The sequence below is a fragment of the Salarias fasciatus genome, chromosome 14, assembly GCF_902148845.1.
Source record: "Salarias fasciatus chromosome 14, fSalaFa1.1, whole genome shotgun sequence".
Taxonomy (NCBI): Eukaryota; Metazoa; Chordata; class Actinopteri; order Blenniiformes; family Blenniidae; genus Salarias; species Salarias fasciatus.
In genome coordinates this window covers 18,451,538-18,593,988 of record NC_043758.1, presented here as the reverse complement: position 1 = coordinate 18,593,988, position 142,451 = coordinate 18,451,538, and the positions used below count along the sequence as shown (strand labels likewise).

Here is a 142,451-nt window from a genome sequence, read left to right as displayed (position 1 = left end):
GTAATGAAAAACAGCATGACTCATTATTTAGGGTTAAACCTGATCAAATGAGACCCCATTAGAGTCTGAGATCTTAAAACAAACAAAAAACAGCTTTCATATAAGTACAATATTAATGCCAGTCATATCAGCAACATGATTAATCTTTACCTCTGAAAACAGCTCATTTAAAGCAGCTGTTGACATGAGACATGTTAATGTGAGACATGTGGGGATAAAAAAACCCCAAACCCAAATCAAAGGTAATGACTTGCCTCTCGGCAGAGGTCTGGCTGTGCGGCATAATTACTTCAAAGGGGGGAAGCTTTGGACTGTGTGTAATTAATCCAGGCAAGCAGAACCAGGGTGTCTTCATTAAGTGCCCTGTTCTTGCTTGAACAACTATCAAACAAATGTAAGTTGACCTTCTTGGGCTCGATCCTCCGGAGAATCAAATTATCCAAGCAGCTAATTCACTTTGTTCCAACAATGAGCCCATACTACTCGGAACGCTGCAGGGTTTTGCTCTTCGGTCCCAGGAGATGCAGTAAAATCCTAGAATGTGCGTGAAGAGGCCCGGTTTTCCAAACTTTTTCTTTGGAAGGGAAGAGTTAACATTTGCAGCTTTAAAATTTTCATCTGCTCACAGTAATACTGACATATCGCTGCTCTGGATGCCCTTTGGCTTGCTGTGCTGCTGTTGACAATAGACACCAAAGCACTGTGTCAGCGAAGTGCAGCTCGGCACAGAGGTTTTGTTTTTCAGACCAACAAAGGACCAGCACAACTTGTCACAGAAAACAAAGAGATGCTTGTTTCTCTTAACGCCACTGAAGTCATTGAAGAATTCACTGCATTACTGTGCAAATGTGAAAAAGTTTTGACACCAAGTTTGATTAGAATGGCAAGAATTTACACACATTAGCAGACATTTAATGTCACATATAGTTAAAGGTATTGTCTTCAATCTGCACTCAGGGGTCAAACTGCTGCCATGGACAGAGCACGATCAAAACTTCAGACTTCACATTATTCTCTACACCCTAAAAAATGAATGGTAGAAAACAACCCAAATTGGTTTATTTTTGAACCCAACAGTTAATCAATATTGGACCAGCCCAACAGTAGTTATTTTTACCCAACAAAATGGGTTGGTCTTTTTAACCCAACAGATGGGTTCACAAATTTAATCCATTAATTGGGTCAAATCAATTTTAGTCCGGGTTGATTCTACCATATGATTGAGTTGAATATTGTGCTCGTTTTTAACCCAAATGTTGCATCAAATTAATTTCAGCCCTGGGTCATTGTTATCATATATACTGGCTGAATGTGCCCAAATTCTGGGTCAAATTACCTACAATTTTGTGTTAGTTCAACTAAACCCATTGGTTTAGTCTTCCCAAAAAAATTTGATTCATAAACAGCTTATTTTCAAACCCTTTTAAAATTCAATCTTCTTTTTCAGCAGTCTATTGATTTTTCGATGAGGATGAGCTCTGTCAATCTCAGGAGAGATCATGGACAAGCCAGGGCAAAGTTTCTGTGGAGGAACCGAGATGCCAAGCTGACAGACCCTCCTTCTCAGCCTCACTGGTAGTCTTTGTGTCCAATGCAAGGACCAACCGCCTTCGGGGCTCCACTCCAGATTTTTATTTCCCTTAGCCTTTGTCACTTACGTGATGACCACAAGGCAGTGGTGCTATTTTACCCATAGCTGGCGGGTTGCAACATGCAGACAGGGGGGAGACAGGAGTCGGACCAACAACCTCCCCATTGTAAGACGACTGCACTCCCCACTAAGCCGCCTCGACAGCTGGCAATGCAAATGTTATACATAGTGTAGCTAGCGAGCTACACGCGTTAGCTAGCTATTTGCTTAAGGCTAACTACATGGAGGGCGCTCGCTCAAGCAAATTTTTCTGTGGATGACATTACATGATGACATGCTTATTTACATTTACGGACATATCTAATTCAGATGACATGACGCTGCACAGTCACGTGAACTAGATATGAAATGTAAATAAGCACGACCCTGTACTGCATGAGAGAGCCAGAGGAACACTTCTGTTCTTCTGTGTTGCAGAGAGAGAAGACGGAAGTGACAACTTTCGTTGACGACCCAACAGTGGTCAAAACAACCCATGTGCTGAGTTTAAAAATCTTTGTTGGGTCTGGTGGACTCGAACCCAACACTAGAGTTTCAACAAATAACTCCAAACGGATTATAATAGCCCAAATTGGGTTACCAATTTCATAACCCAACGAATGGGTTAACAAAATAACACAACATTTTTTAGTGTGTAACTTCAAACCTGATGAAGCAAAAAAGGAGCATTTTTTCCCCAACAACTTAAAAAAGACATATTCAGCTCCTTTTCTTCTTATTGTATCTTTTTTACTGTTTAACTAACAGCAGTCGACAGTTTACAGCATAGGTCTGCAGCTGAAGTGAAGAAAATATTTCCTTTTTTCCCCCCAAATCCTTCAAAAAATTAGAGTCCTGTCTGTATGCCTGTTATTCATGAAATAGTTTAATATTGCAACAGTACAGTCCTCTCCAATTGTTTTAAAATTCTAATAACCACCTGGTACATTTGGCAGTAGACATCATCAATGAGTCCCACTCAATCCTTAAAATCACATTGTTATATTAGTATTTTTGTTATGACTGTAGGTGTATATTTGTAATTGTAAGTGAGTTTATCTTTATATTTCCATCACTTGCTTTGACTGTGGAACTTCTTGGGTTACAATTCAAAAAGAAAAGCTTGAAATGAAATAAGCTGCATGCACAACATGATCGTGAATCAGTATAGTGAGGCATGTCTGCTGGCGAATGTGTAATTTAAGCATATTTTAAGCAACTGTCATTTTCCTATTTGCGTTTCTCATTAAGAAATGTATTCATAGTGATATATTCACACACTAATAGAAAAACGTGGTCTTTCAGGATTTGCAAAAGCTATTAGATGAGGGATAAAAAAAAGGCTTTATAGAGTCTTTTTATGGTTTCTGGCACATACGTAATGCTGTTGGGTATTTATAACATAGATGGGGCTAATCGCATGTAACGTGTAACTGTAAAAGAACTGCTTTAATGAAAAAGATCAGCTTTTGCTCAGTTTTAATCAGGTTTGAACAAATAGATTACCGCCAGATACGCACCTTTGATGCACATTTTGAAAGGTAACCTGTCACTGACAAAATGCAACAGGTATTAGGGACGCGGTTTTGCTTGTAACAAACGGAGGACCAGTGCAAAAGAAATAGCATGTACTCCAATTCATTAAAAAGAAAAATGTTCACACCAAGAAATGTTCTCAGGGCAACAAGTCAAGTACACTGACACCAATGCCAGGTTTTGGACTTTGTTCAGAAACCAGAGAGCCTCACATCAGAAAAACAAACACGCAAAGGAAAACATGCAAACTTGAACAAACAGACTTCCAAGCCAGACAATCAAACCATGATCAGTCTTTCTGGAACTCTATATCACCAGTCCATTGTTTTGAACTTTAGAAGATCGATCTGATTCATGACTTCCTAAATTTTAGTTCACTTTCGTGATTCTGCCCTCGATCTGACTCATCAATGCTTGATAGACTTGATAAGCAAATCAAGATTGTATTCACATTCTTAGTGCTCAAGGCAAGAAAGTATTTCCTCGGTGAGGGACTGCCTTACAAACAACACAACCTCTAATCTGTTGCGGAGAAGAGTGGAAGAACAGGCAGGCATGATAAGACGACCAGAAGGCGGCAGTAAACAAACACAGCCATGTTGAATCAAGTTGTTAAGAAGAGAAGACTCTGGGTAAACATATCAGCACAGAAAAGTCACTGAGAAAACAATAGCAGCCACGTTGCTCAGGACGATTAAAACACTGAAATAATTCTCAACCAACAATAAAATGAGAATTTAATAAGAGTTTAAAAAATAGAAGCAGTTTTTCTTTTTTCCCTTTTTTCTGTTGACAGTTTGCGTTAAGTTCGAAGTATTCTTGCATCACCTTTCTCACTCCGGTGGTCTGCAGAGGGAGTTTCCCAGAGGAAAAAGGATATATGTTGAAACTGCTGCCCTCTTTGTCATTCTCCCCTGCATCTGGTTTCTATCAGGAGCTGGACTGTGAGGGTTTTCCCAGGAGGATACCTCCATTTTCCTTTTCCCTTTTTTTTTTTTTTTGCTGACCTCTTTGATCCCTCCTCACTTTTCAAGTTTTTATTAAATTATCAAAGCCAAAGCATTATAAAGCATATAGTATGGCATGTTAAATATATATATATGGATGATGAAGGGAAACCTTAAAAATCTGAGTGAACCTTGTAACATTAGTGTAACGACTGAAACCTTTGACTCATTGGTCCGGTTCTGCATTACTGAGGTCATCATCACCTCTCAACCAGATGCGTCTTTCCAGGCTCCTCAGTGTCACAATTCTTGTGTTAAGTGTATCACAGCTTTGCTGAAGTGTTCCAGTCGATCACACAACAGCCTCAATGGTTCCAGATTATTCTTAGAATAAAGGAAATTTGAAGTTTAAAGTTTCTTTCATCATTACACCAGAATACATAAAGGTCATAAATATAGCAGAGCTGTATTTAAGTGAGGTCATAAAACAGATACATTAATCAGCAACAACATTGAAACAATATTTATGCTAAAACGAATACTTGGATCTTGAAAAGAAGCAGGTGAAGCTGCTGGGAGTTACTGACCTCTTCTGCAACACAAGACAGGAATGTATTTGGATTTCCGACGTCCCAAGCAGCATAACCAGCATCGGGTCATTAAAATTCATTAGGGTTTATGATCTTCTCATTTGGCTCTGGTTTAAATCCTTCTGCAGTTTGGACAAGTTGAAAGACCTGGTTATGGTAATGACTTCTGACTGGGGCAGGGAGCGAGGAGCGAGAGAGAAAGAGAGGTACCCATCCAGTGAATGGAGCGAAATGAAAAGCTGAGGACTTACATGACCTCTGAATCCACACGGGCTCAAAGTATCTCACCGTTGATTCTCGGCCGCATCCCCTGACAAAAAGTCAGCTAAAAGTTGTGCATTTTGCGCCAGCCATTAGGAGTTAGGACAACATCTACAGACAAGAGACTGTCAGATTCACTTTCCCCAAGGAGGGAAAAAGCCTCCAAGTGTGCAAACGAAAGGGAGTGCTTCTTTGCTCCTCACTTTGCGGAATTGGGTCTGTTTGTGTTTTTCTAGGCCACAAACATTCACCCCTGAACATGGGCTTAAGCAACGAAATAAGGTTGTAGAAGAAATGGTGGATTTGGGACCGTTTTAAACTGGAGGGCTGGAGTCGGTGGAGCCAGTGGCTGCTGAGCCTCCCCCTGTCTGTGTTGTTTGCCCAAGACTGAAACTCCTTTTGTTTAAATGTTTTCTTTCTTCCTTCTGCAAAAGGTCCTTTGCAACATCCACTTTTTTTTGTCGCACAAAATGGTGAAACTGACGTATCACTTCCGATACACTGAGGAGCAACTGTGATAATTAGATTTTTATTCCATCTGATATTACTTTAATGTGAACCGTATGTGTTTCTGTAAGCTTCAGACTGTCAGAGTCAACACCAGCGACAAACACGTGGGATTTGAGAGCCAGTGACGCGGCCAGACAACACGCAATACCTCGAAAATGAGCAAATGAGGTGACTGCCTGGCTGCACTGTAATTACATCCACATGATTGGGCCTGCATGTGGATTATGCTGCCTGGTTCAGGCTACAGTTTCCTTAAACGCCTGCTGGACCTTCTGGACACAATTCCTTGATTTTCCACAACACGTCTCGCACAGTCAGAGACTTTCTGTTGGCTTATAACATGCTGCTGGGGGATAAACGCTCAGTGCTTATTGATGTGATCGGTACATGTACTCTGTGTTAATACGTCCAGAGTCCAATCCAGGATTACATTAAGACATTCTGTGCTGTGAAGGCCAACACTTAGGGGAATTTCAATATTGGAACTGGTTTGCAAATACTTAACCAGCTCCAAAATCATTATCAGGGCTCTGAAAAGGCCTTTACTCAAATTGTTGACAGGAGCGCCCTCTAGTGGACATGTGTGGTAGCTGCATGCCACAATGAAGACGGTTGCAAATTCTGCTGCCATTCTATTCCAGCACAGCTTCGCCCTCTTCTTCTTAACCTAGTTTTTGATCTACACAAATGATAAAGGATTGCACTGGATTTCATCTATTCATTCATCTATCTTTGATTTGTCCAAGTAAGGGCTGATGAGCTGATTGTGAGGGCAGACACTCCAGCACTCTGTGCAGACAGGCAGTCACACACACTAACACATTCACACCTACAAGCAATTTACAGTCACTATTTATCCTTGAATGCATCTTTATAAACTGTGGGAAGAAACTAGATTACCCAGAAAGCAATCACAGCAACATTTCAGCACAGAAGCCCCCGAAGCCAGGGATGTTCCCTCCTGTGAGACCAGCGCTAACTGCTGCAAAACTCGTGCAATAATATAGGTATACCTGAACATCCCTGCTCTGCACACAGATCTTTAATATCCTGCATGTTTCATAAGAGTTGCAGTCAATAACCCATCTGTATCATGTATAATTCATAAAAGGGCTTCAGGAAACATTGCAAATGGCTGACTGTCTTTTAATCATACATTTCAGCAAGCAGAATATATATTTTTTTTATTTTATTTTAACTGTACTGGTGTATTTGGGGGTTTAAAACACAACAAAAACAAATTATTCACCAGTTTGTGTCATAGTAGCAGCATGAAAAATAAAGATTCCATCAGACCACAGAAAATGTCCTTATTTTTCTTCAAAATTTATTTAATATATAATGTCCAAATGTTTTCTATTCAAACACAGACACACATTTAATCAAAAACAAAGAAAATCCCAGTGCTTGAACAATATCTCATCAAACAATGATCTGGCTCAAAAGGCTCCAACATTTCTATTTGCCTGGAGAGAATCACAATGAAAGAACCTGAAATTCTATTTGTTTGTGATCCAAAACTTTTTTAATGTCTTTAAGTTCAAATTAACACTAACCTGGCTGCTACACAAAGTGTTACTCTGCATCCTGATGCTTGTTTTTCCCGTGCAATGGAATCTGTCACATTTAGAGAAATACAATAAAAAAAAGAAAGAAAGAAAATAGAATCCATTTAATTGCTATAAATATATAAGTGGACCAGGTTGTCACACTGCAGTCAAGAAGCCTGACATCTTAATTTTCTCGATATGTTTAGTAATAGTTTCTATACAATACACCAGCGTAAAATAAATAGAAATAAACTTGTGCACAGTTTGCCGCGCTGCGTCCTATGTCATATAGCCAGCTATAATTTGACATTTCTCCAAGTAACAGGGGAGGCTCACAGTCCAGCTCATCAGCAGTTGAGAATAGAGTTGGTCCTCAGGATACGCATGACTTTCCTTGAGTTGTAACTGTACTCGTACTGTATGTGTTCGTGGAAAAAGTACAAGTATCCTGAAAGAGAGCAGAGTAGAAGGTTTCTGTAAAAAACAACATTACTATGACCTTTTAGTGAGAGCGTTTAGATTTTATGTTACCATAATGATAAGTGGCAGCGTCAACTTCATCGTCCATTCCAGGAAAGTCATCCTCAATGGATCGTGGGTAACCACTGTCCATGGTGCCTGTGGCTTCATCATAGCTGTAGGTGACGGATATACAGAAAGTCATGAAGCAAGTGTGACTTTTATCCTACAGAGAAGGACAGGAACCTGAGAATGTGCTATTGAAAGGTACAATGTTCTTTACTCAAAAACGACTATAAAGGACTTTTTATTGTCAATAGCAGACACTGAAGTCACGTTACCTGATATCTTCAGATATGCAACACAGTATAAAATAATCACATGCTGATAAACAAATGCAGATATGAAATATAAAGCATATGGCACAATAAACCTATTGACTTCCAAAATGCAGATTAAAATATTGCAGCGGTGGCCGCAATATTGCCGGTGGGGCAAGATGTTTGAATATTAATTAAAATTGTAGATAGTAATGTCAATATTTGTAATGTCTTAATTCATCTCCTGTTTGGTCAAAACAGTATCACTACTTTAATGTGTCACTACAGACAGGGCATCTGGAATCCATCCTCACATACCTCCAATAGTCTTCCTCAGTAAAGAGCAAAGTCTTTCCTGTGTCTGAAATGTGCACGGCGGCGTCGATTTTCCGAACGCTCTTGGGCAGACCAAGTTTGTGGATGTACTTTGGGTAACCATCCACGACGTTGTAGCCATTCAAAGCCCACATTCGAATACCTTTCGAAACACAAAGCGGGTTTATCACTCATGTTTACAGCAACAGGCATTAAAGCAATAACAAGCATTTAACTCACCACTAAATATGGTGACCACGTCCTTCTCCGGGTTCTCGTACGCTGCGTCCACCTTGTTTGGGAGAGACGGCCATGTGGACTTGATCATGGTCTGCTCAGGCTCTGGCATCTGGGGATGAAGGCGCCAATAGAACCTGCAGCGAGTTCAGACATGTGAGCAGAATTTAGCACAATAAAGTTTGCTGTCACTTCACAGTGATAGATGCAGAATCTATTGAGGCTTTTTGCAATTTCATCAGAAAAACTGTCACTTGATCACATACTTTGTCTAATATATAATAGCGTACCTGTCTTTGAAGATGATGGTTTCTCCTCTGAGCTCTGTAGCAGCATCGAAAGTCAACATGGGGTCACATTTGTTCGGTGCGTCGGGTTTTGGCTTCACTTTCCTTGCGTTGGGGTTGGGACCTGCAATTTAAGTCGGGGAATGAAAGCACAATTAATTTCATATCACAAGTCCTTCTAAAGAAACAACCATATATTTATTGTCATCCCACCATAGAGAGCTTGAATGCCTTCGATGTCGTCCTCAGCCAGCGGGTATCCTGTAGCGTACGCGTAGACGGGGTACATCAGAGCACCTGGGTCAGTGGAATGGCCCATACCGAGGGCGTGGCCCAACTCATGGGCTGCCACGATAAAGAGGTTGTAAGCTGCAGAAAAAAGAAAAAGAAACATGATTCAATTATTTGTAGCAATGGCTATAATGCGGCTGAACTCCCTTGTGAGGATTCTCACCCGATGAATCTTTGGTCCAGTGTTCATCCTCATCAAAGTGTGTGTCTCCACCAATGCCTTGACCAGGAGGGTATGCATGAGCCAGCAGTCCATTAGGGCCATCGAAAGGGTTGTGGTCGCCATGCTCTTCAGAATAGAAGTAAAATAGCTGTTATATACAGTATGTGTTGAGCAGAGCACAAATGTATTGTTTTATTGTATATATAGTCGTCCTTTTGTACCTTTTGATCCAAAGCTGATCATTATATCAGCATTCCCGTAGTACAGCTTCTTAAACGTCAGAGGAGTGACATCCGCCCAGACGTTCAGCGCCGTGCGGATAGCCCTGTCTACATCTGACTTCTTCAGATCGGGTGTATAATTCAATATCCTGAAACATGGTGCGACACAGGACAAGGAACAGGACTGGATAAATCACACTGATGAACACCTTTGACAGAACTGTGTCTAAGAATTGTTTTTCTGCGCATACCTGAATGTGACATTATTGTTTTGCCACTTGAGGTGTCGAGGGAAGTGATTGTACTCCCCAATATCCGGGACTCCACATCGGGCCTGCTGCATTACATCCAAAGTGTTATCATCCAGATTCCCTGTCACCTTTATAAACAACAGGGTGGAGAGAAAACATGTTATATAGATGCATGTCGGTGATCTGCCTCCCGTTAGGGTTTTCATTGTCAGGGGATCCATCTATCAATCTACAGAAGGTGAAATACATCAATGAGAGAACTAGTGCCCCTTATCCTCACTGGTCAAAGCCATTGCTTAGAAATATGTTTTTTCAAAACAGTTTACAACTCATGATACAGCATCTACTTACACATTCAATTTAAAAAAAAAATCTGCACAAATACATATTTAATCAGAGCTAAAACTTTGAAAACCAACGGAACCTAAATTGCCGATCAAAGTGAACGACTGCTCAGTGGGACTCAAATATTTTTCCGCAATTTATTCACCTTGAGGTTGAAGAATTTCTGCATTTCCTTGATCTTTGTTTGAAAGAGACTGGAGGATCTCTGTCTCCCTTGAAGGCCGGCAGGCAGACCATAGAAGCGACGGAGGTATTTCTGTATGAAAGGGGAGCAAAAACATTTTTGATCAATCCACACATGTATTATTAATATTGACAGGAACAACATATCCAACAGTAGAGGCTTCAGGGCTTACCTCTGCTAAATGCCAGCTGTCTTTCTGCCTGGACGACAGAGGGAGGGTTGACGAGGGAGCGACCAGCGCCAGCAGCAGGAGCCAAGCGATCATTGTTGTCACCTCTGGGTTCAGAGCGGTCATTTGGGTTACAGAAGCTCGGAGGGGCATTTATAGTGTCGAAGCCCACTTTTTTTTTTCAGAGTCCCTATGATTCATGTAAAAGCACCTAACCACTTCCCCCTCTGTGTGTGGAGAACATGCTTGTATTGTGAAACTCCAGTGGCTGTGGTTTCAGCTTCATGCTTTGAAGTCAGAACAGGCTTTGATAAAAAACATTTTCCCCATTTTCCCAGTTTATCATGACTCCAGGAGCTGGCCAATAAGAAATTAGCTTAAAATGTCTATGAGGCATAAATTATGTTATTTTGCTGATCTTTCTCCCACAGTGACAACATTTTAAAGAAAAACATTCATTGGCAGAAAATATTTAGGGGGTTTCTTGAAGGGGAATGAGCTTTGATTCCTTTATCTGAATATCTTCTTCAGCCGGAAAACAAAATCTAGGCCTCTTTTTTAAAAAAAAAAAAAAAAATCGGGAACTCTAGGGAATTATTTCATGCTCCTGCCAGTCTCATGATAGTCTGCATCTTATTTTAGAAGGAAACATTTGGGATACATGACTAACAAACACACATCCAAGACAAAGACATAATGGAAATGTAACAATAATTCAGCACATTGAGAGTATACGCTCATGCTTATAAAAATCAAGTTGGTGGCGTAAAGAAACCTGTGTTGGTTTTGTTGAGTGCTAATTAAATCCAGCTCTTCTGGATGCACGTGTTTCCAGTGTTTGCATTTCCAATTCAATATGAATCACATTTCCACAGAATTACACATTGAGTAAATAAGACAATCAGCAGCCAAATTTCCCTTGAATACTCAATTTCTCAATCGAGTGAATTCTGAAGAAGGATTTGTTCTCACGGAGGAAACACTGATTATCTTCAACACCACTGTTGTGGACTCGGTAAAAGCTTCTAAGAGGTTAAAAAAGCCAAAGTAAATTGAGTTAGCTCAAATCACTCCAGAAACTGTTTGCTTGTGCTGGTTCTGGTCCTGTTGGCCTTTATGTTCCAGATGTTCCAGATGTGCCTCTGCTCCAGCACCTGACTGACATGAATGAGCTGCACAGTTCTGCGGACTCATTCATTTGCATCAGATGTGTTTTTGGAGAGATTAATAATGTTCTCCTCAGGATGCTTCAGGACTGTGACGTTACTATCAAGCCAATTTCAGGCGTAACGAGACCATTCAAAAGAAATATGAAAGAGAAGGCTTTAGTTGAAGCCAGATGTTTTTTTTTTAATGGGGCTATGCCAAGAAGAATTTTAAAGTTGTAAATGTTTTATCATTACTGCTAAAAATCGATTGATCCCTAGTTTTTTAAGACTAGGACGATGCACTCTGAAGTTTTATGTCACAGTAACTTATTTTTTGAACAGTAAGTGCAATTTTTTTGAAGTTACCAAGAGCTGCCTGTTGCTCTCTGCACGCTGTTAGTTCATCTCCACTGTTTAATAATTTAATGACTTTATTTATTCAAATAACAAAAATGTGGACGCTGCCATCTGACTTACAACTGAGTACATATAATTAAAAGATCATAACATAGATTTTACTCTTCTCTCTGTTACATAAGTGAGCAGTTGCTGTAATCAAATACTCTTTTCAACACGCCTGTGCACCCCCTGTGCATGGGTGGATTTTTTTTCTGGGTAGCTACTCTGGTTTCCTGTCTCTGTGTTTGCTCAGTGACGGACTCAGTGGTTTCCAAACAGTGGCAATCATAATTGGAAGGATAGATGGTTGAATGCATGATAAAAGGAATACGTAGTAGCCATATTGGCCATCTAATCTGAAGAGGACTCTTGAACTCATGAGCTGAGGCCAACGACCTGACCAGAACATTTATTCCCATGGTGTTTTTTTGACAGCTGTACCTCTCACAAAGACTGAATGAAATGTTGTGGGTGCAGTTCAACTAGATCATATGAGTTTGAATCCCTCCACCATTCTGCACCCAGTCATAACCTTTAAACACCACACCTTCAGAGTTCTGCCTCTGACAACAGACAATCACAAATGCAAACAGAGGAGGTACTTGTGGCCCCTCGGGGAGGTAACGACTCATTGTCTTTTATGACACGTCTGAAAAAGACAACGTAATTTGCCTCTTGCCCAACAAAGGAATTCTTTTGAGAAACAATTCAGTGGTGAAGTCTTAATAGTTCAAATCTGGTATGTCAAATCAAACGACCCAAGAAAACACTAGAAGAAAACAGTATTTTTGAACAAGTATTAAAAAATGTGTTCATTTGGAATTGCTGTTGAACATCTGACTGAGAATATCAACACACATCTGGACTCTATACGTCAAGAGAGATGTTTTGCAGAGTTGAGTGTGCGCATTCAGAGCGGCAGATGGGAGATCAAAACACTGCTCATCTGTAATTGATTTGGAAAAACATGTCCAGCAAGCAGTGTGACCATGCACTCCAACATCCTGCGGAGACAAATATTTTTAGAGTAACATCAGTGTTTAGGTGGCGGCTGACAGAGTGCGTCTGACTCATGCCTGGGGAAGTTGGCTGCCGGGGGATTTTTTTCTGTTATTTTAAAGTGGTCGCCAGCAAACATAAAATTAGATGAAAATACAGACTTCGCTGTTTTAGGTCGTGACCCATTTTCTGTATTTCAAGAATTCAGAGACTACATGTTGACCTGTAGAATGAAACCTTGATGTTGTTTCAGAAGCAGGAGAATAATTTTCAACTGATGAAGAAGTGAGCTGAGCTCTGGCTTTTGGGTACGGTGTTACTTCCTCACTTACTCAGACAGACTCATGATATTATGGCAAACATTAAACCTGCAGAGAGCTGGATGATAAATGGAAAATATTCATGTTAATGAGGGCAATGATCGTGGTTCTGAAAGAAATCTTGTATTTGATGTTCAAAGCATTGACACATATGCGATTTTGTGGATAGTTTAGATTAGTCCAAGTGGACATGGAGCGCCTGGTGTAAGTTAATGATGTGCAGATTATTTCCATTGCTATGGCAACGCCTGATAATTCCTGATGCAAACCTGACTTTGTTGCATAATACAATCTCAAACCGGATGGTTATGTAAAGTTCAGTAAAGAGTGAGGGAAATATCGTGCACATGTTTTGTCAGACAGAGCAATAAAAGGTAAACATGTGGGCATGGTCAACTTTTTCCTGACCAGTACAGTGAGACGGACCCTTCTAATTCAAACACTGGACACATAAAAAGCACATTCTTGAGTTTGCTCCTTGCTTATTTCCATAGAGAGAGCAATCTTTTGTTTATGCTGTTTTGTTTCTCTTCAGTGATCGCACTCATCTGCATGATTATAACATTACAAATGTTGAGGTCACTTGTCATTGTCAGATCCTGTTGTGTAATAATTGCATTGTATATATTAGTCACATGTCACTGACAATAGTCCTGACATTTCTGTGACTCACTTTACAATGTTTGTTTTCCAAAACTGTTGATGATGATGTTTAGACATGACATACCAAGACAGGTTTCAGATAATCTCCCTTCATGTGTGAATTAATTACTCTGTAAAGTTCATAACAGTTGAGTTTTTCTGAGAAGTCTGTAAATGTATTTTACAGGACAGTGTTTTCATTCTCCACTGCTGGAACGTGAAAACAACAGTGTAGTGAGACAGTGGAAATGACATGTTCGGTGTCGGCAGTGGAACAACATGGTGCACAAACTGCCGCGTGAGGGGCTTTTAGTAATAGTTAAAGAGTCTGGAAAGAAAAATCAGGGCGCACAGAGGTCAGGAGCTTTTGTCAGGAGCTATACAAAAAGACAAAGGAAGACTTCATGTCTCCGGACTCCACTGGCTTTACCCTTTGAACCAAAAGACATTAGTCGGTCTTGGGAGGTCTGAGAAGGAGGAGCTGAGACTTTCTGCACAGTTTACCCACTGTTCCACTTCCAGAAAGAGCAACGTCAGCTCTGAACGTTGACAAAGCTCTTCACTGAATCACAGATGAAAAGAGTTGCATCCATGATCTCATCAGAAACAGAGGTCCTCTTCTGCTGACGAGCAATTACAGTGTAAGAAAGTCTAAAGAACCTTTTCAGAGTCAGAAAAGAATTGTTTTAAGAGTCATTAGGAAACACTGAGCACCAACGAGGCTGCTGTATATTTACAGTTGTTATGTATGATTCAGTATGAAGAAATGAAGAAATACTTATGAGTCAAGATGACGTTGGACAGCTTGAGAACAGAATCCTAAACCCTACAGGACGGAGTGGGTGACCCCTGAAGTAAATCAACTGGAGTTGTAACTTTGCTAAAAACTGAAATGCATGTCAAGAGTATTATGATTTATTATGGAATCATAATAAGAATTTCCTGCATTTCATCTGTGTAGTACGTCACACGTGTCTCTCTTCCAGACTGGGCTCTATCTCTCTCTCCTGTATCCCCCCCACCCTTCTGTAAAAGGAAGGTTTCCTCCTTTAAAACGGGAGTTTTTCCCTTCCACAGTTTGTTATGCTTGCTCATGTGGAACTGTTGAGAAGACAAAAGAACAGCTTTTTTTTTGGTTTTTTAACTTGTATTAACAAAGCTTCTTGAAATTACTACTTGTTTTCCTGCTTACTCCATATTTTCACAAGTTTTTGCACACGGGACTCAGACAAGTCAAATAACAACACATCACTTTTAACTGACAAATGAAAACCATCAAACACTTTGTATGATGTTGATGCTTCTTAATACGTCCAATACCATAGCATTCCTTTTAAAAGGATCATCAGAGACACAGAACTTCAATTTTCCAGACAGGAGCGTCTGCCTGGTGCGATTTGTTATGTAATTCAATGGAATGATGACTGAGGACATTTTGAACAGAGACACAGTGAATCAGCAGCAGCCTACAGTAAAAAGGACGCCTTAAATTACACGGATGCCAGCAAATAAAAAAAGAGCTCTATTTTAATATGCACACGCTGCAATTCCACAAGAACAATGCAGAAGAAAAGAGCTCAACTAACTCGCTGTGCAACTTCAAATGCCAAGGAAATGTCACAGTGTGAACTGCATTGAATTCGTGGTGACAGTTCAGGTTTGCTGATTTTCATGATTGGCAGATTTTTTTGGACTGACAAGAAGGGCAACATACTGACAAGTAATTAGGTTCCTGGGAAATCAGCGGGCGTTTTTCTGACTCTGCGTACTTCAGTGACACACATCTTTGATTTTGTCTGACTGTGTACATCCAGAACACACCGATATAAGTGTATAAAATTTGGTTTTGCTCTTTGAGTCAGTGCTCTTTGTGTCAGTCTGTTCACCTTTTGTGATGACAGGCGAGATCTTGAGTGCATGTCCCTGTAAGACATGGACATTAAGACCAAGGTTTGAGGCTTTTTTAGGCCAAGGTTTGATAGAAGAACAGATTATACATTTTGAAAAAACACCTCAAGAGGGCACCAAACATTTGAAATTATACCCAATCTTAATACTCTCAAACAACAATCTGGCCTCTATCAGGTGAGTGAGAAGCTCCTCTTACTCTGAAATCACAACAATGTTTTATCAAATCATAACTAAATCTTTTTTGCAAGTGTGTTCTTTTAATTCATGTTGTTGAAAACTGGACCGACCTTTTATCACAAGCATGAAATAACACATTTGAATAAATGAGAAGGGTTTTCTGGTTCACTTCGTGAAGCCACTAACGAGAAAGAAATAGTTCTTTCAGTGTAGTTCTGATTTTATTATTGTGAAGTCAAAACTGAGTTAAAACTCAATATCACCCCTCTAGCTTCTCAAATCCAGAGTTAAACCGATAACAGAACATTTTTAGTGCTGAACCACACTGATGTAGGAAAATCTGGTCTTCTTGGTATTACTTTCTAAGTGTGAGAAATGCACGTTGCACTACTTTCATGGTACCACTAGAGGGACACAAAGGCAGCCAATTTCAGATTGTACATTCATGTGTCTATATAGACAAGGCACACACTGAAACCAGAAACGCCCCACACAGTGACAACACACAAGAAAGAACCCAATCCTAACTAGAACCACTGATATTTTTACAGTGAGACCATCAATCACGTTGCAACAAAGCAATTCAGAATGATACGGTTCTGATGTGTAACTTGAAAATATTGTCATTTCAGTACTGTGTCCATTTTCTAGATAGATTTCCTTGTTAAATGTCAAAATGTTTTATTAATGCGACTATTTTTAGATACATTTTGTGATTTTGTCATTGAAGATGATGTTTCAGTCCACTTATTAAAGATGATACTGCAGATGAATGCCTATAAACACCTTCTGGAGCTTGAGATCTTCATGTCAGAGACTGCGATGCGTTCAGACGATGGCTTTCCCTTGGTTTGATCAAGCACTTCGTCTATATTACACTGGTAACCCTGTGTTTCTGTGTTACGTCTCTCATCTATTCCATCCGTCTCATTTCTGATACATTTATTGCTTTTATGAATCCTTGAGTTCTTCATGATGCTACAGGAGCCCTTGTTCAAAGACTAAGCCTTGGTGGCCACTGGTCAAAGGTGAAGCCCAACAAGACTATTCTTATCACTGTGGCAATGCAAAACATTTTCACACAAACATCCTCAAATCTGGTGCTATATTCCCTCAAAGTGACTCATGATGTTGCAGTGATGTGAAGGTCAGACATGAAAGAGGAAATGGATATAAGAATTTGGCAACGCAAACCCCTATCACAGTTATAATTTCTTACATCAATATACTCCATTGCATTACTTTAAACAAGGAAATATATTGGGCTATGAGAGACATTTCATTTATAAAATTTAAAGACATATATCATGCATGATTAAATGTAATCTTAGCATAAATACCAATATTTCTTTTGCACTGGTACCCAAATAGTTAACTTTTTATTATATGTTTAACATCTAGTGCAATCCATAAACCAAGCCAGAAAATGCTGTATTATTCAAGAAAAAAACAAGTGGTTTTCTTTACACGCCTCAACCAAACAACTACTGATCACAGATATGATATTAAAGAAGGCCATGCAAATTTCTGTAAAATTATGAAAGCCACTCAAGATTTTGGAAAACACTGTGGCAATGTTTCCCCCTTTTTTAAATATACTGTATATAATGCAATACAAGCAGTTTTAATTCACAGATGTGTTACTTTCATTTGAATAAATTTGTAATTAATGTTTTATATAAAAATTGGTGAGTTTTGAACCTGATGTTTTTTGTTCTTTTGTAAAGACTTTCCTAATATTTGTCGATTGACTGAACTCACAAAGTTAAGTAAAATAGAAACGGAGCAGACGTCATTCAACTGAGCGACTGCAATCTAAAATCACTGACTTGTGTAAAGACTAATTTCTTTTGTATTTGATGCTTTGCCACATCATTTTTTAACTTTAAGCCCATTCAGAATTTTATAAAAGAGACAAGGTTTTTTCAGTGGTTGATTTGTCTTTTCAGATGAAAAAAAACTGTCTTATGGTTTTCTTTCTGATATGGAAAAGTTATGGGTCTCACACCGGTGTCTCCCAGCTTGTAACCTTGTAATCTCTAAACTGCACTTGACTTCATTTTCTTGTCTCTGCACAGTCCGTAAAAATTAAAGCAGCACTGATCATTCAAGATTTCTAGCAAAAAGAGTGTGGCATTCTGTGAAAATGTCAGCCCGAGTTGCCCTGCAGGGGAATGTTGCTGGTCCCATAATGCCCCACAATAGCCAATCAACTGTAATTGTAGCCTGGATTTACCGCGGCACCACCCTTGTCAGCCCAGGCGTCCTGGCGGACGGCCATTTTATTTTGCGAAGGCCTTAAATCCACCCCTGCAATTTCAAGTCTCCTTTCTGCAAACTCTCTCATCGACCTCTCTCACATGCATGTGCTAAAACTGGATGAGAAAGGGCTTTGATGTTGTTATTTCGGGAGTCCTCTCAGAATGCGTGGGACTCGGCCGCGCTACCCAGCTGGTGTTGCATCAGTCTTGAGTGGGTTCAGTCGAGAATTCTCCACAAAAACACCGATGGGGAAATTATTTGCTCAATATCGGATCTGCTTGGTTTGTAACGGCAGAAAACAAACAAGTTTACAAACCACATTTGTTGTAACAGTAATGACTCTAAGATAAGGCTGAGGCCTTATCGGCGTTACTTCATGCTGTCGTCCCAGCTCCTTATTCAGGATTATTTATGAATCAATATGTTGCATCCTAAAAACTCCTTTAGTAATCATGCTTTATCTCACCTGTACTTGCAGTTAAGTAAGGTTTCTAAATCAGAACCACATAACTCAGTAGTATTTTTAGAAATGTAAAAAATTATATGAGAGTAAACAAAATGCATTCTCAATATCTCAACATGTCACAGAGCTATCTCTTTTGCTCCAAGATAACAGAAAGTTAAATCCAAATGAAATCAGATACAGTAATGTCGCTGGTGAAAATGACACATTGCAAAAACTTCAAATTTCATTTCTTTTCTTTTCTTTTTTTGGCTGTCCTTGGCTCCCTGTAAACCCCTCCCTAATTCCATACTACTGTCAGAGGTTTCCCTGGGATTTGCAAGAGGAATGAGTCACAATAACCATTTAAAAGGCTTTCTCATTAACCAGACCTACCATCTCCATGTGCTGCGACTGGGCGACTAGGTGAACGACTGTTCACACATGTGGCGTCTGAGATGCATGTCATGTTGCTCTCTTGCTGTGTCCTGGTCCTGCTCCTGCCTTGTCCATGTTCCCCGGCACCCACATCCACGCCGCAGGACGAGAGCACCTCTGCAGCAGAACCACAGGTTGACTTGAAGCTGGCCACAGTAAGTGCATAATTGCATGAAGTGTGCTACAAAAGCTTGACTGTGTGTGTGACTTCATTTTTTTGGGACAATGCAAAAACCAAGGCAGTCTGAATGTGCTTCTGCTGCCTTGCTAGGATCCATGATTGCCTGCATGCACATTGAGGTAATGTTTTGTTGTCTCTGATGTTGTCAAGTTTGCTGATTCTTCAAGTATCTTTACATTCAATGTTCTCATTGCAGCTGCTTTTTTTCCCCCTAAATAAGCCAGTGTTTTTCCTTTGAAGTAAGTTGCCTGCTAAGTCCTCATTAAATGTGCTTTTGTGAATCGGATTCTGTTGCAATAAGGACTGTGCAAAAGATAGATGATGCTGTAAATTTGGCCATTAAAAGCAATGCAAATGAGGTCATTTGTGTAGAATTTATAGCTGTGCATAAATTATATTATGAAATCAAACTGCAAAGTTTTTATTGTAACACATAACTTATAATGCATGCTGCCTTGGAGAAAGGAACAACTGTATTTATTATAGATATAGGGCAATATTTCCTAGGTTTTGTCCTCAGGTACCCTTGCCCTGCTTGTTTATTCCAGTGGAGGAGGGAATGGGTGCTATGAAGCCTCTGCAGAGCCTGAGGATGACAACTGGAACATGCAGGGCAGAGGACCCCTTGAGGAAGGGCTTGAAAAAAACTCAGTGGCAACAGTATTTTTCGGTGTAAGATCTTTATCTGACACGGCTATTATTCCTGCTCCCAGGACTATCTTCAGCGGTATTACCATCTGGAAAGAGATCCTCTGGGGCGCATGAAGCGGAGCGGAGCCTCCTTCACCTCCAAAGTGAAAGACATGCAGATTTTCTTTGGTCTCAATGCAACGGGCATATTGGATTCAGACACGCTGGGAGTGATGGGGAGTCCGCGGTGCGGCGTTCCCGATGTGGAGGAGTACAGTCACATTCAGGGGACACGATGGAAAAGGAACGTCATCACATACAGGTATCAACTCTGGCCTTATATCATGCCTGATGATTCCGTTGCTGTCACTCGATACTGTCTTGGACCTGGTGTTAAAACAAAACAAAAAAAAACTAAACTAAAACAGCCCAGCTAATATGCAAACCCAACCAATTCTGAGCCTGGGCATGCTGAGCCGGCAAGCAATGAAAACAGGGAATAGCAAGTGCCAAAAATCGTTATGTCTAACAGACCTCTGGCTTTTGGGACTCCTGCCTGTGGCAGCTATTATGGGACCGCTACAAAGCCAAGCTGACCATACACGCTTGAACTTATGTAACACTGTCTGAAATATTCTGGTCCTGTGCAGACTCTCTGAAAAGACTGTCTTTGAGGCATTCCTGCACAATAAATGTATAATTAGGAACAAAGGAAGGCATTGTTTTAAAATGTAACAGTGGATTTTCAAATGGCCGTATAATCCTGCGGTTCCTGTTTTCTCAGCTTGCTACTCTGAGGTTGCTGCTATTTTGACATGAAATTGTGGTGTCAGTGCTTTTTATTGGCGTTAAATTTATTCCAGAGCAATCTTGTGTATTGACCTCTTGCATTTGTTGCAGCGTTGGCAGGTACACCAGGGATTTGACTCGCAGCACAGTCGACTCCCTGATTGACTCAGCCTTCAGTGTGTGGGCCAGAGCCAGCGGTCTGACGTTCGTCAGATTACACGGCCGCAACGCTGACATCATGGTGGAGTTTGTGACCTTTGGTGGGTTCAACCTATGTTTTCCTTCTGTAAAGCGACGGAAGGGAACTGACGAAAAATGACATTGTCAGCAGATAAATCAGCATATTGTGCAAATGTGAGAGATTTGGTCACAGCGTTGCTTGTGAACAAAATGTCAAACGAAGCAGTGATGAGGAATAATTTGTCATTTAATCTCACCTTTCACATGAATCGTGCTGTGTAGTGCATGGCGACTTGTATCCCTTCGATGGACCAAGAGGCACGCTGGCTCACGCTTTTGGGCCTGGGCTGGGCGTCGGAGGAGATACGCATTTTGACGACGATGAGCGCTGGACAGCAGGAGATGCAGGTGCTTCACCCAACAACACCGTACAGACTGTATAGAAATCCCACAAAGGCAACAACCCGATTTCTTTCTTCTTTGTGTTGCTGCAGGTTTTAATCTGCGTGTGGTCGCAGCTCATGAGTTCGGACATGCGTTGGGCCTCAAGCATTCTAAAAACCCAGAGTCACTGATGTTTCCAAACTACAGAACGAATCGACCAGCCAACCTGCTGTCCAGGGAAGATATAGCCAACATTAGAGCCCTTTACAGTAAATGTCTTTGGTCATCCAATATAATACTCCAGATGTGAGTAATCCTCTCATCTTCAATGAGATGACTCTATGATTGGTTTGCAGACCCGGTCCGAGTTCAGCTCACACCCTGGCTGCCCGGGTCGTTGTTCCCTCGGCTCATGCAGGACAGATGTGCTCCAGACATGACGTTTGATGCTGTGACTACTGTTGGGGATGCAACCTTCTTTTTCAGAGAACGGTATTTTGACAGATGTTTACATGCTCAATACAACTTTGAAGCAATTCAATAACATACACACTGATATTGTTTCTCTTTCTTTCCTCCACAAGATACCTCTGGATCAAACATAAAGAGCAGTACGACATCAAAGAGGGACCCATCTCCAACTTCATGCCCAAGATTGAAACAAGTATCCACGCTGCCTTCTGGATCCCTCGCAGATCCACTGCTTACCTCATTCACGGTAAATGCACAGTGCTGAAATCGCTCCTTAGCCAACGTGCATGTTGGTGATAATATTGCATATTTATTAAAAAAAAAAAAAAAAACCTGATGCCAGATGTTTTTGCAGGATCAATCTAATAATCATCCAGCAATCATGAGCATAACTTGAATCGTGTAACAACATGTGACACTATAAATCTCATGCACTTTTTGGTGATACTTAATCAGTAATTTTTTTTAAACAGTTTTTATTTGTTCTTTTACTCTTTTCGTAGAGTCAATGTTCTGGACAGTGAAAGGCTCTCTGGTGAAGGGAAAGCCCAGAGCTCTCACCCACTTTGGATTTCCTGCCTGGGTTCAAGATGTTGACGCAGCGGTGCACATAGTGAAAACAGCACGCACCCTCTTCTTTATGCATGACATTTACTGGAGGTGAGACAATCAGTAAGCAGTTCAGAGATAAAGCGGGTTTAAACCACAATTGCTCTGACTTGTATGCATGTTCACACATCAGAACATTTTGCTTCACTGCTGTTGATGATTTAAAGATTTTGGAGGGAAGTGTTTTTTCCCCATTTCTGCACCACAACATTGCAACAGTTGTGGTTTTTGTAAATGCATGCAACATTTGTGAGCAATGTAGAATGAATCAGATCAAATTATACTCTTTCTCTGCTCATTTGTGTTCTCAATGAAGTGCTGGTTAAAAAAAAAAAAGTTTAATATTAAATGTAGAAATAAATGTACAACACAGCTAGATCACAAAAGTTGACTCAGGTCTGACTAAAGGACTCACTCTGTCATTTGGATCTCACCTGGAGAGCAAACAGCTCAACTGGACTCCTGAGGTCTGATGACGAGAAAATAAAGTCTGACCCGAGCTTTCAAAGATGAGCGGACGATTGTGACTCACGATCTCTGACAAGCACTGTTTGCATCTTTTCCAGCTACAACGAAAACCGAAAGGTTATGGATTTTGGTTATCCAAAGTACATCAGTGAAGACTTTCCTGGAATCAACACTACAGTCAATGCAGCCTTTCACAAGGAGGGTGAGCACAGCGCATATTACCAGCCGTTCAAAATAGCTGAACCAATTACAGTTAATGTGCATCAATAAGTACAGTGTTTTACCTTAACGACAGAAAGAAAAATCTAATTCTGTCTTTTGCTTGAGGGGCGAATGGAAGAAACATTGTGATTAATAGAAGGGGAATGTTAACCTACATCCAGGATCAGCTGTTTCACTGCAGAACATGTGGTTTGCCTCTGCCACTCAAACTGTATAATTTGCCTCTTAAATTCCTTCAGATGATATGCTGTAATTTCAGCTGTGTGCCAAAGTGGATATTTGAGTTCAGAATTATACTCCTCATTGCAATCATCATGAAATTGTAGGCAACACAACATCCCAAAAGTGAAATATGTGAATGATTTTGCTTGCCAGTTGAAAAGCTAAAACTGTTTCTTTTTAACCCCAGGTTTCATCTACTTCTTTGTGGGACCACAAGTCTACAAATTCGACTACACCCAAAAGCATGTTGTTGGGGTTGAGACAGCAAATTCCTGGCTCGGCTGTTCAAATACTGTATGAAACCCATAGAATGAGGAAATCGCTTGGAAATCTTGACAAGATGATTTAAAAGAAAGTGGGAAATCACTGTGCACTTCAGTTTTTGAGTATAGTTTTATTTATCAGATGTCACCTTTTATCATAATAAAGAATTTGAATGTGAACTCTTTCCGTTTTTGTACTTTGTTGCGTGTTACCACTTGTTTTGTACAAAGTGTGGGATGCATGCAGTGCAACATGGTGCAGAGAGCAAATAAGGTTTACTTCATATGTTCTGCTTGTTTTGACTTGCTTAGCAGACAAAAAAAGCACCTCTGGTTTGTATACGATGAAACGCTTTGCACGCAGACGTCTTTCCCCATTACAGACAGAAAGCCCAGACATTTGCAGATGCCTGATTGAGAGGTTTTAACCGCAAAACCTCCTCAAAAGGGGGGCCCAGAGACCCAGCTGTAACTACCAGGATTGAACACTTTCGGGCCATGTGATTTCCTAACAAGTTCAAGAATACTCCCATATAAAAAATGTGAAGTCGGCTGCAATTGTGCATTTAAAACATGGAGTTGTTGCGGATGACGGTTTTGGGCTCTGTAATGTTGCTCTCGTGGAGTCTACCCGTCGCTGAGGAGCGGCGGCCGAGGCCCGAGGATGTGGAGCTGGCTGAGGTTTGTGGGCAGGTTGGACTTTATATGGAAACCGTGTTCTCTGGAATCAAATATTTAATTCATGTTGGCGTTAATACAGATTATATATCGTGTTAGTGCTTTTATCATGTGGTTTTGGATGTTCATTGTAAACTTTTTGAAACTGTGTCTTTAATCAAACGGCAATAACGTGTATTTGAACTCTTTGAGAAGGAAGCTTCGGTGTAAAAGTTCTTTGACAAACTTTCATTTATACGTAATAACATTGGCAATCTGTACTGTAATGTCAACATGAGCAGTTAAATATTTATAATATTTACTTTTTTTATGTTTGACTGCGAATGAGAATCTCATAATTATCTACTAAAAGCATCAAGTAGAATTATTCTATAGAAATGAACTCTGGAACAAACTGAAGGCTGTGGTGGATGAAAAATATCAGAAATAAGAGAAAGAAGGGATTAATATTTCAAAATGCTAACTATTTTGCAGTTGATTTACATAACCTTTGACATAGAGGTTTAGTTATTTATGTTTTGTCCTTTCACAAACAATGAATGAATGAAGAAACTATTGAATATTATTGCAAGACAAGTTTGCAGGTGCTTGAGAGGGAAATGATTTTCAGAAACTAAAATCAAGCCACTCTTGCTTATTTTATATCACAAATGCATTATAAAAAAAGAAAATACCAGGTTCAATCATGCATTCAATATATACCACATGGCATCCCACTAGCGATTTTACTGTATTGGAAACAGATTTTTCTTTGGAACATCTTTCCCGGACCTGAACTCCTCGTCTCCACAGGACTACCTGAGGAGGTTTTACAGTCTGAAGCTCAGAGGCAGAAATCAGCGAGAGATCAGGTCTGCTCCAGCCACGGAGGACAAGATCAGAGAAATGCAAAACTTCTTTGGCCTTAAAGAAACAGGACTCTTGGATTCTGACACTCTGAAAGTGATGAAGAAACCACGCTGTGGTGTTCCAGATGTGGACAACTTCAGCTTTTATCCCACCAGGCCGAAATGGAAGAAGAACACCATCACGTACATGTGAGCTCCAGTTTTACAATACTCATGTTATTGATTCATTTGATTTTTCTATTGATTTATTTCTATTTATTCAATTTTCTTTTGGCCTATGTGTGTAACAGGTGATGTAAAACTTGTTGGCATTGCATGCAGGATTTCCAGATTTACTCCTGACATGAAGAAAGAGGATGTGGAGAAGTCGTTTCGTTTAGCCCTGAAAATGTGGAGTGACGCAACTCCACTGAAGTTCATCAAAGTCAATCAAGGCCCAGCTGACATCGTCTTCACCTTTGCCCGCGGAAGTAAATCTGAAAACAAGTTTTCTTTCTAACTTGGACTGATAAGAAAGCAGAGCTTGTGCAGCAGCCTTTGATTTGACGTTTTTCTGCTGCAGTGCATGGGGATTTCTTTCCTTTCGATGGACCCGGGGGGGTGCTGGCTCACGCCTTTCAGCCAGGAGAGGGGATCGGTGGAGACGTGCACTTTGATGATGATGAAACTTGGACAGCAGCAAAGCAAGGTTTGTCATTTAATCATGCTCGCCATATTAAAATGTGCGATCTAGAAAAAAATGTTTGCCCATAACCAAGGTTTTTGAATCTAATGGTGAAAAGTTTTATCTTTAATTGAAATGAACATTTCTTAGAAAATTTTCCCTACTTGTTAATCACATTTGGAAGAAAACTAAATTTTGGATTTACTTTTGACAAATTGAGACTCTCTTGTATTGCATTTGCGACTACTGTATGAATTATGCCATCCATATTGTATAGTATCATAGGAATTGTATTATAAGTATGATATCATATTACATCATTCTTATTGTACGTGCAGAGTTGACCCATTTCACCAGCCAAGAAAAATCAATCAAAAAGAAAACTTAGATAACACACTCCATATGCGTTCAGGCATAATCAAAGTGTGTGCAAAATCTTCAAAGAAAAAGGGACAAGCTACCTCATCTGTTCCCTGCATGGCTCTGGAGATTCAGCAGCCTGATGGCTGAAGGAATGAAGGACGAGCCAAAATATGTTTGTCTTAATTGGTGCTGCCAAGAAGAAACGGCAGCCTGAGGGCAAAATAAGCACAGAGGAAAGGATGTGGTCCAGCGGGGAAATTATTCCCCAACAACCAGCCTCTCCCAAAGGGAATGTCAGTCTCTTTGCTGGACTGTTGCAGAGCTTCACAGCTGATCTTGCCTTTGACACACACAGACCATTAAAGAGACAAATATATTTAACTGTTAAAATGCTTTCAAGGATGCGGTTTTCAGGGTCATTCCTTCAATTCAATAAAAGTAGTGACAGCCGGTTGCTGTATTTCAGGTTACAACCTGTTCGCTGTTGCGGCTCATGAGCTCGGCCACTCACTCGGCCTGACTCACTCACAAGACCCCTCGTCCATCATGTACCCCACGTACAGACACCACAGCAGCACGCAGTACTCTCTCTCAGCAGATGACGAGCAGGGGATCCAGACACTGTACGGTGAGTACAGCGTGCAACAACTCACACAGAAAGACAACACAGTTCATAAACAATGTGTGAAATAAGTTCTCAAACTTCTTCTCAGGCAAGCTCAACAAACAACAGGAAATCAAGCCCTCCTCAGAAAAATGCAGCCCCAACTTTTCCTTTGATGCAGCGGCAATAATTGAAAAGGAGATCGTTTTCTTTCGGAACAAGTATGTATGCGATGCAGTGCATCTCCAAAGTTCTGGAAGTGCGACTGACTCTTGTTTCAACGCAGACGCATGTGGAGGAGAACAACAAAGTCGACGTATTGGAACCGGCTGCGGGACGGGATGATCAGCACATACTTCCCGAGCATCGGCGCTCACGTGGACGCAGCGTACGACATCCCCGCCAAAGGCGTGGCGTACATATTCGTCGGTAGGGTAATGGGCAGTGTCTCGCAAAGCACCTATTAGGCCCTGTCAGCATGACAAGGCCGATTCCCCGGTGCGAGAACACAACACTGCTGCCAAATTACAGCCTTGTGTAACTTTAAGTGTTGCAGTCCTTGCAAGAGGCTCATTCAGGTTGGCAGCGCTTGCGGTATGCTGCTGTTTTTTTTTTGTTTTTTTTTTCCACAGTGTCCCGAAATGTAGTGACACGGCTGTGTTTTTCCAGGTCGTAAGTACTGGGTGGTTCAGCAGCTTAAGGCGAAAAGTCGCGGCGGCTCCATCCACGAGTACGGCCTCCCCTCCAGCGTGCGACAGGTCGACGCTGCCGTGCACGTCAGTGAATATGGGAAAACTATGTTCTTCGTAGGAGAGTTTTATTACAGGTAATTCTTTGATTCTGGTTGTCAGTCATGTATGTTTGACATGACTGAAGGAAGTTCAACAAATTTAACTGAAAACACACATGTATGAAAGAACTTTTTGAATTTGTGTAATTTAATAACTTAGTTGTGTCCTGTTAGTTTTCCAAATCTCCATCTATTGTCTTTAAATTTCATTTTAAAGATCCTCATGTTCAAACACTATGGCGTTCAAATAAGCACAACACTTTTTACATAGGACATAATTTGTGAATTCATGACGAGCAAAGTGAATTCTGTTTTATAGTTTGATAGAAAATAACAAATAGTTCAATAACTGATAAACAACTTAATCCTGCATGGCCAGATATATTCATAATCCCAATAAAATTCAGAAAAAAGAACAATTAATCTATAATATATTTAAAGGCATTGCAAATTCTCCTAACAAATGGCTCTACGAGAGGAAACATTATGTACAGCGTTGTACAGCACTGTCTATATGATTTCTTATCTCTCTGATCTTATGTACTTTGCAATGTTTATACAATCTCTTATCTTATGTGCTATGCATCATGCTCTGTTTATATGATCTTTTATCCTTATATTTTGATCTTTATATGATTCTCTGCCACTGCGAAGTATCTGTGAAAAGCGTTATACAAATAAATTTTACTTACTTAAGAGAAAATAATTAAAATGTTTTGTTTTTACATGCCCTTTGAAAACATTTTCACACTCACAAAGTAAAAAAAAAAAGGTACAAACATGCATTTCTTGGGTCCGACCTCAGGTACGACGAACAGAAGAAAGAGATGGACCCCGGCTTCCCCAGGGTCATTGAAAGAGACTGGCTCGGAATCCCCAGGACGGTCGACGCCGCGTTCAAGTTGCACGGTAAAAACAAGAGAAGCCCAGTTTATGGTCGTCTATGAACTTTAAGTCAGGCACAGCAGCATGCATATAAAGCGCAACTGAAATAGAAGTTGTAATTTCTTGCTTTTACCATGTTTTGGTGGTAAACGGGTGGAATTTACCAGTCTCAGCACACCAAAATCACCATCTGACCCACTTTTAGGACAATGTTTCTCGTGGAGGCTGAAATAGGTCGACAACACAGAAATACTTGATCCTCCAACTAACTCACAACAGATATTTGGAACAGTTGATGATGTTTGAGCTTTGATGGCCTGTTGTTGTATGATTTGTTCTGACAGGGAGCATCTTCCTGCTCAGTGGGGCCCATTCCTACCAGTACGACTTCAGACAGAAGCGGGTGGTGAAAGTGATCTCAGGAAATAACTGGCTGGGATGCTGATTCCAGACTCACCTCTGGACTTTATATGATTGAAAAAGAAAATATTTTACATTAATTTGGTGCTAAATTAAGACAAATTGTACCTGTATGCATGTATTTTGTATTTTTGTGAAAGTACACAGGGCTGAGGAGTTGAAATGTGAGACTCCGTCGTGATGTATATCTTGTTTTGAATATTTTAGACGTCTTGTGTACTGAAATTGAATCTCACAAATCACATATGTTACTATGGAAAATTACTTCTACGTGATGTTTACACATTATTCTGAATATGTATAAATGGTTTGTATTTTATTAAAATGGACTCAATAAAATGAATAATGTTTGCGCATAAGCATGATTGATTCTGCTGTTTTTAATGTAGCTATTCAACGCATACGAGGAAACAAATATTTAAAAACAAAGCAGGTACAATCTAAATTACAAATGATGCTCTAGATAATATGTAATGTAAAATAATGTAATGTAAAATAATGCTGTAGATGAAAACTGAATGCAGTGATTTGAAATTTTCACAAAGCATCTTGTATTTGAGGACATAAACAACATGTTACATCTTGTCATTCCATGGAAAATCTCAGCCTTTTTAAATTTTTGATGCCAACAATGTAGCATCCATTCACCCTCTGACTGTGTTTTAATTTTTGTTAAACGTTTCTCTTACGGAAAAGGGGGGGACCAGTTGCTGAAGTTTTGGAAAAGAAGTATTGATCGATTCATGCCTGATGCAGGATTGTAGCAGCTCAGCAGTTCTGGGCCTTGTTCTATAAGGACAATACATATAAGGTTAAGAGATTTGCAAAGAATAATATTCAGTTTTCAGTTACAGCATTCTGACTATTATATAATTGAATTTGTATGTGAGTATTACATATACATACAAACTACATTTGTCACAGTTTCTCACCTTTGTCCAACTTTGATGATAAAATGTTTCTTCTACTACATTTTAATTGCATGATTCTTTTTCTTCACTTCTTTGTCTTTATTAAATGACTTGTCTGGGACAATATGTGTCTAAAAATGTGATTTAGCAGAGTTCCCTCAGAAGTGGCCCGCATCATGTTGCCAGTAACGTACACATTATGTAAACATGTACCAAAGGTGCAGACAGGTTGTTGTTTTCTTGTCACTCTGTTCTTGAACTCTTTTCAAATCAGCTTCAGTTGCACCGGCGCCCTCTAAAGACACGAAGGGGGTACTTCCAGCCCCTGTCGGTGGCCCTCGCAGTTTGAAGTCATCACAGTTCACTTTTTGTGTCATGTTTACTCACCATAATGGACTGTGGACACTGACTGAAGAAGGACATCATAAACTTGGCAATATTATGTAATTTTCTATGTGAGGAGTGTGTGTGGATTCATGCTTTCATAAGCTTGAGTAAATCACAGTTTTTCACGTCAAATGTTTTTTTCTTTTTTTTTTTTAATGAAGTAAATCAGGATTGGGATGCCTTTATTATGTGACGATCTTTGAAAAATATAACTAAAACTGTGAAAAATGTACAGAATGGTATAAATTCTCCAGGGCATCTCAAAAAAGAGAAAAAAACCCTGAGTCTTTAGAACAGGTTCAACAGTAAAGTTCAATAGATGATAGCACATCTCCTCCCACTGTGTTATCAGAGGAGCTCCTCTTTACTCCCCCCCGGGTGCTGGGGCTTCACTGAACATTTTAACAGAATCCTCCAGAGTACACTGTGTGCTCTTATACGGCTTTTATCGGGACTGCACACTACCTCAGGCTGTCGAGGCTGCCTCTTGAAAAAGAGAGTGCACGGACAGAAGAAAACACTTTAACAAGATGTCTCCTGCTGAGTTCTGGATAGTGCTGCTGGGATGTTTATCCATGTGTCATGCAGCACCTACTGTTGCTCCAACATTCTCGCCTCAGGAAGAAAACTTGGCCACGGTAATGAAACATCAATATAAATGTGAGAAGCTCCTGTCGGCCCCTATGGGGACACATAAGAAACACTGTGGATTGAACTGTCATAGACATATAAAAGAATGGAATTGTCTTTTTCTCCACACCAGGACTACCTCTCTCAGTTCTACGGAGATGTCGGCATGACAAACTCCACGTTACGAAGCCTTTCTAATAACTCATTCAGCCAAGATCTCCAGGCTATGCAGGCCTTCTTTGGCCTGGAGGTAAAGTAAATTAACAAAAATAGCATCTATTTTTGGTCAACATTCAATGAAGTGAAGAAATGTGTATTTGAGACAGCTGACGCTCAGTTCCAATCTCAAGGTTGTTTCAATCCTCCGTCTATGGGAGAGAATCAAAAACCTGTAAAATTCCCATTGGAGGCTGAATATCTTTCAGTGGAACTGGTGTGTGAGTGTGTGAATGGGCAAATTTGACAAAGTGTCTAAAGCGATACATGTCAAACTTTCCTGTAAGCAAAGCCTTCTAGTCAAATGTCTCATACTGGGATTTATTCACACAAATAATCTGTAATTTTCTATAAAAATCTTGCCCTTACTCTACACTCCACTGAAACCAGGTGACCGGTGTCTTGAATAATGAGACCGTTGAGGTGATGAAGGCACCGAGGTGCGGCGTGTCAGACATCAGCCGATATGGACACTTCCCCGGGAAACCCAAATGGGAAAAAAGGCTTATTACGTACAGGTAATTAATAACTACTATTATCGCCTCAGTCATATCATATATAAATATTGTGGATGGACCAAAAAAAAAGCTGGTAGCGGTGATAACCATGTGTGTTTTGAACAGGATCACTCAGTACACCTCAGACCTGACGCAAAGCCAGGTGGACACAACCATCGCTCAAGCTTTCAAACTCTACAGCGACGTCATCCCACTGGATTTCAAACAGATCTACAGCGGCACTGCGGACATCATGATCCTCTTCAAGGGTGGATGTGAGTTTAGAATGAACAGAAATCAGTGAGGGAGTAGATGAAAGAGTAGATCTTGTTTGATCATTAAGACGATCTCCTGGTTGATGGGAATGTTTTTCTTTGTATTTTCAGACTTAAAGTCTAACATATTTTGTTCTGTCTTGTTGAAGATCACGGGGACTTTTACCCCTTTGACGGCAGAGGCGGAGTCCTAGCCCATGCTAACTCGCCCGGACGCAATCAGGGAGGGGACACGCATTTTGATGATGATGAAACATGGACTTTAACCCAAAGAGGTAAATATTCAATACCGCTAGAACCTTTACGTTCCCAAAACTCAAGCTGTCCTCTCAATTTAAAAAACCACCATGCTTGTTGTCTCTGAATTCACATGAAGAAAGGCCTGCAAGTGAAAGTTGTACTGATATCAGACTGTGACTGCTGCGTTCAGGTGTGAATCTGCTGTTGGTGGCAGCTCATGAGTTTGGCCATGCTCTGGGTCTGGACCACTCCAGGGACAGAAGAGCACTGATGTTTCCCACTTATCAATATGTTAACACAAATGGATACCGACTGCCAGACGATGACAGACGAGGGGTCCAAGCTCTTTATGGTAAACATAAACAATAAACAAGTCTCAACCACTAGTCAGTTTCTTATAAGGTGCATCTATGGGTTTTTGTTGTGCGATGAGTTGAGATCATTGTTTTGGTTTATTGGCTGCGATATTTTTCAGGAAGCCGAACGCCAGTGCCAAAACCACCAAAACCCGAACCTCGCCCTGATCCAGAACCTGAGCCTGAGCCGGAGGACCCAACTGAGGATCCAAATACGAATCCCACAGATGAACAATGCAGTCGCGACCTTGTGTTTGATGCTGCTACGTCTATCAAGGGAGACCTGTACTTCTTCAAAAGCGGGTAACTCAATACACGACGATCAGTCAGTTTATGCGCTCAAAAAAAAAAAAAAAGATACGACAACTTGCTGTATTTCACTGCAAATCCCTTTAAAAGGTATTACTGGAGGAAGAGCACAAGTTTCGCAGGAATCCGTTTAATTAAAGTGAACACAAAATGGTCACAAATCAACTACGTGGATGCTGCCTTTGAAGTCCCATATAAAAATGTGGCGTATCTTTTTCAAGGTGATGATCATAACTGGAAATATTTTCACAATTAACGCCATCTGCCAAAGAAATGACGATGTACTGGTCTTTCTCTACAGGACAGCAATACTGGGGCATCAGAGCTCGTGCGAAGACAGTTATGCCAGGTTTTCCAAAGTCTATCACCAGCCTTGGCCTTCCCTCCTCACTCAGTAAGCTGGATGCTGCCGTTCATGTGACATCTACAGGAAAAACCCTCTTTTTTGCAAAACATAAGTATTGGAGGTGAGTGCTGCTTTGTACCCACTGGTGTTTTATGTACAGAAAATAAGGAAATATCAAAAAAGATGAGTACAGGGTACATGAACACACCTTTTTTTCCCCCACTTTTCTTCCACAGCTATGATGAAAGAAGTAACCGAATGGACTTTGGATATCCAAGATTCATCAGTCAGGACTTTCCTGGTATTGGTTCCAAAGTTGATGCAGCCTTCGAGAATTATGGTAAGAAAAGCCAGTTTTACATTTCTCCACTAATTCATATACATAAGTCACACTGAGGTCAAAAAGCTGTGGTGACACTTGAACACAAGTGTCTGAAAAGTGCATATACATCATGTTGCATGGCAGAATATAAGCTGAATCTCTGCTTCTACAGGTTATCTATATTTCTCAGATGGCCCTAGACAGAGTGAGTACTACCTGCCGTACAGGAGAGTGATGCGTGTGCTGCTCAACTACGGCTGGCTCAACTGCTACTGAAAAGCCACAGACGCCACAACCCAACAGTCTTCATGCAAAATAAAAACCGCAAATAATGAGTTCATTTTGTGAGAGTCACATGAATGACATACGAGATGTTTTGATGGTGAACAGTTCTCAGAAGATGTACTGCTGTTCCGTGAATGCATAAGGCAAATAAAAGGGTCAAACAGAGGGAAAGGCCAGTAACTCATTACCCTTTGATCAATACTGCAAGTAATCTTTGACTTGTTTTTTTGGCTTGAAAGCGTTGATATTGACTGTGTTTGCTTTGACATTAATGTAAGTCAAATCTGACCAATCAACTTGCTTTTGCTGCTAAAAATGCAGCGAAAAATTATGATATGAAAACATTAAATGAATGTTAGCAAAATTAAGTTGTGCAAATCCTCATTTGCCTCATTTACAGTAGGATTCACATTGTTATCACCTGATCCAGCATGGACAAGATAGCACAAAGCTGCTGAGAAACAGTTGAGTTCCTTTATTTTAAAGTTGGTTTTAGCCACATCTTTAACTATCATGTTGTGAAATAACATGGTATTTTGGTGGGACACTGGCATTTTAAAACTTGGACCACAGGGCTTGTTCAACCACATAACAGTAGAGGGAATATGAAAAGAAATCTGAGTCATGATTCCATCCATAAAATTGGACAAATAAAGGATTTTTATAGCTGAGGTAGGTGGTGGATATGCACGAGATCTGAACTACGAGAATAGACGTTCGATGTCTGTTTCAAATAAGTTAAAACGACAAATATGTTAAAATGACAAAAATAAATTCTATTCATGACCTATTATAGGAGTGACAACCAGAATATACTCACGTAGAGTATTTCAGCCTTCAGCTTGGTATACTACAAGGAGCTCAGCTGCAGACAGGAAGGCCTTGGAGAAGGTCATGAACACAGCCCAGGAAATCTCCAGCTGCCCGCTGCCCCCCCCCCCCCCCCCCCCCCCCCCCCCAGGAGGAGACCACCAGCTCCAGATGCCTGGGAAAGATGACTGAGCTCCTCAAAGACCTGTCCCACACCTATATTATCAAACAATTTCTACCTTTGTGACACAAGATCATGAAAAACAACCCTGTTTCATGTTACTTGATAATTTTTCCTATGTGTAAAATGTGTGTACTTTTTCATACTTATTGACAGATAAAGGGAACAACACCTGGGAATTTGTTTTGTGACATAATGACAATAAAATTCTTGTCAACATACAACTTTGATAAGATTAAATACACTGAAATAAAATAAATGGCAAATGGCAATCAAAAACCAACAGCTTACCACAATTTCAGATTGTTGACGCGTGCAAAAAGAAAATACGCATGCGCATCTTTGGGAAGCTTTTAGCAAATCTCCACGAGTCTATTAGTTAAACATTTATGGCAGTAAAAAATATATTATTCTAATTTACACTTTTTAAGTAGTTTCTACATGCACATTTTTTTTCATCTTTGATGCAAACCGGAAACTACGTACTCGTGCGTTCGCTTACACAGTCCGGGTCGAAACACTTCTTCATTACGGACCGACAGCTTGCCACGGTCGTTTGAAATATACAAAGTATTATTATCACATAGCTGTGTGTTTTGTAATGCACGTAGTTTGAAACTGCCTCTTATAATGTTGCAGCTGTGTTGAGCTCGATGTGAAAGTTACAGTTGCAGGATGTTGTGAGCATGTAGCCTCCGTGTGTGTCAACAAAGCGACGCAGACCGTCGATGGTTCCGCTTTATGTTTCAAACACACAACACGAAGCTGAAACGGGTGTGTTTCCTGCAGTTTATTTAAGGTACGTGTGACTTGCTCTTTACAGTCATTTGCCCTTTTCTGTGTGTTTTCGTGGAGCTCCGTGAACAAATGCAGCTAATGTCAAATCGCTGGTGAATAAAGTCCCCCTCCTCTTCTGTCAGCACTCGGGCTCATCTTCCTCCTTTATGGAGTCTCTCAACACGTTTGAGTCAGAGATGGAGGGTGATGGACAGGGCAGCTACTCACTGTTTCCTGCTCTGGACAGCATCGCTGGTCTCTCTGGGGCAGCTGAAACTCTGGAGAGGTTAGTGCACAGTACCGTGGTTTTTAATTATGACCAGATGTCATTCACACCATAAAATCATATAAATCAACCGTATCACTGTTAATACACAAAGAATAAAGTGAAGGAACCAAATCAACTATGATTTGCTCCAGGCTTGGCCATTTTCTTGGTTTTGTGTATATCATTAAATGAACCTAAACAGTCCATGATTATACTAACATGTACTGCTGTTGACACGAATGTTTATTTTAATAAAAATAATAATGATACATTTGTGTTTGAGTAATCAACATTGGATGAAATTTTGAAGTTGGGCGTTCATTGCTGAAAGAAAAAAAAAAACAACAATTCAACACAGCTCAGCAGCTCAGGATGTACTGTGTGTGTGTCAGTGAAGTCAGAAGAATGTTTAATATTGAGGTTGGTGGGTCTTTTGTGTTTGCAGTGAACCACCAAGTGAAATAGCCGAGAAGCCAAACCTGACGTGGCTTGATGCTGCTCAGGTATCCACCACATAACTTTCCAATGACATTTCAGGAGTATGTGTGTTTCTCAGTGTGAAAATAATTTCTCTCCATTTCTTTTCTGCAGATTGTCCTCGAGGAGGCTGGCCGGCCCATGCACATTAAAGAAATCAAACAGAGAATCGTCGACAGGGGACTTGTTCAATCCAAGTACCGTAGTGGAGTTTACTAAATTTAACTTTAAACTATTTTTGTGCAAATCAAACCATAAACTGACTATTCAGACAGATTCTCTCGGTTCTGTTCAAGTGAAGATATCCACTCTGGTGCTTCATAACATGGAAAGTTGACCCTAGACAAACACTGTCATAACAAATGAAATATAGGATTAGTGTCCTGTGTATTGCACCATGATCTGTAAGTTGAGTTTGCCCTTGAATCTACAGCCAGGCTGATTCCTTTATTTTATTTCCACCAGTGCAAAATCCAGCCTGGAAGCTGTCATGTACCGTGAGGTAAGGAAGTTGTTTGAGACTCAGGCTTACGCAGCCTCTGCTGTGGAGTATAATAACTGACACCGTCATTTGTTCAGTGAGTTGAACATACATCATCTGTATTTCTGTGTGTATCTTTTAATTTTTACCATGTTTCACCACTGTGTTTTTTTCACCGTATTTCCAACCTTTAAAAGGAGGTAGACCTTTCTGTGATACTATAACTAGAGCAAAGCACTCTGTGCTCAGATGTAGAAGCCTTAAACTTGCTGCTTCTAATTGGGATTGACTAAGTCGGTATTAATCCCCAGCCAATCAAATCTGGCAGTTTTAGCCCTTTGCATTTGGCCTCAGTCTCACATTATGTTTCAGACACAAAAAGGCAGCAGGAGATTCAAGAGGATTGAAAACAGAAACGGAGTCTTTGCACTGCTGGTGAGTTTTCTGGGATGCTGATGCAACTTTCACACAAACCCTAAACATGTAGAGCAGGGATGTCAAACTCATTTTAATGTAAGTAGTTCAGTGTAATGTCAGCACGGCGAGATCCAAAATGAAAGAAATGTCACCACCTCTCAACGTTTCCCTTAGTTTTATATGAAAATGTTGACATTTAATGAATTGTTTGATTGCAAAACCTGATGAACACGACCCGAACATTCTTGAGAAAAAATGAGTGAAATCTGAAATGTTCTCTGTCACAGTGTTTCTCTCCGAACTATTGTGAGCCAACGTGTGTCACTTTTTTTTTGTTTTGCATTCAGTGTAAACATTTTCATACACCTACATTCATCAGGCTTCAGTGCTGTTGCCATTTCTCTTTGAAAAAGTTAGCTCATTTTTTAATCAGTGATTTTTTTTAGTGCTAACTGTCGGTATCAGGATCTCCTCTCTGTCAAAAAGTTAGGAATAGCAGACCGACAGATTTTTGGCCACAAGCCATATGTTGAAAACCTTTTTGATGAATGCGACTCTCTGACAGTCATGCATGGGTCTCAGAGTGTTGTAACAGATGCACATATTTCCATACAGAACTCTGTAAAACTGGTAGGTCGTGTGTTGCTGTGGGGATTGAGTGCTGTCGGGTTAAACTTGATTGACTTGTTGTTCCGAGGCCACATTTTTCTGGAGCTATCCTGTGCTGTATATAAATATATTTCTTCGGGAGAGAAACTCTAACCAGTAATAATTTATTGTTAGTTTTTTTTTTTTTAAGTGTGTGATCTTCAGAAAACCCAGACGCGCTTTGATTTCAGTTTGTCATTCTGCCCTTGAAAGGGAAGCTGCATCTTTGTTATTTTTGTTTGTCTCCATTTCGCCTCCCCGTAGACGTTAACCTCAGACTCATCAGGTACACATGAACAACTGTCTGCCCTCGTCCTCTCTGTGTCCCTCCAGACCGACGAGGAGCGGCAGCAGGCCCTGCAGGCCTTCACCGCCCAGTCCTTCCTCAGCTCTCCTCAGCAGAGCACCATCTCCAGCTCTGGCTCGGGCACCACGGCAGCCGCCTTCCCTTCTCCCGCCAGTTCCTCTGAACACAGAGGCAAAATGAAGAGAGGCCTGCGGAAAAACCAGAATGAAAAGTACAGGCTGAAGTACCTCAGGCTGCGGAAAGCTGCTCGAGCTATGATATTTGTGAGTAGTCCATGTATTCATGAAAGAAAAGCTGTTATTCACACAATAAAAGGAGGTGGTATGTTTTTATTTATGTTAAACTCAGCATAATTGATGTAAGGTTACCTCTGACACAGTCAAGCACTTTGTTTGGGTTTAGTACTTTCAGTTATCAAGGAGTTGCTTCACTTGCAGGAAAACGCAGCTCTCTGTGACGAAGTTGCTCACTTAGAAGAGAAGTTTCTGAGGGCAAAGGAGGAGCGCAGGTGAGTTCAGAAGCCGCACTGTGGAGGATTGTCTGAGTGGAGCTCCGTTTGCGATTGATTACATATTACTGGTGTCAAAAATAAGAGATTTCAGTCATATTTTCTAAAGTAAATCACACTGGATTTTGTAACATCACTTTGAGCTGATGTCCAAAGTCTAAAATCTATTGAGTTGTTTCGTGTCGGTTTTTTCTGTCTACAAGAAAAAAAACAGTTTTTTTTTTTTTAGCTTGAATGCTTTTGTTGTTGTGGTTGTTGTCAACTGAAAAGACATTTTCACTATGCCTAACTTTCTTTGTTTCCGTTTCCAGGTTCCTACTGAAGTCGTTGCTGCAGTACCAGTCCCTGTCAGAGGGGGACGTGCTTCCTACACCCAGCTCTGGCACTCATCTGCCCTTGCAGCCTGTGGCATTAGCCCCAGGCCCCGCAGGGGCGCCAAGCCTCTCCGGGTCTCATAGCCTGACGTCAGTGGCGTCAGCAGAGGAAATACCACTTAAAAAACCCAAGAAGGAGAGAAAAGAGCGAGCCAAGGAGAATGGAAAGGAAGATCGTGAGTCCTTGTGGATGAGTGTTTGATGTGTTGATGCAAAAATCCTCAGCTGAGTTAATGTTGCGTTTTCAGTTCCAAAGAAGATTTCTAAGAAGAGGAAGCTGACGGATGGCTCCAGGAAGCTGGTGCAGCCCATCCCTCTGGATTCGTCTGGTCGTCCCGTCTTTCCCATCGTGCTGGGAGGTGTGACGGTGTACAGTCTGGGAGAGGTCAGCGTACGATGTGTGTCACATGCTGATATAGATTTACAAGCACCATTTCCTGCCATTGTAACTGTGGCTTGGTTGGTAGAGCAAATTGAAGGAAATCAAGTGAAATTATAAAATGAAGTGAAACTGTACCTCAGTGGAAATGCACTCCGTATATTACACTGTTCCTTGGTACTTGGTACATATTGTGTCGAAGTCTGGGGAACAAGTTACCACTGCTCATTCAAATCCATGATGAGCAGTATCTATCATTCACAAGGTTGGATTTGTAAAACATACAATCTATTAATTCAGTCAAAACTCGTAAAATTCCAGAATCATGTAAAATATCAGCAATGATCTTATTCAAAGCATTCAACAAATTAACACCAAGAAACCTACGATATTTTTCATTTGAAATTTAACAGAGTTCCTGCAACCTGAGAGGATGTGGAGAATTCACATTGCCTAAATTCCATACAATTTGTAAATGTTTTTGTATGTCTGTATGTGGAGTGAGACTTTAAAACAGCTAACAACATATCTACCCATTTAAACTGATAGATAAACTCATGGTCTGGTTCCAGCATCATGACAGAGTATACTGATACTGTAAGGCTGACATGGCATCGTTGTTCCCATTGACATGTGTGATGTTCCTTCCCTCCCCTCCATCCTTTCTTTCATTCCATTGCTGCTATGTTATTATTAGAATTGTTACTCTCACCAAGACCGTTGGCGGGGGCAATGTTTCTGGTAGGGTTGGTTTGTCTGTCTGTCTTTTTGTCTGTGAGTGGCATAACTCAAAAAGGTACAGATGGGTTATGTTGAAATTTTCAGGAAACGCTCGAAATGGGACTACAATCAAGTGCTTAGATTTCAGGAGTTATCTGTATTAAATTTTTTGAGCTGTGTGGCAGAGGTTTGCGTTCTCTGAGTGCTTTTGTAGTTGTTTTGTTTTTGTTATCGGTAGCCTTTGTATGTTGCCCATGGCAACACCACCATGAAGTACTCTGTTCTATTTCCATGTACACTTTGGTTGAGGAATGAAAATGCATGGAATTGTTTATTATAGTCTGATTTGGTTATCATAGTCTAGTAATAGCCCAAGTTGCTTCCTGTCCTGGTCTTGAGGTTTTAAGGTTATTTAAAATTTTGCTGTTTGCGTCACTAGTGAGGTGAACTGGGATTTAATGTTTTATTCTTCCCACTCCATTAACTCCATCGAAATGAATAAAGCAATAATAACAAGGTTTGCAAGTTCGATTCTCTATCTGACCACTGTATAAAATCCAGCTACCATCAACCACTGAAACCTCTGTGATTTCCAATGCTCCTCAGATCATCACTGACAGAATGCTGTTCCACGATGAGTGTGCCATCTACCCGGTGGGGTTCTGCAGCACCCGCGTCTTTGCCAGCATGAAGAACCCCGACCAGCAGTGCCTCTACACCTGCCAAATCAAAGATGGAGGAGCGGGCCCTCAGGTGCACACACTTCCAGACATATAGTTCTCATTCATTCTGCCAAGTCTCCATCATCCAGGAACATTTCATCAGCTTATATTGAAGTTTCTGTTCAATTTGATCCTTGTAAATATTTTCTATAACTGTCACTGCCTCCAATCACAGTTTGAGATTGTGCCTGAAGAGGATCCTCAGAACGCCATTGTGGCCTCGTCCGCCCTGACGTGCCACTCCAACCTGTTGAAGGCCGTCGCCGCCGTCAGGTACAAACATTGCCGAGGCTTCATTCCAAAGCTTTTCTGTTGTTTGATGAGTGTTTTGATTCTTTTCACTGTGTATCTGACACATGTAGTTGGCTTAAAAAAAAACAAAATCTACAGCTAAATCAACTTTTTGGTGACTTTTTAACACTTTTACCATCGTGTCTCTCTTGCAGTTTCAAGTCGGTGGCGCCAATCGTGCCATCAGGAGCAGACTTCTTTGGTTTTTCTCATCCCACCATCCAGAATCTCATCCAGAGTTGTCCCGGAGCTCGCAAATGTAGCAAGTAAATATACGCTGCTTAGGATTGAATATAGGTTTCCCACAACTTGCAGATCTTCCTTTATGTTGAAAACATTATTAGCAACAATAACTCAAACAAACCCTGCACGGGTTTTCAGCTACAGATGGATCCGTTTCGAGGTGTGTCGTCCCGGCGATGGTCAGGTCCCTCACAGCCTGTCGGAGGACGACGCTTCGGTCAACTTTGAAGCCTATCAGAGACACCGGGGCTTTGATGAAAGCATCAAGACGGAGCACATCGCAGGTTTGTTCAGCTCGTTTTCTGCACTGAAATAATCTTTAATGAGTATATAACCTGACACATAGACTTTGGAAATGATTATCATCATCATTATCTGAGGTTACTGTCCAGAAAGCAGAGGCTTGAAGCCCATGAACGTGGTTGTACTGTGATCAGCTGTGAATGTCAGTAATCCTCTTTCAGCTAGTCGAAATAACATACAACTCTGAAATCTTTTTAGTGTAGTCTTAAATAATTCTGCGTGACACAGAGTTCTTCTGTCTCCTTCCCAGCACAGACCCCTCCGTCTCCGAGCTCGTCTCATCAGCACCACCTGACCTCTCCCACCATGAAGCCCTCCGCCTCATATTTCAGCTCCTGAGATTCAGCGGGGAAGTCCAGATCATTCATGAAATAATCAAAGTTCTCATCCATATTTACAGAGTTTGTAGTTTTATTTCTGGCATCTTCTTCCTGGTTAAAACAAGTGTGAAAACTGAAGCATTTGTCAGTATTTGGGTTCCACCACCTGATGATATGTTGTGCTATCGACTGTGAGTCCCAAATGGAACTGATTCATTTTTCATCAGTAAAGATTTTATTCCTTATTGTAGAGAAAAACTGAACGAAATACCATTTGTGCTTGTGTATACTTATCATTTATACACTCTCTCTGTCTCACTTTCTCTCTCTCTCTCACACTCTCTCTCACACACACACACACACACACACACACACACACACACACATTGACTTTGATGTAAACATGCTGGCTGTGAATAAAACACCCTCAGATTTATGTTGCGCACAGTTTAATTTTAAAAGCATTCCCTGTTTGAGGTGTTCACATTATTAGCAGTCCAGCAGTTACAAATACTGATTAAATTCAGCCCAACCAATCAACATACAGCATAATCATAGTAAATAGAAGGCAACCCTGAGTAGATGTGATTGTCCCCTTCGATGACTCTCACTGATTCCCTGAAAAGCTTACCAGTTCAGCATGAAGTCCACCTTCATCCAAAATGACATATGAACATGAAGAGATGGTGTTACTCTCACACTCTGATTCTGGTAGGAAGGTGGTTTCATCCAGACCTCAGAAATTCCAACCAAAAATCTCATGCTTTGTTCATTCCTCAACAAAACACAAAGAAATAATAATAATAATAATAAAACTAACTTCCCACAGATAAATGATCATTATGGTAATCCAACCAGGGCAATATCAACCAGACTCAGTTGTTGCCTTGAGGGTAATAGAAAATGAAGGGAGGAGCAGGTAAAACCTTGTTGGCACTGTAAACTGGGCAGGCTTTAAAATCACAGGGCCAGTCCTTCCATGCATATCGAAGACCGACAACAGCAGAGTCTTTACACGAAGCGTTGGATACCTGGACAGAGGCTGAAGCCCAGCTGAGGATGGGAGCTGGAACCCAACTGGAATGAAGGCTACATGCAGCCCGAGTCGTTGAACAGCAGATCTATGAAGAAACATAGAGGTGAAGGAAAAAATCTCTTTGAAATGATAAAAGCGTAATTTTCATTCAAGTGCCTGTGAAACCCACAGAAACACTTCCTCATGCCGCAGCCTTTTGAGTGTCTGTGATGAACTTACAGGTATGTAACAGCCTTACCTCATAGATGTCTTTGGATTGAGTGACAGAGACTTCTTGGTCATAGACAATTTCGATGGAATTTTGAGGAGGTTGGATTTCTTTGGGGAAAGGACCGAGGAAGAGCACATCTGTTTGGTTATAGGCCACTGCCCTGGCGCCCAGCGTCAGCCTGTAGGCGACATCCTGTTTGTCTCGAGGATGGATCCTGAAAGTGAAAACCACACTGCATGTGACTGGTTCATCTTCCAGTCCAAACAAGCATGTCTGGTATTTCTGGAGACCAAACTATTTTCAGTTCCTTTTCATGAATCTACCAAAGCATCTGCCAAAATGTCTATCTCTGCTTCAACCTGCAGAGATCAAAACTGTACAATCAACTTTCTGACTGGAAGATGACCAGGACTGTGACGGGACCGTGAAACAACTGTCCTAAAAAACTGAAAGAAGACATAACGGTAACACTTTACTTGAAGTATACCTGTATAATGCATTATAAGTACATTTCTTAAGCATTATAATGCCATTATAGCACTGAGTAACTAGAGTTATAAACACTCATAAATGATCACAATGCTTTATAACATCAATCAGGGCCAGGACCTGGTGTCTAACTCTAACCCTAACCCTATGCTGTATCATGGGTTATAAAGCATTGTGATCATTTATGAGTGTTTATAACTACTTAGTATGCGTTAAACAGGTATGCTTCAAGTAAAGTGTTACTGACATAACTAACTCAATGCAGGTTCACATAATTGCATGCACAGCAGTCAGCCGTTTCCGTGTTTTATTTGTTAGTCTTTTTGTGTTCAGCACACAGTGAAAGTCTGTGGATGTCAACGCTTTGTCAGGGATGCACTGTGTTTTGGCTGCGTATCAGTGACAAACCCACAGAAACTTTTATGGATGCTTATAAAGATCATAAAATCTGTTCAAAGGCTGACTGGGTTCTAGAGTGGTATAAATTAATCGTAGTCAGAAATGGGTTTATTGCCAAGTACAGAAGCCTACACGAGGAAGAGGGAAGGTGGTGAAGGTTCAAACAGACTAAAGAATGGGCAGATTTAAAAAGGCACAAGTATAAAATATAAATAACATGAATTAAGAAAAAAATAACACAACAATAATAAGTATGATGACGATTTCCAGAATTGACATAATTTACATAACTTAATGTGTTCACAGCCCACATGTGAACAACTTGTGTGTTTTGAAGTGCTGTCATGTGACTCACATGGAGGAACTTAAATGTTTTTCACCTGCTATGAACAATAATGAAACAGATCCTTACGTTCCATAAGGTGATGATTCATCCGGTAAATCTAAAGCCACAGCCATGAAGGTTTTTCTCATTTTTGAGTTTGGCGCAAAACCAGTGTCTTCCGTCTGATGCCAGCGGACGTTCGGAAATCTCTCAGCAGTGGATTTTTTGTGGCAGGTTGAGAGCTGCACAAGAAAACAAAAAAAAAGACAACATTTATGACTTGAGAAACACAACAAATGGGAGAATTTACCTCAGTCAAGAGAATACTGTCGATCATACCTGGACAAAGCCAAAGGGGAAGTCTGGATATGTCTGCCCACCCGAGCCCTGGTGAAATGCCATCCTCCAGTCATCGATCATAGCAGGGAAGGAACAGTTGTACTGGTTGGAATGGTAATCAGTATTTGCCTCCCCTGTGATTACACACAGCTGTCAGTTACACACTTATCTGTTCATAACTGACCCCACAAACCAGTGTTACCTGTGAGTGGGCTCACCTTGGTACCAGATGGCTCCATAGATGGTCATATTGAGCAGTGGGTGGATCATTGAGTTCCACAAAACAGAATCGTTTCTCGGACTGTGAGAAAGTAAGGTGCTGGAAGCAGTGACAGCGTGGTTAGTGCTGAGGTTATTTTACGCCACGGACACTTTTACACCGATTGACTCTCGTGTCCTTACCCGCCAATCATTCCCTCTAATTTGCACTGCTGAAGGGCCCTTGAAGACGACCAGGCTTCCACTGGTGTGCCTCCCCAACAGGACTCCACCAGTCCGATGGGGTACTTCAAGACATCGTACAGGTAACGTCCGAAGAGCCAACACACAGCAGAAAACTCAGACAGGACGCCTGTCAATCAAGCAGCCGGAGAGTTAACAGTGTGGCTTTGGTTTAGGTACAGATGCAGTCTAAACAGGTTTCTGTTGGTTGCAGTTCCATACAGCCAAGACAAAACACTCAGGTGTAAACAAGTTCTTCAGATCAAAAAGATCCTTGTCTTACCAGCTGTGGGCACAGACCAGGGAATCTGCACTTGAATCAGATCAAGCAGTTCAGTCTCACTGACATTCAAGGCTGCCTGGAAAGGCCTCACATGAGGATACTTGGGCGCAAGAGCCAGCTCAGACGATGCATTAAAAATCTATCAGACAGTGAGATAACAAATAAAGTTTTAAGGGGGGGTTTCTTTGTATTTTACTGGTGATTTTGTTAACTTAAATAGATATCTAAAACATTTGATTCACAATACATTCTTCTTGCATGATAAATTAGTACTCCAGATCATGACCAAAACGACAAAAAAACTCTGGTTGGGTGTGTGCCGAGTCCAAAGTTGGCAGCACTGGTAAATCAGTAAAACCTGTCAATTTTACATTATTGATAAAAAAAGTATTCTAGTTCTCTCTCTCTCTCTCTCTCTCTCTCTCTCTCTCTCTCTCTCTCTCTCTCTCTCTCTCTCTCTCTTTCTCTCTCTCTCTCTCTCTCTCTCTCATTGTAATTCAACTATAAAGCACACGTGAAGTCTTCACTTTCAAGGTAGGACTTTGTGACTGGGATGTTGTAAATCATCTTTCCAACAGTATGATGTCCTCAAATCCAGTTTCATCACACTAAACTGTCTACCCATCCATCTTTACACATACACACACATTAAATCAGAGATAAATTTAATTCGGAATAAATTTGTAGCCGTACAGACATCAGAATGCGTGAAGAGATTATTCATACCTGAGATGTTTGGAACCGCATGTTACTCTGTCCTCCACACAGCCAAACGTCTCCAAACAGCACATCTGTCATAGTGACAGTGCTGGTCTCTGAAGACACATTCACCATGTAGGGACCACCAGGTTCAACAGGGTCGAGGGTGACTCGCCAGATGCCTGCAGAGAAGGAATGAATGAAAGCTGTCACCCAAATGCAAGTTGGACATCATAGCAAGGTTACATCTGTAACAATGATAGAAAGAAATGTATTTTTCTGTATCTGCCCTGACAGCAGTAAACATAACAAAACCTCTAAAATAAAAGGACTCTCTGCGCTGTTGTCAGGATTCATTGGTTTGGCTCCTGTTTCCATGCAGATGTCAGGATTAGCTCTCCATTTGTGAATGAGTGGCCGTATTTACCTTCTGTCACGGTGACTGGTGAGGTCCTCTGCTGTGTAGGTCCTGACAGGGAGACGGTGACGTGTGCGCCCTCAGGGCCGTATCCCCACAGCACAGCTCGAGCTGGAGACTTCTGCAGCACCATGTGGTCTCCATAGTAGGATGCAAGACGCAGCTGAGCATCTGCATGCACAATGTTATCAATCCCTTATCGGTCAACAGGATAAGTCAATGTTTACTTCAGGTATAAAGATCCATCAGAACACAGGAAAGGGCAGAGTGACATACTGTATACGGGTCTGCAAAAGTGAGGTTAACAGTATGTCGTGGAGCTGTGAGGACGTCAAGAGGCTTCTGCAATCTGAGCATTGTGTAAACCTGCACAACTCCACCCATGTCCTGCAAATTTTATTTTAATTCTACTTTTAGTGAAGAAAAAATATTAAAAATAGTGAAAAAACTAGTTTCTGTCATGCTGATACCAGAGGGCAAAATGTTGAAAATTTGGTATCAATTACTATACACAGGCACCGTCAATGGTTAGAAAAGAATGAGGGCTTGTCGCATCCCGTAGAAAAGAAAAACAAAAGGTTTTTCCCCCATCATCCTTTTCCTCACCAAGAACAGCTCTGCTGTAAACTCAAAGGCTGTGAACTGAAAACAACAATGAGTAGGTTGGTTTGAGGGTGCTCGAGGTTTGATGTTTTAAAGTTAGATTTGATGAAGAGCTGACTGAGGAGCAATCACATTTAAACCAGAAGCTTTTAGAGGAATCCATACCAGCCACTGACAGCACCATCGCTTGGTATGCAACAAAGATCTTGACCTGTTTTTGAACAATGTATGCGAGAGAGGGGAATGTTGTCAGGCATACACACAGACACATCTATACTGTGTGAAAGGTCTTTTCAACAATGCGACTCTCTCACTGACATGGGTCTCAGCCAGAGGCGGAGCGTGGGTCTCAGTACAGAGGGGGCGGAGCATTCTCGACGGGCCCAGTGTGTTTGATGGTAGCATGAGGTATTGTTTGAATGGTAAAATTAATACAGATGTCAATCTCAGAGCGTCCGCTGTCCATGGTGCTGAAAACTGAAATTAAAAACTCACTGGCTAAATCTGTACCATCTTTGATACAGCTTAAATATAAAATGAACACAGCTGGTCTAAAATTACACAATGCATTCAAATAGGTATTGACACAGCTATCTATATCTTTTGGAATTCACGTATATCAGAAAAAAATAGACTTGGCGGTCTCTTATAGTTGAGGGCAACACAAGGCACATTCAAATAGGGTGTTTAAGACCACAGCATTCTGATCAAGATAATATTTTTGAAGGTTTCACTGACTCACCAGTGGCTCCGATGTTAGGTTTTGGGTAGTACCGCTAGTGGCTAGCATAGTGTTTAGCATACTGTTTAACTTCCCTCCAAAGAAAGAAAAAACTCGTTCATGCCGCACAGCCAATCAGCGCTGGCTTACAGCTCTGATGCATTCATGGACAGTCGTAATGTAAGAATTGGCAAATTGGAGCCCACGATCATATGCGTATACCTTCTCGCACACACTGCACATTTTATTGTAATAATTTATTTATGAGTAAATGTGAACACATCATATGAAACGGGGCCCTATGACCTTGTGGGCCCTGGGGCGACCGCCCCCTTGCCCCCATTCTGGCTCCGCTACAGGTCTCAGCAACATCTACATAACAGACAGACACCTCCAGGGCTCGGTTCCTAAAAAGGAATTTGCTAATATGCATGCGTGTGACAAACTGATTTACTGCAATGCCATAAATCACTTTTTATTCCAACCTGATCTCACAGAAATGCGTGAAATGTGCACACACTAGTACCTCGAAAGTATAGGGTTAGGCTTCTGAGTTAATGGACGCCAATAAACCATGTGAACAGCTGAACATGTACTACTGGTAAAGTGTAATGCGTGTCTGATGAATTGAGTGTGAAGAAGTACATCACTCTGGATTTATTTCTGTAATTTGTAGCCCTGCCAGCTATGACATGATTGGTAATGCTGGTATTCTTCAGATCTTGTGTTCTCGCGATACCGCCAATTCCATTCCCAAAATCAATGGGTTTTTGTCCATTGTCCTGGCGCAGGGCCCCAGGCAGATGTGGAAGCCCAGATGATCTGGTACATACACCTGCCGAACAGATGTGCACATGAGACACATGCGGCAGCTTATTGCGCAATTCGGAAAAGCCAGTTGTCAGTCCGTGTTGTTTTGACAACGGTTCCCATTAAATTTTGCAACCTGGTCTCATAAACAAACAACCTCTGCTTGCTTGTCCATGAAGAGGAGCTTTTTGATGCAGGTGTGCGCGCCCGCTGCCCGACCCCACCCCGCCACAAACAACAACAGCATCGTTTCGGCATGCAGCCGCAGACATGGAGGATAAAGATGAAGACACGACTCTTAAAAAAAGAAAATGCAGCTACAACAAAGAGTGGGACACCATTTACTCCTCCTGAGTGAGACCAGTGGAGGGCGACTGCACCAAAGTTGTCTGTGATGTTCGTCAGAGCAAGTTTTCCATTTCACATGGAGGTGAATATGATGTGAGACGACACCAACAGTCCGAGACTCATAGAAAAATGTGTGGCTGAAAAGAACAGCTTCTATTCCATGAATATGTTCCTGCTGAATCCCAAACAAGACTCGACGCACACACTCACAATAATACAGTTATCTCATCCATAACGTCCCCAAAACTATCTGTTGCTGCTGATAACACAACCCTGTCCTTCATTTTCTTGCATTTTGTCCCCTGTATGTCCGTGTACTGTAGGAATTAAAAAAAAAAAAAAAGAATAAAATAAACAATAGTTCCTGGTTGAACTAAAGTTGAAGACTACTGTAACGCAAAAAAATGCGTTAAAATCAATGCTATCATCATCAGGGCTGGTCCAAAATATCCGAATATCTGAATATTCGGTCGCTATGATGACATTCGGCGAATAATTTTGCGATCCGAATATTCGCCGCATTCACCTCCACCCACCCACCCCCACCAAATCAGACATACTCGGGGAGCATATCCGTCGCTCCAGACAGTTTATCTGCCCCTTCATTACAAATTATTTACAGCAAATGTGGCACATGCATTGTTAGTCTGTTATCATTTAGTATCAAAGTTTATTTTGCCTTTTTTTTCTGTTTCTGAATCGCAGGGCCTGCGCCCGAGCGATTAGTTACTTTTACTTTCACTTCTGTCGGCAGACCTTCTCATTCCTACACCATCACATGTACTGTGTGTTTCTTTTGTTATTAATTGGTTTGCTTTTGCTAATTTTACTTTTCATGTGATGGCATATTTCTTTGGATTCTCTCTTGTTTGTTCCCTGCTTATTTCATTTTTCCTTTGGTGTAAAAGGGCAATCCGCCCCTCCTGCTTTCTGTTATAAATTACCATATTGGCCCGAATATAGGACAACTCTGATTATAAGACAACCCCTATTTTTTTAAATATAATTTTGTGAAAATAAAAATATGTTGAAGACAATAAGGTTACTCACAAAACACATTTTTACTGTACAATTATTCTAGGAAAACTCACAACAGAGATAACATTTCATGTGATTTAAGATCAAGAAATATTACTGCAGTATTAAATAAAAAACTATATTCCCTTTCTCAAAATCTGAGGCTATGACTCAGTGAATAAGCAACAAATTAGTACCCTCAAAGGTTCAATAACTGCTTTAATGATGTAAATAACTTTACAACCATCAAATTCAAGTTCTATTGAACTTCATGAACATTAATAATTCAGTCTAATATATCTTGGTCGCTTGGCAGTTGTTTGTTGACTCTGCGGCGTTGAACCATCAGTTTAAAGTTGGCATCAAAACTTAGTCTCTGTTGTTTGATCACTTGTCTAGCGTCTGGGCCTCTTTGTTCAAGACGGGCACGTTCCTTCATTTTTCATCAGATCACTGTGACGCTCTATTTGCTTCCTAGTCAGCGGTACTTTGGTTCCATCCAGCGGCTCCATGTGTAACGACAATCTAGTCCTCGATTATAGTACGACCCCATTTTGGAGAATACAATTTCTGGAAAAAAACATCATCCTATATTCGGGCCAATACGGTAAGTATTGTTTATGTTAATGACGGGTGGGGCAGTTTACAGTCATGTGACCGCATCACGTGGACAGAGGAGGCGCTGTGATAGGGCGATTTATGCAAAACTTTAACTCATAATATAAAATCAACAAATGATTTATTTGAAAATCAGAGTCTGGTGAAGCCAACATGGTTATAGAAACTAGTGATAGAGACCAAAAAATGCCCTGAAACTGGGCGCTTCATGTGTTTATCTCTGAAAATCGGCATTTTTGAATAGGTTCCAATGAGACCGGGGCTCTTTTTGAAACCAGCATCATTCGCCCCCTGCGGGAATCTCTTCGGAATTACAGCTTATTTGTACTCCTGCATTATCTTCAGGTTTTATGAGCGGAGGTTGGTGCCTGGTATATAGCCTCGACTTCGTCAAACACTTTACAGTCACCGACACTAAATCTCTCTTTTCTGTCTCCACGTTATGTTTTGTTTAGTTTTTGTTTTTTTGTTTTTTTTCTTTCTCTTTTCTATGTCGCCCACCAGCAATGGCAAGTTGAGGAGCCCAGGAGTAAATGGTGATCGTATTTTTTAATAGAATCAAATAATTTTATGGAAAACTTGCATGGGGAGAACATGCAAAACTTTACACAGCCGTACCCAGTGCACGACAATGCAGATCATATTAATGTTCACTATAAGCTAATAATAATCAATACATTGTTGCGTTCACAACACAAATAATTGGAGGATGATGAGATTTTTTTTAATCACAGATTAAATTAATTATTAGTGAAGTAAAACCAACTAAATCGTCCCATGTTAAAAAACTTGGTGTGTACTCACCACAGCCGTGAAGACATGTTGACAGGATGAAAAGCGCACAGAGCGTGAGAAACATGACTCCTGACAGACAGATGAAGACTGGTGTGCAAAATGCCTTTATGACAGTCTTTAAAACCCGAGCAGAATAGTGATGGAATGTCACCGTGCACGTAATTCTCACCAAGCCCATGAAGGGCTGCAAAACTTGAAAGGAGGGAAAAAAAAAGTATGGATCGTTGTATTTAATGATTTTGAATCTCTTTAGACTAAATAGTGTGCTAAATTGTTTGCGAAAAGCCGGAAAGCTGACAGCTTGTTTCGCGCATGCGCACTGCGATATTGAGTAGTACCTGCGCTCGGGGCTGTGTTTCCTGTACATGAGCATTTTGAATGGCAAAAAAACTGTCAGTGAAGCAGCTTATCTGCCAACGTGCATGCTCATAACTGGATCACTTCATAACCTAACTTCACTGCCTTGTAGTAGCCGAGTCAAAATGAGTGAAATCAATACAATTCAGTCTTTGCGTTCAGTGCCGTTTTCCCGGAGAACTTTTGAAGAAAAGAGGGAAATAATTTCAAGTGGTCGACCTACTCCTGATGTAGTCATCACAAAAATGGTAAAGAATTTTGTCCGTCACTTTCAAGCTAGCACATATGAAAAACATAAATGGCTAGCTGGCTGTCCACAGGTTAGCAAACAGTTCTGTTGGCCATGTCTTCTTTTTTCCACGGAACACACAGTCTGGTCTACGACAGGTTATGATGATCTGAAAAACCTTCACACTGCTATGAGCATGCATGAGCGCGCATCTCCGCACATACTTTGTGTGGTAAAACTGCAGACGTTTGGAAACACACGGATCGATCATCAGCTGAATGAGGGACTGCGACTCGCCACAGAGCAGCACAACGCGCGGGTAAAAAAGAACCGGAACGTGTTGAAGAGGCTTGTGGACATCGTTGTCTACCTTGGAGCACAGGAGCAGGCCTTTCGAGGGCACTCAGAAGGGGAAGGATCAGACAACCGTGGTAACTATATTGAACTTGTCAGTCTTCTATGGAAATATGACTAGAGGCTTGCCCATCATTTGGAGTCATGTACTGTGTTCTCTGGCATGTCAAGCCACATTCAGAATGATTTCATTGAAGCTGTGGCTAGTGTGGTGTTGAATGAGATAAAATCTGAAATCAAAGATGCAAGCTTTGTAACTATTCTTCTTGGTGAAACGACTGATGTGTCCAACTTCGCCCAGCTTTCTACTGTCTGGAGATATGTCACCAAAGAGGGAGAGGTGGAGGAGAGATTTGTCGGCTTTTCTGATGTCAGTGCTGACAGAGCAGCAGCGGCCCTCGCAGAGCATGTTTTTGCCGCTGTAGATAAAATGCAATGTGATGACAAGCTTGTTGGTCAAACATATGACGGGGCTGCAGTGATGTCCGGCCACCTAAATGGCTTACAGGCCAAGGTGAGGGACCGATACCCGTCTTGCTTTTTCATGCACTGCACTGCCCACATTCTTAATTTGGTGCTGTCACAAGCATGCAGCACTATCAAAGACTGCAAGGTTTTTTTTTCAACTTTAAATGGTCTGGCGTCATTTTTTGCCAAAGCGCACCAAAGCTCTTGATGACCATTGTGAAGAGGCGATTCCCCCGAGCTGCCCCAACTAGGTGGAATTACATGTCTAGGTTAGTGAACACAGCAAAGGATAACCACGAAGCACTAATCGAACTGTTCAATGACATCAGAATCAACCCGTTGGACCTGGACGAGAGGTCCATTCTTTCAGCAGAAGGCTTTCTGCAATATTTAAATAATATTCATCTGCGTTTCATGCGCTCAAATGGCCTGTGTGATGCCATGCCTCAACTCTTCAAACTGTGTGAACTGTTCCTCACTCTGCCATCCACCACTGCCTCAGTAGAAAGAACATTCTCTGGACTAAAACGGATCAAGACGTATCAGCGCAATGCCATGGGACAGCAGAGATTGTCTGGCCTTGCCATCATGTCTATTGAACAGAGGATGCTTCAGAAGATCAAGTCGGATGAAAGCTTCTATGACAAAGTCATTGCGGAGTTTACCAAGAAGGCCTGTAGGATGGAATTAATCTATAAATAAGGTAGGACATTTATTTATTATTGAATGTGTTTTTATGTTACTGGCCTTGTCAATTACGTCACTGTATTTATTCATTAACCTGTATTTTTGCTAGTTCAACTAATGACCTCCGCCAAGGAGGTTATGTAATCATGTCGGTTTGTTGGTTTGTTAGCAACATGACAGAAAACGTTATGGACGGATTGCAATAAAACTTTGTGGAAAGGTGGATCTTGGGCTAACTTAGATTCCATTAAATTTTGGTGATGATCCGGATCACTGTCTGGATCCAGGAATTTTTTATTCTTGTTGGTGACTGATTTGAGCTGTGGCGGAGGTCTGCGCTCTCTGAGTGCCAAATTCTAGTTTTTTATTGGAAATATGTTAGTGTCTTCTTTAATGAGGCCTAAATAATTTACCCTGCAGCAAATATATTTCAAAGGTTTTCAAAACTTTTTACACGTGCTGTCCGTGGTGCTGAAATCCCCTGGCGCTGCTTTCGGACATAGATTTTTTTTTCCTCTCCCCCGCTCCGCTCGAGCGCGGCTGATCCAAACAAAGTTTGTTTTGAAATCCAAAAAGTCCAGAAAGTGTAAACTTGAATTTAAATGGAAATTGTACAGAAAGAGTGTCTGAATTTAAGTTTTTAGGAGTATTCATTGATGAAAAGTTGAAATGGAAGTCACATATTGGACACGTAAAGAAGAAAATACGTAAAAATATAGGTGTGATGAGTATTAAGCATTTGTTAAATTATGATGCATTGAGAATATTATACTGTTCTTTAATTTTACCGTATTTGATATATTGTTTGGAGTTTTTGGGGTAATTCATATCATATTCATCTATTACCCTTAGTTATTTTACAAAAGAGGGCTCTTAGAATAATTAATAAAGCCGCTTCAAAAGAGCATACAACAAAACTATTTCTGAAGTCGGGACTATTAACATTGAAGGATTTAATTGTTTTACAAACATTAATAGTCATGTATAAAGCAAAAAGATGCCTGCTCCCTTGTGGTTTGCAAACACATTTTACTTTGAATAGTGAAACAAGTAGAAGAAATCTTGATTTTAAACATAATTCTGCAAGAACGACTCTTAAAGGAATGTGTGTATCTGTTGCGGGTGTGGAAAAATGGAAATCCTTGGAAAAAGATGTGAAACAATGTTCAAACCTCTTGCAGTTTAAATATAAGTTTAAAGAAAAAATATTTAACATTTATGCAAACGAGCAGTAATAATGATGTGATTGATCTGTAGATTGATTGTGGCCATCTGATGTTTTTTTGTTGTTGTTTTCCTGTTTGAGTTTGGAAAAAAGACTGGGGTAGGAGTTAAAAAAGACTTATTCTTCATCCTACTCCTGTTCTTGTACATGGGATGTGTGTATTTTGTGTTTTAATAATTTGGATTCATTTGTTGATTTTTTTTTCATGCATTCCCAAGGAAAAGAATAAATAAATGAAATGATTTGAAATCACGTCCTTGGTTCCAGTGGATTATTTGAACCTGCTGGTCTTTGGTTTCTTTTCGGGGAATTTTATTGGTTATTTGAAATCCTGGGGTGCAAGTCCCCAGGTGGCGTTGTCTTTCGTTTGCTTTCTGTTCACCTCACCACTCGTTCCGCCACATTCTGGTGAATGAGGTTGGAGTAAGACAACTTATCTTTTTGACCCCTCTCTCCAATCTCACCGATGATCTTGAACTCCCATTTAATGGTCACATCTGGTAGGTAAGGGGCAGAGAGGACAACAGGCTGTGCCACCACAGCGTGATGCTGTTGTTGGGTTGTCATTTTCAGAGTGAGTCTAGCAATTTCCTGTTCAAGCTTTTAAGTTAAATTCTGGAAACTTTCTTTCTTTCTCCGCATCCTGACTTGTGCTGGCTGTTGCCGCGTAGGGAGACGGAGCAGCTTGTTTAGCTTCATTAGCACATGTGATTAGCTTTGTTTTCTTTGCTTTCACACTCACCGTCATCAGAAGCACAGCTGAAGCATCCTCTGCTACCAAATTCTGTTACACTTGTCCTGGAAGAAGAGGCAACTTTCAGATTTTCGTTGGATTTATTGTCTTTACGGTGCGTTTCCACCGGACGCGTTTAACGCGACTGCATTCGCGCGACAAATGACACCGCACTGCGCTGGACGCTCGAGTTTTATCGCTGGTGTGTGAGTTCATTCACGCGACACGTCACGCTGGTACAAATATGCAACACAGAACATCCTGCAGAAACATCACAGCCCTCCTCATCACCGTCTCCTGCACAGCAGCAGTGGGCAGGATTCTTCTGATGTTTGTCCCACAGTCCTGTGTGCACCCGACTCTGTGTGTGTGTGTGTGTGTGTGTGTGTGTGTGTGTGTGTGTGTGTGTGTGTGTGTGCGCGCGCATACTGATCGATGGTGCGGTTTTTGTTCTTTTTTGTTTTTATGACTGTTTTGACTGTTCAGCACTTTGCGTTGTTTTTATGAATATGATAAGTGCTTTTACAAATAAAGATTGAGATTGAGATGGCTCCGCCTGCCACCGTAGCTGCTCTGTATTTGGCATGGGGAAGTCAGCTCCGGCTGCGGGCGAGGCACCGGTGTTTAACAGGTATTGTGCCAAGGTACTTACCCCCTGATAGAAAGTGTATCCCCTGAAATAATTTGTACACAACAAGGCACAACACCGGCATCACTTCTGGATGCATGCTGCCCTCCGGAGACGGTCTGAGCTTGGTGAGTTCCATCGTCTTCTGCAGGAGCTGCGCCGGGATGGCGGTTCCGCCGGGTTTCCACCAGAAGCGGTGAGCAAATGAGATCGCGCACGCCGCTTGCCGCTCGCCTTGGCATCACGCCAACTGTTCTGCGTGGTCAGAGCCCTGCATGCCCTGCGTCGGCACGTCCGTGACGATCTCCACGCTGATAGGATGTCCTGGCGCGAGTTCGCTTGAAAAGTTCAATTATTTCAACTTGAGTGATGAAGCGGTGGGTGACGGGCGGCGATCGTCGAGCAGCGGGCGCTTTCCTCACTTCACCGGGGAACTCAATTAAACTCCAGACTCAGTCTGCTCCTGCAGCTGTAGTGGAGCTTCATCTCACAAAGACTCATGATACTAATAAAACTCCTTTTCTGCTCTTCAGACTCAGATCCACGCTCTGTAACAAGAGCTGCATCCTCACTGGGATGTAAAATCATTGCTATCATTCGCTGAAAACACAGATCACACAGCAGTGAATGTCAAAGAATGAATTCACATGGCGGTGCATTCAAGTGCAATACGAAAGTCGGTAAATGGCATCGGCGTGTTATTTGTTAGCACTCGCAGATACCGACACCAGCGTTTTAGTGCGGGATCGGGGCCACTGCCAATACCAGTATCGGTGCAACCCTAATTATTATTATTATTATTATTATTATTATTAAATACTAATATCTTGTAATTTTATAAACAAACAGCAGGTTTTCATACAGTTTTACTTACTATCACCATATTCATGGAACCCACTACTTTCGTCTCAGGCGACAAGGTTGGTTAGGAGTCGCTCCAGCCATCGTGGCCTCGTCTGCTATCACGTGCCACTCCAACCTGCTGAAAGTCATCGCCGCCGTCAGGTACAAACATTGCCGAGGTTTCACTCCAAAGCTTTTCTGTTGTGTGATGAGTGTTTTGATTCTTTTCACGGTGTATTTGACACATGCATTTGGCTTTGAAAAGACTAAATCTACAGCTATATCTAAACTTTTTGGTGACTTTTTAACACTTTTACCATCGTGTCTCTCTCACAGTTCCATGTCGGTGGCGCCAATCGTGCCATCAGGAGCAGGCTTCTTTGGCTTTTCTCATCCCACCATCCAGAATCTCATCCAGAGTTGTCCCGGAGCTCGAAAATGTAGCAAGTAAATATTCGGTGCTTAGGATTGAATATAGGTTTGCCATGTAGTGCACGACTTGCAGATCTTCCTTTATGTTGAAAACATTACTGAAGCAAACCCTTTGATAACATGATTCTAAGTGACTTCGTGCTCATATCAGATTGCAGATGTTTTTTTAAAATTTTCAGTGTTCATAATAGGTATAAATTACCCAACAAATTTTTGTTTTTACTTTTTGATTTTTGAGGGAAAATTTATATCATGTCAATTCTGCCTGACACAGAGTTCTTCTGTCTCCATCCCAGCACAGACCCCTCCGTCTCCAAGCCCGTCTCATCAGCACCACCTGACCTCTCCCACCATGAAGCCCTCCACCTCATATTTCAGCTCCTGAGATTCAGTGTGGAAGTCCAGATCATTCATGAAATAATCAAAGTTGTTTTCCATATTTACAAGGTTTGTAATTTTATTTCTGACATCTACTTCCTGATTAAAGGACCTATATCATGCAAAATCCATTTTTTTAAGGTTTTAAGCATGCCACAAAGTTGATTTCCCTTTAAAACCAGCCCCAAAATGTTATTTGCCTTCTTCCACGCATGTCTGAGTAATCTTTTTCAGTCTGCTGCTCTTTACAGCAGCCCCTCCCTTCGGGTAGAAAACAGCTGGTTTGAAACTCTTCAAACCAAAGTACATCACATAAGTTGAACTCCTTCCCATCCCCCTTCTTCCAGCCCACCCCCGCGCAGACAACAGGCCCACTCTCCTCTGACCAGCATGCAGCTGATTCGCATTTTCCACTGAGGAGACCCCGCAGGCCCTCGGCAATCAGCGTTGCTGCTTTTTGTATCTCCGATTTCGGATATAAACTTTAACCGTCGTCTGAAAGCAACAATCAAGCAAGAGCAAGAGTCTGAAGGGTCTGCGCTTGGTGAGTTTCTAACAGGAAAAGACGTTTTTGCGTGTCTTTGCGTGTAGAGAAGCTAGAGCTAAAGAGCTAAAGCTAACCCTGAGAGAAGCTAACGCATAACGTGTTTGTTTTGAAGCGCTGATTGGTTGAAGTACGCTGTCAGTCAAAGTCAACAGGGCGAGAGGCGGGATTTTCAGTGAAACAGAGCGTTTTCTCTTCTGGGTTTCAGAATTAGCCCCCGAAAATCTTTTATTTAACACAAAATGACTTTTCCTTAGCGCCAAAAATAAACTATTACCACATTAATGCCAATAATGGGGTTTGGACTAGCTAAAAAAGCATGATACAGGTCCTTTAAAACAAGTGTGAAAACTGAAGCATTTGTCAGTATTTGGGTTCTACCACCCAATGATATTTTGTGTTATGTGCTGGTTAAGTTTGCGTTTGCAGCAGTGTCATATGTGAAAGTATTTTAACTGTGAGTCCCAACTGGGACTTCTTCATTTTTCATCAGTAAAATATTTTATTCATTATTGTTGAGAAAAACTGAATGAAATACCATTTCGGCTTGTGTATATATTATTTACATTTACACACACACACACACACACACACACACACACACACACACACACACACACACACACACACACACACACACATTGACTTGATATGTAAACATGCTGGCTGTGAATAAAACACCCTCAGATTTATGTTGCGCACAGTTTAATTTTAAAAGCATTCCCTGTTTGAGGTGTTCACATTATTAGCAGTCCAGCAGTTACAAATACTGATTAAATTCAGCCCAACCAATCAACATACAGCATAATCATGGTAAATAGAAGGCAACCCTGAGTAGATGTGATTGTCCCCTTCGATAACTCTCACTGATTCCCTGAAAAGCTTACCAGTTCAGCATGAAGTCCACTTTCATCCAAAATGACATATGAACATGAAGAGATGGTGTTACTCTCACACTCTGATTCTGGTAGGAAGGTGGTTTCATCCAGACCTCAGAAATTCCAACCAAAAATTTCATGCTTTGTTCATTCCTCAACAAAACACAAAGAAATACTACTACTACTACTACTAATAATAATAAAACTAACTTCCCACAGATAAATGAACATTATGGTAATCCAACCAGGGCAATATCAACCAGACTCAGTTGTTGCCTTGAGGGTAATAGAAAATGAAGGGAGGAGCAGGTAAAACCTTGTTGATGCTGTAAACTGGGCAGGCTTTAAAATCACAGGGCCAGTTCTGCCATGCATATCGAAGACCGGCAACAGCAGAGCCTTGACACGAAGCGGTGGATATCCGGACAGAGGCTAAAGCCCAGCTGAGTATGGGAGCTGGAACCCAACTGGAATGAAGGCTACATGCAGCCCGAGTCGTTGAACAACAGATCTATGAAGAAACATAGAGGTGAAGGAAAAAATCTATTTGAAATGATAAAAGCGTAGTTTTCATTCAAGTGCCTGTAAAACCCACAGAAACACTTCCTCATGCCGCGGCCTTTTGAGTGTCTGTGATGAACTTACAGGTATGTAACAGCCTTACCTCATAGATGTCTTCGGATTGAGTGACAGAGACTTCTTGGTCATAGACAATTTCGATGGAATTTTGAAGAGGTTGGATTTCTTTGGGGAAAGGACCGAGGAAGAGCACATCTGTTTGGTTATAGGCCACTGCCCTGGCGCCCAGCATCAGCCTGTAGGCGACATCCTGTTTGTCTCGAGGATGGATCCTGAAAGTGAAAACCACACTGCATGTGACTGGTTCATCTTCAAGTCCAAACGATCATGTCTGGTATTTCTGTAGACCGAACTATTTTCAGTTCCTTTTCATTAATCAATCAAAGCATCTGCCAAAATGTCTATCTCTGCTTCAACCTGCAGAGATCAAAACTGTACAATCAACTTTCTGATTGGAAGTCTACTAGGACTGTGACGGGACCGTGAAACTAAAAGTAGACATAAGTAACTCAATAATAATGCAGGTGCATGCACAGCAGTCAGCCGTTTCCTTGTTTTATTTGTTGGTCTTTTTGTTTTCGGTGCACAGAGAAAGTGTGTCAATCTCAAAAGCTTTGCCAGGGATGCACTGTGTTTTGGCTGCGTATCAGTGACAAACCCACAGAAACTTTCATGGATGTTTATGAAGATCATAAAATCAGTTCAAAGGCTGACTGGATGGTGGTATGAACTAAGCATTCTGCTGTCAACAAATCCTTGTACTTTCACTCTATGAGCTCAAGTGAAGCCATGGTCATTAAAAATACTGGCTTGTCCCCATTAAAAAAAAAAAAGAAAAAAAGAAATGTGTTCATATTTTTGATGGGCTTATGGTCCAGTTGTCTCTTGGTGTCTGTTCCTCCTGTATTTTCCTGAGGGCTTGTTAAACTATCGCAACGCAACTTATTACCTCTGCCCAGGAGGTTATCACTTCGGTTTGTTGGTTTGTTGGTTGGTTGGTTTGTTAGCAACATTACGGAAAAAGTTATGGATGGATTGCAATGAAACTTTGTGGAAAGGTGGGTCTTGGGCTAACTTAGAATCCATTTAATGTTGGTGATGATCCGGATCACTGTCTGGATCCAGGAAATTTTTTTTTTAAAGGATTCTTTATCATTGAGAGATTGGGCAGTCTTTGACATAGTTGGACATAACTCAACAATAAATGACAAGGGGGCTTAGCAAAACATTACAGTGTAAGTTCTTCAATGACTCTAATAGATATCGGCTGCTGATCCAGATCTCGGAAGTATTCCGGATACCAGGATCCAGAACAGACAAAAACAGGGGGATTCCGGCGTGTCAGTCACTGTGAGGCAACACATTGAGATATGAACATGCAACAAACGGCTTTCTCCCATACATTGTTTGCGTTGGGGAGAAATAAAATGTTTTTTATTATATGCGGTGTTCTTATTGCTGTTGGTGACTGATTTGAGCTGTGGCGGAGGTCTGCGCTCTCTGGGTGCCAAATTCTAGTTTTTAATAGATTAACTTATCTGCAGAAATCGCAATGCTTTTCACCTGCTATGAATAATAATGAAACAGATCCTTACGGTCCACGAGGTGATGTTTCATCCGGTAAATCTAAAGCCACAGCCATGAAGGTTTTCCTCATTTTTGAGTTTGGCGCAAAGCCAGTGTCTTCCGTCTGATGCCAGCGGAGATTTGAATAAGACTCAGAAGAGGTGTGTTTTGCGCAGGTTGAAAGCTGAACAAGAAAAGAAAAACAGCATCATTTATGACTTGAGCAACACATCAAATGGGAATTTACCTCTGTTAAGAGAATACTGTTGATCATACCTGGACAAAGCCAAAGGGGAAGTCTGGATCCGTCTGCCCACCCGAGCCCTGGTGAAATGCCATCCTCCAGTCATCGATCATAGCAGGGAAGGAACAGTTGTACTGGTTGGGATGGTAACCTGTATTTGACTCCCCTGTGATTACACACAGCTGTCAGTTACACACTTATGTGTTCATAACTGACCCCACAAACCAGTGTTACCTGTGAGTGGGCTCACCTTGGTACCAGATGGCTCCATAGATGGTCATATTGAGCAGTGGATGGATCATTGCGTTCCACAAAATAGAATTTTTTCTCGGACCGTGAGGATTTACGGCGCTGGAAGCAGCAACAATGTGGTTAGTGCGGAGGTTATTTTACGCCACGGACACTTTTACACCGATTGACTCTCATGTCGTCCTTTGTCCTTACTTGCTATTCACTCTCTCTAAGTCGCACTCCTGAAGGGCCCTTGAAGACGACCAGGCTTCCACTACTGTGCCTGACCAACAGGACTCCACCAGTCCGATGGGGTACTTCAAGACATCGTACAGGTAACGTCCAAAGAGCCAACACACAGCAGAAAACTGAGACAGGCCGCCTGTCAATCAAGCAGCCGGAGAGTTAACAGTGTGGCTTTGGTTTAGGTACAGATGCAGTCTAAACAGGTTTCTGTTGGTTGCAGTTCTATACATACAAGACAAAACACTCAGGTGTAAACAAGTTCTTCAGAAAAAAAAGATCCTTGACTTACCAGCTGTGGGCACGGCCCATCGAGTCTGCACTTGAATCAGATCAAGCAGTTCAGTCTCACTGACTTTCGTAGCTGCCTGGAAAGGCCTCACATGAGGATACTTCGGCGTAAGAGCCAGCTCAGACGATGCATTAAAAATCTATCAAACAGTGAGTAAACAAAGTTTTAAGGGGTGTTTGTCTCTCTCTCTCATTGTAATTCAACTATAAAGCACACATGAAGTCTTCCATTTTAAAGTAGGGCTGATGACTGAGATGTTGTAAATCATTTTTGTAACACTGCTGATAACCTCATATCCAATGTTGTTACACAAGATTGTCTATCCAGTTTACCTAATTTCTCACATAGAAATACAGGAAACACACACACACACACACACACACACACACACACACGCACACACAAACAATTCATTCTATGACTCACAGAAATTAATCTATTGAATCGTGTCCAGGAGCAGTGCTTTGCACAATTTTTTCATGTCCCACACCTCTCTTTTTACACTCATGCATTTCGATGAGAGTCACCTGGCCACGCCCCCCTCACAATTAAACGATGCATATCAAAGGTGTAATTTATGTAGGGTTGGTGGGTTATGAAAACCCACGGGCCCTCTTGCGGAGAAATCCACTGCGAGGATTTTTGTTTGCTTGAGGCGGAATGAGTGCCGCAGCTGCCTTCTCTCCGGCCAGGTGCGCTGCTACACATAGGGCCCCGAGCTGAAGGGGGCCCCGAGGGACGGCTGACATCAGTCATTTTCAATGACAAATTAAAGGCGCTACACTAAATGCTGCAACGACAGCGTGTCAAAAATTCCCGCATGGGACCCTCTCCGAGTACTCAGCGGTTAGCTTCTAGCAGGAGGCAGACAGATGTCAGATATCAGCGACACAACTTGAAATCCCCGGATAATTTACAATGGCACGTCGGGAATCTACCTAATGGGCCTCACTACTACCCGGTTTACATCAACGTGATGCATTACATGCAGTCAATATTCGGATTAAAGCTCGTGTCCAAGAGTTTTGAAAGAGAGAGGTTTTTTAATCCAATGTCTCCAGGCTTTCATGAGCTACCAGGCCACGCCCCTTTAACTGCGCACACGCATTATCTGTCGGGTGAAAATGAGAGCCTCCGACTCCTACAGCATCCTACATGTTTAGCTGTTTACGGTGGATGTTCAGCAGACAATGGATATATCCGAGGTAAGCGGGGCGGCTAACTAACTCACCTCTGCCTGGGCGAGTGCGCGTGCTCTCTGGCTGTGTGCACAAGTTGATTGACAGCACAACAAGGCGGAAGCTCGAAATCTATTGGCTGAAGCTGACCGGCGCTTTTTCGGATAACATGGGGGTCTATGAGATGAAGGCGGAGCTCATAAATAAAGTTTTATATTGCTTTCTGCTAATATTACATTATTGTATTGAACCAGACGAACACATTTAAGCTCTGTTAAAATATGATAGATACATTGGAAACAAACGGAAACTCCGGACACGAGCTTTAAGGTCAATAGTAAGACGCCTGTCGATGCTTGTCTTTAGCTTCTATTATAAATCCTACTATGATTTGCACTATAACTTGTTAATTATTGCACCATGCATTACTTTTGCACCCCGCTGTGGGTTCTATGAGCCGATACACCTGTAAATTTCTCCACTGTGAGATTAATAAAGTCTTCTATTCTATTCTATATTTATTGCTAAATGTGCAAAATAACATCAAACAGCTGCTGTCTCTTCTGGATTTTAACATTTTCTTTTTTTATTTTCAACTAAAAAAGTGCAAAATCAAAACTGAAAAACCTTCTGAACAAAAAACCCCACAAAGTTCCGTTTCTAAACTGAAAACACTCCACAGTCTGCAGCAGCAGACACAAATCAATGAACTAAACATGATATATCCGATATAGAAACGGCACCAACTTACATGTCTCTGGAAGCCATGCTGCTGCTTCAATGTTGTGATTTACTTCTTCCCATGCGCTCTGTGATGAACTGACTACTGGCCAATGAACTGCCGCGGCCTAGGAACGGTCTTTTTTGACCAATGAGATCAGAGTGATTCTGTGTTGTCAAGCCATCTCTGTCAGCTCATTGGTCACAGAACGTCAGAGAGCCGGTGAACAATTTACCGTAAGTTTTCAAAAAAAGCGCATGTTCCATTGCTCACGTTTTGAATCTCACAAAAGTACGGAACAAAGTGCGTTCCTTTTCAGCTCAATACGGAACGCACACTTTTACATCCAAATACGGAACGATTCCGTTTTTCAAGGAACGGTTGGCAACTCTAGACAGCAAGATGAATGTAGCATGCTATACCGGAGTTCAAGCTAGCTCTTTGGGCTTATGATTGATTGCTGCCACCTAGTGGTCATTTTCTGCTATGTTTGGGCTTGTTTTCATTGCAGATACATTGTAAGGATTTCTTTTGAGGTGAATTGTTCTGCTCGTTATTGCATTATATCTGTGCATATTAGAATGAGTGATTAGTGGTTGATTGTATGGAAGTTTATCGGGCGTTATTTGTGTGTTTCAGTTTTACCCTTTTTCAAGTCAATAAACCTGACTTCAACTGGAAAACCGTCTTCAGAGTTTTGATGGGCAAAAGGTGTTAAGCTTACTGCCAAAGCATTCAGTACATGCAGAGGGCAGGAAAGTAACTTTAAATATGTGTGCTCCCACACTGCTGAACAGGAACATTCTGGAAACATCGCGACCATATCCATTGAAATATAAACGGGGAGCAAATACACAGTCATTCACTTTCTGTATGGTTGAAATACATATTGGCGATCTACATGGTTACATTCTCGGTTGAAATGTGTTCAATAGTGAGTAAAGTGACATATCAAAGCAAGTTTGACCGGGGACAAACGGACATGTGTGGTTATGTGACTGACAGGTTACAGGTGGATAATGTGCCTGAAGCTTCATGTTTGCTGTTCTGTTTGAACCGACGAGCTGAGCTACAAGCAAGCAGAGGTTGTTTGCTCATGTAACCAGGTCAGCTGGCTGTCGACTGGCTATTATCTGAGTGTCTGGATAAGAAACAATAGTACATACATCGTTTAATGTGAGGGGGCGTGGCCAGGCGACTCTCATCGAAATGTATTAGTTTAAAAAGAGCGGCGTAGGACACAAAAAAATAAAGCTGGCTCCTGGACACGATTCAATAGATTAATTTACGTGACTCAGTACGAATTGCCCTGAGACTGGGTTGCACACACACACACACACACGCGCACACACACACACACACACACACACACACACACACACACACACACACGCACACGCACACGCACACACACACACACCTGTGTATGTGGGAGAAAGTGGAGCCAGTGAAGAAACCCCAGAGGTACAGAAAGAACAAGTAAAGTGCACACAAAAAGGTCTCAGACTTCTGTGATGCCTTTCAACTAAACTGGAGATAAGTTCAATTCTGATTAATTTCCTAAATGTAAATAAACTTCATCAGACGATTCATACCGTAGACATATGGAACCGCATGTTACTCTGTCCTCCACACAGCCAAACGTCTCCAAACAGCACATCTGTCATATTGACAGTGCTGGTCTCTGAAGACACATTCACCATGTAGGGACCACCAGGTTCAACAGGGTCGAGGGTGACTCGCCAGATACCTGCAGAGAAGGAATGAATGAAAGCTGTCACCCAAATGCAAGTTGGACATCATAGCAAGGTTACATCTGTAACAATGATAGAAAGAAATGTATTTTTCTGTATCTGCCCTGACAGCAGTAAACATAACAAAACCTCTAAAATAAAGGGACTCTCTGCGCTGCCGTCAGGATTCATTGGTTTGGCTCCTGTTTCCATGCAGATGTCAGGATTAGCTCTCCATTTGTGAATGAGTGGCCGTATTTACCTTCTGTCACGGTGACTGGTGAGGTCCTCTGCTGTGTAGGTCCTGACAGGGAGACGGTGACGTGTGCGCCCTCAGGGCCGTATCCCCACAGCACAGCTCGAGCTGGAGACTTCTGCAGCACCATGTGGTCTCCATAGTAGGATGCAAGACGCAGCTGAGCATCTGCATGCACACAGGAAAGAGCAGGGTGACATACTGTATACGGGCCTGCAAAAGTGAGGTCAACAGTATGGCTTGGAGCTATGAGGACGTCAAGAGGCTTCTGCAATGTAAGTATCGTGTAAATCTGCAAAACTCCACCCACGTCCCGTGAACATTTCAGTTCTACTTTTAATGAGGACAAATAGTTTCTGACATGCTGATGTGGCACTATGATATAGTTTATTTCATGAAAATAGTTGCCCCCCATTTTATTTCATAGTTAAGGTCATTTTTCTGTTTCTGGACCACTGTTAATGTGTACTCAGGCCTCCTAAGGTAATACTGTATAGGTTTGGCCAGCAGGGGGCACTCGGTATCTTGTGCATCTGCAGCTGGCATAGAAGAAGTCAGTCTGCTGCAGCAGTGTCGCTGATCAAGGACTAGTGTGCTCCTATTAATGCATTTTTCCTGTTTTGTATAGTTTTGCAGCCTGTTTGAAAAATAAATATGTTTCACGGAGGATAAGTTGGCCCCTTATTTCCAACTGTGTAACACTGACACCAAAGGGCAAAATGTTGAAAATGTGGCATCAAAATCACTAAGCACAGGCACCATCAATGGTCAGAAAAGAAAGAGGGCTTGTTGCACTCCGCAGAAAAGAAGATATTTTTCCCCACAAGATCTTGACATGTTTTGGCTATATGTGTGATTGTGAGGTTAATGTTGTCAGTTGTGCACACAGACACATCTCTGCTGTGTGAAAGGGCTTTTCAACAATGCAACTCTCAGTGACATGGGTCTCAGCAACATCAACATAACAGACTGACTGGAGGTGATCATTTGACAAGATTTTTGCCTTTGAATATTAAACACAATAGCAATAAAAACAGTAAAAATTGCTTGTTTTTCATGATCTTTTTTAATATATTGACAGATAAGTTCAGCCTGTCAAGTAAAAAACTAGATCCCTTTTCAATTTGTCAATGAGATGCGACAGAAACATTTCTGACTTTGAAAACTATGTGAATTTGATTTTGTTTTCTTCTTTTGTCATCTATGTGCAAGAGTTTACTTTTTAATCAATTTTACTTTGGAATTGTAGGCCAATTCAGATTTATAAGCAATCGATTAACTCATTTACTCTTTGAGAATAAAAGCTGCTTAGTTTTCTCATGTAACTTTTCTGAAAAATCTTCAAAAACCGTCAAATTTTCCTTTTATTTCTGACAACAACAAAAAAGAAATTTGCTAATATGCAGAGTGAGAACATTTGGCAAGCTGTGATTTTACTGCAGTACGATTAATCAGTTTTTATTCACGTCTTTGTTGTCTTTGTTTATTTTCAGTAGGTGGCAGTGGTGGCTCAACAACAGCCACAGGTGCGTGGAACCTGTAATTAGCTTGAGTTGAGATGACAGTTTTTCTGCTCTTGCTCTCCTTTCTTTTAGGTCATTTTTAGAATCTTTAATTTTGATCAGTGGCTCATGTGATAATTAAAAATCAATGGGAATATCACCCAACAAGTGATCTGGATGGAATTTAATTATCATCAGGCCTCTCCCTGCACCCAGCTGAGTGACTCAGTGGATAGTCATTTTTTCTTTTTAAATAAAGCTTCATTTTGTAATTAGATATCGATAACATTCTATTCATCCAATGATGTTTGGCCTTTTCCACATCATTGTCAATGACGGAAATGCAGAAAACAGCCAAAACTATGTATATAGATCAATAGATCTATAAAGCCAAGTGTCATATATTTTCTTATTTCACTTTTATAACAACTTTAATGAACTTGTCCGTTCACTGTATTGCATGCATTTTGTTATGACAACATATTTTGTTATAGAAAAAATATGTTGTTGAATATTACAGAGATTATTTCAATACAACCTAGTCAGTATTGTTAAATTATTCATTTTTAAATTGTGTCTAAATCGTGAAAACAGAGATATTTTACTATGTGTAATATTTTTTGTTTGTTTGTTTGTTTTTATATTTCTATTTTCCTTGTCCTCCAGGAGCAACGGTAAGTTGAGGAGCCACGGAGGATGATTGGGGTTTTTTAATAAAATCAAATGATTTTACCGAACACTTGCATGGAGAGAACGCGCAGAACTTTACACAGCCAACTGCACCACAGTCCGTAACATATTAATCGCAGATTAAATTAACTGTTAGTAAAGTAAAACGATTAAATCGTCCCAGGTTAAACTTTGTTGTGTACTCACCACAGCAGTGAAGACACGCTGACAGGACGAAAAGCGCACAGAGCGTGAGAAACATGACTCCTGACTGACAGACAAAGACTGGTGTGCACGACGCCTTTATGACAGTCTTTAAAACCCGAGGACAATAGGGAGGGAATATCTCCGTGCACATGATCCTCACCAAGCCCTAAATGTGTGTGTCCTGGTATTTAATGTATTAAAATCTCTGGACTAAATTGTGGGCTTTATTAACTAATGCCTCTATGAACCGACACACCTTCAATAACAATGTTCTTGATGTGCTGGAAGTTCTATGAAAAACAAATTCCATGCCAAGCATGTATGTTTGTATGTTTTCACTGTGTTCAAATCCTTTTTATGGAAGATTGTGAAGAACAGATGTCTCAGACAATGTTGTTGTTGGGTTTTTTTTTTGTTTTTTTTACAATGGCATCTCTTCAAAAAACAGTGTATTCAAGTTTTTTTCAAGTATTTATTCCAAACTAAAACAATACACTTTCAATTTACTTATAGTTGTATTAGTATAATTAGAATGCTTTGCCAATTTAAAATGCCTATAAGAAGTCTCAGTGTACCCAGCCTATACGTGAAGTTAAACTTTATATCAATATATATGAAAACAGAAGTGTAATGAAGTATTTAAACATTTGTGCCTTATGTTTAGGCATACTTCAGTTGTGGTTCTTGCTTTGATAATGGCCTATTTTAAACATTTTCACACCCCTCTTTTTTTTTAAAATCCTATGTTATAATCCATGCCCCACATAGAATCAAATCAAATCAAATCAAACTTTATTTGTAGAGCACTTTTCATATTAATAAAACAACGCAAAGTGCTGAACAGTAAAAAGCACTCATAAAAACAAAAAAAGAACAAAAACCGCACCATCGATTATTATGCACACACACACACGCACGCACGCACGCACACATAGAGACAGACACAGACAGCCAGCTGCACATACACACACACAAACAGACACTCTCCCATTTTAATTCACACAGAAGGGGAGACATGGCCTGGCACTGAGCATCTTCAGAAACACCACCAGTGGGGCTGCCCACACCGGGACGAAGTCAAAGGTCATTAATAATACTGGGGCCCCGGCGCACGACACCCAACTCCGCCAAACCAAGGGAACTCGCACCCCAAGGTGTGGAGCCCCCCGGGCCAGCCAGGACCAGAGGACTCGAGCACAGGAACCCCAGCAGAGGACCCGAACCAACTCCCGGTGTGGAGGACCCCCCTGAGGAAACACTGGAGTTGAACAGCTAAAAACATAAGAAAATATGATAGAAAGTTAATATAAAATAAGATAAGATAAGATTATAAACTAAAATAAGTAAGAAGTACATAATAAAACTAAAATTACATAAATAAATAAAATGAAATAAAATAAAATTACATAATGATAGAATAAGAGAAATATAAAAGATCAGTTAAAGGCCTGGTTAAAAAGGTGTGTCTTTAACCTCCCTTTAAAAATATCAACAATCTCTGCGGTCCTGAGGTTCTCCAGCAGGCTGTTCCACAGGCGGGGGCCGTAGTGGCGAAAAGCCGCCTCGCCGTGGGTCTTGGTTCTAGCTTTAGGAGCACACAATAAGCCGCTGCCAGAGGACCTCAGGACCCGCGAGGGTCGATACGTAAAAACAGGTCAGCTAGATAAGAAGGCGCAAGGGTATTAAGACATTTAAAAACTCATAAAATAACTTTAAAATCGATCCTGAAGCGGACAGGGAGCCAGTGCAGCGACTGTAAAACCGGTCTAATGTGGGCCCGCCCCCTGGTCCTCGTCAGCACGCGTGCGGCAGAGTTGTATAATAACTGGAGGTTTGAGATATTCTTTTTGGGAAGACCAGAGAGCAAGGCATTGCAGTAGTCTAATCTACAGCAGATAAAAGCATGCATGAGCAACTCTGTACTGGCCTGAGAGAGAAACGGGCGGACTCTGGCTATATTCTTAAGATGATAAAATCCAATCTTAGTTATGTTTTTAATGTGTGGAATAAAATTTAGCTCAGAGTCAAAAATCACACCTGGGTTTTTAACTGATTGTGCTGGTTTAAAATGTTGTAATTTTGGTAAAAGTCTCTCCCTCTGGCCTTCGGGACCGATAACTAAAACCTCAGTCTTGTCCTGGTTGAGCTGCAGGAAATTCACTGCCGTCCATGACTTGATGTCTGAAATACAGTTAAAAAGGGTTTCTATTGGCCCTGAGTCATCAGGAGACACGGCGATGTACAGCTGAGTATTGTCAGCGTAACTATGAAAACTGATGAAAATGTGATGGTCTACTGTATCAAAAGCAGCACTCAGGTCCAGTAGAACCATCACTGTGAGCTTTTTATTATCTAAATTCCACCTGATATCATTTAAAATCTTTAAAAGGGCGTCTCGGTACTGTGGTTCACTCAAAAACCAGACTGTTATCTTTCTAAAATTTTATTAATCATTAAAAAGTAATTGACTTGGTTGAAAACCAGTCTTTCTAAAACTTTACTTAAAGATGGTAAGTTGGATACAGGTCTGTAATTGTTAAGAACATTGGGATCTAAATTGCTCTTCTTCAGAAGGGGCTTCACCACCGCTGTTTTAAAGGCAGTGGGGAAGACACCCATCTGAAGAGAGAAATTCATAATTTTGAAAATCTGTTCCTCGAGGAATCCATAAAGTGATTTAAAAAGTGGTGTGGGGATGGGATCTAAAAGGCAGGTTGTAGATTTTACTTGGGAGAAAACTCGACCAAGAGTCCTCGCATCAACCAGGTCAAAACTGTCCAGTGTTTCCTCAGGCATGGACAAACAGTTCAGCTGTGTTCACTGATAAAACCTGTTGGGGTAAAAGACTAGATCTGATGTCCATGATTTTAGTTCTGAAGTGGTCTGCAAAGTCTTCACAGAGAGCGTCTGTCGGCTCCTTAAAAGCTTTATTCAAATTAGTGCCTGTTGAAATGTTGAAGGTGGAGAAGAGGCACCGGGGGTTGGCTTTATTGTCTGGGCCTGTTTAACTGCATTATTGTAGATTTTGAGTTGTTGACGTAGAATCTGGTGATGCACAGTCAACTTGGATTTCCTCCACCTTCTTTCAGCACTCCTGCAATTTCTTTTCAATTTGTTGATTTTATCATTTTTCCTCCACGGGGGTTTGGGATGGCGTTTGATTGTTTTCGTTAAAAGTGGAGCTACTGAGTCCAGGCTGGACTTCAGTTTACTGTTAAACTCGTCAACGATAAAATCACAGGTGCAGGTAAAGTCAGAGCAGGGGTTCTGTAAGATCTCTATAAAATCTTCAGCCACTTCAGAAGTAAGGTAGCGTCTCCACAGCGTTTTCACCGGGACTTCCTGTATCTTGTAGGTCACCTTTGAGGTGACATAAATAACGACAATAAATCATTCAGCAATATTTCATATGAGGACTGACACAGGAAGTGAAGCACAGATGCAAATAAAGAGTGACAAAATAATTAGTGCTGTCAGTTTTAATCGCATTGATCACAATTAATCGTGATTAATTCATGGAGAGCTGTCAACAATTAACTTTTTTAAAGTTGAGATTAATCACAATGAAGAATCTTATCCTCATAAATCAGTCCCAATGTCAGGAAAAAGATTATTATCCTCTAGTACTTTTCTTTGACCCAATTGGCAGACCTTATGGATTAATCGCGATTAAAACTGACAGCACTAAAAACAATTCATGGTGGTGTTACCACGGGCAACTGTCAATTCCAATCAGCAATAGCAGCAAGACACCAAAAGAGCATCCAGGTAAAGGTATGAAACAATACCGGATGGTCGAGAACAACATGTACTTGAGTAGGAACAGCAATCACAGAATGTACTCTGTCATAACCCTGGATCCAGGCCGAGTGTTTATAGAACAGTTTAAATGGGCGAAAAAACATCTCGGCTGCTTCAAAGTACTGGTCCACATACAGACGCACAAATGGGCGGGAATTTAGGCAATGTGAATTCTCCAGATTCTCTCAGATTACCAGAACTCTCTCATTATTCAGGTCATGAAGAAACTCGATCAATCATAGATGCATGACAAAGAGTTTCAGGTGACCTTAATTAAAACACATTTGTTTTACTTCATCTTGCACAAGTCCTTATTTTTCTTTATGTTCATGTGTGATGTTTAGAACTCAAACAACATGTAGTCATGGAGCTTGAGTGTCTTTTTCACCCTTGTTATATTCATATCTTCATTATATGAACAGAGCTGCCAGTACTAGTAAGGGAGTTACAAGAAATTATCAGCAAAGCCACCTATTTCCTCTCCAGGTCATCATCCACGCACACAATGTCCTGACTGGAGTCTGATGACATGGTAACTACCTCACCTAGAAAGGCATGTCAGGATCTGTGTGCTTAAATGTTGATTGTGAGAGTTAATGTCTCATGATAATGAGCAGCAAAACTCTCAAAAGAGTTTAATGTGTCAAAGTCTTAAAAGTGCCCAAACGCTAATGGTGCCAGATCAGGAACATAAACATGTGTGTGTGGTCAATAGTAGTCAGTAACAGTCAGAGGTGGGAGATTGGAGCCTGATCAAGTCATCTCCATGCCATGTTTTTGCCCTCACCATGTACCACAGACAAGCTGAGGAGCAGGGCTGATTAGATTCACCTGGTGTGATAGATGGTCAGAGCAAAAACATGGCATGGAGATGACTTGATCAGGCTCCAATCTCCCACCTCTGGTAACAGTAAATGCGATAGTGATATTGACCCATAAGTGAAGAAATTTGTCACATGTTGGCTTCATGAATTGCTCCTGGAAAGGACATCCAATTTGGTTATCGTCAGCTGTGTTTACATGGTCACTTTTTTGTTGATCAGATTAAATTAATTCGGATCAGATTACATTAGATTAGAAGATCAGATTAGTCCGTTTACATGCACACTAATCAAAATACTTGGAATATTGTGCCAGCTTATATGTACCAAGATGTGACCAGATAAATTTCAAAGGATTAATCCCATAATGCTTTGCACTATGATGTTGGCGGTATGAGACATATCCACAGAATCCCACATACAGCTTTATCAGCATGGCCTGTCCCACTGGATAGCTGTGGTGGAGGTCGGATGTGCTCCTGAGTATAGTGTATATTATAGTGTAAAGTGTATATTATCTATTGTGGGTGAATGGGGAGGTGTTTTGCTTGGGGTTGTCGTTCATTTATTTGTTGGTATGGCCGTGCATATATTGTGTTGATAAAACCCTGGAGAATGTATGCAGTTGTATAGAATGTTTGGATTTGTGTAAGAATCAGTTGTATATTATTTTGTGAAACTAAAAAGAAGTGTTGGTTTTTTGCTTTATTCTTTCTTGGAGTTTTCATGGTGTTCATGGGTTTCATTGTAATTCTTCCTTGTGAAGGAATAAAGAAACATCTGTTGAAACTCTTTGCTCATCGATGGCGTCTGGGAAATTCCAAGGGGGCCGCCATAGTGAAAACTCGTCTCTACACCAGCCCTGCCATCCTTGTCTGCAGCTTTGAGGTACAAGTACAGATGGCAAAGAGACTCTGGACGCCAAGAAAAGAAGAGGATGATAAAAGGACCATTACACATACATGCAAACTTACGGCATAACTGAAAGAATTTTGAAGCTCATGTCCAGAGTTTCCGTTCGTTTCCAATGTATGCATCATTTTTTAACAGAGCTTTAACAGTCTGGTTCGATAATATCTATAATATAATATTAGCATAAAGCAATATAAAAATTTATTTATGAACCCCGCCTTCGTCTCATAGACCCCTGAGTTATCCGAAAAAGCGCCGGTCACCTTAAGCCAATAGATTTCGAGCTTCCGCTTTGTCATGCTGTCAATCAACGTGTGCGCGCAGCCAGAGAGACTTCACGCTTACCTCGGATATATCCACTGTCTGCTGAACATCCACCATAAACAGCTTAACATGTAGGATGCTTGCGGACTCGGAGGCACTCATTTTCATTCCATGGGTAATGCGCGTGCACAACTAAAGCGGCGTCACTTGGTTGCTCAGAAAGCAGAGGGAGGGCGGAACCTCGAGAAGTTGGATTAAAAAAACAACTCTCGTTCTTTCAAAACTCCGGACACGAGCTTTAATATCAACAATATTGTGAGGTCAACAAAATTCGTGAGACATCAGGTCCCAAACATTTCTCAAATTGTTGAATATTAAGAAAAACTGGTACGTGTGTCTGTGAAGGAATCATTGATAAGATGTCTGTTTATGAAAAGCATAGTGCTCCGTGGAAGGATATACCGCCGCACAGCGGCTGAGTCTGCGGCTTCTTCTGCTGTGCTCCGGTATATCCTTCCGCGGAGCACTGCGCATGCGCAGGCCTGTGTGGATCAAAACGTTATTTTAACGGATTGAAAAGAAAACACGTCTTTTAAAATGTTTTATAACCATTCGGATTAACTTCACGTGCTAATACGTCGTCCCATGGACCACTGGAAGGAGTATTGTGTCCACTTTCGTCAGTCCAGCTCTGTTTCCTCTTCACCTCCAGCAGCTGAGCTAAGCTAACTACGATGCTAACAGCTGGGAGCCAGCCACTGGATGCAGAGAAACAATAAAGGTATGTATGATCTTGTCTTACTATAAAAATGATAGGGATAGGGCGTGGGTCCAAAATCTTCCGAGTATTCCTTTCAGGTTGTTTGTTTCACATTATCTGTGCAGCGGCCACAACTGCAATTCAGCTCTTTCCTCTGCTGAAGACAGATAGTGTACAGAGGGAAGGAACTCATATATTTTATGTGTGAAGCCGAATGATTTGACACGGATAAAACTGTCATGTCATCAACTGTTTGTTTACTCCAAGCTTCTCCTCTGTTAACACATCATTCCACATGATTAGCACTTCTCTAGCACCCTCTAGTGGCTAGGTGTAATTTGCCACACATTGCAGGAAACGGTACAAAGTGTGTCACATGATGTGAGAGCTACAGCCATAGAGCCCTGATCATTCAAAAGCAGATTTACAGTTTTTTTTCAACTGCTAAAACACAAAAAGCAAAAATTAGGCACAATTTTCACAACCTTTTTTTCTGTCCCCAATCGCTTGACTCAGTTTGTTACTACTTTAGATTTCCTTATCATATTAGAACTCTAACTGTCCTTCTTTACACTTTGATGTCAATTTCACATCACCTTGTGGTCAAAACACAACACACAATTTTTCAGGTTTGCACACACTTCTCACATAAAATCTCAAGGCATCAATCCACAACACACAAATATGCAAATCTCTAAACTTTTGTCCCACTGCTTCAGTCATTGGTGAAGCAACATTGTACAGTGTTCTCTTTTATTCTTTCTGTTGTTTTATTTAAGCCATTGAACACTTAATGTTGCCTCAGGATTACAGTTTTTCACAATTGCTAAAACACATTTCTTGAAACCTCCGTCCATTTTCTCAAAACCTTAAACACAAATCCAAAAATCCACACTACATTCACAAAAACCTCAGACATTTCTGTCAAAATCGAATTATCGCCTCAAAACCAGTTCTCTTGTGATCAAAACCACACTATGCGTTCAGATCTCACACACAGCAAGTAAAAACATGTTCACCTCAGATCGTTCATTCGACACTACATGAAATAACTGAGCCTTTTAGGTGATCTGGGTGAAATTAACATGTCGATAATCTCTGTCTACATGGTTCTCACCATCTTGTGCATCGCAAAGAAAACTATCCTTGTAAATTGGAAATCCAGAAATAATCTGAGTAACAGGCAGTTTAAGAATCTTCTATTAGATCATATCAGCTTGGAGACGATGTCTGTCTGTTCAGAGGACCAAACAGCTGAATCTGGTTCCCTCTGGTCCCCTGTGGGGTGGGGGTGATTCCCTGGATCTCAGGGTGCGTGGCCGGAGCGCTGGGGGGTGTACTGGCCTGGGGTGGGTAGCCGCCCGTGTGGGCTGGTTCTCCCGGGTGGGTCATAGCCCTCCGCCTGGGTGGGGGGTTGGCTCCTGGGCTCTTGGGCCTTGGGCTCTCGGCCCTGCCCGCCCCGGGCGTCCGGCGCCGGGGGTGGACCGGCTCCTGCCGGTCGTGGCTCCGCGGGGCCCGGGCCCCGGGACTGCCGGGGTCCCCGGCCGGGGCTTTCCTCTGCCCCGTTTCTGGACCGGAGCGTGGGCGTCTGCCTGGGGGGGCGGCTTGGATCCGGGCTCTGTGATGTCCGCCGGCTGTCTGGGCTCTGAGGGCCTCTCTGGCCTGCTTCTGGCCTTCTCAGAGGTCAGAGGTCATATATGCATGATCACTATCACCATCACTGTCACCATCATATTCCATGATCACGTTGATCTTTAACCACTCTTCACATACTCGGTTACCTTGTCTTCTTGTGGTGGTTAGACTAATGGTGATCTGTAGCAGACCTCTCTTGATGCACGCCCCGAGTTTACTACTAGTTACGACTAGCTATATTCAAAAAAAAAAAAAAAAAAAAAAAAAGGTTTGTGGTGTCCTTGCATTTCCTTCCTCCCCTACACCTCCTTTTATTTTTGTGGCCTGGTCTGTTCACTAATATGGTTCGGGGAAAAAAAAAAAAAAAAAAAATGTATGTAGGGTTCTGTAATTTTCTGTGTTGGTTGTCGGCTCTGTTTTGGTGTTGTCTAGATTGGGGGTTTGGGATTATTCTAGGTTGCGTGTGGTGCGTCGACAACGCTGTTTTGTATTGTGACTTCGTACATCGGTTGTGCCCCCCCCCGTTCTCCCTCTCTTTATCTTTCTCTTTTTCTGTTCCTGCTCTCTGAGCATTTCCGTCCCGGTCTTGTCCGGCAGCGATGCCGGATGCCAGCTTTAAATAAAGGCAGCAGCAGGAGGAGACTCAGTCTCGCCCTGCTGCTAACATTAAAATCTGTTCGGATAGTAAAAGGCTACAATCATACAATATTGCACGCCCCAGCTGCCGAACAGGACAAGGAAAAAAAAAAAAAAAAAGAATTATCGCCTCAAAACCAGTTCTCTTGTGATCAAAACCACACTCTGCGTTCAGATCTTACACACAGCAAGTAAAAACATGTTCACCTCAGATCGTTCATTAGACACTACATGAAATAACTGAGGACACAGCAAGCAGTCCACACTTTTAAACCTGCTGGGCTATTTTCCCAACCCATTTGCTGGGTAGCCCAAGATTTTGTGCAGGTTGGGTCACTTTTACCCCAAATTAGATGAATTGTGTCGACCCAGCAGAGTGAGTTGATGATTTGAACAAAATCACCATTTTGAACACTCCTGCAACTCCTTCTCCTTCTTGCATCTGGAGACTTCTGGCAACAAACGCAACAGAAAACTGGAGTCCTGTGTTCTCACAGAGGATTATTGCAATGGCTAAGAAGGAAAAGACATATGACCTCCCTCTCCTTGTGCTCATGTGTGGCTGTGGCTGAGTTGGTAGGGTGGTTGTTTAGCAGTTGTAAGGTTGTTAGTTCAAACCTTTTCCTTTACATGTCAATGAACTGCACTGAACCCCAGCTGGCCTCCAGTGGAGGGTTTGACAGCCTTGCATGGCAGAGGGCACATGTTTCTGAATTCTGAGGGTTTACATTTTTACTGTAAAGTAACCTTCCCAGACCCGCTGATAAATCTTGACCCAGCATCAGGGTCAACTCTTCAGCCCAAACAGCTGGGTAGAAATAACCCAGCATTGGCTCGGTCCCTTTTGGGCCCAGCGCTGGGTCAGCAATTCCACTCAATGTGGGTTATTTTTACAGTAACCCAGCAGTTTTCAGAGTGTGTAGTGCACAGAAAATTTTTATTTTATGTATTTGAAATGCATTTAGAAAAAAAACCCCATCTAAGTCAAAGTGATATCTAAATTGTCCGTCATAACAAAAAATAAATACAAAACAAACAAAACAAAAGCACACTACTGCATGGTCACGGTCCTGGAGATTCAGTCTCCAGCATCTTGTCTTTGTGCACACTTGGTCTGATCACATCATTAGAAATATGTGTGTTCAGTTTTGAGTTGTTGTGTGTAAAAGATGACAGTTGTGTTGGAGTTGTGTTCACATTTTGCTGCCAGTGAGTACAATTTTGCAAAAATGTTGTGAAATGTGTTTAGTGACTGAGAATGTGTTTTTGCAAAAAAGAGCAGATCGGTTTTGCAAATTGAGCATAGGACCTGAACAGTGTTTAAGTTATTGCCAAAAGAGTGTTTGATTCGAAAAATGAGTTTAGGCCACTGAGAGTTTGGTTCAGGCAGTGGGGTTTAGTGTTTTAGCAATTGTGAAAAACTGCAATAAAGTATCCATCGTCGTCGTCATCAGACACTATATTCCATAAAGATTAAGTCCCCTCATCCCATCAAAGAAAGACATAACACACATTTCATTTGGGATTCTTTATTTCCTACAAATACATGAGCAATTTCAATGTTTCAATAGCCAACATACGGCGTGCAGTTACGAATGCTGATTACATTCCGCCCAACCAATCAACATAGTGCATGATCACAGAAGACATACTGAGTACACGATCGTTCCCTTCAATGAATCTCATTGATCACTTAAAAAAATAATAATAAAAGGAAAGAAAGTCCAACCTCAGATGATTCAAGTTCAGCAATTGTCAGCTTTAGTCCATCTTCTTCTGAAATAAAATGCCAACGTTAAGAAATAGTGTTACTCTCACACTCTGATTGTGGTCGGAGGGTGGTTTTATCCAGACCTCGTAAGTTACGACCAAAGATCATATACTTTATTCTTTACTTAACAGACTCATCAGCCAGACACACAAAAAAAGCTTATCACAAACATATACAGTCATCAAATTAGTGCAATATCAACATGACTTAGGTGCTGTTTTACAATCACAAGCAAGAAATTCAGACTGATCAAAAAGTGTTTTCATGCTATTGTCTCGGTCTTCAATAATTGTTCCCTTTCATTGGATCCATCCATCCATCTTCAAGTGCTTATCTGGGACCGGGTCACGTCAGCAGCAGTCTAAGCAGAGATGCCCATACTTCCTCATCCCCAGACACTTCCTCCAGCTCTTCCAGGTGGATCCCAAGGCGTTCCCAGGCCAGCCGAGAGACAATCTCTCAGCATGTCCTAGGTCTTCCTCAGGGCCTCCTCCCGCTCCCTTTCATCGGGCGCTAATTGGAAATGAAGGGAGGAGCAGGTAAAACCTTGTTGGCGCTGTAAACTGGGCAGGCTTTAAAATCACAGGGCCAGTCCTTCCATGCATATCGAAGACCAGCAACGGAAGAGCCTTTACACGAAGCGGTGGATATCCGGACAGAGGCTGAATCCCAGCTGAGGATGGGAGCTGGAACCCAGAGGGAATTAAGGCCACATGCAGTCTTCGAACAGCAGATCTTGGAAGACATAACAAGGAAAGAGGTGAAGGAATAAATCTCTTTGAAATATTAACAGCCTGCTTTTCATTCATGTGCCTGGAAAATTCACAGAAACACTTATGTACCTGTAAGTTCATCACAGACATAAATAACAGCCTTACCTCATAGATGTCTTTGGAGGAAGTGACAGAGATTGCTTGATCATAATGAACTACGATGGAATTTGGAAGACGCAGGATTTCTTTGGGGAACGGACCGAGGAAGGGCACGCCTGTTTGATTATAGGCCACTGCCCTGGCCCCCAGCGTCAGCCTGTAGGCGACATCCTGTTTGTCTCGAGGATGGATCCTGAAAGTGAAAACCACACTGCATGTGACTGGTTCATCTTCAAGTCCAAACGAGCATGTCTGGTATTTCTGCTGACCAAACTATTTTCAGTTCCTTTTTATGAATCAATCATCTCTGCTTCAACAAGCAGAGATCAAAACTGTACAATCAACTTTCTGATTGGAAGACGGCCAGGACTGTGACGGGACCGTGAAACAACTGTTCCGTAAAACTAAAAGAAGACATAAGTAACTCAATAATAATGCAGGCCACATCATTGCATGCACAGCAGTCAGTTGTTTCCTTGTTTTGGTTGTCTCTGTTTTCGGTACACAGAAAAAGTCTGTGGATGTCAAAGCGTTGCCACGGTTGCACTGTGTTTTGGCTGCGTATCAGTGACAACCCAGGTGCCAACCTGCACTGGAGAAAAATGAAGCCAATGGGGAAGTGCAGAAAAGCTGTAATTCCAGGGAAATTCCAACAGGGGCGGATGATGTTGGTTTCAAAAAGAGACCAAGTCTGATTGGAACCCATTAAAAAATGCTGAATGATCACAATGCCTCCTCTGGCCATAATAATATTAATAACTGTAACCAGTCTAATAATTTTTCAGTAATTTTTCTTTAGTTTTTCATTAAAAAAGTAGACGAGGTCACACAGTCCAGCAGATACCTCTTCAGCCTCTGAGTGCCCTGTTTTTACACCTTGATCTTGTTTGAACTTTTTTATTTTTGTTAATTTATTTTACCTTTAAATGTGAACAGCAATGGCTTGATTTAAGATTCACTAGGATTTAACTTCGGTGAAAACATTTGATATTTATTTTAATTGAATTTTTTGTGTTTGTTAAAACTTTATTTTAAGATCGTCACTTTCTGTAAGACTCTGCATTTAAGTAATGCTAATAAATGCTGACAAAGTAGTCATAATTTCAAAATTTCTTTCAACTTTTGATGGGTTTTTTTCATAAACACGGTGGGCTTCTCCAGCAGTCCAACCACCAGGCTTAGCAAGTTTTCTGGGGGAAACCCTGGAGGTCACTCACTGGCCACGGCACAGCCCAGATGTGAATAACTCAGGTGTATCATGTGACTCACATGAAGGAACTTAAATGCTTTTCACCTGCTATGAACACGAATGAAACAGATCCTTACGTTCCATAAGGTGATGATTCATCCGGTAAATCTAAAGCCACAGCCATGAAGGTTTTCTTCATTCTTGAGTTCGGTACAAAGCCAGTGTCTGCTGTCTGATGCCAGCGGAGGTTTGGATATTTCTCAGAAGTGGAGTTTTTTGTGTAGGTTGAAAGCTGCACAAGAAAAGAAAAAAATATATATTTAGGACTTGAGCAACACATCAAATGGGAGAATTGACCTCAGTCAAGAGAATACTGTCGATCATACCTGGACAAAGCCAAAGGGGAAGTCTGGATCCGTCTGCCCACACGAGCCCTGGTGAAATGCCATCCTCCAGTCATCGATCATAGCAGGGAAGGAACAGTTGTACTTGTTGGGATGGTAACCTGTATTTGCCTCCCCTATGATTACACACAGCTGTCAGTTACACACTTATCCTGATTTACCCTGATTGATGGTGCGGTTTTCGTTTGTGCTTTTTATTACTGATTTTACTGTTTAGCACTTTGCATTGTTTTTATCATGAATATGAAAAGTGCTCTACAAATAAAGTTTGATTGATTGATTATCTGTTCATAACTGACCCCACAAACCAGTGTTACCTGTGAGTGGGCTCACCTTGGTACCAGATGGCTCCATAGATGGTCATATTGAGCAGTGGATGGATCATTGAGTTCCACAAAATAGAATCGTTTCTTGGACTGTGAAAAATTAAGATGCAGGAAGCAGCGACAGCGTGGTTAGTGTGGAGGTTATTTTACGCTACGGACACTTTTACACCGTTTGACTCTCATGTCGTCCTTTGTCCTTACTTGCTATTCACTCTCGCTAAGTCGCACTGCTGAAGGGCCCTTGAAGACGACCAGGCTTCCACTGGTGTGCCTCCCCAACAGGACTCCACCAGTCCGATGGGGTACTTCAAGACATCGTATAGGTAACGTCCGAAGAGCCAACACACAGCAGAAAACTCAGACATAACACCTGTCAATCAAGCAGCCGGAGAGTTAACAGTGTGGCTTTGGTTTAGGTACAGATGCAGTCTAAACAGGTTTCTGTTGGTTGCAGTTCCATACATACAAGACAAAACTCAGGTAGATAGATAGATAGATAGATAGATAGATAGATAGATAGATAGATAGATAGATAGATAGATAGATAAAAACTTTATTAATCTCCCAAGGGAGAAATTCAGGTGTCCAGCAGCACACAAATCATTCACATGCAAATAATAAATAACAACAGTGCAATAAATAAAAGTGCTCGTAGTGTACTTAGTTTTGCTCAGGCACATCTGTTATACAGCCTGATTGCTGAGGGGATGAACGACCTCTTGAAGCGCTCAGTTCTGCAGCGCAATGACAGGAGCCTGTTACTCCGCTCACTTTTTTGAGCTGCAACTGTGTCGTGCAGTGGACGTTTGGAGTTCCTCAAGATACTCTGCATTAGAGCCCCCGTCCTCCTCTCCAAGACTGCTCCAACAGAGTCCACCTTCCTCCCCATCACGGTCACACACCTCCTGATCAGTCTGTCCAGCCGATTGCTGTCTCTTTTTGTCATGCTGCCACCCCAACAGACAACCCCAAAGAAAACAGCACTTGCAACAACAGACTGGTAGAAAATGTACAGCATGTCACCACACACGTCAAAGGACTTAAATCTCCTCAGGATAAACAGCCTGCTCTGTCCTTTCTTATACAGGGCCCGAGCCTGCTCCGACCAGTCCAGTTTGTGGTCAAGGTGCACACCCAAGTATTTATAGGTGTGAACAACCTCAATACTCTCTCCGTCGATGATGACAGGTTGATGAGAGGGCTTCCTGCCAAAGTCAATGATCATCTCCTTCGTATTAGTGGTGTTTAGAATGAGACCATTGTCCCTGCTCCAGGTGGTGAATCCCACGATGAGCTCCCTGTACTCTTTTTCATCCCTACCCTTCACACATGCCACAATTGCAGTGTCATCTGAATACTTCTGCACATGACACGCAGCAGATCTGTGAGCAAAGTCAGCAGTGTACAGTGTGAAGAGAAAGGGAGATAGTACAGTCCCCTGCGGTGCACCAGTGTTGCTCATCAGGGTCCCAGATACACATCCCCCAAGCTGGACGTATTGTGACCTCAGAGTCAGGTAAACAAGGTGTAAACAAGTTCTTCAGAACAAAAAGATCCTTGTCTTACCAGCTGTGGGCACGGACCAGGGAATCTGCACTTGAATCAGATCAAGCAGTTCAGTCTCACTGACTTTCGTAGCTGCCTGGAAAGGCCTCACATGAGGATACTTGGGCGCAAGAGCCAGCTCTGACGATGCATTAAAAACCTATCAGACAGTGAGATAACAAATAAAGTTTTAAGGGGGGTTTCTTTGTATTTTACTGGCTAGTTTGTCAACTTATACACACACACACACACACACACACACACACACACACACACACACACACACACACACACACACACACATATATAAAACATTTGCTTCACAATACATTCTTCTTGCATGATAAACTCGCGCTCCAGATCATGACCCAAATGACATAAATACTCTGTGAGGGTGTGTGCCGAGTCCAAAGTTGGCAGCACTGGTAAACCAGTAAAACCTGTCACTGTTACATTACTGATAAACACATGACTGTTTCTTTCATAAGTCTGCTGAATATCTTTGAAACAAAAAAAAAAAGGAAAGAAATTTGACATTGCTGCTTACATTTGAGGGCATGAACACAAACTATTTGAAGCGCTGTTATCTGGCATGCTTGATGACACAAAACTTTTGTGTCATCAAGCATGCCAGTTAACACTTTTGTGACAAAAGTATGCTAGTTCTCTGTCTGTCTGTCATTGTAATTCAACTATAAAGCACACATGAAGTCTTCAATTTTGACATAGGACCTTGCACTGAGGTGTTGTAATTCATCTTTGCAACACTAATAATATCCTCAAATCCAATTTTGTCACACTAAACTGTCTACTCATCCATGTTTTCGCATACACACACATTAAATCATGGAAATTTAATTCGGAATAAGTTCGTAGCTGGAAATAGAGCCATACAGACACCAGAATGCTTTCAGAGATTATTCATACCTGAGATGTTTGGAACTGCATGTTACTCTGTCCTCCACACACCCAAATGTCTCCAAACAGCACATCTGTCATATTGACAGTGCTGGTCTCTGAAGACACATCCACCATGTAGGGACCACCAGGTTCAACAGGGTCGAGGGTGACTCGCCAGATGCCTGTAGAGAAGGAATGAATGAAAGCTGTCACCCAAATGCAAGTTGGACATCATAGCAAGGTTACATCTGTTACAATGATAGAAAGAAATGTGTTTTCTGTATCTGCCCTGACAGCAGTAAACATAACAAAACCTCTAAAATAAAAGGACTCTCTGCGCTGCTGTCAGGATTCATTGGTTTGGCTCCTGTTTCCATGCAGATGTCAGGATTTGTGAATGAGTGGCCGTATTTACCTTCTGTCACGGTGACTGGTGAGGTCCTCTGCTGTGTAGGTCCTGACAGGGAGACGGTGACGTGTGCGCCCTCAGGGCCGTATCCCCACAGCACAGCTCGAGCTGGAGACTTCTGCAGCACCATGTGGTCTCCATAGTAGGATGCAAGACGCAGCTGAGCATCTGCATGCACACAGGAAAGAGCAGGGTGACATACTGTATACGGGTCTGCAAAAGTGAGGTCAACAGTATGGCTTGGAGCTATGAGGACGTCAAGAGGCTTCTGCAATGTAAGTACCGTGTAAATCTGCACAACTCCACCCACGTCCCGTGAACATTTCAGTTCTTCTTATAATGAGGACAAATAGTTTCTGACATGCTGATGTGGCACTATGATATAGTTTATTTCATGAAAATAGTTGCCCCCCATTTTATTTCATAGTTAAGGTCACTTTTCTGTTTCTGGACCACTGTTAATGTGTACTCAGGCCTCCTAAGGTAATACTGTACAGGTTTGGCCAGCAGGGGGCACTCGGTATCTTGTGCATCTGTAGCTGGCATAGAAGAAGCCAGTCTGATGCCGCAGTGTCATCGACCAAGGACGAGTGTGCTCCTATTAATGCATTTTTCCTGTTTTGTATAGTTTTGCAGCCTGTTTGAAAAATAAATATGTTTCACGGAGGATAAGTTGGCCCCTTATTTCCAACTGTGTAACACTGATACCAAAGGGCAAAATGTTGAAAATGTGGCATCAAAATCACTAAGCACAGGCACCATCAATGGTCAGAAAAGAAAGAGGGCTTGTTGCACTCCACAGAAAAGAAGATATGTTTCCCCACAAGATCTTGACATGTTTTGGCTATATGTGTGTTTGTGAGGTTAATGTTGTCAGTTATGCACACAGACACATCTCTGCTGTGTGAAAGGGCTTTCAACAATGCAACTCTCAGTGACATGGGTCTCAGCAACATCAACATAACAGACTGACTGGAGGTGATCATTAGACAAGATTTTTGTCTTTGAATATTAAACACAATAGCAATAAAAACAGTTAAAATTGCTTGTTTTTCATGCCCTTTTTTAATGTATTGACAGATAAGTTCAGCCTGCCAAGTAAAAAACTGGATGCCTTTTCAATCTGTCTATGAGATGCGACAGAAACATTTTTCTGACTTTGAAAACTATGTGAATTTGATTTTGTTTTCTTCTTTTTTCATCTATGTGCAAGAGTTGATCTTTTAATTAATTTTACTTTGGAATAGTAGGCAAATTCATATTTATAAGCAATCTATTAACTCATTTACTCTGAGAATAAAAGCTGCTTAGTTTTCTCATGTAACTTTTCTGAAAAATCTTCAAAAACCGTCAAATTTTACTTTTATTTCTGACAACAACAAAAAAGAAATTTGGTAATATACAGAATAAGAACATTTGGCAAACTGTGATTTACTGCAATACTATTAATCCCTTTTAGCTTCATTTTGTAATTAGATATCGATGACATTCTATTCATCCAATGACGTTTGGCCTTTTCCATGTCATTGTCAATGACAGAAATGCAGAAAACAGCCAAAACTATGTGTATAGATCAATAGATCTATAAAGCCAAGTGTCATATATTTTCTTATTTCACTTTTATAACAACTTTAATGAACTTGTCCATTCACTGTATTGCATGAATTTTGTTGTGACAACATATTTTGTTGTAGAAAAAATATGTTGTTATTGAATATTTCATAGATTATTTCAATACAACCTCGTCAGTACTGTTACATTATTAATTTTTAAATCGTGTCTAAATCGTGCAAACAGAGATATTTTACCGTGTGTTATGTTTTTTTTTGTTTCTATTTTCCTTGTCCTCCAGGAGCAATGGTAAGTTCAGGAGCCCTGGAGGATGATTGGGGTTTTTTTTTAATAAAATCAAATGATGGAACACTTGCATGGAGAGAACGCGCAGAACTTTACACAGCCAACTGCACCACAGTCCATAACATATTTTATGCTCAGTTTATGCTAATAATAACAATCGTTTATATATATATATATATATATATATATATATATATATATATATATATATATATATATATATATATATATATATATATGTGTGTGTGTGTGTGTGTGTGTGTGTGTGTGTGTGTGTGTGTATCCAAGTATCTTTATTGCTTTCACAAATCATTGAAGGAGTGATAAGATTTTTTTTTTGTTACAGTTTTTCACAATTGCTAAAACACATTTCTTGAAACCTCCACCCATTTTCTCAAAACCTTAAACACAAATCCAAAAATCCACACTGCATTCACAAAAACCACAGACATTTCTGTCAAAATCGAATTATCGCCTCAAAACCAGTTCTCTTGTGATCGAAACCACACTATGCGTTCAGATCTCACACACAGCAGGTAAAAACATGTTCACCTCAGATCGTTCATTAGACACTACATGAAATAACTGAGGACACAGCAAGCAGTCCACACTTGGGTCCTGCTGGGTTATTTTCCCAACCCATTTCCTGGGTAGCCCTAGATTTTGTGCAGATTGGGTCACTTTTACCCCAAATTAGATGAATTGTGTCGACCCAGCAGAGTGAGTTGATGATTTGAACAAAATCACCATTTTGAACACTCCTGCAACTCCTTCTCCTTCTTGCATCTGGAGACTTCTGGCAACAAACACAACAGAAAACTGGAGTCCTGTGTTCTCACAGAAGATTATTGCAATGGCTAAGAAGGAAAAGACATATGACATCCCCCTAGTTATACTCATGTGTGGCTGTGGCTCAGTTGGTAGAGTGGTTGTCTGGCAGTTGTAAGGTTGATAGTTCAAATCTTTTCCTCTACATGTCAATGAACTGCACTGAACCCCAGCTGGCTTCCAGTGGAGGGTTTGACAGCCTTGCATGGCAGAGGGCACGTGTTTCTGAATTCTGAGGGTTTACATTTTTACTGTAAAGTAACCTTCCCAGACCCGCTGATAAATCCTGACCCAGCATCAGGGTCAAATCTTCAGCCCAAACAGCTGGGTAGAAATAACCCAGCATTGGCTCGGTCCCTTTTGGGCCCAGCGCTGGGTCAGCAATTCCACTCAATGTGGGTTATTTTTACAGTAACCCAGCAGTTTTCAGAGTGTGTAGTGCACAGAAAATTTTTATTTTACGTATTTGAAATGCATTTAGAAAAAAAACCCCATCTCAGTCAAAGTGATATCTAAATTGACCGTCATAACAAAAAATAAATATAAAACAAACAAAACAAAAGCAGACTCCTGCATGGTCACGGTCCTGGAGATTCAGTCTCCAGCATCTTGTCTTTGTGCACACTTGGTCTGATCACATCATCAGAAATATGTGTGTTCAGTTTTGAGTTGTTGTGTGTAAAAGATGACAGCTGTGTTGGAGTTGTGTTCACATTTTGCTGCCAGTGATTACAATTTTGCAAAAATGTTGTGAAATGTGTTTAGTGACTGAGAATGTGTCTAAGGTTTTGCAAAAAAGAGCAGATCGGTTTTGAAAATTGAGCATAGGACCTGAACAGTGTTTAAGTTATTGCCAAAAGAGTGTTTGATTCGAAAAATGAGTTCAGGCCACTGAGAGTTTGGTTCAGGCAATGGGGTTTAGTGTTTTAGCAATTGTGAAAAACTGTAATCGCAGATTAAATTACCTTTTAGTAAAGTAAAACGATTAAATCGTCCCAGGTTAAACTTTGTTGTGTACTCACCACAGCAGTGAAGACACGCTGACAGGATGAAAAGCGCACAGAGCGTGAGAAACATGACTCCTGACTGACAGACAAAGACTGGTGTGCACGACGCCTTTATGACAGTCTTTAAAACCCGAGGACAATAGGGAGGGAATATCACCGTGCACATGATCCTCACCAAGCCCTAAAAGTGTGTGTCCTGGTATTTAATGAAAAACAAATTTCATGCCAAGCAAGTTTGTATGTTTTCACTGTGCTCAAATCCTTTTTATGGAAGATTGTGAAGAACAGATGTCTAAGACAATGTTAGTTGTTTCTTTTTACAATGGCATCTCAAAAAAAAAGTGTATTTAAGTTTTTTTCAAGTATTTATTCCAAACTAAACAGTATACTTTCAATTTACTTATAGTTGTATAAGTATAATTGGAATGCTTTGCCAATTTAAAATGTCTATTAAAAAGTCTCAGTGTACGTAGCCTATATGTGTAGTTAAAGGTGCTGTAGACAGGATTCAGCATCTCCGCCATCTTGCTTAGGTTTACCTAAGCAAGATGGCGATTTGACCCATCAAAGATGGCGATTTGAAACCCAGCACAGCCAATCCTGTTCTGTTTTCTCTGACATCACACCCTTATGCAAGTTAAGCCCCTCCCACAAGAACGTGAGACGAATGCCCCTCGACCAATCACGGTTAAAGCCTCAGGGGCTCTTCTGATTGGTCAAAGATGCCTGGAGCTGTCGAGATTCCTTTTCAGCTCAGAACAGAAACAGATGGAAACGCTGCACCTTCGCAGCAGTGCAATTATGCTACACTTCTAAAGGATTATCAATGGATACTCTAACATTTAATCCAAAGAAAACACAGAAAAATTAGCATTGACTAGCAAAATCCTGCCTACAGCACCTTTAAACTTTATATCAATATATACGAAAATGGACGTGTAATGAAGTATTTAAACATTTGTGCCTTATGTTTAGGCATACTTCAGTTGTGGTTCTTGCTTTGATAATGGCCTATTTTAAACATGTTCACACCCCTCTTTTATTTTAAATCCTATGTTATAATCCATGCCCCACATAGAATCAAATCAAATCAAATCAAACTTTATTTGTAGAGCACTTTTCATATTAATAAAACAACGCAAAGTGCTGAACAGTTAAAAGCACTCATAAAAACAAAAAAAGAACAAAAACAGCACTATCGATTATTATGCACATACACACATACACACGCACACACAGAGACAGACACAGACAGCCAGCTGCACATACACACACACAAACAGACACTCTCCCATTTCAATTCACTCAGAAGGGGAGACATGGCCTGGCACTGAGCATCTTCAGTAGTGGCTAAAAGCCGCCTCGGCGTGGGTCTTGGTTCTAGCTTTAGGAGCACACAATAAGCCACTGCCAGAGGACCTCAGGACCCGCGAGGGTCGATACGTAAAAACAGGTCAGCTGGATAAGAAGGCGCAAGGGTATTAAGACATTTAAAAACTAATAAAATAACTTTAAAATCGATCCTGAAGCGGACAGGGAGCCAGTGCAGTGACTGTAAAACCGGTCTAAAGTGGGCCCGCCCCCTGGTCCTTGTCGGCACGTGTGCGGCAGAGTTTTGTAATAATTGGAGGTTTGAGATATTCTTTTTGGGAAGACCAGAGAGCAAGGCATTACAGTAATCTAATCTACAGCATGCATTCGCACCTCTGTACTGGCCTGAGAGAGAAACGGGCGGACTCTGGCTATATTCTTAAGATGATAAAATCCAATCTTAGTTATGTTTTTAATGTGTGGAATAAAATTTAGCTCAGAGTCAAAAATCACGCCTGGGTTTTTAACTGATTGTGCTGGATAAAATGTTGTAATTTTGGTAAAAGTCTCTCCCTCTGGCCTTCGGGACCAATAACTAAAACCTCAGTCTTGTCCTGGTTGAGCTGCAGGAAATTCACTGCCATCCATGACTTGATGTCTGAAATACAGTTAAAAAGGGTTTCTATTGGCCCTGAGTCATCAGGAGACACGGCGATGTACAGCTGAGTATTGTCAGCGTAACTATGAAAACTGATGCCGTGTCTCCCGATGACGTCCCCAAGTGGAAGCATTCAGAGATTAAAAAGTATGGGACCTAAAATTGAACCTTGGGGAACCCCACACCTAATTTCATGAGTTCCTGAGGAACATGTATCCTTGTACTTGCATGTATCCTTGTATCCATGTACTTACATAAAAACATTGGACTTTAAGATAAGAACTGAACCAGTTAAGAACAGGACCAGAGAGGCCCACCAGGTGTCTCAGTCTATTAATTAAAATGTGATGGTCCACTTTATCAAAAGCAGCAAACAGGTCCAGTTGAACCATCACTGTGAGTTGTTTATTTTCCAAATTCACCTTGATATCATTTAAAATCTTTAAAAGGACCGTCTCGGTACTGTGGTTCACTCTAAAACCAGACTGATGTCTTTCTAAAATGTTATTGATAATTAAAAAGTAATTGACTTGGTTGAAAACCAGTCTTTCTGAAACCTTACTTAAAGATGGTAAGTTGGATACAGGTCTGTAATTGTTAAGAACATTTGGGTCTAAATTGCTCTTCTTCAGAAGGGGCTTCACCACCGCTGTTTTAAAGGCAGTGGGGAAGACACCCATCTGAAGAGAGCAATTCATAATTTTGAAAATCTGTTCCTCGAGGAATCCATAAAGTGATTTAAAAAGTGGTGTGGGGATGGGATCTAAAAGGCAGGTTGTAGATTTTACTTGAGAGAAAACTCGACCAAGAGTCCTCGCATCAACCAGGTCAAAACTGTCCAGTGTTTCCTCAGGCATGGACAACAGTTCAGCTGTGTTCACTGATATAACCTGTTGGGGTAAAAGACTATATCTGATGTCCATGATTTTAGTTCTGAAGTGGTCTGCAAAGTCTTCACAGAGAGCATCTGTCGGCACCTTAAAAGCTTTATTCAAATTAGTGCCTGTTGAAATGTTGAAGGTGGAGAAGAGGCACCGGGGGTTGGCTTTATTGTCTGGGCCTGTTTAACTGCATTATTGTAGATTTTGAGTTGTTGACGTAGAATCTGGTGATGCACAGTCAACTTGGATTTCCTCCACCTTCTTTCAGCACTCCTGCAGTTTCTTTTCAATTTGTTGATTTCATCATTTTTCCTCCACGGGGGTTTGGGATGGCGTTTGATTGTTTTCGTTAAAAGTGGAGCTACTGAGTCCAGGCTGGACTTCAGTTTACTGTTAAACTCGTCAACGATAAAATCACAGGTGCAGGTAAAGTCAGAGCAGGGGTTCTGTAAGATCTCTATAAAATCTTCAGCCACTTCAGAAGTAAGGGAGCGTCTCCTCAGCGTTTTCACCGGGACTTCCTGTATCTTGTAGGTCACCTTTGAGGTGACAATAAATAACGACAATAAATCGTTCAGCAATATTTCATATGAGGACTGACACAGGAAGTGAAGCACAGATGCAAATAAAGAGTGACAAAATAATTAGTGCTGTCAGTTTTAATCGCGTTGATCACAATTAATCGTGATTAATTCATGGAGAGCTGTCAACAATTAACTTTTTTAAAGTTGAGATTAATCGCAATGAAGAATCTAATCCTCATAAATCAGTCCCAATGTCAGGAAAAAGATTATTATCCTCCAGTTCTTTTCTTTGACCCAATTGGCAGACCTTATGGATTAATCGCGATTAAAACTGACAACACTAAAAATAATTCACGGTGGTGTTACCACGGGCAACAGTCAATTGCAATCAACAATAGCAACAAGACACCAAGAGCATCCAGGTAAAGGTATGAAACAATACCGGACGGTCTAGAACAGCATGTATTTGAATAGGAACAACAATCACAGAATGTACTCTGTCATAACCCTGGATCCAGGCCGAGTGTTTATAGAACAGTTTAAATGGGCGGAAAAACATCCAGGCTGTTTCAAAGTACTGGTCCACATACAGACACACAAATGGGCGGGAATTTAGGCAATGTGAATTCTCCAGATTCTCTCAGGTTACCAGAACTCTCTCATTATTCAGGTCATGAAGAAACTCGATCAATCATAGATGCATGACAAAGAGTTTCAGGTGACCTTAATTAAAACACATTTGTTTTACTTCATCTTGAACAAGTCCTTATTTTTCTTTATGTTAATGTGTGATGTTTAGAACTCAAACAACATGTAGTCATAGAGCTTGAGTGAGAATGTATTGAGTTGTATAGACTGTTTGGATTTGTGTAAGAATCAGTTGTATATTATTTTGTGAAACGAAAAAGAAGTGTTGTTTTTTTGCTTTATTCTTTCTTGTAGTTGTCACGGTGTTCATGGGTTTCATTGTAATTCTTCCTTGTGAAGGAATAAAGAAACATCTGTTGAGACTCTTTGCTCATCGATGGCGTCTGGGAAATTCCAAGGGGGCCGCCATAGTGAAAACTCGTCTCTACACCAGCCCTGCCATCCTTGTCTGCAGCTTTGAGGTACAAGTACAGATGGCAAAGAGACTGGACGCCAAGAAAAGAAGAGGATGATAAAAGGACCATTACAGATACATGCAAACTTACAGCACAACTGAAAGAATTTTGAAGCTCATGTCCGGATTTTCCGTTCGTTTCCAATGTATGCATCATTTTTTAACAGAGCTTTAACAGTCTGGTTCGATAATATCTATAATATAATATTAGCATAAAGCAATATAAAAATTTATTTATGAGCCCCGCCTTCGTCTCATAGACCCCTGAGTTATCTGAAAAAGGGCTGGTCACCTTCAGCCAATAGATTTCGAGCTTCCGCTTTGTCATGCTGTCAATCAACGTGTGTGCGCAGCCAGAGAGACTTCATGCTTACCTCGGATATATCCACTGTCTGCTGAACATCCACCATAAACAGCTTAACATGTAGGATGCTTGCGGACTCGGAGGCACTCATTTTCACTCCACGGGTAATGCGCGTGCACAATTAAAGCGGCGTGGCTTGGTTGCTCAGAAAGCAGAGGGAGGGCGGAACCTCGAGAAGTTGGATTAAAAAAAAAACTCTCGTTCTTTCAAAACTCCGGACATGAGCTTTAATATCAACAATATTGTGAGGTCAACAAAATTCGTGAGACACCCAGTCCCAAACATTTCTCAAATTGTTGAATATTCAGAAAAACTGGTACGTGTGTCTGTGAAGGAATCATTGATAAGATGTCTGTTTATGAAAAGCATAGTGCTCCGTGGAAAGATATACTGGCGCACAGCGGCTGAGTCTGCGGCTTCTACTGCTGTGCTCCGGTATATCCTTCCGCACAGCACTGCGCATGCGCAGGCCTGTGTGGATCAAAACGTTATTTTAACGGATTGAAAAGAAAACACGTCTTTTAAAATGTTTTATAACCATTCGGATTAACTTCACGTGCTAATACACCGTCCCCTGGACCACTGGAAGGAGTATTTTGTCCACTTTCGTCAGTCCAGCTCTGTTTCCTCTTCACCTCCAGCAGCTGAGCTAAGCTAACTACGATGCTAACAGCTGGGAGCCAGCCACTGGATGCAGAGAGACAATAAAGGTATGTATGATCTTGTCTTACTATAAAAATGATAGGGATAGGGCGTGGGTCCAAAATCTTCGGAGTATTCCTTTCAGGTTGTTTGTTTCACATTATCTGTGCAGCGGCCACAACTGTAATTCAGCTCGTTTTTTCCTCTGCTGAAGACAGATAGTGTACAGAGGGAAGGAAGTCATATATTTTATGTGTGAAGTCGAATGATTTGACACGGATAAAACTGTCATGTCATGAACTGTTTGTTTACTCCAAGCTTCTCCTCGGTTAACACATCATTCCACATGATTAGCACTTCTCTAGCACCCTCTAGTGGCTAGGTGTAATTTGCCACACATTGCAGGAAACGGTACAAAGTGTGTCACATGATGTGAGAGCCACAGCCATAGAGCCCTGATCATTCAAAAGCAGATTTACAGTTTGTTTTTTTTAATTGCTAAAACACAAAAAGCAAAAATTAGGCACAATTTTCACAACCTTTTTTTCTGTCCCCAATCGCTTGATTCAGTTTGTTACTACTTTAGATTTCCTTATCATATTAGAACTCTAACTTTCCTTCTTTACATTTTGATGTCAATTTCACATCACCTTGTTGTCAAAACACAACACACAATTTTTCAGGTTTGCACACACTTCTCACATAAAATCTCAAGGCATCAATCCACAACACACAAATATGCAAATCTCTAAACTTTTGTCCCACTGCCTCAGTCAATGGAGGAAGCTTGTGGAGATGTGGGCTTTGAGGCACAGCCAGCCCGGGCTTGTTATGCGCCCCATACGAGCGCCCCCATTCAGTGGGTTGGGCGGTGGGGGGTGGGGGTGCATCGGTGAAGCAACATTGTACAGTGTTCTCTTTTATTCTTTCATGAGTCGGGGAAGGAGCATTAAAAAGAGGGACGCTGCATGGCAGACTGGTAAGGAGAGCTGACTCAGTGGTGCAGGGCACATCGCTGGACTCTGGTTTCAGCAGCAGGACCCTCTCCAAGGACCCTGGAGAAGATTCTCCCAGCATTCCCTGCACAGGACTGTGATTAGGCAGGGGAGTGTGTTCAGCTCCAGGTGCTGCCTCTGACTTGCTCAGGAACTCTTTTGTCCCCCTTTCATCAGACTGTGCTTTTCAGTGGTCAGGGGGCTCTCGGTCTCACATTAGGACCAATGTGACTTTACACTGTTATGTGCCTTACATTTGGTATTTATGTTGTTGTATTTAAGCCACTGAACACTTGAAGTTGCCTCAGGATTAATAAAGTATCCATCGTCGTCGTCATCAGACACCATATTCCATAAAGATTAAGTCCCCTCATCCCATCAAAGAAAGACATAACACACGTTTCATTTGGGATTCTTTATTTCCTACAAATACATGAGCAATTTCAATGTTTCAATAGCCAACATGCGGCGTGCAGTTACGAATGCTGATTAAATTCCGCCCAACCAATCAACACAGTGCATGATCACAGAAGACGTGCCTGAGTACACGATCGTTCCCTTCAATGAATCTCATTGATCATTAAAAAAAAATAATAATAAAAGGAAAAAGTCCAACCTCAGATGATTCAGTTCAGCATTTGTCAGCTTTAGTCCATCTTCTTCTGAAATAAAATGCCAACGTTAAGAAATAGTGTTACTCTCACACTCTGATTGTGGTCGGAGGGTGGTTTTATCCAGACCTCGTAAGTTACGACCAAAAATCATACTTTATTCTTTACTCAACAGACTCATCAGCCAGACACGACACAAAAAAAGCTTATCACAGACATATACAGTCATCAAATTAGTGCAATATCAACATTAGGTGCTGTTTTACAATCACAATCAAGAAATTCTGACTGATCAAAAAGTGTTTTCACGCTGTTGTCTCGGTCTTCAATAATTGTTCCCTTTCATTGGATCCATCCATCCATCTTCAAGTGCTTATCCGGGACCAGGTCGCATGGGCAGCAGTCTAAACAGAGATGCCCATACTTCCTCATCCCCAGACACTTCCTCCAGCTCTTCCAGGTGGATCCCAAGGCGTTTCCCAGCCAGCCGAGAGACAATCTCTCAGCATGTCCTAGGTCTTCCTCAGGGCCTCCTCCCGCTCCCTTTCATCGGGCGCTAATTGGAAATGAAGGGAGGAGCAGGTAAAACCTTGTTGGCGCTGTAAACTGGGCAGGCTTTAAAATCACAGGGCCAGTCCTTCCATGCATATCGAAGACCAGCAATGGAAGAGCCTTTACACGAAGCGGTGGATATCCGGACAGAGGCTGAAACCCAGCTGAGGATGGGAGCTGGAACCCAGAGGGAATTAAGGCCACATGCAGTCTTCGAACAGCAGATCTTGGAAGACATAACAAGGAAAGAGGTGAAGGAATAAATCTCTTTGAAATATTAACAGCCTGCTTTTCATTCATGTGCCTGGAAAATTCACAGAAACACTTATGTACCTGTAAGTTCATCACAGACATAAATAACAGCCTTACCTCATAGATGTCTTTGGAGGAAGTGACAGAGATTGCTTGATCATAATGAACTATGATGGAATTTGGAAGACGCAGGATTTCTTTGGGGAACGGACCGAGGAAGGGCACGTGTTTTTGGTTGTAGGCCACTGCCCTGGCCCCCAGCGTCAGCCTGTAGGCGACGTCCTGTTTGTCTCGAGGATGGATCCTGAAAGTGAAAACCACACTGCATGTGACTGATTCATCTTCAAGTCCAAACGAGCATGTCTGGTATTTCTGCTGACCAAACTATTTTCAGTTCCTCTTTATGAATCAATCATCTCTGCTTCAACAAGCAGAGATCAAAACTGTACAATCAACTTTCTGATTAGAAGACGGCCAGGACTGTGACGGGACCGTGAAACAACTGTTCCGTAAAACTAAAAGAAGACATAAGTAACTCAATAATAATGCAGGCCACATCATTGCATGCACAGCAGTCAGTCGTTTTCTTGTTTTAGCTGTCTCTGTTTTCGGTACACAGAGAAAGTGTGTGGATGTCAAAGCTTTGCCACGGTTGCACTGTGTTTTGGCTGCGTATCAGTGACAACCCAGGTGCCAACCTGCATTGGAGAAAAATGAAGCCAATGGGGAAGTGCAGAAAAGCTGTAATTCCAGGTAAATTCCAACAGGGGTGGATGATGTTGGTTTCAAAAAGAGCCCAAGTCTGATTGGAACCCATTAAAAAATGCTGAATGATCAAAATGCCTCCTCTGGCCATGGGATGCAGTCATGTGCTGGGCTTTACCAAACACATTTACATCCGGTTTCAAATTTTTAAGATGGTGACATCCTGCTGGAAGCTTCAAAGCGGGATTTCAGAATGCTGTGGGTGACGTCACTTTAGCTCCGTCCATCTTTTATATGTTGTCAATTTAACAAATCCAAAAAAGCTTCCATGGATGAAGATGATAAAGAAGACTATGTGAAGATTCTAAAATCCACTGAAAGATTAACTGGAGGATGGAGTAGTATGAATGAAGCATTCTGCTGAGAACAAATCCTTGTACTTTCAAACTATGAACTCAGGTGAACCCACTGTCATTAAAAACAACACTAACACTGTGACCCCATTAAAAAAAAAGAAAAAAATTCATACTTCAATGGGTTTTTAGTCCAACTGTTTCTTGATCTGTGTCGCTGTCTGATCCTCTGCTTTTTTCTGAAGGAGCCATTGTCGCAAATTATTGCAATTTCTGTTTGTTATTAATTGACCTGTGCAGAAATCACACACCCAAGTGCTTCAAAATATTTCAATGGCAAATATGTTCAGCTGAAGGGAAAGCCCAGATCGTTCTGCTTCAATCTTACAAAGACAACTCCATCCCTCCACCTTCTGCACTGCTTCATTCCATGTAGGGTCACACATGGGAATGAATATGGGTGAAGGAAGATCGCTTCCTGCAGGCAATTTTAGAATTTTTTTGTACCTGGCATGAGCAATAATAAGAATGATAATTAACAAAGCACTCCTTTTTACTCACTCATGGTTTGGCAGAATGTGGTCACCATTTACTGTAAGTTGCAGTGCGTGTGTGTGTGTGTGTGTGTGTGTGTGTGTGTGTGTGTGTGTGTGTGTGTATTATGGTCTCTAACTTAGCGAGATAAGCTGCTGTTTAATCGTGCCGGTGAAGGCTGGATACGAACTGGAAAGGGTCACCAGTCATCACAGCACAAATATGTTATTCAAATGTCACTATATGGTTATAAAACAGGTTTACGACTCAGTACACTGATTACATCAGCTTTGCATGGATGTTAAAAGTTTTATCTCAATGTCTGAATTACAGGTCAACATGAAATGAGCCCTCTCACAGTCTGAAAGCCTAGGTAGGAGGTCACTCACTGGCCACGGCACAGCCCAGATGTGAATAACTCGTGTGTATCATGTGACTCACATGAAGGAACTTAAATGCTTTTCACATGCTATGAACAATAATGAAACAGATCCTTACGTTCCATAAGGTGATGATTCATCCGGTAAATCTAAAGCCACAGCCATGAAGGTTTTCTTCATTCTTGAGTTCGGTACAAAGCCAGTGTCTGCTGTCTGATGCCAGCGGATGTCTGGATATTTCTCAGAAGTGGAGTTTTTTGTGCAGGTTGAGAGCTGCAAAAGAAAAGAAAAAAAAATATATTTAGGACTTGAGCAACACATCAAATGGGAGAATTGACCTCAGTTAAGAGAATACTGTCGATCATACCTGGACAAAGCCAAAGGGGAAGTCTGGATCCGTCTGCCCACCCGAGCCCTGGTGAAATGCCATCCTCCAGTCATCGATCATAGCAGGGAAGGAACAGTTGTACTGGTTGGGATGGTAATCAGTATTTGCCTCCCCTGTGATTACACACAGCTGTCAGTTACACACTTATCCTGATTTACCCTGATTGATGGTGCGGTTTTCGTTTGTGCTTTTTATGACTGATTTTACTGTTTAGCACTTTGTGTTGTTTTTATCATGAATATGAAAAGTGCTCTACAAATAAAGTTTGATTGATTGATTATCTGTTCATAACTGACCCCACAAACCAGTGTTACCTGTGAGTGGCCTCACCTTGGTACCAGATGGCTCCATAGATGGTCATATTGAGCAGTGGATGGATCATTGAGTTCCACAAAATAGAATCGTTTCTTGGACTGTGAAAAATTAAGATGCAGGAAGCAGCGACAGCGTGGTTAGTGCGGAGCTTATTTTACGCTACAGACACTTTTACACCGATTGACTCTCATGTCGTCCTCGTGTCCTTACCCGCCAATCATTCTATCTAATTTGCACTGCTGAAGGGCCCTTGAAGACGACCAGGCTTCCACTGGCGTGCCTCCCCAACAGGACTCCACCAGTCCAATGGGGTACTTCAAGACATCGTACAGGTAACGTCCGAAGAGCCAACACACAGCAGAAAACTCAGACATAACACCTGTCAATCAAGCAGCCGGAGAGTTAACAGTGTGGCTTTGGTTTAGGTACAGATGCAGTCTAAACAGGTTTCTGTTGGTTGCAGTTCCATACATACAAGACAAAACTCAGGTGTAAACAAGTTCTTCAGAACAAAAAGATCCTTGTCTTACCAGCTGTGGGCACAGACCAGGGAATCTGCACTTGAACCAGATCAGGCAGTTCAGTCTCACTGACATTCAAGGCTGCCTGGAAAGGCCTCACATGAGGATACTTGGGCGCAAGGGCCAGCTCTGACGATGCATTAAAAACCTATCAGACAGTGAGATAACAAATAAAGTTTTAAGGGGGGTTTCTTTGTATTTTACTGGCTAGTTTGTCAACTTCTACACACACACACACACACACACACACACACACACACACACACACACACACACACACACACACACACACACACACACACACACACACACAGACACACACACACACACACACACACACACACACACACATATATAAAACATTTGCTTCGCAATACATTCTTCTTGCATGATAAACTCGCGCTCCAGATCATGACCCAAATGACATAAATACTCTGTGAGGGTGTGTGCCGAGTCCAAAGTTGGCAGCACTGGTAAACCAGTAAAACCCGTCACTGTTACATTACTGATAAACACATGACTGTTTCTTTCATAAGTCTGCTGAATATCTATGAAACAAAAAAAAAGGAAAGAAATTTGACATTGCTGCTTACATTTGAGGGCATGAACACAAACTATTTGAAGCGCTGTTATCTGGCATGCTTGATGACACAAAACTTTTGTGTCATCAAGCATGCCAGTTAACACTTTTGTGACAAAAGTATGCTAGTTCTCTGTCTGTCTGTCATTGTAATTCAACTATAAAGCACACATGAAGTCTTCGATTTTAACGTAGGACCTTGCACTGAGGTGTTGTAAGTCATCTTTGCAACACTAATAATATCCTCAAATCCAATTTTGTCACACTAAACTGTCTACTCATCCATGTTTTCGCATACACACACATTAAATCATGGAAATTTAATTCGGAATAAGTTCGTAGCTGTAAATAGAGCCATACAGACACCAGAATGCTTTAAGAGATTATTCATACCCGAGATGTTTGGAACTGCATGTTACTCTGTCCTCCGCACACCCAAATGTCTCCAAACAGCACATCTTTCAGAGTGATAGTATTGGACTCAGAGGACACCATCAACATGTAGGGACCACCAGGTTCAACAGGGTCGAGGGTGACTCGCCAGATGCCTGTAGAGAAGGAATGAATGAAAGCTTTCACCCAAATGCAAGTTGGACATCATAGCAAGGTTACATGTGTTACAATGATAGAAAGAAATGTGTTTTCTGTATCTGCCCTGACAGCAGTAAACATAACAAAACCTCTAAAATAAAAGGACTCTCTGCGCTGCCGTCAGGATTCATTGGTTTGGCTCCTGTTTCCATGCAGATGTCAGGATTAGCTCTCCATTTGTGAATGACTGGCCGTATTTACCTTTTGTCACAGTGACTGGTGAGGTCCTCAGCTGTATAGGTCCTGACAGGGAGACGGTGACGTGTGCGCCCTCAGGGCCGTATCCCCACAGCACAGCTCGAGCTGGAGACTTCTGCAGCACCATGTGGTCTCCATAGTAGGATGCAAGGCGCACCTTAGCATCTGCATGAGCAAGGTTATCAATTCCTTATTGGTCAAAAAGATCAGTCAAAATGTACTTCAGGTATCAAGATACATCAGAACACAGGAAAGTGCAGGGTGACATGTATGTGTGTTTAGAATCATTCATGACCCTGGCAAATTTTGGGTTTTTAGAAACATTTCCCCAGCCATTAAATTTAGTTTTTTTTTTTTTTTTTTTTTTTGGGGGGGGGGGGGGGGGGGGGGGGCGAAATGACACCAACATATAATACCAGTAATTTAGGTCAAGACTCTGGCTGGAAATCTGCAAAACTGTTTTGGTCTTCTCTGAAGGCTTGTCTTTTGTTTTTTTGTTCCACTGATGGATAAGTCATTGTGGCCAAACAACATGATTTTTGTTTCATCTGTCCTATGGATTAGATGTCTTCATTGTTCAGATGAGCATTTCCAAAGCCCAAGCAGGATATTGTGCGCCTCATCTGGAGCAGTAGCATCCTTCTGGTCTGTACCGGTGGAACCCAGCAGTGTGCAGTTTCTGCTGGACTGACCACCTTCAGATCTCGCCACCAGAAGAGCCCAGATTCACCAGGACAGCCTTGGTGGTGATCCTTAGATTCTTTATAAGCTCTCTCTCTTTTCTACAGTGTAGAACATCTTTTTTTAATGCTTTGCAGGGCAGCCAATGGAACTTGAAAACATTCAGAGATAGCCATTTAACCCTTGTCTTCATGGTGACTGTCAGCAAACTGCAGAGAGCTGCTGTTTTTCATGTGTTGAGTTTATTAAATCAACTGTTTCCAAAGAATGAATTGAGATGATGTGGAACAGCTTGGACCATCTGGAATGAACTTTGGGTTTCCCAATAGATTGTCACAGTCTTCAAAGAGTAATTCTAATTTTGGACAGGCTAGTTTTTGTTCAAAAGTAAGAAAAAAAAGCTGACTTTATTATTATTATTATTATTATTATTATTATTATTATTATTATTATTATGACTTCTTGTACCTCGCCTTTATCTTTTAGAAGAAGCTTTTGTTTCTGGTAAAAGAAAACCTTTCTGGGTCAATAAAACTAAGTCAAAATTTGCCATTGATCTAAAAAAGATTCGGCAAAAATATGCGTGTGCATATTTAAATTACACGCGTACGTAGATGTCGATTCAAATCTCAGCTATTTTCAGTGAATTTAGCTGCTATGTTTCGACTCAATGTGTTTCAGTATTTCCTTTTTTAAGTGAGCATTAGATTAAACATTGACCAGCGGATGCACACTTCATGCCCCGAAAGAAGTGTAGGACAAATGACAACTGACAAGATATTTACCAAATCGAAAGGACAGTGTAAATCGCCTGTCTTTAAACTGAAAAAAATAGTTCCAGCTTAAACTTGAACAGCGGGACATTTTAACGTTTTCATGGACTCACCACAGCCGAGAAGACACGCTGTCAGGATAAAAAGCGCTCGGAGTCTGAGAGACATGACTCGTGACTGAAGGACTCGTAAACAAGGAACTTTTAAGCGCAAAACAAGGAAATGAAAATACACCGTCCACGTGATCCCACGGAGCCCTTAAAGGGACAGGCACAAAAAAATGAAATAAGGAAAAAACATGCCCTGATTTAGTTAAGCTGAACTCTGAGTTTAATTTTTATATCGTTGTTTTTTGAAAAGTAATCCCTGTATTCTTGATGTGCTGGAAGTTATTATATTATTATTATTATTGTTATTGTTATTGTTATTATTATTATTATTATTATTATTATTATTATTATTATTATTATTATTTAAAGTTATGCTGTACTAAACGGGTTTCCAATTAATCTTTTCTACTGTGTTGAAAATCCTTTTCATACATTGTGAAGAATAGATGTGTAGCCTGTGCTTGTCTGATCCTGACGTGCTGGAAGGAACCCCGAACTCCTACAGTGGAAATGTGGAAAGCTCAAATGATGGAAATGGCTACTTATGAAAAAATGCTGATGAGACTGAATGGTGGGAATGAGGCTGCTAATGAAGAATGGGAGAGTTTTAGAGATTTTGTGTATGTAAGGAGCTGAAAAGTGAATATTATTGTGAATATAAGCATATGAAGAATGTGCCACATCTGCTAAACACCCATTATATGTTAAACCCTCTCAATTTTTCATTAGAAACTTTGTGATGGACATTGCCTGCTAAAAAACCTGCCTTTTTAGGTTAATTATTTAGTTCTAGGGTTTTTTTTTTTTTTTTTTTTTGGGGGGGGGGGGTTCCTTTCCTTTTTTGTTGTGAATGTTCTTGTTCTTGTTGAAAAAATGAAAAATTCAATAAAAAATGTGAATTATAAAAAGAATAGATGTGTAGGACAATGGTATTTTTTTCCACAATGGCACTACATGGTGGTGTGGTTACAGCAGTCTTGCTTTACAGTGAGAAGGTCATATTGTTCAGTCCATTTATATGTATTATTTCAAGATCGGCATTAGTTTCCACAAACCTCCAGAAACATGTCAAACACATAAAAATGCAACCCTGTCTCCACAAAATTACGTTCTGAGAAAACTAAACTGCATTCTCAAATACGTTTCAGAGGAACCTATTATGTCCCTTATTATGTTCGTCTTCAACATATCTTTTTTTTATTTTTTCATTACGCTCGGTCTGAAGCGGTTTTTTTTTCCTGCTTTTTCTTCATCGTGTTGGTGGGTAAAAATGAGCCTGTATATTCATCTGGGATGCATTTCGCTCTTCTGAAAAGACATTATGTTTATTTACTCTTTTTTTAGTGATGTTTGAAGGTTCCATGCAGTCTTTTTCAACTTATGCTTGCCGTTAATTATATGCACGCACACCCAGCTCTCACATTGTGTAGTGACGAGGGCTGTTTTGGAGCTAATAATTACCTCCTGATGTATTTCTAACATACCTGTTTTGGGGTTGTGGTTTTTTTTAGAGCAGTTCCAACAAGATCTGCCACCAGAGAAGACAGCTGGAGCTTCTCCGACGCTGCACTGCGGGTCTTGATCACCATGGAAACCAAGACGCGGTTCTGCGGTCATCTGAAAGTGATTACAACATTATCGTTCTTCACTGTTGTTTATTCCTGATAAAATAAACGTGTATTTACCCTTACAGCGGTCTGCATGCTCCTCGTTACTTCCACCTTACGACAAGTCCCAATATGAAACGACCACATGGCTCATTTATGATCCAAATATTAATTCATGATCCAAGTTATGACCAAGATCTATATTTTAAAATCAAGTATCTCCTATTGGTCATGTAAATATTATCACGGAGAATCACGGACTGAAAGAGTGTTTTTTTTTTTTAACAGATCGCGTTGCTCCGAGAAGTTTGAGCACAAATACAATTCTCTGCATTAAATAATGACTTCAGGCAGACTTTCAAAACATAACAAAATCACTAAAATAGTTTCTGAAACAGATCAGAAGCCACAATATGAAACATTAAAAAAAAATGACTAAGTAACGGAGAAGTCTCTAAATTATAATTTACACAATGCTTCTCTAGCAATAAATGTACATTTTTATCTTCATAGTTTCCACTCGGTTTATGGATGTGATCTGCAGTTTTTTTGTTTAAATGCGCAATCTGTCTGTTTTGTCTTCTAAAATGCCGCCCCGCTGGTTGCTAGGCTGTTGCTACGGACTCTGAACTCTGACCCGGAAGTACGTCACGGACTGATTTTTTTTTTAAACGGAGCGAGTTTTTGATCTTAAACTAATTATATTTGTCTACAAATACGCTTCTGTGCATTATATAACAAGTTCTGTTTAATTTTAAGAGTAATATTTATTTTGAACCAGATGTGTGTTTTCATCTTCATACATTTGCTGAAACAAGTTTGTTATAAATCAAGCAATCATTAAATCGATCACTCTGTCTGCATTTATGTGTTATAACATTAAGATCAAACGTTTTTAGCTGTTTTAATAGTATTCCAGTAGATTATGAAGTATTGACGTAACGACAACAAAGAAGAAAAGGGTGACAAATCAACTCATTTCTTTAAGATAGATAGAACTTTATTCATACCTTTGGTGGGACCTGACGATAAAAGTCGATCTAAAAGCAGCACAACACCAGCGTCACGTGCGTGTGTGCAGAGAAGAAGTAGCTCCATCATGAAACATGGACTTTTATGAGCTGTTAACATGGTTAGTGTGTGATTACCTCACGAAAACTTCTTTTGGCTGATGTTTCTCTTCATTCATGCGTATTTGAGTATTCTGTAAGAATAATTAGTGCAAACTCTAGCTCCCTTCACACGACTGATGTGCAGCATGGTGGCGTACTTCAGCATGAAGGAGAACCTCTCAACACAGATGTGCTGCACTAGATCCACAAGACGGAGCTGCAGAGGCCTTCTCTCCAACTTCAGTGTAAAATACACACTACAAGGCCTGTTTCTTTCTTTCTTCATGCTGTGAGAGCTGGATTATTGTCAGACAGTCCTTTAGAGGTGCCCCACAAGGTCATTAAACCCTCTGAGGCCTCGCTGAGACATGAAGCCTGTTATGACCTTTGACCTCTGTTGCTCTATTGCTCTTATTTGACCTCCACAGCAGATACAGACCTAAAACTTGAACTGCGAGGCCTCTGGGAGCTATAAAATCGTGACCTGTTGGACTTTTTTCATAAGCTCCTCCCAAACAGGAAGTAGCTTCAGGAAGGAAGTGGGGCTTCCAAATTCTACATATGACTTTCTGGCAGAGGTGTGAACACATCCCACAAATCTCAGCTTATTTGGAGCAAATCTGACCAAATGAGGATGCTTTATTGATTCTTTTAACTGGACACTGCGGCGCCCTGTATGGGCAGCAGAAAGGACTTGATGGAGTTAAACCACCGCAGATGTGATCCTGAGGGAAGACAGAAGAACATACTAACATTTCAACTTCCTGAGTTGAATGGAAATGACGTTATCAGCTGATGACACTGGGGGAATCAGAGTCTGTGACCTTTACCCTCTCAGAGCCTTTGTGAGCAGTCTGGAGGATCAAATCCAGGTTCTGATATAAAATGTTGCCTTTCCACCCAGAAAATTGAAATTGTAGGAGGGGAGTTTAAGAGTACTACTTTGCCAGGTTTTGAGGAGCTGCTTATTGGAGTTGGGGTTTGTCTGAGACGGCGCTCTGGCCTCTGATTTGATCCCGACTCCAGACTGCTTACAAAGGCTCTGAGAGGCTTTATCATCAGCTGATGATAAAGCCTAAAGGTTTCGCCAAATAAAGCAAATCTGACCAAATGATGATGCTTAATTGATTCTTTTAACTGGACACTGTGGCAAACATGGGATCAGAACCTGGATTTGATCCTCCAGACTGCTCACAAAGGCTCTGAGAGGGTAAAGGTCACAGACTCTGATTCCCCCAGTGTCATCAGCTGATAACGTCATTTCCATTCAACTCAGGAAGTTGAAATGTTAGTATGTTCTTCTGTCTTCCCTCAGGATCACATCTGCGGTGGTTTAACTCCATCAAGTCCTTTCTGCTGCCCATACAGGGCGCCGCAGTGTCCAGTTAAAAGAATCAATAAAGCATCCTCATTTGGTCAGATTTGCTCCAAATAAGCTGAGATTTGTGGGATGTGTTCACACCTCTGCCAGAAAGTCATATGTAGAATTTGGAAGCCCCACTTCCTTCCTGAAGCTACTTCCTGTTTGGGAGGAGCTTATGAAAAAAGTCCAACAGGTCACGATTTTATAGCTCCCAGAGGCCTCGCAGTTCAAGTTTTAGGTCTGTATCTGCTGTGGAGGTCAAATAAGAGCAATAGAGCAACAGAGGTCAAAGGTCATAACAGGCTTCATGTCTCAGCGAGGCCTCAGAGGGTTTAATGACCTTGTGGGGCACCTCTAAAGGACTGTCTGACAATAATCCAGCTCTCACAGCATGAAGAAAGAAAGAAACAGGCCTTGTAGTGTGTATTTTACACTGAAGTTGGAGAGAAGGCCTCTGCAGCTCCGTCTTGTGGATCTAGTGCAGCACATCTGTGTTGAGAGGTTCTCCTTCATGCTGAAGTACGCCACCATGCTGCACATCAGTCGTGTGAAGGGAGCTAGAGTTTGCACTAATTATTCTTACAGAATACTCAAATACGCATGAATGAAGAGAAACATCAGCCAAAAGAAGTTTTCGTGAGGTAATCACACACTAACCATGTTAACAGCTCATAAAAGTCCATGTTTCATGATGGAGCTACTTCTTCTCTGCACACACGCACGTGACGCTGGTGTTGTGCTGCTTTTAGATCGACTTTTATCGTCAGGTCCCACCAAAGGTATGAATAAAGTTCTATCTATCTTAAAGAAATGAGTTGATTTGTCACCCTTTTCTTCTTTGTTGTCGTTACGTCAATACTTCATAATCTACTGGAATACTATTAAAACAGCTAAAAACGTTTGATCTTAATGTTATAACACATAAATGCAGACAGAGTGATCGATTTAATGATTGCTTGATTTATAACAAACTTGTTTCAGCAAATGTATGAAGATGAAAACACACATCTGGTTCAAAATAAATATTACTCTTAAAATTAAACAGAACTTGTTATATAATGCACAGAAGCGTATTTGTAGACAAATATAATTAGTTTAAGATCAAAAACTCGCTCCGTTTAAAAAAAAAATCAGTCCGTGACGTACTTCCGGGTCAGAGTTCAGAGTCCGTAGCAACAGCCTAGCAACCAGCGGGGCGGCATTTTAGAAGACAAAACAGACAGATTGCGCATTTAAACAAAAAAACTGCAGATCACATCCATAAACCGAGTGGAAACTATGAAGATAAAAATGTACATTTATTGCTAGAGAAGCATTGTGTAAATTATAATTTAGAGACTTCTCCGTTACTTAGTCATTTTTTTTTAATGTTTCATATTGTGGCTTCTGATCTGTTTCAGAAACTATTTTAGTGATTTTGTTATGTTTTGAAAGTCTGCCTGAAGTCATTATTTAATGCAGAGAATTGTATTTGTGCTCAAACTTCTCGGAGCAACGCGATCTGTTAAAAAAAAAAAACACTCTTTCAGTCCGTGATTCTCCGTGATAATATTTACATGACCAATAGGAGATACTTGATTTTAAAATATAGATCTTGGTCATAACTTGGATCATGAATTAATATTTGGATCATAAATGAGCCATGTGGTCGTTTCATATTGGGACTTGTCGTAAGGTGGAAGTAACGAGGAGCATGCAGACCGCTGTAAGGGTAAATACACGTTTATTTTATCAGGAATAAACAACAGTGAAGAACGATAATGTTGTAATCACTTTCAGATGACCGCAGAACCGCGTCTTGGTTTCCATGGTGATCAAGACCCGCAGTGCAGCGTCGGAGAAGCTCCAGCTGTCTTCTCTGGTGGCAGATCTTGTTGGAACTGCTCTAAAAAAAACCACAACCCCAAAACAGGTATGTTAGAAATACATCAGGAGGTAATTATTAGCTCCAAAACAGCCCTCGTCACTACACAATGTGAGAGCTGGGTGTGCGTGCATATAATTAACGGCAAGCATAAGTTGAAAAAGACTGCATGGAACCTTCAAACATCACTAAAAAAAGAGTAAATAAACATAATGTCTTTTCAGAAGAGCGAAATGCATCCCAGATGAATATACAGGCTCATTTTTACCCACCAACACGATGAAGAAAAAGCAGGAAAAAAAAAACCGCTTCAGACCGAGCGTAATGAAAAAATAAAAAAAAGATATGTTGAAGACGAACATAATAAGGGACATAATAGGTTCCTCTGAAACGTATTTGAGAATGCAGTTTAGTTTTCTCAGAACGTAATTTTGTGGAGACAGGGTTGAAAAATGAATGCAGAGAAATTCTCATGCACAGCAAAAAAAAAAAAAAAAAAAGAAGAGGAAGAAAAACAAACTCATCATAAGTTCCTTATTCATAACTGCTTTCTTCAACTTCCTTTTGAGAATTGCTCTGCAACTCTCATTATTTGTGGCGGTAGGTCATTCCAGTGTGCAACAGCTCTACAGAGCACTGCTTTGTTCAATGCATTGGTTTGAGACCAAGGTGAATCTACAGCATGAAGGATGTCTGGTGTTATAATCATGCACAGCTCTCGTTGGAACCAGTTTGGAAAACAGGCTGATGGGTTTGCAGAGACTATAAATGCTACTTGTTTGAAGAATAAGACTGCATGCTCACCTTTTCTCAACTTTCGTCCAGCAGAGTCTTTCATGCATGACATACACATTACCCCGATAAAGCAATGGAGAGCCATTTGTGCAGCTTTTTAATGAACAAACTTGCTTTTGATGTAGAAGAAGGAACTGCTGAATAGGAGTTCAGATGGGACAAAACATGTACACCATTTGACGTTAGCTTTACCACTACTCATTTTACCATTTTTTTTTTTTTAACACTATTGATATAAAGATTATTAATCACAAACTTTCTTTAGCTGGAAATACGTACCTCTGGTTATGATGCATCTGTCATACAGTAATTATTCATCAGGTGAAACCCATGATTTGAATCCTTGTCTCTGCTTGGCCTGCAGGGTTTGGTTAAACAGCTAGTCGGGGTTCTTGTTTTGTACACTGGGAGATATGCTGTAAATTGTCTACTGATTGAAAATCCTCTCAAACACAAGACCCCTCTCAATCAGCTTGTTTATGTGACATAGTTAGTCTGCTCGATCTGTACAAAACAAGGTGTAATTTTTTTATTTTTTGATTGTTTTTTTGCAGTGAAACAACATAAGTAATGTCAGGGCCTCTGCAGTGTGGAAGGGAGAGCAATTATGCAGCTTAAAGTACAGTGTATGCTCTTGAGTAACACATGAAAGCCATCTAAAATCACACATGGGTGCAACATCAAGCTGAGTTTATTTAATGTGAAAAGCAAAGGGTGCTCATCACAACAGTGTCTTTTTGTAACCGATGCTTTTAGCTGTTCAACATGTTTCGATTAAAAAGAACTCGAAAACAGTGCAAGACATCCATTCATCCATCTTCGTGCTGGGTTGGAGTTGACAGAATATGGGAGTAACACAGAAAGAGATACAAACTAAGGCTTTAAAAAGATTAATTTTTAAAATTCTAATTAACCACATTATTTCCACAGTTAATCATGATTGATCATGCCTTGAACTGCATTTTCTGTTGTTTTGCATTTCAAGGCAGTTTTCAGCCCATAACGTAAAGCATTCATCAGTCCAAACAATCAGTTCAAAAGTTTAATTTAAAGTAATTGTTTAAGTTTCTGCATTGCAACTTGCAGCCACAAATTTCTTACCAGAGCATCTTGATTTGGAATCAAACAGAAAGAATTTCCTTTTTGACCCTGTTGGATTTTTCTTTCAAAATAAATTGCCATGAAGACCATCTTAACCCAATATCCATGTTAAAATACAGTTTTCAAACTGAATAAAAGCCTAATTATGCGATTGATCACGATTTAGAAAATTAATCAAGATTAATGCAATTAACACTGACAGCCTTAATACAAATAAATCCTACACATCTTTAAGATTGTTGTAAAGCCACTCCTGCATTTTAGACGGGCAATTCCACTATGTTCTTTGAGGCAAAGGTTCATTTGATTGCTTATCGTGACATGTATGTTGTTCTAAAAAGCATACAGACACTGATTTAGTTGATATTTCAGCTGTTTTCTCAATACCTGTAAATGCATTAAACTCTTCTGAAATTGTATCAAATTTAATAAAACAACATAAATCCACATTTGAAAAGAACTGTACTATTTTTTTATTGCCTGTTCATCAGGTTGGGGGAAAGCAAGTTCTGGACTCCACCACTGTGATGAAGAGTCTTACATTTCATTCTGTTCTGGAAAGTGTCAGAATAGTACTTGTTCTTGAATTATTTATAGGAATTTGCATTTATGTAAACATGTAAAAAAAAAAACAAAAAAAACCTGAGGCTTTGAGAGTAAATGCTATTGGTTGCGGACCATTTTAGAACTTGGATTTACTTAACTATAGTAATTACTCGCCACACTTTTTTTATCCCTGAGGGTATACAAATGCTGTTCTTTTGTGTCCGTTTATGCAACATAAAATGCCCTCAGACATATTTAATTTGTAAACTTCAAGCCGAAAGATTCGAAATGCACAAATCACAAGGAAGAACATGCAAACTCCACACAGAACTTACCCAGCCTATATTTATAAGCCTCTACCACTTAATCACTTAAAATGATCACTGCAGGGTTTACAATTTATACGATATACCTTATTTCACTTTAAAGCCTGAACTATAGAATGTGCTGGTGAAATTAAAAACCAAGCCAACATGCAGAAATTACACAATTTCACAAACCTTCCCTCTATATCCCCAAAGCGATGGACTGCTGTGAAGTGAATCCTTACGAAGGCCAAAGTAATTAACATCTATAGACTAAAAGAACAGCATGAAAAATGGGAGCAGATGTAACATTAATTATCCAACAGCTTACCAGCCAGGTGTTTATTTACCAAAGGATTTCATGCATTTGCCTGCAGTAAAGACAAATGAACACATTGCTCTGTGTTGGCACGGTATTTAACACAAAACACTGACATTTACAAAGAAATAAGTGATGACTACAGGCGCAGGAGACCGTGAAATGTTTCAGTTGTGATATAAGAGAGTAGAAACAGTTTGGAGGGGGCGAATAGGGGTGATCAGCAAGACCTCAGAGGACAGCAGGAAAATGATGAAGCTTTCCATCCCCAGTTACTCCAACCACCGGCACATAGTTCAAAGTGAAATTGCAGATTTGTGCTCCCACCTTTTTTGTGTGCAGTTACCCTTCTCTAATTGTGTTTTTTACTTTCATGGGAGAAATAGAGTACTGCGTGGAAAAAGCTTCACTTCTACTTTGTAATCACGGATTTGGTGTTTACCTCTATTTCACGGGCTTGGCCGTCTCCTCACAGCTTCCACTGCTAATTGACACAGCCGTCAAATTGTACCATAGCCTTGTTTGGGCTTCTGTGAAGCTACTTCTAAAATAAACACAGCTGAACATTCAGCAGTTAAGACATGAAGATGAGAAAAAGGAGCGGGAAGTATTCCTGCGAACTAGAACAGAGGTATGTGTCTGAAAGGCATATTTTCACTGAATGATGCAAATTGTGGAATAAAATCCTTCCATCTCATCAGCAGTTACATTTCAGCAGAGTTAGAAAGCAATGAATTTCATTCACTCACGTTACTCGGACTGAGTAATCCCCATTAGCCCCGTTCAAGCTGGAATAGGCTCCTTCACCCTACATCTACCGACAGATGAATAGAAACACTACAAAACACAGAAGAAGAATTTCAAACATCCTACAAAGCTGTGTTTGAGTGTCATCTTTCATGTGTGGACTTTTTCCATGCATTTTCTGTAAAGAATTTGGATGCAGTCCCCTCCTTTCCTTCTTCCCCCTCAGTCCACCTGAGGGTCAGTCTGGCAGCATGACGGGGACGTTCCTGTTTGCTGCTGCTACCTCCAGCTCATGCCAGTCCAACCAAGAAATAGAATTTCTCCAGAAGGTCATGGGCCGACTTCAGGGTCTCCTCTTATTTGGATAATCCCGAGTAAACCTCCAACATGCAACTGGGAAGCTCCTCACTCTGTCACAAGGTCAAGACCCATCGCTCTGTGGAGGGAAATCATGTTCGCTGCTGTATTCACAAGATCATTCTTTCAAAGTTAATGACCATTGGTGAGGGTGTGGATATAGATCAAATGATAAATGGATTTCACTTATAAAGATCTTTTCCACTGATTGAACAGCCCCAAGAGATCTTTCAAATGTTAGTTACGTTCACAAATTCACACATCAGTGGTGGCAGCTGCCTTGCAAGGCATTCAGTCCATCCACTGGGAGCAATTTGGGGTTCGGTATCTTGCTCAAGGACATGTCAACATATAGAAATGGAGAGGTACTGCAGGTAACTGAACTTGTAACCCTGTGACTGAAAGACATCCTGCTCGACTGAGCCTCAGCTGCACCAGAAAAACCTCTGCAACCAATCTTATGATCCTACCAAACGTCACTTCATCTGAAGGGGATCATACCATCTTCCTCAAACAGGACCATGACAAAGACTCAGACTCAGATGTCCACTCATTCAATCCTAATCATTTCACAATAAATGGTGAACAATCGCTTCACGGCATCGGAAAAAAATGTATTAGCTAATGAAAATTCTTCACTGTTCAGCAGAAATAGCTCACATTCAGCTATGATGTTGAACATGGCCAATGATCACCCAATATACTGTATAGTTAGTCTTAAGGAGACTTAAGGACTGTTAAAATTAATACAGACAACTTAGACTTATTAGACCTTCTCGGTCTTTTAATTTACAGTTTTTCAGTCCCACAACATTACAACATAGTGATTAGTCAATACAACAAGACAATGAACAACACTGGAATTATTTTATTTGTATACTTATGGACATTTACAGAGTGCGAGCAAAAAGTGTCCACTTTCCAAGTGTAGCTCACACACCACTGCCTGGCAATCAGAGAAATCACTTCAAGCACAGACGCAGACGCACACACAGACTGAAATCAAGATCCACGTACATGAAACGTTTTTGAAATGAAAAGAGAAAGGCGTCATCAGCACTTGAGATCGGTAATTTTCTTATCAAGTTTTCGTGCACCTAGACAGTATTGGGCCGACGCGATGGCGCTTATCCGTATGAGTAATGCTTTAATATTACCACTCCACTTCACAGTCCAAGCTGCTGCTCAAATTAGATTGCAGAAATTGGGTTGAAAATGGCTATCCTTCCTCTAGTGATCCGTGGAATGGGCTCTGGTCGGTTCCATCACATTTTACAGCTAATTTCATGTGGTGAAATGAGAGATGCAAATATGTTTGTGGTTTCATGCATGAACCAAGATTTATGACTTGCTGTCTTGGAGTCTCATAGGTCTCTTAACACATCGGCTACCATCCATCATGTGATAAATCCCTGGAATTACCACCTCCCTTTAAGTCACTCAGCAGCTATTAGGTGGATGAGAGGAGCCCGAGCATCGTCTCGGCAACATGCACTGCATCGTGCGCTCACTCTTTCACACTCGCTGCCGCCCAAATCAGTTTACACACGAGGCCACTTTGCCCCACTTCTGTCAGAAAACAACACACCGAAGAAAAGACGTTTGTGCAAAAGCCAGTGCATATTTTCAATTCTAAACTTGGAAACTGAGCTGCGCCAGTTCATTAAAAAACTGTGTATATATTGTTGACCTATGTTGAATCTCACTTGTGTTTAAAAGATTTTATGTGAAATTGTAAAAATACTTCTACATGTAGACTGAGTAAGATTTTTTTTTCCATATATATACCTGTAATATAACATGATTGCCTGAATTTAAAATGTTACATATTGGAGAAAAAATTTATTAGAGAAAACATCCCTCAAAAGCTCTTTAGTTTTCTCAATGTATGGAATGTATATTATGTCATTTCACTCATGTGATTTTACTGGGGTCAGGTACACTAACTTCTCTATCACCCCGAGGTTGCCAGGTAACAAGTACGCTCTCATAATGATCCTGATATGTTGTAGTTTGATATTATGTCTATAATTTATGTAATAGGGGTGGGATTAAATAAGTTCGCTTCTTCCCACTCCCTTTCAGGCACTCCATTCGGGATATGTAAGCACATGTATTACCTGTCCTGTTACGGTCGTGTAACTGATACCTGCGTTGAAATCATGTTGTTTGTGCATCCTTGCCTGAAATAAACTATTAACTACTAACTACTAAAAACGCGTTTTAAAACTAGAGGAGATGTGTCCTTTCAGGCCGTGGCTCCAAAACTATGGAACGCCCTGCCTCTGTCCCTCCGTGTGGCTGATACCATTGACTCCTTTAAAAAGCAGCTGAAGACACTTTTATTTAATCGGGCTTTTAGTTGACTGGACGTTTCTGATGCGATTGATTGGCTGTCTGTTCTTATCACGTTTATTTGATATTGTTTTTATTTTTGTTTTTTGCACTGTGAAGCACTTTGTGATTTTATCTGCGAAAGGTGCTATACAAATAAAGTTTATTATTATTATTATTATTATTATACTACTACTACTACTAGTTTCTCTGCTAACTGCTGAGGCAGCTCTAACCTGAGCCTCCACGAGTAAAAGTACTTCTGAGATGTTTGCAACACTTGGTTTTAAGTCCAGCAGTTCCCTCAAACCATTACTGAACCACTTTTTCTTTTTTAGTGTTGTTCAGTTTGTTCTCTGAAAAGGTATATATGGTCTCAGGTAGATGGTGCATGTCAAAGAAACCCTTCTATCGGTAGTCTAACATCCAAGGTTTCTAAGTAGATGATTGACTAAAATAGGGCTATGATGAAGAAAAAAGTGTAATCGTGAGACCAGAGCATCTTTTTCTCTTGCTCCCAAATCCAGTTTCGACATTCATGTGGGGCTTTCATCAGCAGTCAGGTGTCAGTTTAGAAAGTCCATCATCGGCTGTGTGTTTGTACGCCTTTCTATCAAAACCAGTATTCATTTTTCCAAAAAATCTTTTCTTTTGAATTGGACCGCACAAGACAGCCATGTCAGGAGTCATACTGCACAGTAAACACGCCCGAGCTACATAAACATGGGCTTTCTGTCTTTTTCCTTTTATTTAACAGTCAGTGACCAATGTTTAAGTGCCCCGACCTTCCAACATTGCAGGTGATGACACATCGAATTCTGTACAACAAAGTTAAAATTTTAGTTACATTGAGTTTTTTTTTTTTTTTAATCTTAATCAAACTTTATTATGTTGTTCAGGTTGCATTTCATGCTGGTTAGCATAAGTACTCTTGTGCAAGTAATTAGTGACAATGCACCACACATATGAGAGGCTGAGGTGTGTTCAGGTGATTGATGCCAGCAACCCAGGCATGTTTGGACCTGAGATGAAGAATACAGAAAAAAAAACACTACTATTTTGGTTTCTTTTTATTGATTCATTTTATTTTATTGAAATGAATTCAACTCTTTTGTGTTGGTCTTTTATTTGCCCTAAATCAGAATTGTGTGTCATAGTGGTCCTACAAGCTACGGTTTACTGTGCAGTACACACAACCATCAACCATTCATGGCCAGAAACTAATATGAAAACTCATTAGATTTAAGCAACAATTATGAATAAACACATAGATTACTTTTTAGGACTTTTCCTGCACACGTGTTCAGAAAACTTAACACAAATGCTCCAAATAGTTAATCTTTTTCTGCAAGACTTGTTCCTTTAAATGGAATATCCACGGTCACACGCAGCTACAGAAGCCTCTCCGGCTCTCAGCCGCCTACACAGATCTTAATTGGTTCTTGGCCTCAGTGGGAGCTAACGTTGTATCATTACTTAATGAAGGTGTTGCTGTCACATTGTACTATTCGTCCATCTATTTACCTATTAGGGAGTGAGTGCATAAGAAGATTTGACACCATTTACAGAGGCATGAGGCTCAGTCAGGCGTTTCAGTGAGTGACAATTACATAGGCTGTCGTCACATTTAATGCAGCACAATGAAACTAGCCGGACGAGAAGCTGCCCACACAGAAGCAGATAATAGGTAATCCTCACCCCCCCCTGTCAGCTGAGTAGTGTTGTAAAGACTGTAAACAATCACAGGGACAATATTCCATTGACAGCAAGCTGAAATGCAAATAATTTAGTGACCATTTTCATTTCAATGGAGACATCAGACAGACCATGAACTGAAGCAAATGGTTGGGGTATTTGATTCATCAATCGATGGGAGCTTTGAATTGAAACACAACATCCATATTTGAGTATTGTTTTGAACTTTTCGTTTGTTCATTTTTAACATAGTTACACCTTTTTCAATAACACTTTTACATTTACATCCACCTGTGCACATACAGACACACGCTCACACAGGGATTCATGAAAAAGTTTCTTCTTTTCTTTTTTTATTGATTGATTTTTGTGGGGGTTTTGATACACACTGTGTTGCCAAGCAACCATCCATCCTCTCCCCGTGAAAACAAAAGACCATTGGTTTTTTTTTTTAATACGACCAACAGGATGAAACAATAGCACGAACAGACAGCACACACGGCTGCAATTATTCCTTCATGAAATTAGCTCCACGCAAAAACTCACAGTAAAGAGTTATTTTATATTAAACACCATTTTCTCCGTGTTCTGTTCTCATGAATTGTGTTGAAAAAAAAAAGGCTGTGCTGCAGTGATAGTCTGCGCCATAAAATGCACATAAAACTTGAATGGGATTAAATTTAACATCTTGGGACATTTTAATATGTCTTGTGTGTCTGATGAGGATTGAGTTTACATCCATTTCTATCTCCTGCTGTGTTTTAAGAATGAAAACACATACAGTAGACGTGTTAGTCTTTGTTGAGTTTATTCATGAGCGCTCCCACGCCTACATACATGCATTGATTTTTCTAATAAAAGTAGAACCTCTCCTCAGCTCCTTCATCATTACCAGACTGCATCAAAGACCCTGGCAATTACATATTTGCTGCTTTCAGCAGTGCCTTTCACCTCTGATATCACTGTTTCTTTCCCCCTCATAATTAAGAAGCTTCTTAATAAACACAGAGCAGACATGAGTTGTTATTATTATTATTATTATTATTGCAAATCAAAGAAAAAAAAATTAAGAATAGTCTGTTCTTCAGCAAAACTCATCCCTGCTTTAGTTTTGATGCATGAGAACATTACAGGGGAGTCACATGGATGCTGAACATGACTCAGATTAGCAGGTGGCGCTCTCATGACAGTAAAACCTGCACTGTGCTTTATGGTTTGACAGGATGAGATGATTATTTTAGATGGAGACCCTGTGGTGCTCTCAGGGAGCTGACGTCTCTGCCGTTTAATTTATCTGAAGTCTCTGAGAGGACAACTCCAGTTGTTGGGATTATAGTTATCAGGCTGCGAAGATAAGCTACTTCTGACCAACACTGAGGGATTTTACAGTCCAATCGCATATGAATATCATCTAACGGTGAAGTGCCGTATTCAAGAGTTGGGGTATCTAAACACTATATTGTTCCTATAATATCTTGGAAAGGCTCCCAGGCCTCTCAGTGTGAAATCACTTTACTATGATTGTCAGATATAGCAGCGGGAGCTGAGATAGTGGTGCACTAAGTGCCCTGAAAAACAAAAAGAAAGAAAAGAAAAAAAAAAGCTGTATCCTTTTATCTTTGTCTACTCACTCGAATGGATTTAGTATTAAAAATAGCACTTAATTTTTATGCAATATGAAATATTTCCATTTATTTAAAGGTTCATCATGTAAATGATGAAAGCTGTCTTGCACATTATTTAATGAGTCCAGTCAGGTCTCAGTCATTGACCAGTGGCAGCAGACACAAGAGCAGGATGACAATGCAAAACATTAAAATAACTAAGAAGAAGACATTATTACCTTCGCCAGGAGGTTATGTAATCACGTCGGTTTGTTGGTTGGTTGGTTGGTTTGATTATTAGCAAGATCACAGAAAAAGTAATGGACAGATTGCAATGAAACTTTGTGGAAAGGCGGGTCTTGGGCTAACTTAGAATCCATTAAATTTTGGTGATGATCCGGATCATGACGAATTTTTTAAATGATTCTTTATCATTGACCGATAGGGTGTACCGCCCAGCGGAAATTTAGTTTTAGTTCCTAGTCGGACCTATTTCACGGACGGAACAGTCGCGCAGCAGCAAGACAAAATCGCCACAAGTTAGCTTCTCTTCAAAACTTGATCAGAGCTTCGTCTGTAAGTGATTTCACCCTATGTTGGACTGTTTGTTTCCTTTGTTATGCATCTCTGCATGTCCGTCATTGTGTTGTTTTTTTATTGCTGAGTTACTTTGGGGTGACGACTTTCATTTGACCAGTGTAGTACTGTTTCTATCCAGCAGAGGGCCTCAGTACTACGTTTTAAATTGATGACAGGGTTAGTTTACATCTGTTTACTGATATTTTTATATGGTGTTCTTATTGTTGTTGGTGACTGATTTCACCTGTGGCGGAGGTCTGCGCTCTCTGAGTGCCAAATTCTAGTTTATTTTATTTTAAAATTTCCACTGTGAATTCAGATTGCTCCCGTGAGATAAACATACATATTTCAGCATCATGGAGTACATGGCCGTCTGGACTCCCACTGATAGAACTTTTGCGGATACTCCTCAAAATTTGTGGCAACATTTGTGTTTATTTGAGTAAGAATCTCGACTTCAGCTGCATTTGTTGATTAGCAGGAGGACAAACAACATTTGCATTAGACAGAAATGTCAACATTGACAAGGGATCTATTTTGGGTAAACCAGCAACTAAACGGTGGATTGCAGCAACAAGCTGCAGATATGTTTTTCAAGCAAGATAGATCGCCATGGTGTCTACACTGCGATGGAGAGTGTGTGAAAACATGCGCCCTGAAGGTTGCAGAAATGTCTCCGCTGGAGAAGCGCCGGGCAACAAACAATATTGCTCCGAACATCAGTCCAATCTGACAATTGTTGCATTGAAGGAATTTCGAGGTTGTTCATAATGCTGTTTCAGCTTTAACTGAGAGTGAGAGCTGCTACCTAGCGTGGGTCATCATATGTAAATTCTTACTGATCAGCTGCTGACAAATGTTTTTTTTTTTTTTTCTGCCAGGAAATCACCCAAAATGACATACTTGTTGAAAAACTTGCCTCGAAGTGTGTGTCTTGTATCGGCCATTTGAGATGAAGGCCACGGTGCATTTATTAAGCAACTTGCTAATGAGGCTTCAGCTGAATTCAATCGTCATCAGTATTTTAATCGATAACCAACAATTTTGTACGTCAAGAGTGAGCTGTATGACACAATATCAAATAATTAGAGCATTATTAGACTCTGTCTTCTATATGACTGCCTGGTAATTAACTGGATGTTTGCAGAAAACTGCTCGCTGCTATGTTCACCACTGCCTCTCTATGTATTATCATTAGACATGACAGAGCATTTGAGCACACCTGCCTGCATCGGAAAATCACAGGCTGCTGTTTTCAGCACGACAATTATACAATCTACTTCATGAATTTTCCTCCCTTCGTGTAGCACAGGTGAAGTAGAGAATCTGATGCAATTCAAAGCAGCAATCAGGCATCAATTCAGGCCCAGCGAGCCGTCAGGCGATCCAAGTTTGCTGATAATATCTTGCTGTAGGCCTTAGTCCGCCGCCGCAATACCTGCAATCAGTCCAAATAATTGCCTGGGAGTCAAAACCCTGATGAACTAAAAGCATTAACGTCCCACGGTGGCAGAGGTCACACTCTGGATGAAATTAACTGAGTATTTCCAATTTTACCTTGGACCTACACTCTCTGTGTTAGAACTTGGGGTCGTATATACTTGCTGACCTCGTTGCAGTTTCCTCTTGGTTAAACGCTCGGGAGACTCGCAAGGCAATTTCTTTCATATTCAATGAAACATGGGTGGGTGGGTGGGTGGGTGGGGGGGGGGGGGGTTACCCGCAGTAAAGACTGGTCAAACCCCATCATGCTCTAGCACAGCTACACAAGAAAACACATCCTCAAATAAATACCTTCAAAAGGGATTCAAATTTAAAAGCACGCAATGTGGAGAGATGCACGTTTTCAAGGCAGGGTAGTGAAAGCCTGTCTCCTTTAATTTGCAAAGTGAAAGATTCTTTCCCTGCCTGCACTTTTTTTTTTTTTCACTGCTCACACATTTCTGGAGAGATGAAATAGCAGCAGGAGAGGAAGCAAGGATACTAATAGCTTTATCTGAAAGACTGACTTTGAACTGCATCTCTTGTGAAAAGACATCTAACCACTTACGTACATGTTCTAGTGTTTCCTGGTCTTAATCAGGTCTGGGCAAGCTTCAACATTTTAATTTAATTTAATTCCAATAGTCAGTGAGGAGAAGATACATATGAATTAATTAAATCAAAAATACATAGATGGGTTGTGGCTGTTTATTTGTGGGCTTATGAAAATGCTGGTTGGGGTGATGCTTGCTATTTTAATTTAGAAATGTCTTCCAAGTCATGACATGCTGCACTGGAAATAGGATTCCATCCTTGAGTAAAGCATCATCTTCAAGCTTTCTTGTCAACAAACATATTAATTAAAAGGAAGAAAAGGCATTGCAATTTTCCAAAAGTAATACAGTAACAAACTCTTTTCTTCGTCTTTCTCACACTTTAGAAAAACTAGCCACTATTTTAGAGAAAGTGCTGAGAGACAAGCCAAAGACTGCAGTGTTTTCTGGCTTGTGTATTTTGCGCTCTACATGACTGCGCTCCAAGTATACAGTTTTACAATATGTTTAACACACTGTGTTATCGTTAACAAAGGTTGTTAGTTTTACTGTGAAAATAGCAGGTTTTTCTCTCATTTTCTTTTGCCTTTGAAGAGAGAAGCTACAGGGGAAAAACATGGGTTTTATGAACACATTGGTCAAGTTAAAGATTTCAGTGTGTGGAGTGAGAATGCTTAAAACAACATTTAAATGTTTTTCTACTTTTGCTTCTATTGCTGTTTTTGCTAAATTAAACCAAAAATAATGATATTGCTAAATTCTGAACGTTGAAACATATTGTTTTCATACAAACAAAAACTATAACTACAGTGTTATAACAGCAATGAAGTCAAGAAAAAAATATGGTGTTAAATGTGGATTTATGGCAATGAAACTATTATATGTATGTGTGTGTGTGTATATATATATATGTATATATATATATATATATATATATATATATATATATATATATATATATATATATATATGTATATATATATATACATATATTCATTCATGAATGAATGAATGAATGAATATATATACATATATATATATATATATATATATATATATATATATATGTATATATATATATATATATGTATGTATGTATGTAAAACAATAAAATCCCATCTCTCTGTGAAATGTGATGAGCATCAAGAGCATCAACACAAAAAACCTTGATGACGCTTAAAAACAGATTTAAAGAGAAGAAACAACTGAATCAATAGTAGTTATACGACAGTATTCATCCATCACCTGTACCATGTTTACCCACACTAAAGAGCTGGAGACAACTCAAGGTTTATGATAGGTGAAAATGAAGTGACTGTGTGTGTGTGTGTGTGTGTGTGTGTGTGTGTGTGTGTGTGTGTGTGTGTGTGTGTGTGCGCGCGTGCCTGGATGCATTAAAGTGTGTGTGAGTTTACCCTTATCCTATTGAGTCAGTTAAATCAGCACTAATTATGGGGTCGCGGGTGGCTGGAGCCAATCCCTGCTGCTGTGGGCGAAGGCGGGGAACGCCCTGGACAGGTCGCCAGTCTGTCGCAGGGCTGACATATATTTACAGACATACAACCATTCACTCACACATTCATAACTAGGGGCAATTTAGGGTGACCAATTAACCTGACATGAATGTTTCTGGACTACTGCAGGACTACATGTATGTTTTTTGCACTAATTATAACATAGCTTTATATACCTTTCAATGATGCAGTTTAGACTTGGTGATATTTTCATACTACATTCAGTTTTTAAATAGATATCACAGGATAATTGGGCAACATTCAGAATATAATGCAAGTGCAAATTCAGGTACTTTTTCATTTGTGATTTGATTCGATTCTGTTCTGTGTTGATGCTGCTGAAAGTGTGAATTTTCCCACAGGGATGAATCAAGTATCTTTTTATCTATTTATTGAAAAGCTGCACATGTGGAGCAAGCAGAATGTGAATAGCATTTCCGTCCCTGACATTTTAAGGGCAAGATTTGTTTCTCCATTTTGTACTTACACTCAGTCCAAGTTTGGCAATTTTAAAATATTCAGTTATGACAACAGTCTTGACATTAAGAGTTTTTCAATCTCACGCTAACGTGTAAGCTGTGGCTCCATGTTCGTGTTCAAGAGCATAAATATTTCAAGGAACAGAAGCAAAAAGTGTTAGTCTAAATCTAGCTCAGTTTTTTTCTTCTTCTTCTCCGTTCTGGTCTGCACAGTGTGTTTTCTAATTTCATTTTCAATATACCAGGGTAGCATGGTACACTGCATTCCAGCATGTTTATTTCTCTATAACTTCACTAACTTACCTGTATGTGCAGCAAATGTTTTTTAAAATAATGAAGTGAGAAAAATGAGATTTACCTTTTCCTCCAATCCAATGAAGCTTTTACCTATTTCTTCAAAATTGGGGTTTAGTTATTTTCAGTCAAAATTATAGCTTTAGTAAAACTCCAAATTCAATTCTCCCAAATCAATCACTTCTTCTCCTGCATGGACGGTCTGCACTGGCCTGGTGTGAAAAATAATAACAGAGCGTATTTGAGTTTGGATATGGGTTGCATTTTGAATGCCTTGAAAAGACGATTCTATAAATCACACACATCTGTTGAAGAACGTCAAGACTACAATATCTGCCAGAGTGCAGAGTAGGTGACAGCAGAAAAAAATCAGCTCAACACTGCATATACTCTTGTAAACGAGCCAAGGTTAATCATTCTTCAAATAAAAACAGAGTAGCTAACCTTGAAAACGTTTGAAAAAAAATTAAAAGGATTAGTAGTCCCTCAGCGAACTGATGTTTAATCCACGCAAAACATGAAGCAGCGTAGCTTTGTAAAGAAGATACGTTTCAGTTGCCCAAAACACATGGAAGAGTCAAAATGTAATTATTATTTATTAAGGACTGTGCCATTGTCTAGAAACTCATTGGCAGATCTTTTTGTATCATACAGGAATACTTATGATGGCATGAACAGCAATAAGCAATAAACAAGAATGATAATGAAGATTACTACATATGAATTTAACTAACTATAGATTTGATTAAATGATTGATTGAACTCTTTCTTATCAGTTCCTCATCATGTCCAAATCTTTTTACTCACTCAGATAGCTGAGACACTGGAGTGTCGGACCACAGACTGGGTAAAAAAGGAAGCAAGGTTAGGCTACAATCACTGTCAGAGCCCCAGCAGATATGCACAATGCAGCAGCGACACTTGGTCTTAGTTATATCTGACAGCGCTATCATGCTGGCAAATTTCACAAACTGTGATCAGCCATCAAAAATCGGAGGAGGGAGGGACAAGCTGTTGCTCAACAAATGCAACACAGGCGTCAGACTGCCAGGCTTGACTTTAACGGGGGAAATTCTACACACAGGAAAATAACATGCTGTAGGATAAAGCAGTATCAGAGGTAGATGGATAGTGTGGCCTTAATCATGTTTTCCTGCTGTCTAGCCAGGGGTGCACATACGCGGTGCGCTGGTGCGCATGTGCTACCAAATTAAAAAATGGGTACCTGGCAAAAACCAGAGAGAGTCCCAAAAATGAGCCTGGGTCCAAAACTGAGGTGTGAGAACAGGGAAAGCACTCGGGAGAACACTGCGAGCTGCAGGATGCCTGGAGATGAAGCAACCGAAGCCATCTGGCAGCGACACACAGGGGTCCGGAGGGGTGCAGGGACAACTGGATGATTGACAGACGCATGCAGACAGGACTCGCACAAAAGAGAAGAGGACGCACATGGGACAAGAACACAAGCACGCTCACACACTTTATGGAGGATCTGACTACACAGACGGAGACACAGACAGTTTCTCTTCTGGAAAGCTCTTTAACAATGGTTCAGAAATGTGTCGTACTTGTTCTGAAAGGAAAGTTTATTTATGTGTGGTGAGCCCTCAGGTCTCTCACCTTGGAGCAAAATCACCCTGGATCAATTCTTGGCCGGTGGCTTTTTGGTGTGAGGTTTCCATCCATGTTTGTCCTGTCAATTTGTGTGTGTGTGTGTGTGTGTGTGTGTGTGTGTGTGTGTGTGTGTGTGTGTGTGTGTGTGTGTGTGTGTGTGTGCGTGCGTGCGTGCGTGCGTGCGTGTCCTGCTTTCCACGAATTGTCTCTTATGATAGGTCCATACTAAAACTGGATTTGATAAAGCAGGTGTCATAAATAGATTGGGGCCTAATGAATTCTGTAAAGATTTTCCCTAAAGTGTAACTTCATTTGAATTTAAAAAAAAGTTTCTAACATCCAGTTTTCAGACTGATCAGAGCTTGCACATATTCACAGCATATTGTGTGAAATGATTGCACTTGGCTGGAACAGTGACATCCAGCAATCTGACTCATTTGTAATAATCATCTTGGAGGCATGTTCCTTTTTTGAGCCATCATGTAATGCTTCAGTATCAGTAGTGGAACAAGAATGAACAAAAACTCACATATTGAGATTTATTCTGCTGTGATTTTTTTTTTTTTTTTTAACCTCCCACAGCTCCCCAAAAAAAACAAAAAAACAAAAAAAACAGAAAAATCACTGTGCAGAGAATGAAAGGGCAATGCTTACTGCACTGGATGATGACTGACTCCATGTTTTTCTTTTTTTTTTTTTTTTTATTATTATAGCATTCCACGTTTTTTCACAGGCCAGCAGGGATATAGTTCATTTAAATGGTGTGTTCTTCATTTTCATTCCAGTTATTTATTTATGTTAAATCTAAAGTCCTGATGCTGATCCATATGCGGTACATGCTCCACTTAGCGGCACACACTGTGGAGTATTACTGTGCAGAAAAGACCATTATTTGAGTCGCTGCCATTAGTGGAGCCTATTCAAGCTCATGCTATCAGTGGCTGATAAGTAGATTATCCGTGGGGTGGTGGAGATGGTGAGAGTGGGTGCTTGCCTAGATAATATGCAAACGTCTCTTAACAGTGTGAACTGCCAAGGCTGATAATGAAGGGCAGCTACTAACTAAAAGGTTCCAAATCAATTTACAGATTTGGGCACACTTAGGAGAGGGCAGTAAAAAGGCAAATGGGGCTATTATTATGGCTGTCTGTGCTAATGGGAGAGTGCGATGAGTAACCCGGAATAGCTGTTCAATAGGAAGATATTTGTTGACTAAACTAAAAAAAAAGTACACATTTCCAGAACTGTATGCTTGAATGGTTTTCCTTTGAAAAAAATATTTATCACTCCAAGCAAACTATTTGCATTTAGACCTGTCCAGGGTGATCTCTGCCCTCTGCCTTGTGTTGGAAAATAGATAACTAGATGTTATACCTTGTGGCTAAAGTCAATATGATGGGATCGAGCACAGTGAGTAATCCATCCCATTCTCATTTTGACATAGTTTTTAAACTATCTCCTATAGTCATGAGATCAATATGATGTACGACACCCTAATGCACCTGCTTTGAGAATTTCTACAGCTGTAGCAGCCAAAGAAAGAAGAATTAGTGTCTGGCTATATGTGGCTCAAATATGACTGTTTTTCTTCTTTTGAATGGCTCTGAAAAAGTGGAGTCATCTTTTACTCAGCTTTGAGTATTTTTGATTGTGCGTTGCAACAGCAATATCATCACCAACAGCGATGTGTGATCAGTAAACAGTGTCGTGATCATCATATCGAGGCAATGACATTGAAATCAGATCCTTAGATCAGCAGCATGAGTGATGTTCCATGGGAGGAGCAGGAGGAACCACACCGTGGCCGTGATGTTAGCAGTGTCCCTTTACTGTTATGTGAAGAAAAACAAATCAACAATTTAATTCAAGGCGTTTTGTATCCATCATTTAAGAGCTCAGAATGTGGTCTACATGGCCTATTTACAACCTTTTTTAAAAAACAAACAAAAAAAAACATATTGGTGAGGGTGTTGTCTTATGATACTCTCCATATATTCAAACCAATAAATACTGTTAACACAGAAGTAACTTTCTTCTGGTTTTGACAGTATACATTTACATTAGTTCTGCTGTCTTGTCAAGTGGAAATTAAAATCAGCTCTCCCCAGTTTGATGCTCTCATTTCCCAAAACTGGATTTTTGTTTTGTTCTCTGAAAGCAACTTATCTGCTTACTGATATGGAAAGTAGAAGCACCTGCCGTCCACACACACGAGTGTGCTGTGAAAGAAATAAACCCTTCGTGTTTTAACATTTCTGACACGGGGAAGTCTTCTGGGTTCATTTGCATTTCCCACTGTGCTGCGTTATTCCCTGAGTAAAGCCTTTTCACCTGGATCTTAAAGCAGCACAGACGAGAAGTGGCAGGTAGGAGCATTATGTGAACTGCAGCTTGTTTTTCGCTTTGCAAACACCCGTATTTCTGACAACAAGTAAAGAACAAAGCACTACGAGAGGGATGTTCCCTTATCCTCCTGCCCTCATCCTGTGAAAGCTGGAGATAAAATCCTTTTCAAAACTGAGCTGAAACGACTCACAGTAGTTTGAAGGCCATGGTCTGATTTCTAGCACTCCGCCATGCCTTCAATCATTGGCACGAGGCGCGTATTTAAACAAAACCTCACACTTTCATGAATCACACATCTTTTTCACTGCACCCCAGTAGGGTGCTCCCACAGATAGGAAAAAAAACAAACCTTATCTCCCTTTTTGCAGCTTTTTTTTTTTTTTTTTTGCTTTATCTGCCTTGAAAGGGTCATTTAGAAGAGTTGTTTTCTCTCTTTTTTTCCACACACCTATATTTACGAGCAATCACAGGCTGTGTCCACACACCTATATGAACAGACTGTCATGCAGCTTGTGGAGAAAACATCAATTTGTCACGCAGTAGTCCCTCCCGTTGTTTACACGCTGGTGTTTTTCTATCAGAATTAATCCCACCACCGGTTAAACTTTAAACTAATAGCCAATGATGACACACTTGAGTGGCCTGTCATCTCCGCAGCCAGCAGTCTAATTTTGTGTATTTTCTTAGAAGGTTATATTTGACATTTTGACAAGTTGACATATGCGGCTGTCTGCGGTGTTGAAAATTTAAATCACACCATGCGGAAGGAAAATGTCCAAAGCTCATTTAATCATCTTGAAAAAAAAAAAAAAATGATTTGCTTGTCCACCCAGTGAAATGTGCCAAGAATGCAATTTTTTTTTCTGCCTGCATGTTTGCGTGGAAATAGATTAATGAGGATTTCTCCGAATCCTGCCTCCAGCGAAAATATATATGTGCTGTTGTCGTTAATACAAGGTGATGAATTGATTGTGGAGGGAGCGTTTAACATATTTTGACCATCCCACCAGTCCTGACAAATCTCTCAGCGGTGTTAAGCCGTATTGTGGTATGAGTTCTCATCATGGGTGGAGCTTCTTTTCAAGCCATTATTGTGTCAAATAACTGCTTATTGTTGTCTTGTAAAACCTTGAAAGTGCAATTCCTGAGTCGTTGGCAGAGAAAACTGTTTGCGAACTGAGCCCAGAGTAATAAATACAGAGTTTGTTTTAAAATAACTGCAGAGCTTCGATGAAGACACACACTGTCAGGATATAAAAAAAATAATGTACACAGTAAGTTAGTCCAAATAATAGAGTCTATCTGGTCCAAACACCAGACACATAGCTGTCCGATAGCAAACAGCACGATGTAGAGATTTGCTTCATGTCTTCAGCTGCATTAACCCTGAGAAAGACGACTAGTTATTTCATTATGGCTCAAACAAAGGAAAAACTTGAAACATGCTCTGTAGCTGTTGAGCCACAGGCTTCAGATGGCTGCGGCTCCAGCCAGAGCCTGTTGAAGCCTAAAGAGGCCGAGGCCGCTCAGCTCCTCTCGCTATAATAACCAGCTGCTGCTGATTGAACGGCTGCGCCTGGGGGGCTGCGCAGGCAGATGCTCTGGTGACACTGAGAATGACAAACCCCGTCTGCCAGCATCTCTATCAGGGAGGATGTATGCGCCGATACACAGCCTCACACAGACACACCTCTCAGCTGGGATAGTAATTGTCCACCAGATCAAATGAATGTGGACAATTACTTCAGGGACGCCTCTCGAGCGCCTCTTGTGGTCCGCAGAAGAGCAGGAGACGCAGGCTGTTGCACATCAGCTGTGCTCGAATGATGTTGAGTTTTTTCTTTGACTTTAAATGCGAGTTTCGGAGCATCTGTACACAGCATTCCACTTTCACATGGAAATTTAAATTAGGCACATAATCTTTAAGCTCCTACAGGATCTTTCTTTTTTTAAAAAAAAGTTTTCCCTGCACCACTCTGCAGCATGGATGTCATAAACCTGCGGTTGATTGAAAAGTTGCGTATAAAATGTGAAATGTATGCTGCATGTGCCTTCAGAAAATAAATAAATAAATCAAGTTCTTGTTGCATTTATGTACAATCGAAGCGTTCAGTATGGAAGTAGACTTCACACGTGGATGTGGTTCTTCTTTTGCCTCCAAGGAAACCTGCAAGCTAATATTTAGGTGCACCACTAGTATTTCAGATTTCAGACCACAGGTTTTGAGTCACAGCTAAAGGTATTGCCACAATTTCCTGTCTTTCATCACTTGAGACTCCTAAAACAATAAAGCCAATTTCATCACACAGAGAACAAGAGAATAAAGACAAAAGTAGAAGCTGTACTCAGTGATCTTTCACATACTTACACTATCTGTGTGTGTGTGTGTGTGTGTGTGTGTGTGTGTGTGTGTGTGTGTGTGTGTGTGTGTGTGTATATATATCCACAAGGGTCTTTGGAAAAGATGTAGCTTAGATCAAGGGGAACACTCACAGAGCTTTGATCATAAGTGAATTTCATAGGACAGATCATGATCACATGAAGGCTGGAGCATCGCAGCACAGGACTATAGGCACAGCTGTATGACACACATCCAGTGTGGCGCGTTTCATATGTTGTCTTTGTCTGCTGTGATTTTTCGATCTACTGAACAACTCCAAATCTTCACTTTGATGTTACAGTAATTCTTTTGGACTGTAAGATCAAAGACTGGCACACAGAGGCAGTATTACTGCTGCTGCACGCTCAACGTAAAGCAGCAGGTTCGTTGGACAAAGAGAAAGAGACCTTTCTGCAAAAATGAAGTAATGAAGGTTCCTTTTCAAAGCGTGTTGCTCCCACAGTGAATGTGTTAATCACTCCTTGGTTTTGGTTTGTGAGCTGCATTTAGCAGTTCTGACAGTTTATGAAAGAAATGCCCCATGGAGCTACCAAAACAGGAGAGGTTATCTCTGAATTCTCTGTGTGTATAATGGAAATGTGAAACATAATCTAAACAAACATTGAGCCAAAATTAGGGATAACACAAATAACAGTGGGCTAAAATCCCATTTTTTTAAAATCTGCTTTGTTTTTGAATATCTACTAACTCCCCAGAACATGTTTAGCTACTGATGTTGATTAATTTATTTAAAAGTTATTTAAAATTCCATGTAATTCCCCCCCAAAAATATGTTTGAAACTATGGATAGTAACTGAACCTGCAACAACAGCGATCATTGAAAAACACATTTTATGCAAATGTAAACTAGGTATACTTTACATAAAGGAGAAGACTATTGTGTAACATAAACACACACCCACACCCACACACACTCGCTTCAAGCTGTCTAGCTGCCCAGCCTTGATTATATGGTCGGATGGCAACAAAACAGCGCTGAAAGATACTGAGACTCCACACGGAGAAGTACTTTACAGACCCAAGGTAATATTTTCGTTTGAATAATGCAGCAAAACTGGAAGCGAGGTGAGTTTTCTCCGTACGGATGCTCTGTGTTCTGCAGTCCTTGTAAGCACTCTGACCGTGGATAAGCAAAAGCTTGTGAAGTTCTTTTTTTTTTTTTTAGCAGCGTTGCTGGTATTTAGCTGAATGTATGAACCAGTTTATTTTCCCTCAGAAAAAGAAATCATGTGCACATTGTCAACACTGGGAGGCAGATGATGAAATTACCACGTCCACCTGTTCTTGGTGAAGCGTTCTGTTTGCGCCCTTCTGTGCTTTAGTCCAGGATGTGACCTTGATGGTCCACTGAAGGCGAGCCTGCCTTTGTGCCCTTGGTTTAAACCCATTATGCGTTCGTTCTGGCAGCCTCACAGCATCACAGACTGCCATCTAACAGTTTAGAGCTCTGCCAGGACACATCTCAAAATTAAAATCTCCATTTGATTTATTTAACCACTTACAGCAACCGTCTTGGCAGAAGTTTTGACACTGACTGGGTAAGTATTTTAAAGAGCGCTTCAGATGACTCATTATCTCTCTCTCTGTATCACTCCCTCCTGGCTTTCTCTCTCTATATTTCTTTGCATTTCATTATAGAAACATAAGTTCCATTAGGATATATGCACACGGATTTTATTGCAGGGTTTTACAGTCCACGTCACATTTTTTTCTTAGAATGCATTTGAAAATAAATACAATATCTGAGGCTGTGACAACGATGGAGGAAACTAAGGTCATTATCAGATCCAATACCAGAGACCAAGCATAATAACAATCTACACCCAATCGGTTTTAGGCGAATCACTGATGTAATTGCCTCCAGAATGTGCTATTGATAGACAGAGAGATATGCAGGAATATGGATAGATAGCTAAACTCCCACTGGGAAAAAAAAAAAAGAAGTGCCTAGATCCTGGGACCATTTCACCTGGATCCACAGAGCAGCAGTCACAGCACCACGTTAAGGCTCAGGTACTTCACCATGAGCGTTGGGAATATGATGCAGCAGATTCTATTTTCAGCTTCTCCACATGAGCTTTGATTGCTGGGAGGGGTGAGGAAGCACAGGGCTGGCTCGGGGTAAAACAGCTTGGTTACACACTTGGCCAGCATCCATCAACTCCGTTTAATTAATGAGCGCGCCCGCTAATGGGAACCAGTGACACTGTAGTTATTTTATACAACATTGCAATTTAGGTATTTTTATTTATTTATTTATTTATTTATTTATTTATTTATTTATTTTCAGGCTTTATTGGAAAAACCTATGACAGGCAACAGAGGGTGGATGTGTCAGCAAACAGAATGTGAGGAAGTGCAGAAACGAGAGAAACGTGAAGCGGTCAGGGATGACAGAGCGGGGCAAAAACAGGAGACGACAGGACAAGGTGACGAAGGACGGGGCAGTCAAAACAGAGGGAGCAGCGGGGAGAAAGACAGAGAGAAGAGGGGAAGGCTCGGGGGTGAGAGGCTGAGACAGGATCGGACAGGACGGGGTGGGAGAGAACAGGACTGAGTCATCATTATGGTAATGGCGAGTGGTAGCGAGCGCAGCGCAGCGCTGCCCAGCCACGCTGACTCACTCAAACACACTTTCAGTTCAACATGGAATGTCATAGTTTATCCCCAGAGGAGCGTTACCCGCGTCCAAGGTTGGAAAATAACGCAGAGTAGTTGTCAGTGCTTCAGCTTCAAGCCATCCCTCTTGTTACAGTCCAGCTAAAGATCCTGTCTGCAATTAAGTGATGACAGCTTCATAGCCGATAAATCTTGGCATGCATTTGCAGGACAGTGTCTCAGAGCTGGAGATTTGTAATCCTAGTTCTATAACTGTGTCCGGCTGATATCTTGAGGCTGAAACACACAACTGATAAACATGGCTAAGCTGAGGTTGAAAAAGAATGGATGTCATTGAAAAAGTGCACCAGCTGCAGGTTTCATGTATAGCCTAAAGCCTTAACACATACAGTATCTGGAAGTTGTTTTTTTTATACAATCTCTCAACAGTATTTTCAATATCTGACAAAATATCTAACAGCTCGATCTCAATTAGCTTTATTCTCTATGAGGAGGGATGCATTTTATTCCAAAAAGGATGCATAGACCAGAATGTGAAATAATATTAGGCCAAGTTAGAGGAAGGAAACCATTAATTTTTTCATGAGAAAATATGCCTATCCAAACTGAATTTCAGCATCTGTTCCATCACAAATCTGAATGAAAAAATGTTTCTCCGTTTTTACTGGCTTGTCAGGCTTATTTTTGTCAGATAAGAGGATTTCAGTGTTGACTTTTCAGACCATACTACATATGCAGCATAGGCAGTGAGTCTAACTGGCTTTAATGCAAGATACTGTCTAAATATGGATGCTGGAAAATTGAAAACCTTCTTTGCAGCTTCTCGGTCTTGTTTCTTCTGGTCCTGAATAAGACTGTTCAGTAAGAATGAGATCAGCTGACTGACCCAAATCTCACACTCATCGAAAAGTCACCCAAATTCAAGTTTTAATGTCACTGTGATAATGTGGAGATTGTGAAACAAAAAGAATGTATGCATGTTCACCTTATGTGTACATAGAAAAGACTGAAATAAATTATCTTAAGTGTTAAATACAATCTGATATTACACAATAATGGTAATTTAATCTCCAAGAAAATGATCTGCATTCCAAAAAAAGTTTAATTGAAGTTTAATTTGGTAGACCCTCGAAAGTGCTCTGATAAAAGCTGTTAAATTTCTCATAAATACCCAAACACAGATCAAAAGAAGTCAGACTGTAGAGGGATTTGACACAGATCATGCGTGCAGTATTTACAAGGACATTTTCATAATATTTTTGCAAGCCCAGATGAACCATCAGCCATCTTCTAATGAGCTGCTAATGAGTGTGAAACAGAGTGTGGAGTGCCAGATGCGGTCCCCTTTAACCTAATAATTCATAATTGTGGTTCATGCTGTAAATGACTGCATCACATAAACTGATAAGTATCAATAAGACGCCACGAGGACCGTTCTACTCTAGTTTGCCAATTAGCGTACCTGATTTCACAACAGGATCCCCTGTGAAGATATCAATAAGCTATTAGGATGTTGTTTTTCTGGTAATATTACGAAACTGAAGAATTTAAAGAGAACACTTGTGGCATTTATTAGGCTGAAGCGACAGATTGAGTCCACATGCCGTTAAAAAAAAAAAGGCCACTTGCAATGTTAATTCAATAATCACAACAAAAAACATTTAAATCCGTTTCTGTTAATTACAGTTCACAAAACCATCAAGTCCTCTTGAAAGTGGCAGTAATTGCCTCTAAAATGCGGTAAATGTGTTGCTATTGACGCCCACGCAGTTTTTGTAATGAAGAGAAATCCGAGACGTGGTTTGTTATGCAGCAGTTTCTCATATGACCTTTCCAGCACAACACATTATATACTTCCATTCCAGTTAATTTTACAAGTTAATCCATTTTGGAGTTCAACTAATTAAGCAAAATTGCAAGAGAGAAGGGAATGTTACATGTTACATGGCTGCAATTTTGTTGCCGGCAAAAAAGTCAACACAACCTCGTGTTTCATATCACTGATGACATTTATTATTTGATGGTAATGAGACAATGATTCTGGTATTTTATTTATTTTATCATGTTTTTTTTTCTCCTTGCTAAAATCAATTGTGCTGTCAATGAACCACAGCATTATTGTTAAGTATTTCTGCACACAGCCTTATTTTACATACAAAGGGAGGCTGCTAATTTCTATCATTGACATTGATTGATGATGTTTATTATGGTGCCGGAACAGAAAACATTCATGGAGTCACTCCAGCTTGTGTGAGTTTCACTAAAACAATAATGCAATGACGTACTTTAACATTTATATTACTGTTGAACCTTTTGCAAAGGTTCATCCACTGTGATACTCAAAAAAGCTGGGTTCCATCTTTTACTATCATGTCAATTTGCATCATTCTGGCTCAGTGATCCACACAAGTTTCCTGCAGCTTCTTTGGTATATAATAAAAGGCCAAAAGCATAAAGTCCTTCGCCAACAATGCCACTCAAGTGGTAATTCTTCGCTGACGGACTGCTATAGGAAAAGAAAGGAAGGTCTGTTGCTTCCTCCACCTAATAAATCCATGGTTTTTATCGACCTTTTGTCCTTTGGTAGTATACTGATATTGAAATAAACAGCACAGTGTGTCATTTTGGAGTGGGACGTGATTACAGCTGCAACAGAACACCATTCTGACAACATCTATTTTTGGATTGCATTATGCAACAGGGCCAATGGGCTCAGGCCAGAAGGGTCAGAAAGCCTTGGTCCAATTCCTGAGTTTATAGAGAAATAAAAAAATATATAAATAAATAAATTAATTAATTAATTAAAAACAGTGATTGAAAATTCTTCCATATAAAATCCATCTATGCGAATGATAGGAAGAAAATAAACAAGCAAATCCTTTTGCATCTTGTTCAGCAGATATAATGTAAATCTGAAATGCACAAATAGACGGGATTGTGGAAACAGCTTCCTGGCCTGGTATAAAATGACTGTGGAACTGCCTGCGTCCATATGAAGATTGTCCCTCGTGTTTGAATGTCACATATTTGATCCCTCCATTATAGTCGAATATAACCAACACAAGGGGGTGCTTGCAGGTCCAGCATGACCTCGGCCGTGCTGACGGTCATTACAGCTGTCGGATGTGGTGACTGTTGACCTTTTCAGATATAGCATCTAGTAAAGCCTTCTGTGTGTGTGTCAGTTGAGGACATTTAGATGGATTCAGCTCTGCTGGCGCTGTCATTTGCAAACTGAGCCTTCTTCAGCGAGAACGTTAGCTGCTGTGAAAGGAAAACCTGCACGGGTGGGTGGGGGTGGGGGTGGGGTGAAGGCCTCCATACACAAATGGGTTGCAAGAATATAATGGGGCTCATGTCCTCACCTTATTGTTTCTGACCTGGGAGCTTATCTGGAATCTGTGCTGATGCGGGGTCACCATGGCGATGTCATCCTGACGCTAACACCAGTGGGAAGGCTGCCTCTTTGGATTTCATTCAGATGGATTTAAAGAGCACATTTGTCTTTGGACTTGCCTCTGATTATCCAGAGAGAAAGGCAGGCAGCCGTTTAGCCACTTAAGCACATACTGATAATGCTGCGAAGAACGTATTCATTTGTTTGTGAGCCGCTCGCTCCCTCGGCTGCTGTAAATGTCTGATAAACCTTTAATGGTGCGTCTGCCACAAGGCGCATACACATGTGGCCACATAAGAAAGCATTTCCTGAGTCTTTGGGGCGGCTGATGACCTTCATACTGAGACGATGGTTGATGACTTTCAGCCATTCTCAGAAATCTCTTTGTCCAGTTTTCATTAAACATGAGTCAAGGCTGATGTTGATATACGTACCACAGTAACATAGGAAAACAACACGATTCAAGGTCAATCATGATGCAGACACAAAGGGATGTGCAGGTATTTCTCATGCCTGACTTTGTTTTACCAGATTTATGTAAAGTAGATTAATGGTTTGTTTACAATTTAAAATATGCTATGTATTTCTGTATACTTTATCCAACATCAGGCCATATTTACCAATTGTTTGTGCGAGCATAAACTTGAAATTGCACATGAACAAGTAGAAAAATGGAGGTTTGAAGTTTGAAGTAAGGTTTAGTGAGGTTTGACATTGTCTTCATAAACATGGCGCTTGTTTTCCTGATCACACAAAAGGCACTGAGGAGTTCAGGTTAACAGATTACCGTGCAATGCACAATGTCACTTAAAACATCTGAATCCATTTGTGAGATTCACTTTGTGACATACCATTTTGCATATTTCATTTTTGTTTTTCCCTGAGCCAAAGTACAAATTATTTTTCAGAACATTCCAATGTAATTCACTATTTTCACATTTGACTTGGTGCTTGCGAAGGCTCTGTGGTCCATTCAATCACGTGACAGTGCATAAAGTATTTTTTCTTCGTCAACCATCTCCAAAATGCACATGGAAAGTACAATCTGTTTGTGTGACCAGGTGACTAAGCTCACTTTGTTTCTCTATTCTATTAATTTAAAGCTATCCTATGTCGGCAGGATCTTGGCTAAATGCTGTAGGTGCCTTTGACAACTTACAGTGCGATGCAAGAAACTACAGTTTGGATTCTTCTTAAAAATATACGGAAGTGTCCCCAGCATTGTTATCTTGTAGTGAGCCTGTCAGCAACGTTTCCCTTACATCTCAGACTGTCATACTTTTTATCTGTAACACAGCCTCATGGGAACTCAGAAGGTTTAGGTGAAGCATTTTCAGAAGCCACTGTAACAGGAACAGATTTTTTTTTTTTACCCCTTTCACAAAGCATGTTGTGTGGCCTTCATACCTTTAGACAATATCCTCTTCAGTTTTATTTTATTCGCTTGAGTTATTTTTAAGGAGTTAAGAGGTCAATGGCTGTATGAGTACGCATGAGGTAATGACAAGAAAAACAGCATGACTGCTATTCAGGTTTGATCGAGTATTTCCTGTGTTTTCCCATGAGCACCGCCTGTGACTTCGCCCTTCTCTTTGAATTAGAAGACTTTTCCTTTCTTCTTCGAAAGCTTTTGTTCACAGACATGTCCTAGAAGCAGATATCGACAGGATTTCGATCAATGTGTCATCCAGTAAGGGTGCAAAGTGTCATGGGATCGCATGAATTATCAGAAGCCTCTATGCTAGATTTGGGTTTTGCAGCCAGGTTCTCAAACGTTAAGTGAAACACAAAGCTCAAAAAAGATCAGATTTCTCTGGAATGACAAGAGAAAGTCAAATGTCCTGTTGGTGCATTGGTATAATGACTTTTTAATTGGCTTGTCATATCTGAGGCTACTTTAGCAAAGACCTCGGGCATGGACATTGTCACATGTGACCCTGTATTTTCAACATCTATCCATCCATCCTCTACATTGCTTTATCAACTCTTGAACAAGGTCCAGGCTGGATAGTGAAGTTGTTGTTCTTGCTGTGAGATGACAGTGCAAACCTTCATTTTACTTCCTGAAAATGCAGCATCAATTTAAAGTTAATAGTTTATCCGTAACAATTGGCTGATCCAGTTCTTTCCTCTGCTGTCACTGAATTTAACTATTAAAATGTGCACGTATATGATGGCATGTTCTTCGCACAAGGACAGTTTTCCTCAAATTAAACTCATGAAGTTGCATTATACTGCCTTGCTCACAGTGTAGCAGTAAAATGGAACGTATTGAATCACGATCCCTCCATTATTCCAAATAACCTTTTGCATAAATGACAGGACATGAGATTCTAATATAACCTCCACAGGCACCCATTTAGCTAGTTTATGAAGCTCACACCCATTATCATGGAAAGAACAACGAGGAGCTCCACTGCTCCTCTGGGCTCTGGACAGTTTGCTTTTTTTGCCCCCGCTTCTCACATTTTAACTATTTTGCAGCAGCACTTCACCCAATAACTTGGCAATCATCCAGGTGAGACAATGTAAGTGACTTCATCAATCATAACGGAATATAGAAGATATGCAAAGCAGTTCCCTGACACTGAAATGTCCTTCTTCATCATAGAAGCAATGTCATCAATCTGTTCATACCAAGTAAAAAAAAAAACAAAAAAAAAACACACACAATGTAAGCTCATGGAAATAACTACATCTATAAGTCATGTCAAATTGTTTATGAAGGCTGGAAATGGAAACTTTCACATGTTTATCCTTCTGAACAACATGGCAAATGACCCACTTTATCTGTGAAAATTTATTTCACTTTACAAAAATCTATTGTTTAAAAAGCATTTTGACTAATGAGTTTTCTCCCTTTGTGGAATTAACAGCATCAATTGCACATTGATCCACTGTGACCTTTACATAGATATATTTGTAAAAGAAGAATCCTCACCGATGTTGTGCATTCAGTTGTTCACAAATATCAGATCACATAATATTGTTGATAATTGAGCAATCATTACTTGTTACATAGGATAGTCAAACATAGTATTACTTCTGCAATAGAATAGCATTGAAAAACGGGTATTTGATGTTTCCGGGAAAGTAGACGCGATCAGATCTTTAGTATATCTTTACAGCGGAGATGTTTGAGTGCATTCAGTTTCAGAAATTGATTTGGAGTTACTTTTGTTGTACCTGAGTAATAACACCGGCTCCAGACTGTTCATAATCCGCTTCTTCTGCCGCTGCTGTTTTGGATTTTCATGACGTTCTCGTTGCGGTTTGGACGGGGAAATTCCACTCAATTACAATCAGCACGTATCCAGGAGTAATTCTGTCATTGCAGCAGTGCCGTGAGTGCAGCTTCACATCTCACTCGGTTACTGTCACACTTATTAAAAAAAAAAAAAAGAAAAAAAAAAAGGTGATATCACCATTGCTGTCCTGAAAATACTGCTAAAAGCTGAACCCATTTACCATAAAGGAAAGGAGAAAGTGCCTATCACCTTCAAGAGGGGCAGGCATGACACAAGGCGATCAATACAAGACAAACGGCGTTGGGGCAGGGCCTTCAGATCCTGGTCTTTTGACAAATGAGTCAAGCTTTGTGAAACAGACAGTGAAAACAAATACTCTACCTTCTGCCTTAGGCTCTGCAATTTTGGGAGGTAAGTGACATTCCTCGCAATGAGCGGAGACAAAACAAAAGAACAAAAGATAAATGTGTTATTGCATGGAGGAGAGAGCACGGCACGCTTGGAGCTAAATGTAACTCCAGACAAGACGAGGTGGTAATGCAGAGGTGTCTTTTTTTAGATGCCGGATCTGCAGAACGAAATTAGTTCATGCTGGGCTGAAAAATAATCCTCTCTCTGGGTCATCTGTGTTTGTTTTCGGCTCTGTTCTCGGCACAAACAAATCCAAAGCCTGAGCAAATTCACCATCGTGTGAATGTCATTATTACACGCTCTGCAGACTTCTATAAGATCGGCTCCTTTCACAGTAACTCCAGCATGTCGTGCACGATCGTCGCAGCCACTTTTCATTCAAACCCAAATCAGAAATCAAAACAACATTAGTATTAACTCCTTTGTGTTTTCTCTCCGGTCTGATTTCTTTGGTGGTTTCAGGAGGCATGACGCTCGAGGGAAATGCCACCAGCCTGTGAATGACTCGGAACAAACTGCATCACTGGAGAACTAAATAACATCTGAGAAAAGGCGCGTGTTTCCAGGTGCTGCAGACACTGGCGTCAGCCTAATCTCATCATCAACCAGTCCCCGGGCTTTTCCATGATAAAATTAGTGCAGGGACGTTGAGTGTAATGTGTTGATAGGCTGATTTGTCTCTCTAATGAGGACGGTTGCAGGAAGTTTGCGAGAGTGATACTCAGGTGTTTCTTTGCTTTGTGGTGGAACTTAACAGGTTTGGAAGACGTGTGAGACCAACAGGTGATCCTGATTAAAACATTAACTGGATCTTAAAAAGAAATTAAGGTCACAAATGTTCTCCTGTTACTGTTTTCCATCTGGGCCGAAATCAAGGGACAGACTGACATCTGAATCCAGCCGGCCAATAAATCTTTTACTAATTTGATTTATACCGGATAAAAGCTATTTAATATGTTAAAGTCCTTTAATTGTTTGTCTCTTAAACATCTGTGACTGACACCCAGAGGGCCAGCAGACACCTTCTATCTTCGAACAACACAATCTCATAATGGACTTTTAATGGCAGCATAATAGGTTTTATAGAGTAATGAATTTACTGCAATTGTTGCCTTGGGTGGCACGAAAAACAGCAGCACTGTACAGGAAACTGTTTCAGCTGGTCCCCAATCACAGACCCATCCATTTTCCAAAACACACAGGCATCTTCTTCTTCTTTTTTTTTTAAATCAATGTCACACCATGATCACACTTACCAGATCACCTAAAATGCAGCTCAGCAAGCATGACTGAAGTTCAATATCACACAATAAAATGGTGAAATGCTGCAGAGAAACCTGAATATTAGATTAAGTTAATTATCTTTGTGAATAGCAGGACACTGTCGGCTCTGAGTCACATTAGCAGTGACAAATGAGTTCAGCTTTTTAATTTTCTGGGAGTTATGAAAGAGTTTAGTATTTTTTCCCATCATTTAATCAGACCCCTTCAAGATGCTCTCCCTCAAGTTTTTTTTTTTTTTTTCCAATTTGCTTTAGTCCTCAATATGTAATGTGAACAGTATCGGGAACGCATTCTTCAGCGCCCACACACTCTGCAAAGCAACAGTCAAGCTGCGAAGCTGTGATCCTTTTTTTTTTTTTTTTTTTTTTCCCCGAATTGTGTTTTCCGTCCAAGAACTGGCAGTTCACCATCCGTGCTGTTAATCAAACCGCAAGTAGCTTGTCACCCTCACTTAATGTGTTACGTGCAACTTCTGCTGTCGGTTGAAGTCCCGAGCTGCGCTCACGCTCAGACAGCAAACCGTACGAGCCGAAGAGCGCCGCGGCGTTCTGCCTCGCATCACGTCTCCTGAAAGTTCGTGTGGTCTTGATTAGAGTGCCGCTGGTTTCTGCAGCGGTTCTGTTAATCCATGTGGCGAGACAGATGCTGAGAGAGCTGATTATGGATCCCCGGTGGCTGCATAATACAGTCGGCTGAGTCGACAGCAGTTGAAGTGGTCACCTGCTCTGCCCTCCGTAGCAGGATGTGGCTGCAGATCATTTGCCTCGTAAACCAGCCCCGCCCACTCCTCATCCGCGTTTGGATTTTGGAGTTGAGCTCAGTCTGGGTAGGAGCCCGTAGAAGGGGATTTCACTCGGTCGTGAAACGGCCGAGCCAATCAGTTTTGGCGAATTCCGGTGGCTAAACCGGAAGTGACACCATCACTGAACGTAGCGGAGATTACGGACTTTAACCATCGTCTAAAAGCTGCAATAAGTAAAGTTATAGCCCAAATACCAAGTATTACAACAATCAAGCAAGAGCAAGAGTCTGCGCTTGGTGAGTTTCTAACAGGAAAAGACGTTTTCGCGTGTCTTTGTGTGTAGAGAAGCTAGAGCTAATGAGCTAATGCTAATCCTTAGAGAAGCTAACGCATTTTGATGACGTATTTGTTCTGAAGCGCTGATTGGCTGAAGTGCGCTGTCAGTCAAAGGAGTGACAGACACCCCGTGCAAGAAGTTTCTATGGCAGGGGTTGGCAATTCGATCTGGCGGCGACCGAGGCAGGAGACGGGGGAGGGGGGGGGGGGGGGGGGGGGGGGCAGAACCGCCGGATCCGGCCCATTTGGCGATCCCTGTGCTATGGGCTCCTATCCAGACTAAGCCCAAGTCCAAATCCAAATGTGGATGAGGAGTGGGCGGGTCTGGTTCACGAGGCTAGCAGATCATTTCAAGAGAGATTAAACTCATTTTTTTGGAAGAGCACGAACCGTTTTTATTAAATTGTCAACTTCAGCTTCATAATTTGAAAGCAACAGTTAAACAAAACAAAATGGCAATAGCTTTAAAACATTTGCATGAATGGAGTATTTCAAGCTATTAAATGACTTCCTCATACAGGTATATGCTTCTGTCCACACACCTCCCCCCAACAACCAATCACAGCAGAGCATCAGGGGTGCCTGTGATTGGCCGATGAATGTCACAACACTTGTTCTTCTCAGGCAGCATTAGCATAATATAGCCAGACAGATCATGATTAGATGAATGCAGTTTGTCAAAATAAATCATCTTTTTTACTGAAAGTTGGAGTGAGTACTCTCAACCCAACAGCAGTGTGACGGAGGATTTGCAGGTTCTTTTATGCCAATGTAACTATTAATCCTTAGTTAAATGCCAGGTTTTCTTCTAAAATCTAATGAATTTCCAACCCAGTCTCACTCCAGGAATTTCAGGTTAAAAGCAGTATTGGTAGCAGTGTTTGGTTTTAAGAACAAGTTTTTGCTCACAGTTATCTTTCATTATGTAAATGAGTTGATCTTATTTCATAGTTTTAATTTACTAATAACTAAAAGACAGTTTTGATTAAATATGTATTTGTTATTCTTTAGTTATTCCTTGTTTTTGATCATTACTTCTC

The 142,451-nt window shown here is 40.8% G+C and overlaps 9 protein-coding genes across 12 annotated transcripts; 4 read left to right on the top strand and 5 right to left on the bottom strand.

The window, feature by feature from the left end:
• Positions 1–7,160: 7,160 nt before the first annotated feature.
• On the bottom strand, positions 7,161–10,366 carry mmp13b (matrix metallopeptidase 13b). Its single transcript, XM_030108137.1, has 11 exons — positions 10,270–10,366; positions 10,059–10,169; positions 9,569–9,696; positions 9,318–9,466; positions 9,097–9,222; positions 8,856–9,011; positions 8,646–8,766; positions 8,359–8,492; positions 8,122–8,281; positions 7,556–7,659; positions 7,161–7,472 (listed from the first exon to the last, which is right to left on the bottom strand). Exons 1-11 carry the CDS (start codon positions 10,360–10,362, stop codon positions 7,372–7,374), a joined length of 1,383 nt encoding a protein of 460 aa, XP_029963997.1. The 5' UTR covers positions 10,363–10,366; the 3' UTR covers positions 7,161–7,371.
• Positions 10,367–19,024: 8,658 nt separating this feature from the next.
• On the top strand, positions 19,025–23,460 carry mmp20b (matrix metallopeptidase 20b (enamelysin)). Its single transcript, XM_030107661.1, has 10 exons — positions 19,025–19,159; positions 19,899–20,137; positions 20,716–20,864; positions 21,067–21,192; positions 21,279–21,443; positions 21,525–21,660; positions 21,753–21,886; positions 22,143–22,299; positions 22,815–22,918; positions 23,348–23,460. Exons 1-10 carry the CDS (start codon positions 19,025–19,027, stop codon positions 23,458–23,460), a joined length of 1,458 nt encoding a protein of 485 aa, XP_029963521.1.
• Positions 23,461–23,996: 536 nt separating this feature from the next.
• Positions 23,997–28,700, top strand: mmp20a (matrix metallopeptidase 20a (enamelysin)). The gene is made up of 10 exons (XM_030108139.1): positions 23,997–24,104; positions 24,894–25,138; positions 25,271–25,419; positions 25,512–25,637; positions 26,443–26,604; positions 26,690–26,801; positions 26,867–27,009; positions 27,250–27,406; positions 28,176–28,279; positions 28,600–28,700. The coding sequence occupies exons 1-10, from the start codon at positions 23,997–23,999 to the stop codon at positions 28,698–28,700; spliced, it is 1,407 nt and encodes a 468-aa protein (XP_029963999.1).
• Positions 28,701–30,398: 1,698 nt separating this feature from the next.
• On the top strand, positions 30,399–33,440 carry LOC115400332 (collagenase 3-like). The gene is made up of 11 exons (XM_030108138.1): positions 30,399–30,611; positions 30,737–30,853; positions 31,210–31,337; positions 31,443–31,591; positions 31,741–31,866; positions 32,022–32,183; positions 32,307–32,490; positions 32,587–32,717; positions 32,798–32,963; positions 33,079–33,182; positions 33,337–33,440. Exons 1-11 carry the CDS (start codon positions 30,504–30,506, stop codon positions 33,438–33,440), a joined length of 1,479 nt encoding a protein of 492 aa, XP_029963998.1. The 5' UTR covers positions 30,399–30,503.
• Positions 33,441–34,964: 1,524 nt separating this feature from the next.
• tbrg1 (transforming growth factor beta regulator 1) lies at positions 34,965–42,081 on the top strand. Of its 2 annotated transcripts, none has more exons than XM_030108184.1 (15): positions 34,965–35,239; positions 35,361–35,503; positions 35,931–35,988; positions 36,077–36,159; positions 36,428–36,464; positions 36,816–36,878; positions 37,842–38,078; positions 38,253–38,323; positions 38,635–38,873; positions 38,946–39,082; positions 40,403–40,549; positions 40,694–40,791; positions 40,965–41,075; positions 41,191–41,336; positions 41,611–42,081. In XM_030108184.1, the coding sequence occupies exons 2-15, from the start codon at positions 35,385–35,387 to the stop codon at positions 41,868–41,870; spliced, it is 1,806 nt and encodes a 601-aa protein (XP_029964044.1). In that variant the 5' UTR covers positions 34,965–35,239; positions 35,361–35,384; the 3' UTR covers positions 41,871–42,081. The 2 variants fall into 2 exon arrangements, with proteins under 2 accessions (XP_029964044.1, XP_029964045.1); XM_030108185.1 differs by having other exon boundaries at positions 41,606–41,828.
• Positions 42,082–42,308: 227 nt separating this feature from the next.
• On the bottom strand, positions 42,309–68,520 carry LOC115400364 (sialate O-acetylesterase-like). 2 transcript variants are annotated; one of them, XR_003932793.1, is made up of 11 exons: positions 68,405–68,520; positions 66,033–66,194; positions 65,633–65,787; positions 62,139–62,277; positions 61,817–61,985; positions 61,623–61,723; positions 61,405–61,538; positions 61,158–61,312; positions 59,648–59,834; positions 59,193–59,494; positions 42,309–42,494 (listed from the first exon to the last, which is right to left on the bottom strand). XR_003932793.1 is itself a non-coding variant. In XM_030108186.1 (10 exons), exons 1-10 carry the CDS (start codon positions 68,457–68,459, stop codon positions 59,249–59,251), a joined length of 1,503 nt encoding a protein of 500 aa, XP_029964046.1. In that variant the 5' UTR covers positions 68,460–68,520; the 3' UTR covers positions 58,794–59,248. The 2 variants fall into 2 exon arrangements, 1 of the variants encoding a protein (XP_029964046.1); XM_030108186.1 differs by lacking the exon at positions 42,309–42,494 and having other exon boundaries at positions 58,794–59,494.
• On the bottom strand, positions 42,490–46,481 carry LOC115400367 (sialate O-acetylesterase-like). Its single transcript, XM_030108190.1, has 9 exons — positions 46,325–46,481; positions 45,925–46,079; positions 45,199–45,337; positions 44,877–45,045; positions 44,693–44,775; positions 44,475–44,608; positions 44,223–44,377; positions 42,950–43,136; positions 42,490–42,796 (listed from the first exon to the last, which is right to left on the bottom strand). The coding sequence occupies exons 1-9, from the start codon at positions 46,446–46,448 to the stop codon at positions 42,551–42,553; spliced, it is 1,392 nt and encodes a 463-aa protein (XP_029964050.1). The 5' UTR covers positions 46,449–46,481; the 3' UTR covers positions 42,490–42,550.
• Positions 61,819–88,423, bottom strand: LOC115400366 (sialate O-acetylesterase-like). 2 transcript variants are annotated; one of them, XR_003932794.1, is made up of 11 exons: positions 88,357–88,423; positions 84,656–84,817; positions 84,268–84,422; positions 83,362–83,500; positions 81,997–82,165; positions 81,803–81,885; positions 81,452–81,585; positions 81,203–81,357; positions 79,883–80,069; positions 79,404–79,739; positions 61,819–61,832 (listed from the first exon to the last, which is right to left on the bottom strand). XR_003932794.1 is itself a non-coding variant. In XM_030108188.1 (10 exons), exons 1-10 carry the CDS (start codon positions 88,409–88,411, stop codon positions 79,518–79,520), a joined length of 1,461 nt encoding a protein of 486 aa, XP_029964048.1. In that variant the 5' UTR covers positions 88,412–88,423; the 3' UTR covers positions 78,761–79,517. The 2 variants fall into 2 exon arrangements, 1 of the variants encoding a protein (XP_029964048.1); XM_030108188.1 differs by lacking the exon at positions 61,819–61,832 and having other exon boundaries at positions 78,761–79,739.
• A 6,795-nt stretch (positions 88,424–95,218) lies between these two features.
• LOC115400365 (sialate O-acetylesterase-like) lies at positions 95,219–102,454 on the bottom strand. The gene is made up of 10 exons (XM_030108187.1): positions 102,366–102,454; positions 100,802–100,963; positions 100,403–100,557; positions 99,439–99,577; positions 99,119–99,287; positions 98,924–99,006; positions 98,573–98,706; positions 98,324–98,478; positions 96,351–96,537; positions 95,219–96,207 (listed from the first exon to the last, which is right to left on the bottom strand). The coding sequence occupies exons 1-10, from the start codon at positions 102,418–102,420 to the stop codon at positions 95,986–95,988; spliced, it is 1,461 nt and encodes a 486-aa protein (XP_029964047.1). The 5' UTR covers positions 102,421–102,454; the 3' UTR covers positions 95,219–95,985.
• Positions 102,455–142,451: the final 39,997 nt, after the last annotated feature.

Bases quoted from the DNA above. Each gene is read 5' to 3' on its own strand.
- mmp13b (XM_030108137.1), bottom strand. From the start codon at position 10,362: ATGATCGCTTGGCTCCTGCTGCTGGCGCTGGTCGCTCCCTCGTCAACC. The intron at 8,493-8,645 runs GTACGCTATTAT...AACTCGCTGCAG, and splicing joins ACCATCATCTTCAAAGACAG to GTTCTATTGGCGCCTTCATC. The intron at 7,473-7,555 runs GTAACATAAAAT...GCTCTCTTTCAG, and splicing joins CGCTGCCACTTATCATTATG to GATACTTGTACTTTTTCCAC.
- mmp20b (XM_030107661.1), top strand. From the start codon at position 19,025: ATGCATGTCATGTTGCTCTCTTGCTGTGTCCTGGTCCTGCTCCTGCCT. The intron at 19,160-19,898 runs GTAAGTGCATAA...TCCTGCTCCCAG, and splicing joins TTGACTTGAAGCTGGCCACA to GACTATCTTCAGCGGTATTA. The intron at 22,300-22,814 runs GTGAGACAATCA...CATCTTTTCCAG, and splicing joins ATGCATGACATTTACTGGAG to CTACAACGAAAACCGAAAGG.
- mmp20a (XM_030108139.1), top strand. From the start codon at position 23,997: ATGGAGTTGTTGCGGATGACGGTTTTGGGCTCTGTAATGTTGCTCTCG. The intron at 24,105-24,893 runs GTTTGTGGGCAG...TCGTCTCCACAG, and splicing joins AGGATGTGGAGCTGGCTGAG to GACTACCTGAGGAGGTTTTA. The intron at 25,420-25,511 runs GTAAATCTGAAA...TTTCTGCTGCAG, and splicing joins CTTCACCTTTGCCCGCGGAA to TGCATGGGGATTTCTTTCCT.
- LOC115400332 (XM_030108138.1), top strand. From the start codon at position 30,504: ATGTCTCCTGCTGAGTTCTGGATAGTGCTGCTGGGATGTTTATCCATG. The intron at 31,867-32,021 runs GTAAATATTCAA...TGCTGCGTTCAG, and splicing joins ATGGACTTTAACCCAAAGAG to GTGTGAATCTGCTGTTGGTG. The intron at 32,184-32,306 runs GTAAACATAAAC...GATATTTTTCAG, and splicing joins AGGGGTCCAAGCTCTTTATG to GAAGCCGAACGCCAGTGCCA.
- tbrg1 (XM_030108184.1), top strand. From the start codon at position 35,385: ATGGAGTCTCTCAACACGTTTGAGTCAGAGATGGAGGGTGATGGACAG. The intron at 36,160-36,427 runs GTACCGTAGTGG...TATTTCCACCAG, and splicing joins AGGGGACTTGTTCAATCCAA to TGCAAAATCCAGCCTGGAAG. The intron at 40,792-40,964 runs GTACAAACATTG...TCTCTCTTGCAG, and splicing joins AAGGCCGTCGCCGCCGTCAG to TTTCAAGTCGGTGGCGCCAA.
- LOC115400367 (XM_030108190.1), bottom strand. From the start codon at position 46,448: ATGGTGCTGCAGAAGTCTCCAGCTCGAGCTGTGCTGTGGGGATACGGC. The intron at 44,609-44,692 runs GTGAGCCCACTC...GTGTAATCACAG, and splicing joins TGGAGCCATCTGGTACCAAG to GGGAGGCAAATACTGATTAC. The intron at 43,137-44,222 runs GTAAGGATCTGT...TTTCACTTTCAG, and splicing joins GAATCATCACCTTATGGAAC to GATCCATCCTCGAGACAAAC.
- LOC115400364 (XM_030108186.1), bottom strand. From the start codon at position 68,459: ATGTTTCTCACGCTCTGTGCGCTTTTCGTCCTGTCAGCGTGTCTTCAC. The intron at 61,724-61,816 runs GTAAGGACAAAG...TGCTGCTTCCAG, and splicing joins TTAGAGAGAGTGAATAGCAA to CGCCGTAAATCCTCACGGTC. The intron at 61,539-61,622 runs GTGAGCCCACTC...GTGTAATCACAG, and splicing joins TGGAGCCATCTGGTACCAAG to GGGAGTCAAATACAGGTTAC.
- LOC115400366 (XM_030108188.1), bottom strand. From the start codon at position 88,411: ATGTTTCTCACGCTCTGTGCGCTTTTCATCCTGTCAGCGTGTCTTCAC. The intron at 81,586-81,802 runs GTGAGCCCACTC...GTGTAATCATAG, and splicing joins TGGAGCCATCTGGTACCAAG to GGGAGGCAAATACAGGTTAC. The intron at 81,358-81,451 runs GTATGATCGACA...TTTCTTGTGCAG, and splicing joins TCCCCTTTGGCTTTGTCCAG to CTTTCAACCTACACAAAAAA.
- LOC115400365 (XM_030108187.1), bottom strand. From the start codon at position 102,420: ATGTCTCTCAGACTCCGAGCGCTTTTTATCCTGACAGCGTGTCTTCTC. The intron at 99,288-99,438 runs GTAAGACAAGGA...CTTGATTGACAG, and splicing joins CTGGTCTGTGCCCACAGCTG to GTGTTATGTCTGAGTTTTCT. The intron at 96,208-96,350 runs GTAAGGCTGTTA...ATGTCTTCCAAG, and splicing joins CCTCCAAAGACATCTATGAG to ATCTGCTGTTCGAAGACTGC.